The sequence below is a fragment of the Pseudopipra pipra genome, chromosome 3, assembly GCF_036250125.1.
Source record: "Pseudopipra pipra isolate bDixPip1 chromosome 3, bDixPip1.hap1, whole genome shotgun sequence".
NCBI classification, from domain to species: Eukaryota; Metazoa; Chordata; class Aves; order Passeriformes; family Pipridae; genus Pseudopipra; species Pseudopipra pipra.
In genome coordinates this window covers 93,159,741-93,303,919 of record NC_087551.1, presented here as the reverse complement: position 1 = coordinate 93,303,919, position 144,179 = coordinate 93,159,741, and the positions used below count along the sequence as shown (strand labels likewise).

At 38.3% G+C, this 144,179-nt stretch overlaps 2 protein-coding genes across 2 annotated transcripts; one reads left to right on the top strand and one right to left on the bottom strand.

Moving 5' to 3' along the window:
• Positions 1-43,514: 43,514 nt before the first annotated feature.
• LOC135410696 (endogenous retrovirus group K member 5 Gag polyprotein-like) lies at positions 43,515-45,398 on the bottom strand. The gene has a single exon (XM_064647403.1). It carries the CDS (start codon positions 45,396-45,398, stop codon positions 43,515-43,517), a length of 1,884 nt encoding a protein of 627 aa, XP_064503473.1.
• Positions 45,399-82,253: 36,855 nt separating this feature from the next.
• On the top strand, positions 82,254-143,895 carry LOC135410695 (microcephalin-like). The gene is made up of 11 exons (XM_064647402.1): positions 82,254-82,392; positions 118,702-119,023; positions 119,142-119,389; positions 121,104-121,195; positions 123,496-123,614; positions 127,748-127,832; positions 128,336-128,456; positions 128,750-128,890; positions 131,305-132,303; positions 140,591-140,703; positions 143,458-143,895. The coding sequence occupies exons 1-10, from the start codon at positions 82,254-82,256 to the stop codon at positions 140,653-140,655; spliced, it is 2,331 nt and encodes a 776-aa protein (XP_064503472.1). The 3' UTR covers positions 140,656-140,703; positions 143,458-143,895.
• Positions 143,896-144,179: the final 284 nt, after the last annotated feature.

Below are 144,179 nucleotides of genomic sequence, written 5' to 3'. Positions count from 1 at the left end.
TGAAGTTTCTCTTTCCAAGGAAATGGTGTTATTCAGAAAAGTGACATATGTCACCTGGAAAGCATAGACTTCGCCTTGATTTCCCAGCAAGGTCATTATAGTATATATTTGTATATTTGTAGTACTTTCCTTATATATAATAGTAATTATTTTGCCAGACCATCTCCTTCCAGGTCTGTTTAATACCTTTATCAATGATCTGGACAATGGATTGAGGGCACCCTCAATCACTTTGCAGATGACACTGAATTGGGAGCAAGTGTTGACCTACTGGAGGGTAGGAAGGGATTCGGACAGGCTGGATTGGTGGGTTCAGGCCAACTCTGTGAGGTCCAACAAGTCCAGTTACATGTCACAACAACCCCATGCAGTGCTACAGGCTGGGGGAAGAGTGGCTGGAAAGCTTTCAGGCAGAAAAGGACGTGGGGGTGTTGGTCAACAGCTGACTGAACATGAGCCAGGAGTGTGCCCAGGTGGACAAGAAGGCCAATGGCATCCTGACTTGTATCAGAAATAGTGTAGCCAGCAGGACCACAGTAATGGTGGTCCCCTTGTACTTGGCACTGATGAGGCCACAGCTTGAGTCCTGTGTCCAGTTCTGGGCCCCTCAATTCAAGAAAGACATTGAGGTGCTGCACCATGTCCAGAGAAGGGCAATGTGCACTATAGTCAAGACAGCCTCTGATCATCACATCACCCACCAGTCCTTCTCTGTTCACAAACAGAAGGTTCAGCAGGACACCTTCCCTGGTTGGCTTGCTCACCAGATGTGTCAGGAAGTTCTCTTCCACATACTCCAGGAACCTCCTGGACTGTTTTCTCTCTACTGTGTTGTATTTTCAGAAGATATCTGGTAAGTTGAAGTCTCTCATGAGAACAATGGCCAGGAACTGTGAGACTTCTCCCAGCTACTTAAAGATTATTACAGAATATTTCGTCTACCAATATAGTGGAAAGCACATGTAATAACTACACATACACAGTGTTAAACATCTTCACATTTCTCTCTATTATGAATCATACTAAAGCACTCTCCTCAAAGCATGTTTTCCTAAAACGAACGTCAGTGTTGGCTCTGAAGAACAGACTTAGTGATTTCTATCAGCATGAACCTTATTAGGTTACAGGTCATTTAAACAAATTGCTTTTGATTTTTAAAATGCGCAAGCTGCCTTTGCTGAAGGACCTGTTGGCATGAGAATGCATATTTAAGGTGCATTAAACATGCTAGTTATGCAAAAGAGCATGATGTAATTGTTACGTTCGTACATGAAGGCACAGAGGTGAATATGAAGTTAATTCTCCAGAGTGATCAGCTAGGATTTTGCACACAAAATTTCACCCAGAACATTAAGATCAATTTATTTTCCATTTCAAAATAGAAAGCTTTATTACTCTATCATCAAGTATCCAAATACGTTATAAATAGTATCCTTGAAAACAATTTGAACTTTTCTTGTGAATCTTATAGGATGGGTTAGATAAACTAAAATTTTTAAATTCCTTTTGCTTTCCACTGTCAAGCGCTCTTCTCACACAGCAATAAGTAACACATGCAATGTCATCCAGCAGTAATCCCTGGTAGATCTGATGACATAGTGCCTGTCAATAATTAACTTTCTGTCAAAATGTTTTGGCAAGCATCAACTTCATGAAACCGTCAAGAAGGGAGCTCTGGTGCTTCAGACCCTGTTGGAAACACAGCTTTGGGCTATGTCATTTGGTGGTGGGACAACGACCAATCCACAATGAAGCTAAAGAAGATCCATGAAGCAAAAGAGGAAAGTCATTGAAACAGCTTTTCTCCAGTTAAAAATAACTGCATTTTCACTTAATATTCCAGCCAATCTATTTTCATGTAACCAAAAACACAGTACCTGAAATACAAGTTTCAAAGCTATGAGTCTGAAGACCTTAGTAGCAGAACTAATAACAAAACAGATGCCTCTTCATCACACACCAGCCAGTTATGCTAAGAGTAATGGGATGTTTCATCACTCATGCCCATGCTGCATTTCAAATAACTTTATCAAATGATGTTGATCAGTACGTGGCTATGTTCCTTCAGAAACTGTTTCAATTTGAGCATATTTGCCCTTGTATCTGAATGTCATTAAAGATGTTCTCTGAGAATAAGTCAGTATGCCTATTGCTCTTCCACATGCTACTTCTACATTCACTTCTGGTGACTGTCTTGGAGAAATCAGGAAACTGCTTGTTGAGGATTTCCTGAAGTTTCCTTAACACTACTAAAGGTTAGGTTATGCGCAATTAAGAGAAACAGATGTTATTTGTTTATTAAAACAAATTTCCAGATGGTTCAAGATCACTACATTGTGTAAACAATCAGCTTAAAAAACTGCTCATTTTTACTGTAATTACCCTCCAGTTTCCTTCTGTCATCACCTTCTACTGTGTGCTATACTTCATTGCTTCAGCTTGTGCCCCAGCGTTATATGTTATTTGAGACATGAACTTTGTCTGCATATAAAGTTTCTAGAAATGTTGGGAGCAAAAAATGATAAAACAAAAATGGTAACAATGGATCAGAATAAAACTGTCCCTATGGCCAGAAATACAAAAGTTCAACCAGTCTGGTAGTATAACACCTACGAGTTTTGAAATTGCTTAGGAACAAAATAGTTATGATTTTAAAAAAAAATGTAATTTGTCATAAATATCTTACCCCAATAGCAGGAAAATGTCGAGTTAATGTGTTAGTCACAGCCTGTTGTTCACACAGTATGTTTTCACACAGCAACAGCTTCTGAGTCTCCAGAAGGAATTTTCTTCTGCTTCCAGCTGATAATGAAACACTACACACAACACATTATTCTCCCTCACAGAACAGCACAAAACCTTACCTACAACCTCAGCAAAATAACAAGTACTCAGCCCTGAGATATTTGCCAAGATTAGTTGTGCACTGTTATACTGTAATACTTGTTACAGTATAAGACCCCGGTAGAAGCTTTTCATTGTAGTGTGAAGAAGACCTGCACACAGTTAGTGTTCATGGAAGATATAAAGCCTCCGCACCTAGTCAAGGGCAGATCCAAAAGGAAACTAAGTGTAGCAGTTTCCCCATCAGATATAAAACACCCATAACTCAGTCAGGTTCCCATTCTCCCAAGAAGAGCCTGGACTTGGGCATCCCACATACCTCAGTGACCCTTCTGGCATGTAATGTTGGGAACTCCTTAGAAGGCCTGATTTCTTCAACAGTAACTGCATGAATTAACTGACTTAAGGACTGATCTTACCATCTCTGGTAAGGTAGTAATTTTCCACAGCATATTCAAAAATTTTCATACTGCCTACACCTTCATTTGATCACCAATGCAATATGAATTCAGGACTGAATGTGACCAGGGCTCATGCTTAAAATTTTTTATTGATCTACCTAATCCTATCCACTGTTCTATTACAGCTATGGGATGTTACTGCTCTGCAGAGTAGTGCCATTACACCGTGTCTTGGCGCATTTGGGTACTATTAACTATGTCCATTGAAAACTCTTTCTGGTTTTTCTATGCTCTGGTGAGGTATACACTGTCAAAGCACACAACAGTGAATAGTTGCAACCCTGTTAATACTTGAACAGGGTAAAAATTATCCTGAAGATATTTTTTCAGTGTTGAAATTTTTAACCTATTATTCAAGACAATGATTCAGAGCATATATATTGCTTATTTTCCTACCACTGCTTTAAGTGCTGAGAGAAAAGCTTGTCATTCAGATGAGCTACTTCTCTGAAACTGTGAGACAACAACTAATTATAGATGGTTCAGACAGATGGTATTCTGCCCCTACTAGGCAAGATCCCAATTAAGTCACATGCACACTGCCATGACGAACAAATGAAGAACTGGGAAGAATAAGGATTTTGTTTAACAGATGCATTTGTGTAAGTCATTCTGAGCTTACTCCTGAGTAATGGTGGCCTGGTTGTTCTAAAACAAGAATAAGCCAGCTCATCAGTGTTATTGGAGTACTCAGTCACTAAAACACAATCACATCTACATATGATGCCAAAAATATGTGAAAATGTTATTATTACCCTCAGTGGGAGCAAAATGTTAACTTACCCCCACATAACTGGGTAGCCTAGAGATGTCAAGTGTGAAAAACAGCAATTATGCTTTCCAGGCAATGCATGGCCAATTCAGTATATTCATCATTCACATCATTGTGAACAGAAATGTGAGAGACTTTTGGTAGTACTTCCCATCTTTATCTCTGGAGTATACTACTTCATACAAAGACTTTAAATTTCTTATTTTCACCCATTAATCATAGTCTTGCCTGAGGGCTCAAAAAGAAACACTGATGAACATGAAAGGGCTCTCGCAGACCTTGTCAGACAAGAGACCAAAAGGGGACTCACCTGTTACATATTGGAGATGCTCAGAATTCCTTAATTTTCTTCCTCCGTGTCCCACTTTGACCTCTTGGAAAATATACCTGATAAAAAGTAGTTCCCTTTTGATATATGGGCTTTGCATACTCAGAACATTTTGTGTATAACTATTTGAGCTAGCTGAATCACTCCCAGCCTACACTGTACATTTTCAAAGGGTCTATAACCACAGAGAAAGAATATTACAACTTTAGCTTTATTGGAAGTGCTGTACCTGGCTCAAGTTAGTTAGCTAAGTGAATAAATGAATGAGTGTACAAACAACTGGAAATGACATCTATTTTTGCTAGCTTGAAAGCTGTTAATCTTGAGAGTTGAAATTCTATTACAGTATTTCTTCAATGAAATATTTCAACAATAGCTCTGGGTCTGGAATTCAGACAGGTAAAAAACATCTTGATCATTTTCTCGCCAGCCAAGGAGATTCCAGCTCAGTGGATCAGTGTGCCCCCAAGCACCCATCACAAGTAATTACCCTGCAGAGGGAACACAGCCAGAGAAATGTTACAGCATGACTATTATTACTTTTTTTTTGATTAAGTAATAAATATTTAAGAGAGAAAAGCTAGCCCATATGAAATGACAAATGTGCACACACTAAAACCCCACCTATTCAACTGTGCACGTTAAGGTCTCTTCTACCTGAAATAAACAGCTAAAATAATTCCCTTCCCCACCGTGAGCTCTTATTTTTCTTAACAAACTAAACTCTCCTTCAGAGTACAACTCTAATGCGATGCTAGTTGCTTTTATAAAAGTTTCTAGTACATTTCCAGAGTGAGGTCAAAACAACGTCAGACAGTACAACACAGGATAGTTTCCTTTGTAAAGCTAAGGGTGTTTCTCAGTCTTTCTCAGTTTGCAGATCCCCAGCTCTGTCTGAGAGAGGTGGACATCTTTGTACAACAGAGTTAACCTTTCCGACCACAGGAGCACATTTTTATATGCTTTTGCACAGCATTCCAAGGTAATTCAGAGTCTCAAAGATTCACAGACCCTGGATTGAAAATCAACAAACTGTCCTTTTTCCATTGCCATGTCATGCTTAGTCACTCACTCACTGCTCACTCAGCTGGTAATACTTTCTCATACTAATACATACAAATTTTGTGCCAGAAAATTTGCAAAAATAGAGAAGAAAAAAACAATAATGAGCTGTGAAACATTTATAAAAATTTCATTTTATATCAAAGAAATTAATTTCCAAATGACCCCATTATTTGATCTTTCACAACACTTCTCTTAAACGCAAATAAACAATATCAAGTTTAAATTGACAGATATGGTACAGATTTGGAAATATTTAGATTTCTTAGAAGTTATTTATAGTCATTCTAATATTTCTCTGTTTTCAATAAATTATCAAAATTGTGCAAACAAATAATGGTACTTTGGACAATTAGATGGATATAGAGTGTATTCTCAACTCCAGCTTTATGTACATTTCTAAACAAATTTTGTTTTGCATGTAGTAATATAAAAAAGATCTTCAAAATACCAAACATTTTTCACAGAGTTATTTAGATCAAATCCCTCTTTTATTAGCAGTTTTTAAAATACTGACAGAATTATTGGTCACTTGAAAAAATAACCTAAGGAAGGCATGAATGCCACAGATTTTAAAGGTCTTATTTATTTGTCTATTCACTATGTATCAAGGGAAATCTATATATTTGGTGTATCTGGACTTCTTCAGGTCATGGACACAGGAATGAAAAAAACAGTGTTATATTGCTAATATTTATAAAATGTCAAGACCTGAGGCAATTCCCTGAATGCAGTTTAGCCCCATCTGAACCATGAAAAATTAAACCCTTTGTGAACCAGAGGTGCATGTGCCATTCCTCCAAACATCTGCTTTTCATTTTGTGTCTTCTGCTTCTTTAAAATCACCTGCCATATAATCTGCTCCAGCTTTAAATCACAATTATTCCCTTTTTTGTTATGCATCTACAACCAAAAAAAACTTTTACAGACATAAAAAATCTTCTAATGTTATAGAAAAAAATAATAACTAAGAAATAAGGCATTGAAAAAATGTCTTCTTGCCTGTTTACTACCATAACTGTTTTGGTCTAGAAGATTCTGGGGAAGTTCTTATTTCAAGTATGTATTTCTATAAGGAAACAGAACATGGCTTTCACATAGACTGATATCTCTAACTAAACAGCCAGGAGCAGTAAATCCAGGAATGCAATCATATAATTTATTTTTAACTAAATTTAAAGTGTGGCATAGCAAAGGTGCTGATAAGGATAAGCAGTATAACTGTAAAGTTCTGGAAAGCCAGAGATTTGCTTTACTTTAACCTAGAAAGGCAAATGCACATCTCTTGAGAGATCCATCTGAAGTCCACAAGGCACTTGAGTGCTTAGAGGCAGCCTCTACTCAGTTTTATAAAAAAGGGTATCTTAGAGACTCTTGCTCTCAGAGGCGTTGTTTTAAAGACACATTAAGGACAGAACTTGCTTATTTCTTGAAAAATACAACCTTACAACATCAGACTTAAGGATCTTCCCATCTCTTTAATCTGTTAGAGGTGGGCTGAATTCTGGGGGGGTGAGGTTAATAAATCAGGTCGTAATGGTTACCGTTAGGTTATTTTTGAACATAGAAGAACGCTGGGACATTGATCAGATTCTTTTTTTCTCAGAGCAAACTGCTATCTCCTCACAAAACAAAAAACAAAGTGCCAGATATATTTCCCAGTTTCGGGCTTCTTAGCTGGACACAAGGCTCTGGGACCACCCTTGTTCTGGTTTCACCCTAGCTGGCAACCAAACACCATGCAGCCACTTGCCCACTCCCCTACCAGGAAGATCAGGAGGAGAACTGGAAAACACAGTCCCATACTAACCACTGTGAAGAAAATTGACTCTACCCCAGCTAAAACCAGCACATCCCTGTGGTATTATCTGCTTATGTAAGGCCAGCAGGTGCTCAACACGGCTTACCTTCTCCCAGAGCACCTGTCATGGCCAGGGCTGTTTCCCTGAACTATTCTACATGGTTACCATTCCCTTGTCCTAATTGCACCTCAGGGCTCTCTGCAGCAACTTGCAGCTCCCATCCACCCCCCAAAAAAGCAGGTGCTTGGTTTTAGCAAGTAAAATTCTTATATGTAGATATGAGATTTTAGATATAGCTTTCAACTTCTTTTTATATTTCTGAATTTTTTTTTTTTTGAGGGGGGAGGCGGTGGGTCTGGCCCTCCTGGGTTTGTTCAGCCTGGAAAAAAGAAGGCTTCAGGATGACCTAATTGCCTCTTTCCAGTACCTGAAGGGAGCCTACAAAAAGATGGAGAGAGACTATTTACAAGGGCATGTAGTGACAGGACAAGGGGATTGGCTTCTAACTGAAAGAGAGTAAGTTTAGGATAGATACTAGGAAGAAAGCCTTTACTTTCTTCCATGGGATGCCCCATACCTGGAAGTGATCAGTGCCAGGTTAGATGAGGCTCCGAGCAACCTGGTCTAGTGAAGGTGTTCCTGCCCATGGCAGGGGATTGGAACTACATGATCTTTAAGGTCCCTTCCAACCCAGACCATTCTATGGGTCCTATTGGCAAGGGCTAAGTTTTGTCATAAGAGAGCATCCAGGTCCTGAAAAGAGCTCAAGATAGCTGGGTGCTACAATAACATAAATATTAGACAACAGTTTGTATCTCCCTATGCCCAGAGGAGTGAATCTCAGCCCAGACATTTCACTTGTAGGAAAGTTCTATAAAATGTAATGCAACTACAGTCTATATTTACTTAGTTCCCCCACTCCAATATCATATGGTCTTTAGAACCAAACAAAGCTTGAGATTTTCTCCATGTTCTTAATATTATACTGTGTAAACCTAAAGCTGGTGCATGCTGGGAACAGTCTAAAATTCTGTTTAGTGTGAATCTGAGAAACTGTGGGAAAAACGTATCATTTCAGGCTAGTCCTGTGAAACTTTTCTTCAAAACTGACAAAAAACCCACCAGAAATAACATTTAAAAATATATCAAGGAACTGATACAGTATTTTTTTTTCCAGGCAATCAGCACAACTGCTGAGGTCTAATACAGATGTCAAATTGAAGTTTTTTCTTATAAACATAAGTCATAGCTCTTTAATTAAAGCTAGTCTGAAAACTAATTTATGTAATCTGATCGAAACTTCTAGTGGGTTTCAATCACTGCAGTGAACTGCAGTGATTCAGACACAGTATATACTTTTACTTGTAAGTTTACAAATTCAACTAAACCAACCTAATCTCACCTAATTTAAATGTGGACTCCACTGAGCATTTGCACCAAGCCACTCAAAACACTCACTTATTTCAGACGTAATATGGTATGGTTTTGTGATACCTAAGATGCCTAGAATTTTAGTCAGTACTTTGAACCACAGCCTCCTAAGAATTAATTTTTGTATTCTCTATATGCCAGAAGATTTTGCTGTAAGACCTCTCTACAATAGAGAAGCCAGAAGGAAAGGTACCCCACTGGTTTTGTTCTGCTGTTTATGTTCTTTTACCTCCTTCTGTAGAGACACATGATAGAGCCAGAGTTTAGCATAGTTCTCATCTGTAAAACTCAGATCTAAAACTTTATTCAGGTCTTGAGGCATTTTTTTCTTATAACTTCAAATATTTAGGTAATTTTAAAGACTTAATACTGGGACTAAAAGAAGTTAATAAGCAATAGCAAAGATTTCAACTCAAGCAGAGAAGAAAGCTCTTAGCTTGGATTGACAAAAGCTGGTGCAGCCTTATTATTGGTGTCATTAACTCTATTGACCAGCCTCTAAATCCAGGAATATTAATACATCCAGAAATAGAAAGAACATGAGCTGAAATTCAAATTACTTCTGACATTCATGAGAAGTCTAGTCATAATACCTTGTGAGGAAAGGAAGAGTTTGCATTCTGTGGAGCATAGAAGCAAAATGTTTGTCCTTACAGAGGATCTCCTTTATTGCCTTTCATTATTATTTTAAACTTGTTTATTACTTAAAATTTAAAGTACTTTTCACTATATACTTTTTTAAAATTGTATGTTTATAGTTTCAAATTCAATAAACAAACTCAAAAAAACAATAGCTCAATACATGAAAAGTATTTGGCATACTTCAATTGCAAAAGAAAACTTCTGGGGAAAAAAGATTATTATGCCATGGAAAAAAATATTTTCTTACCTACAAAAACTTTTATTTTAATATGATACCTTGTAAACACTGAGGCACTGAACAAATGTTGTATGTTGCTCCAGTGTTACCATACCATTAATACATGCCCAGAACATTCTAAATTGAGTTCTATCCACATAAAACTACCAGACATTTTTAGTAACACTTTGTTCAGAGAGTATCCCAGTTTCATCTGGAAAATTTCACAACCTAATGTTTAATATTGGGCTAAATTTTAGGAAAAATGAGATGGGAGAACAGCTTTGGAAACTCCCAATTTATAGAAAGCGTAATATGTCAAGTCTGCTCTCGGTAGCAACCTTGCGCTTTTTCCCTTCCCTCTCAAAACACAATTACTCCGTGAGTTGACAGAATTTTTTCTCCAAAGTGTCTCTACTTTTCTCAAGGAAGAGTGATAAGGATAAAAAGACATGGAGACAGATAGATTTTTATTTCTTTCATTTTAATTAATCCCTAAAGTTTCTGTCCAGTAATATAGAAACTGGGAGATCTGACCTTTCTCAAGTGGTCCCAAAGGAGAGGTAGATAAGGGGTAGGTTTCAACAGCTGTAATTGTGGTACTCCTGGGCTTACCTCTCTCTTTGCTGAAAAGGCCAATTTGGGATGGAAAAAAAAAAAAAAAAAAAAAAAAAAAAAAGGAAAAATCAAAACCAGGTACACTTAAAAGCATATTAAAGTTAGTTGCCTAGCTTAGCTAGTCACTCATGTTGTTTTTTAGTCACTGGAATGACACATACACTTCCCAAGATAATTGTTTCCATTGCATCAATAAACCCAAACAGGCACTCAGGACGTGCAAGATGAATCACCTGGGGCAACTCCAGAACAGCAACTCTACCATGATGGGCCATAAAGATCCCTCAGGGTCTCAGTGACCATCAGAACTCCCTATCTCTCCCCAAGGAATCTAGAAATTGTATACTAGACATTCTACTCTTTAGCCAGCTAATAGATGAAATGAAGCCAGCTCTTTGTCTGATGCTCGGGGAATAGCTACATCTTTAATACAGTGATTTCTGTAAGAGACACAAAAAATACCCTCAAATGCAGGAGTCCTCTCAGAGGGACAGTCAGTCCTATTCTCCAAGTTTCCAAATTATACCCCTAGTGCCTGCCCTGTACGCACAAAAAGACAGGCAGGCAGTGCTAAGGAGCAGAGGCAGAGGTCACTATGATGGCCCTGCATACCAGTAATATCCAAAGGGACCAGATCACAGTTGAGGGCCCTACAGGAACCTGTCTGACTCCTGGATGCTTTACTGCTATGAGGCAGCAGGACATAGCTTCCTCTCTTTTTCTATTCCAAGCCATACAACAGCACATAACAGGCTTAGCATTGACATGAAGGAAATGAGCTCAGATTGTCACCAGCAGCTCTTCTGCTCCTTTGCCATCCCTGTTTTCATGTCACCTCTAGCACTCTGGCCAAGGATGAATGCTTATGGTTTGTTTCAACCACTGCCTCTATGATCCCAGCTTGATCAGCTGTCATGATAGTGAGTAGATGGTAGGAACAAGTTACAGAAAGAAATTCATGTTCCCAACACTGAGCACTGCTGTTATTAGTAATAATTAAAACACTGCTTTGGAATCTATTCTCTCTGTCCAGCTGAGAGCTCTTGCCCAGAACTTCTGCCAGTTGTGTCCAGTTTGGCTTCCCCCGAGTCTTTTAAGAACTGACATGCTCAGACTAAGCTCCATCGATTAAAATTCCTGCATTAGAATATCAAGTGTCTATCCCATCTATTCTGGAAGTATGTGGGAGTTTTAAGCATATAGCTCAGTTTCCACACTGTAAACACACACAGAAAACCCCGAAAAATTTGTAAGGTAAATCTAACAGGGCTAAGGAAAGGTGACAAGCAGGCAGGATAAGCACAGGGAAGAAATGAAGTATTAGGGATCAGCAAGATAATGCCATAACAAGAGGCACAGCACAAGCTGATACATTTTAAAGTTTAAAGAGCTGCATAAAGACCTGCAAATATCTAAGCAGCAGGGATCACCTAAGAAGAAGTGGCTGAGTTCAAGAAGAGCATATCTTTTATTTGCCTAGGTCTTTAAAGTAACATTTCACTATGGGATAAATTTGCATTTTCTGTGAAAAAAAAGAAGAAAATGGAGGCAAGGAGAAACTAACTATCACAACTGACTACAATAAGCACTACAGTGAGTAAATGGCCACCTTACTTAGGCAGTGTGGAAAGTACTAATAGAGACCAATAGCATGTTTGCCTGGCATGATACATGAAAAATAGCTTCAGCAGTTCACTGAATCATAACATAATGTAATGACTGCAGAGAAAAGCTATCTGACCTAAAAGACTGTTTTATCTATGAGGGATATTTTTTTATCCTGAAATCTGTTAGAATCACCATCCACCTGAATCCCAACCTATTCATTCGAGTTGAAGAATGAAAAATCTTATGTCTTGCCTATCCTTTGTGTTCCACATGAAAAGTTTCTTGCCCGAAAAAAAGAGTGTCAATCTTGCAAATCAACCTAAGCTTGACTTAATTTAAGGGCTTTTACTAGATTTTTGATCAGGTGCAGTTTTAACTTTGAACACTTTTCACAGACACTTGTAGGACAGAAGTAATAAATTAACTGTATTCTTTTCACACATATCTAGACCAGTCCCTGCATTAGGATGGAAAGAGTAGATCCTCTTCTTCTGTGCAAAGGGCAGGAGCATGTCAATATAAGAAAAGGAATCCCTCGGCACAGCTATGACATACGTCTATCCAATGGTGTGCAAGGACAATCTAGTTTCACAGTGGGCAAATTCTTGTGTCAAGGCAATTCTGGCCATTGACAGCATGTGGAAAATGGTCTTTGTAAAAATTCTTTAAGTGAAATATATAAATAAGTTAAAGGAAGATACATTGTTTAAAGGGTACTCAGGAGTTTCTCTCAGTTTTTCTATGTTGGAAAATTAGTCTTTAGTCTTCTTTCAATGAATCCAAGCCACTGGCTTTCCTTTAACAGCAGTTCTACAGGTACAGTGAACCGAATCAGTATATAAAGTTACACTATTCCCCTGGGAAGACAGCTCTGAAATCACCTGCCAATTAAAATTTTCAATGTGTTCACCTAATAGAAAATATTACACAGTCCAGTAGTGTTCCATATTTAAAAATAGTTTTCCAGAAATAGCAGCTCTGCTGTATTGGATCTTCCCAGAGGACCAGTTACTGTTGTTTTATATGTTAACACGCTTGTGTAGAGTGAAAGTGAAACATTAGCAGTAGTTTTCTTATTGCCTACAAATGGCACTTAAGCAAGAGTAATACTGCTTTAGATTTGAAAAGATTTTGCTTTCAGAATTTTGGCAAGTTGTTGGTATAATTCTGTGTTCCATTCCCAGTGCATAAATCTCAACACAGTGGGTATATTCTCAGTCAAATTACTACGAGGGGAGGAAGCCTTGCAGTTGTCTGAATGCAATGAGTTTGGCAAGATAGCTCTATTATTGTACTTTCTAATCTGACATTTTTTCACTGCTCAGCAAGAGCAAGTAATCAGAACAGAAAATTATTCCAAAATGTAAATTAGTGTGTCTGATGTAGGAATCCAGTGCATACAAAAAGTCTTGTATTGAAAACATTTCCTTTTCTAGTTCACTGCCTGATATCCAACCTCTGAAATTAAAGAACTGCTTTTCTAATCCTGGTGTTATGTGTTTCTTTTAACCATGCAGCACATGGGCACATATAAATCATGTATCTTTGTTTAGAGGTTGAAGTTTGTATTAAATTTAATTACTTCTTTCTGTGACTAGAGTAGCTTGAAAGCAAGGGCAGTTTCTATTAAATACTATAATCTTCCACAGAAACATACATGTTAAAGACATCTGGCAGAGATGTGGCTACAAAAGGAAGTCTTTTATCAAGGCACAACACTACTAAATGCAAATACATGGAATATGAGTACAGTTGAGGCATCTCAATGCTAACAGCTTAGACTTTGGGACTAGTGAAGCACATATTCAAAATAGTCAAGGCCACAGATCCTTCAATCACTGCATCTTGAAAATTTCATTACAATTATTCTAATGAGGATGTTAAAAGTTCAGAGTCTGCAGGGCCAGACCTTTAAGTAACATTGACAGGCATTTCTTGAAATTTTGTTCAGCCCTCTTCTATATTTTTCCCACCATATGAATTTCAGGTTATATTATTTAAATAAAATGGGAATAAGAATAGGAGTTAAGCATATACTGTTAAAAGTTCACAATACATTATTTAGAAGATGCCTTCCAATGTTGCTTAATAATTAATTTATAGGAAAGAGAGTAGATAATGTGCATGTAATATCACTGAAGCATAGAGACTACAAAGGATAAAAGTATTTCACTCTATAAATATGGAAGAGTGTATCAGTAGGCTCACAGAGATTCACTGAACTCTGTAAAGATTCAAATACAGATCTGATTGTGGAAGTTGAACTCCAGCTCCTGCTTTGACACAGTGCCATGTGATACAGGGAAAAGATCTGACCCTGACCCAATATATTATCAGAATCCCTATATATCCAGGAACATTTATTGCTTCACTGGCTTTGCTGTAGCTACGTACAGACACTATTATTATTTATTATTTGCATTATGGTAGCTGCCATCAACAACCGGGGCTTCAGTGAGCTAGTCATTATAGAGACATTTACAGAGCTCACAGTTTTCATGAGAGGCAGTATATCAAAAGAGACAAGCGTGATTGGGAAGGTTGACATTACAAATGAGCAAACAGAGCACGGAAGTCTCACTGTTTCTGTGTGTAAAATTACAGTCATCCGAAAGCATATTTCAAAAGAACACTATATTAGAAAGGAAGGAGACATCACTGCACAATAGAAAACTGTAAGTATTCTTGTTTAAGCAAAGTGCATAAAATTTCTAAGATTTTTTTTCACCTTTCTGCATACCTTTCATGCTTGTATGGAGGGTTTTTTTCTAAATTCGTTTCATTTATAACAGATTGTGATATGTATTTGGGTCATGGACAGAACAAATCAATCATAGTCATATAAATTAATTATTCTATGTGACACCATCATTTTCCTTGATTTATTATCATTATGGACAGAACAGTTTTAAAAAGTAAGTAATATTAGATTATTGAGAGAAATAAATGCCAAACACCATATATGAAACAGGCTTCTATTTCCTGTTTGAGTTGCATAAGAAAGTAGATACTGAATAAAAAGACTTTTAGCCTGGAACCAAACAATGCCTCTGGGAACAGCCAATCATTACTTTGTTTGATGTGATCTTGAAAGTTAGGCATTTGCCCTGAATACAGGGCAAAGCAAAAAAGATGTCTTTCAAGTGCATCAACAGCATGCCTCTGTAACAAAATTGTCAGCAATAAGGATTAGAAGCATGGAAAGAGTGGAGCTCTGCATTTGGCATTATGTCAGCATACAGAAAAAATAGTTAAATTTAAGAATTTTATTTATTAGAACTAGCAATGCTCTTTGACTATATTTTCAGCTATGCTTCAGCAGACCTTAGGCTAAGTCCCAGATCTAAATTCTCTCAAGTATTAAGTATGTTTGAAAATAAAATTTCAATCCAGAACATAATTTCTGAAGTTAGCACCTTAAATCAAGAGAGTAAGCTTATATCTTCAAACTAGGCATACCAGTGTAACCCTGAACTCATTTGAATTTTGCAGGTTTTGCACAAACACTGACTTCTATAAACAGTTTCAAGTATGATCCTCAGAACCTACTACCATCTTTGCTATGAAAAATAAAAATCAAGATTCAAAAGTTATTTAAAATTGTCTTTACTGCAAGTATTCACTATGCAAATGTAGCTTAAGTTACCCAAACCACCAAAAACGCTATGTGTAGATTCGGTCTTTTATCTTCCTTTTCATGTGTCACAATTATGCTTCATACAATATGGAAACTTCAACAATAGACTTCCTTTAACTGTCTCCATAGCTTGAGAAATTTTTTTAACCCTGTCAATTAATGACTCCATCAAAGACTTCTATAGTAGACAGAAAAATCAGCAATACGAAGAAGAAAAGAAAGTTAAACAATACTTGGTAACGTTTCTGATTTTACAGTGAAACTCATTATGTTAGATAACTGAGCTTTAACCATAATTGTTTAGTATAAAAATCCTAATTTTCCTATTTTCCTTTTAATAAAAAAAGAAGAAACATTAGTGTTGTGAACTTCCTAATTGTGTAAAAATGACTGAAAATATATCCTTAAAAGGTTCAATCCTGCACATCCTTCATAATAACTCCAAGTATTTTTACAATCCCCTTGCTTTAAAGCTATAGTCATTTTGGAGAGAAAACCAAGGCTGATTTCATTAGTTCAGTGATATCCCAAGACTTGGGTGTTTGGAAACAGAAGATGACTGAGTAGGAAGATCCACTCTTTTCTCTAGCAAATGCTCTGTTTTTTGCTTCATTGATACGTCTTTCTTGAAGATAAAATCTACCAGAAATTTACTGATAAAAAGTTCTTACAAATATCCCTGCTGCAATTTCTGCAGTAAAGCCGAGATGTTTCTCAAAAACTGCTTATACTTATGAAACAATACAGGAAACTGTCTTAGAGCTCCAGTTCAACCTTGCCCATGTATCCAAAGCACCTGTCCTTTCTCCAGATGTCTGAATAATAATATGAATGTAAGTACATCTGCATTTCAAGGTAAAAGACAGAAAACAGGTGTTGAAAGCGGTTAACTAACACTGCTTTACTCAACAAACAACATAGTAAAGGCTGTATCTGTAGGTAGCAGGGGATTTCTGATAAAGAAACATTTTACCACGGGCTTACATAACACATGAGGGAGAAATTCAAATATCAGCCTTCCTGACACTGATAATAGTACTGTTTTTAAAATAACATAAGCAGCTGCTAATTCAAATACTGAAGATAAAAGCCATCTGATTTTAAAACAATACTTCCTCTTACTTTAGATTTGTTTCTTAGAATGATTTCTACAGGTAGCTGAACCACAATCTATCTACGAATCTTCCAGTGCAAGGCTGAGCAGCTTTGAGGAGTAAGACCAGATTACGTGTTTTCTACTCCATAAAACTGTGTAAATATTTCCATAATGGACAGTTTTGAAATCTGAAGTGCTGCTAAAGGTTCTCTATGCTAAATAAACAGTAAATTTCTATTTCTAGAAGTTTATCATATTGAATGGTCTTACTTAGAGATTTATCAGGGAAACATTTCAGTAGTAAACTAAATCAAACAAAACTTCCAATTGAGTTTTCTAGAAGAGATCTTGGGTGCTTTTCATTTTTACAATGAGAACAGATGATCCTTTTGGAGAGTCCCTCTGAGGCTGAATCTCCAGTTCAATTACCAATGAGCTGAATTGAAGAACTTCTTATGAATAAAGAAAAGGCAAAACATATCAGAGGAGCAGTCAGACTTCCTGTGTATCTACAGTCACATCGGTCACTAGTTCATTTCTAATTATTTCCAGGAACAAACACCTATCAGGACTGACCTGAAACTTGAGGGAAGTAGACCAGGTAAATGATTATTTGTGATTCTGTGATCATTGTTATACAGGATCATAGCTAAAGGAAGTATTTAATTTCTATTCATTTCCGGTGGATGCTTGCGCAGGCTTCCCTATGAATTTGAATGGGGAATATCTATTTGCTGAAATGTAACAAGGACCTCAAGATCTTTGATAACATCAAACCACTGGTTTTTATGACCTTACAAACTGATATCTAAATCAATTATATTTGGGCAGATGAGAGTGGAATAAGCATCTTCAGCATTGTCTAAACCTCTACCTCATTTTCAGCCACATTCATCTCTGCTATAACTTAATTGATATGAACTTTTCTACAATGGGAATGCATGTTGAGCTTAGAAAAGCACCTAAATTTAAATGCACATATCTTAACATTTTGTACTGGTTTTAATCCAGTACTAGACAAAGAATGAAATGCCAAGAAGAATTATTCTCAAATTTCCCAGGGTTTTGATGGTAAAATTGCTGGCTGGAGAAAGAAATATTTTCAAATTTGATGAAGGGTAGAGAGTGCTACTGAAAAGTCAGTTTCTAGCTTTTTGTAATTGAGGGACTTTGCTTTAAATGGGCAAAATACTCATCCTATTATCATGTATTCCAAATCCCCCAGATCCAAATTCTCATGTGGGATCTGAAAAAAGCAACTTAAACTCAAGTACCAGGTTCCAGCCTAGTTAGGATCACAAATTATTTTATCTTTGTGGTTATTAATCATATGAATCTAAATATCCTTGTACTGAATCTACATACAAGGGGCATTGCTGCTGCATTTGCACTTTCCTCTTGTCTCACAGGTCTCACAGAATACTTTTAATTACTAAACAACTCAGATATCAAGACTATTAGAGATAATTCTGCACCCTCTCTGCTCTTGAAAATGTGTATGGCTGTTGTAGTTTAAGCCTATGAAATTAAGCAACAGGCAGATGCTTGCTCAACACCCCCCCTCGATACCCGCCTCCCGGTAGAATGGGGAGGAGAATCAAAGTAAAATTGTATGCTGAGGTAAGAACAACTTAATAATTGAAAACAAGATAAAATAAAGTAATAATGGTAGATGATAATAATAATTATAATAAAAAGTGGAAAACAAGTGATGCACCCTCAATAAGATAATCTATAAGACAAGAAAATTGTTCACCGCCCTCTGACCAATGCCAGATCCCCCTTCCTGAGCCCAGACTGGTCCCCCTTCCAGGCAACTCCCTCCCAGATTATATACTGGGCTTGACATTCTGTGGGGTATAATACCCCTTTTGTCAGTTTGGGTCACCTGTCCCAGCTATGCTCCCTCTTTACTGGCAGACCATGAGAAAAGAAAAAAAGTCCTTGACTTAGGGCTTAGCAAAAAACCAAAACATCAGTGTGTTAACACCATTCTCATTCCAAATCCAAAACACAGCACTGTCATGGATACTGAGAAGAAATTAACCCTACCCTAGAAGAAACCAGGACAGTGGCCTATCCAGAAACTTTTCCAGGAGTGTCATTACCTTTGCCAACCTCTGCATTGGCTTTACTAAGAGCACTGGAGTCAGGTGTAAACAAACAAAAGTTTTTAAGCAAATAATTTTCTCCATTTTTTCCCCTCTGGGTTTGTTCTCAGACTGTTGTATGAATTACTGGGTGTATTCTGCTGTTATTACATTCTAAGGAAGAATTGCCATTTACTGCCCTGAAACCTACGAGTTATATAACTGAAAGTTTCTGCGGAGTGGGAATATTTTATTGTTAGCAAATAAAACTTCCTCACAAGTGTTGACCATTTACCTCTAGAAAATGCCACAAAACATGAGTTCTCACTTTGGAGAGGAAAACTAAAAGTTAGCCTGTACTGCTTTTTGTCTCTAAAATTATTAAATCCTAAATTTTGGCAGGGAAAGAATTAATAGCAAATAGCATGACTTGTTTCCAGGTTCCTCTAGGTTGCCACGCTATTGGGTGGTTGGCCAGACATCACAGCATTTTGTTACAATTTTAAGATTTACTCATTCCATGCAGCATAGGAGTTGCCTCCTCCAGTAAAATATTTTCCTCAGTGGACTTCTGCCACCAGCAAGTTGGAGATACACAAGTGCTGTAATGGAAAACATCTGGTTCATTTAATAGGAAAAAAGAGGGAACTGAATTTATATGAAAATCCTCTTGAAACATTGAACTGCAAAGTAGTACTTGTGTTCTGTTGAGAATTTCAGCAACCTTCTATTCTTTGTATTCATTTGAGATCTTAAAAACTTATATGATAAATAAAGTATTTACATAAAATTCCTGTTGATATGACATTTCTTTTACTAGGAAGAGATCTTTGACAAGAAAGAGGATTATGACATTTTTTTCAATTCACTTCTTTGTTTGACAGATATGTTATAACTGGTGCAAGAACTATTTCAAAGAGAAGAGGGGAAGCAGACTTACCAAAAATGTAAGGGAGCTCCAGGAGGAAAAAACAAATACCAATAAACAAAGGAAACATTTAAATGGTGCTAGTTTAAGACAACTGAGACTGTATGAAAGCAAGAAAAAGTCACAGACTAGAATATGAGAAAATTGAACCCAACTGGAAACACAGAAGAATTTCCACAAGGATTCAACAACGAAGGTAACAAGGGACAGATAAGACAATTTTATGGCAGCATTTCAGAGACTGGATTCTAAAAGGCAAGTGCTTTAATGTGGTACTACAATAAGTCCATGTAGTAAGGATAATGAAGAATGTAGGGATAGTTTAATGAGTAATCAAGCGTAACACATAATTCAAATGCTTTGGCAGAGTTCACTTTGCAGTTAAAGTGCAATCCTCATACATGTTAGGGAAGCTTGAGTATTGTATTGCCTTCAGGCAAGTATAAAAGCATACATTTTACTTGTGAATCTTAAACACTAGGATTTTATTTAACACTGAACTTCACCATTAACTTTTTCATTATTCAGAGAAAAAAATATTACTTTCCAATTTACTGTTAAAAAATGTGGGTTCACAACTAATAAGAACATGTATATCCATGAGAAACTTCTGAAAAGCATTTGAGAATCAAGCAACCACATAACTGAAGGCTTATGAGAGGCAAGCAGATTACAAGAAGATAGACAACACTACACTCTGAGTAAATGACTCATAAGTAGTTCCTAAGAAATATTACAAAAAACCATTATCAATTAATGAGCAAAAGCAAAACTCTTCACACAGAAAAATAAGTTTACTCAGCAAGTTATATCATTCTGGTGGGTTACCTGTTTGTATATATCTGCATTAATGAACGCATTAATATCTCTACCTTTTCTTTCTCCTCTTTTGAGGGACAAATGTAGCTAAAGATCTTTCTGCAACACAATTTTTTGAGACCCCAGCATAAGGAGCCGGAGAGACAGGCTCCTGAGAGACAGGTGGGTGTCCACAGTGACTCATCACTACAGTGCAGAGAAATAATGAGGTGAATCAAGATAACACAGAAAGAAGAAAGGTAACAGAACTTGCAGCTTTTAAATAAGCAGTATCTCTGGCAGTGGCAACGTAAGATGGAGAGGAGATTATAAGTAAAGCAGAACATCCCATAGCAGCATTCCAGGTCTTGAATATTACCTTTGCTTTGTTTTGTTTTCAAAACAAACAATGTTGTGAATGAACTATCGGTTCATAGCACAGAACTGCTCAAAAATGCAGAAGGCTGAACACATGGATGAGAGTGACTCTAAACAAACAGCAAAATAATGTAGGCAGAAAATACAGAAAATATATGGCTTGAGATTTACACAAAGAAAGCAACATGAAATGAAAGCACATTATATTTCATTAGGTGTAAGGTGAGGGAAATATAGATAGACTATTTAAGATGGAGTGTGAATAAATAATGAATTATACTAATAAAGGAAAAATATTTACTGTCTTTTTGTTATGAGCCTTTGGACAACAAGGTTAATAGCAACCATGCACATAACATAAACTTTAAGATAGGGTAGCTTAGGCCAGCAAAAAATAGGTTACACAATACTTAGAAAAATGGGTTAACATATTCAAGAAGGTAAATGGGATGGATTTCAATCAACAATTTTAAAGAAAGTAGCAAAAGTGATCTCTGAATCATTTGCAATTAGTTACCTAAGAGAACTTGAGGGGAGAGAGACAGAGGTGACAATAAGCAGTGGAGGACTGGAGAACAGTAAATATAATCTTTTTTTCTTCAAAATGACAAAAAGACTGTACATAATGAACCTAAAAATATAATGTGAAAAATCATTCAATTAGCTCCTGAAGGAAATGTGATAAGAAACATCTCAAAAAGAAGTACAAAAGCATACCCTGTCAAAATCATCTCACCTTTGACAGTGTAGAATTTATAGGGAAAACAAAAGATATTTCATATCTTTAAGATGGAACTGCACTGCAGCTAGAATTATTTTACAAGGGTGCAAAGATTGGACAAATAAAGCTGATCAAAGTGCAGTGTTCAGTAGTTTCTGGATACCTTCAGAGGCTGTACCTATCAAATTCTTTTATAGGTCTGTTCTGGATTTCCATTAATAGTTTGAATGCTGGAGGAGAGAGCACATCAAAAAATTGCACTAAGAGCAAGCTGGGTGAGTAGGACGCACTTCAGGAAAAGCAACTACCTTCAGAATTATTTTGCTCAATTGACAAAAAGATCTGAAGTTAGTAAGACAAAATAAAACTAAAGAGGAACAAAAAAAGACAGAAATAGCTTACAGAAAGAAGCTTGTGGCTAATGAAGGGTTGCAAGTATAACACGAGGCTAAAAGTAATTCAATACATATTTCAATCTAATGTAAATTAGTCATACCACTCTAAGGAAAAGTCTTGCCACATACTGCTGCCATACCCTCCTCCCTCTGCAAGGGAAAAACACTGGTATAGCTATTGTGTACACCATATCAAATGTACAATGCAGGTGACAAACAAGTTTTTTTGGCAGATTAGTTTTCAGTTCAAAGGAGAGAGATGTGGATGGAGAGAGCAAGGCTGCAGCAGGACTGACTTATTACAAGTTAAGTTTATTTACATTTTAACACTAAACACTAAAAAGTATTGTGGGATATCCTGAGAGGAACATTAGATGTAAGACAACAGAGACAGCAGTGCCCACTGGTGAGCATGGGTTCTCCAGCCCTCCACTGCAGTTCAGGAAAGCAGAGACTGGCCCATCCAAGAAAGGGGCAGATGATGCAGAAGGAGTACACAGGAGTGCAGTGAAGATGAGTCTTTGAAAGCGCTGAGGAACTTCTGCCATTGATGGGGTGGGGTTGAATCAGTATCTTACAGTCTTGATATGCTGGAGCCTATTCCAAGTACCTCAGGTTCCTTCTAGGCACGTATTTTATAATTTTAAAATGCTTTGAGTTTTTTTAAAAATTACTTTCATTTTTTAATTTACAAAAACTATATACCTGTATACATGCTTTATCATGCCCTGTTATCTCCATTCTATGTAATACAGCAACATCCACCAACTGTCCATACAGCTATAAATTACATTCTAGTAATCTGAAGAAATAACTTAATCTTATATTTCTTCATTTTCTGAATACTCTTATGAAGCTTTGAAAATTAGAAAACCCTATTACTTTAATATAGAATTTAATGCATTTTCAAATAAGGCAATTTTCAGTTGTTTTTAACAACAGAGGTGCTGGTAAAATTTCCATAACTAAGACTTGAAAATTACTGCAGATTTACCAGAAATCTTTAGGAAATATGTTGGTATGAAACAGTGGTATGGGCAGAATCATGACATTTTCACTTTTGCAGCTGCTAGAGGTAGATTCACAAGGCTGTTGAAACAATGGCTCAAAAATTCCACTGAAAGGTAGTTGGCTGCCACCAAATTAACTTCTTTGGTAAAAAATCACTAGCAGCTGCCTGGAAAGATATTTCTGTGAAACCTGTGTAATCAATTTTTAGTTTGCTGTTCTTAGTCCATTTGTGGGGACATATGGGAAAGACAAGAAGAAGAACTCCTCTGACACGGTCCCCCACAACATCCTTTTCTCTAAACTGGAGAGATACAGATTTAGTAGATTAACTGTTTGCTGGATGAGGAATCAGTTGGACAGTTGCATCCAGAAGGTAGTGGTCAATAGCTCAAAGTCCAGATAGACATCAGTGACAAGCAGTGTCCATCAGGAGTTGGTACTGGGATAAGTAGTATTTTATATCTATATCAGTGACCAAGACAGTGGGATCAGATGCACCCTCAGCAAGTTTGTAGATGACACCAAGCTGAGTGGCTACAGCAGACACGCCTGAGGGACTTGATGCCTACAGAGGGATCTGGACACACTCAAGAGGTGAGCCCATGGGAATTTCATAAGGTTCAAGGCACAAGGTCCAGCATCTGGGTCAGGGAAATCCCTGGTATCAATACAGGCTGGAGGATGAACAGATCAAGAGCAGCCCTGTGGAGAAGGGTCTGGGGTACTAGTGCATAAGAGGCTGGACATGAGCCAACAGTGTGCATTCACATCCTTGCAGGCCAAACATACTCTGGGCTGCATCAAAAGAAGCATGGCCAGCAGGTTGAGAGAAGCAATTCTACCCTCTACTCTTCCCTTGTGAGACCCTCACCTACAATACTGCATCCATATCCAGAGTCCTCAGCACAAGAAAGACATGAACCTATTGGAGTGGGTCCAGAGGAGTGACATGATAATTAACAGAGGCCTGGAGCAACTCTCCTGTGCAGAGGGGCTGAGAGAGTTGGGGATGTTCAGTCTGGAGAAGAGAAGGCTCTTGGAAGACTGTATTGAGATCTTAAAGGGGGATGATAAGAAAGATGGGGACAGACTTTTTAGCAGGGCTTGTTATGATAGGACAAGTGGTAATGGTTTTAAACTAAAAGAGTGTTGATTTAGTCTACGTATAAGGAAGACATTTTTTACAATAAGGGTGGTGAAGTACAATCTTTTCATACTTTAAAATGAAGAGAGTGAAAAGCATTTAAATTAATGATGCAACACACATTTATCTCAAGTATTATCGTGCCATCTCAGCAGTAACTGTGGTGAGTGCAGTAAATATTGCTTGTTCTGGCCTGCAAAGCTACTGTTAACCTTCTTAGTGTCCAAAAAAAATCCCTTGTTTTTTTAAGAGAGTATTTTAATTTCAAATGGAAAAAAAATATTCATTGCTGATTTTAACTGAAAGAATTATTTAGGCCACTGTAAGCACAGAAAACAACTATCTTCTCTAATCATAGAACAGTCATTTAAAATGTTGGGTTTGCTCTTTCAGAAAATCATCACAGGAAAAAGCCCCTCCTTTCAAGACTGCATATATGTGGAACACATTATTATGCATCTTAGCTGAGTCTTGATAGAATCCACTGATGTCTATTTGATAATTTGCTATACAATATGTATTAAATGCACATTAAGCAACAATTTAGTACTTCAGTCTTTTATGCCTGTCTATGTGCAGCAAGTCTAGACTGGGTTCCTTCCTGTCCTGGTTCAAATTTCACACTTTAATTTACCTCCATGAAGATCCAAGTTTTGCATAGTAGGGTGGAAAGAAAACATCACTTCCCAAATTTATTGATTCGCAGAGATTAACAGATTTGCAGAACAACACAACTATTCTTTGACCAAGCTCTTTTCAAATGAACTAATTCATTCACCAGTAATCCTTGGCACTTTTTTTTTAATACATCTAATAGAAATTTTTTGTCTCCTTACGCTTTTGGATTGGTAGTACGTAAGTTTGTATTTTCCTGGTGCATGCAAGAACAAGCAACATATCTCCAGTACAAATAAGTATTCTCAGTTTATTCCATTAAATATTTTATTGCATCTTTCTTATTTTCTGAATTTTTTCCTAAGTTTACAGAATTGATTTCAAACTTTTAGTGCTTCCATAAGACACCAAAAAATAGAAGAATTCATCAACTTGCAAAATACTCACATATGGAGTATGGAATGAATGGACTGTGAAGTCCCAGGAGTAGACAATTCTAGTTTTGATCATCCTTAACAGTTTTCTATTTACTTTACCTCAAACTTTGAAAAGAAAAGAAATCTACTAACAATGATCTTTGAAATTTTCTCTACGGTTCATATGAAAATTCTAAAATTTCAAGATAACGACATACATCTACTATATCCTGTGAATTTTCACAATAAATTTGAAGTCCATAAATTTCCACATCATCATTAACCACTTCATCTGGGATGGTAAGTAATCCTGGCTTTCACAAAAAGTGTGTCAGAAGCCATAAGTAAACATCTGCCTAGCTTTAGCAGTTACTCTTTATTATACCTCTGGGCATAAGGGAGGATATAAGGTGGTTCAGAAATGTTCAAATCAATTGCAAACCTCTATGGTTATCAGCTGAAAGGAATGCTTATTTTTTCCTCTTAAAGACTCTACTAAAGAAAAAAAAATAAATTCCATTCTCCCACCGTTTGGCTAATTTTAAAAGACAACATGACATATTGGAATTATTTCTCTACTCATCTCAGCATCCCACTTCAGCATAATATAGATATGTTCAACTTACTTATGTTCAATTTACTGGCTTTGATGGCTAAAATTCTGGGAAATTTGCACTCTCTTTTTGAGGGGAAAAGTAAAGAAAAAATAAGTAAATAAATGCTTATGAGCTTTTCTGAGGAAAAGAAACAGAAAAATGGTTAATCACACCTACTTTACTACAAAATAAAGTGGATAAGTACATTTTGAGGGTTCAGTCTCCACTTCCCATTTCTTTAACCTCTAAGTACAGGAAAAATAACTTTAGCCAGGCCAAATATAAAACACATGCTCAGTCACAAAAGAAAGTTCAATGGTTTTTTGGCTATTGTTGACAACTCTGCAACCACCTATTCTCCAGGCAACTGTTAGGGCTGGATCAATAATTATCTTTGTCCTTATGCTTTACTTAGATGGAAGCAGAATGAAGAGTCATTCTTGACTCTTAATGAAGAAAACAGTGAAACAAATAAAAGGAAAAACCAAAATTTTATGAATCAGAAATATTTATCGAGCTGTGATTACCACAATGTCAAGCATTATAACAGTATTAAATATTCTCACTGGAGGGTCACTGGGGTTTTGGAGACCTTTGATAAGGAGGAAAGTCTCACTCTTCTCCATCTCAAAACCTCTTGCTGCATGGGTGATCCCACTTGGGGTGCTGTCTCACTGAGGGATAAAGGAAGCTTGTGGATCCCAGAAACAGCCACACTCACTGCCACAAGCACCAACCCCCCACCCTCCCCATGACCTCATCATCAGGAAAGCTCTGCTCTGCCCTTTTTTGCAGGTTCTTTCTCTGAGAAAGTGTAGGTAGGAGAGCTGGGGAAATGCGAAAGAGGTGAAAGCATCTAATAACTATCACAGACTAAAAGAAGGTTGCCTTGGATCTGTGCAAGTAGTTCACATGCCCACTTTCCCTTTAGTAAAGGTAGTGTAAGTGATTTTGAGTTAGTAATTCTATATCTGTCTGTAACTGCTTTGGGCTGAGCTGGGAAGAGCAAAATGTAGTTCAAATGCTCATGAGTTTGAAACACTGTTGAGGACCTGAGGTCCTAAGTGTCCCTGCTCAGTTTCCCAGAGATCTCCCCCTCACCCTGCCCACAGCACAGAACCCCACATCAGTCCCCTGGTGCCATCATCCCCTGTTCCAGCCATGACACAGTAGGGCCAGTCTCCAGCTCCCCACAGCCCAGCCCTGCCCAGCCATGGGCTGTGCTGAGCTGGGCCCAGCCTCTGCCCATCCTCATCCCCAGGAATGTGTCCAATGCCCAGGGCTGGTGCTGCCCTGGTAACTCCGGCTGCTCTGCTCCTGGCTGGGATGGTGGGACAGGCCTGGCTGCCCATCCCCGCCTGTGCTGACAGTGTCTCCTTTGACTCCGAAGGGAACTCAGTCCACTACCACAACTGTATGCAGATACCTGCATTGCAGACACTTAAATGCAGATGTTTTAATCTGAAGCTAACTGCCATTCCTGGAGGTCATTCAAGAAAATGTCTGGTACAAGGTTTCCTAGACAAAAGGTAGGTTTGACTTTGACTAATGCAAAGTTTTTATTGGTGATAAGGAACTTGATATTGCTCGGTACTGCTTCATAAAAACCTTCAGTTTTCCTCTGGGTAAAACACCTGGACTTCTGAATCATTCAGCAAGATGAATAGCACGACCTTGTCAGTCAGCTTGATATCTCTTAAAAATCCATAAAGGTTTATTAAACTTTTGAAAGGCAATAGTTGCTCTCTAATCCTTGCAGAGGCTTTGTTGGTCTGAAGTGACCAACAAGAATACTGGAGCTGAAGGATCTTAGAGATGCAGCTGAAGTAATGAAGAGATGATGACTTCTGTGTGATCGCCAGTGTTTTCTGACATGTTCTTCTTTAAGACTATAAGAGCTCTGTATTTCAGTTAATACTGTCTATCGTCGTTTGCATGGAATTATTTTATAAAATAAAAATCTTATCTGGGAACTGCAGTCTGCTCTCAAAATGCATTAACTCTTGGGGAGAAACAGACCTAACATATATTCTAAAATCTGAATGACAAGGAGTTTGCTAACATTTTATTAGAAATAGGTAAAAGGCAACACCGACAATTTTCAGTCTCACATGTCACCCTTTTTCTCGTGTAGAAGAATAGTAATTGTACCCCTATAATCAACTGGTGTGGTCTCATATTCTGAAATGGATACAAATCACAGTTTATGCCCATGAATAAATGCTCCAGGACCATAATTAAGAGGAGCAAGAGGCAATGCCTTTATGGTCTGGTGAGCAATGACTCAAGCTGATGTATAGCTTTTTGATTTCTTCTGAAGATGGTGCTGCTGCTAGCACTTGAATTGTCTCTGCTTGTGGTTTTTTTTTTTCTCAATTGGCCTCTGTAGAAGGTTAATAGTAGGTTTAAAATGCCAAAATTTTCTACCCAGTGAATCACAATTTCAGATTTGTCACTTAGTGATGTAAAACCAGCTGCTATTTTAAGTGGAACACTTACACTTCCCCCCCACCTTGCTTCACAGATGCTCTTCAGTTGTATGAAGAAATTTATAATTTTCTCTCTTCTGCAAGCCTTCAGAATGTTACTAATTTCTTATTTACCACAAAATTTTCATCTTGCTAAGTTACATTGTAGAAGTGTTACACCTACCCTATATGCTCTGCACTGATCTCACAGCTGGATAATGAAAAAATGAATTATATCCAACACAGAATTAAAATTCATAAGCATGAAACTTGTTGTAAACATGAAACTGCATCCTGTCTGTAAATATTCTGCAATGATGATGTGAATTAGTATACTTAAGTTATTTCCAGGTTAAAAATTCATTACTCCTGCTACAAACAACTTACAGACAGATTAGTAAAACCAAGCTGATGTTACAATTATTATTTTCTTCTGACAGTCATGCTATTTAAATTTTGTATTTCCCTCGACCTAGACAACTTTTATTATGAAATGTCAGCCCGAAGCAGCTGCAGACAGTCAGCAGCTCAGATTTGCACTGGTTTCCTTATGTCTTCTGGGGATTTTCTGCTCTCTGCTGCACATTACAAATATTAACATAAAAGCAGAAAGATGAAGTTTTAGACATTTTGATCATCCTCAGGAGGAGTCACTGTCAACAGGATTTGGTCAAAGAGGGAAATGTCTATCACTACAGAATAGTGACATTTTTAAGCCTTCTTACTTATCTGTTTTTTTCACCCTATTGTTATGATACTACATCCTATATGCTCCTCTGATCTCCAGTTTCCTCTGCTCACAGATCATCCTACATTCAGCTTTTGATAGGTCATTGCAACAGTGAGGAATATGGGCATAGTTCAACACCTAGTGTCATTTTTGTAAGTAATCGAAACACAACTACTTTAAAATGATATTTGACTTCACAAAAAGAGCTATGATTTAATTGGTTAATTAAGGAAAATACAAAAATGTGTTCCCCGAATTCTAGTTTAAAAATTATGGCTTCTAGTTAGCTTCTTCATGCTTCAGGAAGAACATTATAACAAGTTACTCAGGCTGAAATAATTCTCTGCAGGGTGTGAGGGAAAAAAGATCTTGTAAGTGGTGAGGTCCATGTACTGTATTTCTGATGTTGCTATCTCTTATGTTGTGTTCTGAATTGTGTATCAGTAACAAGTAACTGAAGCCCATTAACTCAGAGATTTTAATGTATCTTTCAAAATTCACTCTCAATTTCAAGGAACCACTGTTGATGCCCTTTGATTCAACAGAAGAGGCAGATAATATGCATTTCTGTCTTACATCCATCGTCATGGTACCTAACATCATGATTAAAATTTCTCATTCAACTTGAAGACATCTTTGCTAAATTCTAAATGCTTATCAATGCCAAATAAAAGGAAATTGAACTTCTCCCTCTTTCATGCAAAATTAAATCTGATTAAGACTATTTAAAAAATAGTCAAACTAGTATTAGTTACTTCCCACTGCATAACTATATATTCTGCATATTGTGATGAACACACCTTTGAGCTCTGAATAAAATTTTATTTAGATATAATATTAGCACAGGAATATAAAATGCCCCAGATAAAGATCATTTGATATAGAAAGAGTTTTGCTAGTCATTCTGTGAAGGTTGAGAATTTCCAAGAAAAAGTCCTACACACTTTTTAAGATTACATAGGATCACCAGATATATCAAAGCGTTATTTGAATGAAACAAACAAGTATCTGATTTCTCTTTAAACCTGGCATAGATTAATTCAGTACTTGAATCTTTGTCACAGGTATTGATGAAGGACAGATATCCAAAAACCACTGGACTGATTCTCCATTTTAGAATCAGCAACTATAGTGTTTTTCATAATTTCTTAAGCTTTGCAAATTGGACTAGTAAGGAAGTATTATTAAAAGCAGGCCTTTGGGGAAAGTCTTTACCCGTATGTATTTTTTTGTTTGTTTGTTTCCCATCTGCAAAGTAGAGACGTAGATTAAATAGTAGAGAATAAAGTTTTCTGAACCTTAAGAATGTTTTGTCTGGATTTGATTCAAGGTTAGGATTGATTAATATTTCATACAAATCAGTTCCTTCCTCTCAGTATACCATGTCTGGCAATGTAATACGCATTCTAATGGCGATATATACTTTAAAAGTATTGAAGTTCAAATTAGTAATTGCTTTACGTAAATAGTTGCTGTGGGGAAGGGGAGGGAGGGAACATTATGTGTCAGCTTCTAGAAGCAGCTGAGATACAGTATGAAGAATATGTGGTTGATCTGCAATGATTTATTAATATGCTATATTGCCTAGTTGTGGCTGTATTAGCTTGCTAGAATGTTAACTATATGCACATGTTGATTTACTTTTATAAGAGAGTAGTTAGAAAATTGCCAAGAAGGCAAAATAAAGATTCTCAATAAGTATCCTGCTGGTAAACGTTTCAAAGGCACTATGAAACAATATCTGAATTATTAAGCTATTCCAGGGACCAGTCAGGTCATTTCTTTTGCTAACACTTAGAGCAACAAGATTAGAAAAACAGTAGCACAGCAAAGCAGTACTTCTAGAAAGAGGGTGGAAGCTTTATAATGCAAGATTAAACTTTGAGCTTCTGACAGTGATAAAAAGAGGCAAAATCTCTAGACAAAGACTTTCTACTAAGCGTTTTAGCTCTAGTGAGGATGTAACTGTCCTTAATTAGCTTCTCCATGGTTAAATTAACACTGTGAAAGGTGCTGAATCCTGACCTTATTTGGTACAGACTCTGAAGAAAAAATATCACTCCTTATATCACAATTCCCTTTTACAAATCAAAACCATTTTTAAATGAAGGTCAAACCATCAGCACATGCAGACAATGGCTTTTGTAAAGCATTTGCTTCTTTATACCTTAAGTGATAAGTAAGACCGATGACCATTAAAAACAAATTGCACTGCAATATGAAAGGAGACACATTTTTACTAGGTTTGTATTGTTCCTTTTTTTCCTTCCTGCTGTTTTTTATTACACTCTCCAAAGATTAAAAAGGAAAACTGCAGTCATGGATTTAACGTCTATGTTCAGACTTCCCCCTTCATGAAGCAGATTGGCAAACATTACTGCCCTCAAACTTTGATACAAGGGAAATGAATTTTATTTCATAAGAATTTCTCTCAACAGACAGAAGCTGTAGAATGCCTGGGCCACAGTTAAAGTACAGGAATAGGAGCCACTCAAACTCTGTAGTTAGCAGCCACAGTATCTTTGTAAACAGGTAATATCAGAGGAATCAGAGGCAAGTTAGCATGAAATAGTAAAAACAAGTGGCTTTAGCGGCAAGTAATCAGCATCACAATAGGGAATATTCAGGAAACAAACAATTAATTTTGAAAGCTCCAGTCTTTTAGACTAAAAAAACAATGCACACACTTCTGCATATGCTTACATTTACTTGTGTGAGTGGTAGCAAATTGACTAGAAAAGTACAGAAAGTAAAAGGAAACTTGCAAACATTTCCAGTAGCTGCACAGATGTTCCAGTGGAAACAACATCAAACAAGCACGCAAATTGCAGTAATAAAGCCTAGCACAGCATAGATACACTTCAAATCAGAAGGAGTCTCTACTAAGTACACAGGGACAAAAAATCAGGTTCAGTACATAGTACAGCCAAAACAAAGGAAACTAAAAGGCGTAATGCTCTTCAATGACTTTCTGAAGTGCTACATAGCACTGTCTCGGGAGGTAGGCATAACCCTCTATAAAAGAAAAACAGACAAAAAGAGTCCAAAACCCAAAGTACTGCTCAGTAAGGAAGTCGTTCTGACCAGAAAGCAGAAATCAAAGCTCGGTGAAGGCAACCCACAAGAAAGTAGCAGATAGGTCATGAGGTGTCAAAATATCTTTGTTAATTAACACTTTGTAAGCTTAAGAGAAAACTGGGTACAGAAAATATATCCAAAAGTCCTTCAGGATTTTATAGGAGACTGAAGCATTCTGATCTCTGTCAAAATTAGCGCTGCTGATTTCGCAAGCAAACAAATTATAGGAAACTCGCACTGATAGCAACTTTGTGAGAGTAGGGTCTCGGCATTGAAAGGAGGACTTGGCAAAAGCAGAAGTATCTGAAAGTATATGAATAAGGTAATTTAAAACTCAAAGGGAGATACCTGACTGAGGAAAGCATACCTAAAAGGTTTAGCTGAGTCTGCCATGCAGTATTTCAGCAGCTTTCTATACTGCATATTGTACTGACCTGCATTAACTTTACTTTTCACTTTTGTCTTGTATGAGTTCTCCCGAGGAAGCATGACACAGATATAGAATAAGCAGTTCTTTTAATATGAAAAAATTGAACAAGGTCACCCCATACTGTGTCAAAAGGGGTATTAATGGCATTTCAGTATCTTCCAATAACAAACCCATTTATGTATGCCATCACAGTAGAGTACTAAGCAGTCAAAGCACTACAGCAAAATTAATCAATATGTAATGTATTTAACTTTGAGCAAAATTTTAGTGCTGTTTTTTAAGGTACCCTGAGGTATCCTTTGGTAAATGGTAACTTACTAAAAGTAGCCTGAAACCATAACAAAAGAATAAACATGCTTGTTTAATTTTCTTTTCAAAAGACTAAAGTATAAAATAGAAAAACATATATCATGATTTACCCAAGCAACAATATCCGTTTGTGGCTGACAAAATATATGGAAGGCTTTTCTTAAAATCAAGTTGCCTGCAGTCAAATATACATAGAAAATGAATTGTCTGCAACTTGCTCACAAAGGGATTAATTTCCATTAGGTCAGCCTAATGTGATGCCCCTGTTGACTTACAGGTTATATTTTAAACATATCTCCTATTTCTTGAACTAATTTCAGGCCCTTGCACATAATGAAGGCAAGTGTGAGGACATTGACTAGAGGACACAGCAACTTTTTCCAAAGATACCACATTTTAGTAATACTGAATAGGATCCAAACAGAACACGTGTTCAGGTTGGATTGAGTACTAGATCCCAGCCTTATAGTGCACATAAATATGCACTACATTGCATATAAATATATACAGTATATATAAAAATATGTATTCTATTGCTTTTAAACAAGACACTAGTACTTTTGAAACCAGTGGACTTATCCGTGCACCTAATGACTTTACTGTTTGGGACACAGAGCAGTCCTTTTTTCCCAACAGTTGACATTTTCTTGCTATTTTCTGAGGGCCAAAGGCAACATATGTAGAGGTACACAGACTTCTTCTTCCAGAAGACTTGCTTCATATTTAGCTTTAGCCTCCCTCTGGTATGGGTCGCTCATACTTCAAATATCTTTAAGCAGGTATAAGAAGTTTTGCACAATTCAGTTTCCTCATGTTCCATCTTCTTTTATCTAAATGCCCAGAATTTAGAAAACCAGAATCCTACTGGTTTTCAACAGGTATGGACAGGGATGCTCAGGATATTCTGTTTCTGTCACAGGCCTATGAAGATTCTGTATGGGCTTGGATAAGCAAGTGTTTTACTGAAGGCCTTTGTTTCAGTTCAAGTATTATATACTTACACTCCTTGAATAAGTATGACTTACTCATCTATTCACTGACAATTACTGATTCATGCACTGATAATTACTCTCATGAGTTGCTCTGCAGTAATTTGTTGCCTTCCAATCTTCCTCTTTCCCTAGTCCCAGGAGTTTGTTTGGCTTTTCACACTCTCTGTATGATATCCAAAATTCTTCTCCCAGAGCTCTAGGGTACTGTAGCTGAAAACTGGAACAGAGAACAACTTGTTAATTTTTTGAACTCTGAAAAAGGATACTAGCAAGAGCTGTTCTTTAGGGAGACACCAACACCTTTGGGTAGCATGTTGGGGCTTTTTTTACCATTGGCTTAGTACTCCCTGTGCACTTAACTGGAGACAGAAGCCTAAGTCTGGAGTGCACATTCCTTTCAGGAAGCCACAATAGTTTCTGATTTCTAGCACACTTAGATCTTTTACTTGATCAATTCCCCAATCCATAGATACTACAATGAAAAATATCCAAAATAGAAAGGAAATAACCTTTATTTTTTCCATCTCTATGTGAAAAAGAGAATTTTTATCTTGCTTAATTGTATTTTATTAACACAAAATCTGAAATAGTAGTTTTACCCTGCCACTTTATGTGTCATGTACACTGGATACAGCACATTTAAACACCTTTAGGGGTCTATTGGCTGATAAGAAACAATGCCACCAATACAATCATGATACTCTTCGAAATTTAAGAAATTGGAAAATAAAGGCAGACAAAGAACATGAAATGGGAGCAATTACAACAGCACACAAACAAGCAGCAGACTACATATAAGGAGCTGCCAGGCTATTTTCTCTCCCTTTCTGCACTTTCCTTTCTTCAAAGAGTAACAAATTATTGTATACGCAGCTTCTCCAACTTTGTCAACAAACTCACTTAGCTCCTCAGTGCTTTCTATCCCCTCTTTAGCAAGATAATGAAAAAGTTTTACTTATTAAATGTTCAAGGACTAATAACTTCAGCATGGGTTTTCTGTTCAAACAACATAAACTGCTCAATCTGGGAGGACAGTAAGTAGGTCCCCAGCTAAATTTCAAAATCTGACTAATAAGAGATAAAGGATTCACCTTTATCAAACAAAAGGTTTGTTTGACCATGAGGGAATAGAGGAAAAAGCTAAGAATCTAAGCTAAAGGTACATGAAAGGAAGAGAAAAGTTGGAAGAAAAGAGGAGGGAGGTGACCTTTGCAAATGTCCCAGGTTCTTTCTGAAGCAAACACAGTATAAAGCACTGTATGCATTTAGGCCCCATCAGTTTGAATAAGCCAACTGTGATCAAAGCAATTATTCAAAAGAATTAAGTCAAACACACAGAGAAGTGTTTGGAGCATAAGAGCTGTTGTTGCAACAAGATGACAGAATGTACTAGCCAGAGACAAGGAAAGCCAGGCTTCAGCAGCTGTTTGAACTTTTTAAAGGAAAAATTGTACTGCAGAACTAGTGAAGAATCAATATTTTCCTAATTAATTCTTTCCTTTGCAATTTTGAGTTTGTTATATCACCACTGTTTCTTTGTAACACAACAAATGATGCAAGCTTTCAACTCTAATTTTAATAACATTGACTTTGTCAGGGTGGGGATGGGGGGAGGGTCAAATACTAGTTCACACGAGTATTAATAAACTTGCAGCCAAAATCATTAAGACAAACATTGGAGACTGACAAATTCCATGAGGAAAAGACATGATATCCTGCCCTCCTCGAGAGAATAACTGCAATGGCAAGGTCACTAAAAGTGTCACTGATTAACTTAAGAACTAAGTCAACAATAACTTTAAAATTGCATTTAAAATTAAAACACTGAGTGATCTAGAGAAAAGCAGTACTGGCATTTAGTAATTTGGAGTAACTTAATAAATTGCGAAGAAGCATTTGGACTAAGTATACTCCTAACATCAGCACAATCACATTCTTTGAGTAATACAGGATTAACATTGTCAGTGACTAAAACATTATCACTCTGGCAGCAGAATATAAATGGTTTCTCTTCAGCAGGATTCTTTAAGTGATAAACCTCTCTCTCATCAGAATGTATACATTACTTAGTCTTTATTTAAAAGACATTGATTCAAAAATAATATTGAAATCTTTAAGTGCAGAGAGAACACTGGACTATTAAATTACATGGTTGCAGAAGGGGCTGTTGCAAGCTTTTGCCATGAGATAATTAGTTTTACTTCCATCTTGTTCAAATCCACTTTAAAATTAAGGTGTTCAGTTCTGAATTTCTGCCAAACACTGCGACAAAACATAGGCTGCAGCTGAAGCATCAGGAAAGAGAGAGAGGGAGCTGGAAGCCATCAGCAAAGCAAAAGAACATTATATTGTGATTGTGAAAAATTGAACTAGGAGACAGCACAATATAGACAAAAAAATATAATGGTTGTTCTGCAGAGCCCCGGGATGGAGCCATTCCACAACAAGCAGAATACAAAGGAACAGGAGGGAAGAATTTGGTCAAAACTCTAATGATGGTATCAGAGATTTTAACATAGTCTAGCTAAGGTACAAAGAGTTGCCAAAGTGGCAACAAAATGTGGTTCAGCAGCACAGAATACTAATTATGGCACTGACTGAAAGGTATGGTTTAAAGAAGAGATGCATATGCCAGGAGAAATAAGTAAATACAATAAGATGAGAAGAAGAACCTGCAGGAAAGTATAAGCAATGTCTCAGCAACTATCTGAAAATGAGAAAAACAGTAGGTTTTTTTTTTACTGATATGGAAATTATTTGTCTCATTTACAGATACAGAATGGAAAACAAAACAATGAAGACAGACAACATGTAACACCAGAAAAGTTAGCCTAAGGTGGCAATAGGTAAAGCTTGTTTCTGCTCAGTACCCATTGGTATACAGCTATGTTGACACAAACAAATTCCTCATGGTCACGAGACAATAGCCCAAAGTCAACAGTGTGAATCTGTACTCATTATTTCTTTATGCCTGTAGACAGGGTCAGAAAAGAATAAAGACTAAATAGACAGATGAAACAGAAAGCTGGAGGCTTTTTACAAGGGCATGTAGTGGTAGGACAATGGGAAATGGCTTTAAACTGAAAGAGGGTAGGTTTGCATTAAATAATAGGAAGAAATTCTTTACTGTGAGGATGGTGAGGCACTGGAACAGGTTGTCCAGAGAAGTTGTGGATGCCCTATCCCTGAAATTGTTCAAGGACACATTGGATGGGGCCCTGGGCAACCGGATGTAGTGGAAGGCATCCTTGCCAATGGCAGGGGAGTTGGAACAAGATGATCTTTAAGGTTCCTTCCAACCCAAACCATTACACGATTCTGTGAACCTATGGCATGGAAAATTGAGCACCTTTTCTCTTTTGTAGGCAGTGTGTGTGAATGGAGAACGCAGCACATGGACAAAAGCAGTGAGAGGAATTCATGCTTGTCCTATCTGTGAGGCAGTCCCATCAAAAGGAAGCTAAAGCAAAACAGTTTTGCACAGTATCACTGTAGGGAACGGTAGGAGGGAGAGAGAGACTCTGTACCCTTTTTCCTTTCACTTAGCGGGTTTTTTGTGGGTTTTAGTTTGGGTCTTCAGGTGTTAGGGGTTTTTTTGTTGTTGTTGGTTGGTTGGGTTGGTTTGTTTGTTTGTAATCTGTTTTTCCCAATAGCAACTGGAAAAAATCCAGTCATAAACATCCAATGATGAAAATCCAATGACAAAAAGTTCTTTCAGTATGCAAGACATGTGGAGTTAGTGCTATCTTCAAAGCAAGAGAAAATCAATGGTCAGGTTAGTAGGCACTAACCTGAGATAGGCACTCTGATCATAAAGCTATCACATGAGGTGGGCACTGCTACCCATGCACTGAGAGTGCATGATATAAAGGCTTTGCAAGTGCCTATCAAACCAGGCCCATTGAGGACTTTGCAATCTGTTCCATCTGATTCTGGATCCTAATCACATTTAGTCCTAAGGAGCACACTGATCTGCTCAGCACAGTGCATGCAGTTCTACACAAGCGCAGATGAGCAGTCAGTGCCTAAAGAATTACAAGTATGAGGAAGGAACAATTAGGACAGAACACACAGTGCAATTAGAACTCAGTAGGGACTATATCATACAGCAAGAACAAAAAAATTGCAAATTTATAATAACACTGCCTGGGTCACTCATCATCATTAAATAAGTCACCAGCCAGTTTATTTTATTTTCTTTGTTTTGCTATAAATTGCCCCAAAAACTTTAACATCAACATCTCATAAAAACTAGGTATATAAAGCAAATTTTGAGTGTGAACTGAAGTTAAATAAAATAATCAAGCAAATTAGTGTCTTCTCTAAAAGAATATAGAAACAAATACAAATTATATAAATATCTATAAAACAAAGCTGATGGCTGCACAAAAGACTGATCCCAAAGAGTGAGACATGCTTTTATAAGTCATATATTGCAGGGCTCACAAACTAAGATGGAATTTAGAGGGAATGTGTTTTCCAGTTCAGGTGAAGAAACATAATGAAAACGATTTTACCTAGGTCAAAAAATGCCTGCACCTTAACATCCAGAGTAACAAGCATCAGAACTCAGATGGAATGAGTTGTCTCTTGAAATAAATGACTTGCATGTTCCTACAGATATGGTTACTATTAACAAATGGAAGTGCAGGATTTTATGAGCTGTCAAAAGTATATATATCTTGTCAGAAGATCTTGAAGGTGACCTAACCAAGTTTTATTCTGTTCTTTTCAGCACATATAAGTGAGAACAGATTCCAGAATCATATATTTGGCTACAGAATAAAATAAAAAATTTAAGTAGTAGCCTAATCAATGTTTATTTTACAGCACGAATGTTCATATCTATTAAAACTTATCATTATAAATCAATATTATAATTTTTATGTTTTATCATTATTATGTATTCTGAAAAGGCACTAGAAAATTTGGTCTCAAAATATTTATACAATTCTCTCCTAAATCATTGCTTGGAGAAACAGGACTAATACATGCATATGTTGATAGCATATGAAGCAAGAGTAATGCACAAACAGAGTGTTCGACCTGACTCAAAGCAGTAATATTAAAAAAGGTTGCTTCAGAATTAGAGAATGATTTATCCAAATGTCAAAATTTCATTTCACCACACGTAGGGGCATAAATAAAAAATAAAGAACATTTAAATTGTATTAAAAAATACTTTTGTAAAAACAAATTCTAATAATAAACTTAGCAGCTGACTTTGGGGTAGAATTTATTTTTCATAAGTTCAAATAGTTGCAGTGTGGGCATTTACGTCTGAGCTTCTCACTCTGGCCTTCCCATGTAATTGATGCAGAGCAACAGACACGTTGAGGGAGTCATTCGTCTGATCTGTTTCCAATGTGTAGTGTAGGATAACACATCACACCCTGGGGAGGTCTATTTCTCTGCAATGACTATAAAGGGAGCTTCAGGTGACTAATTCACAAAGTACTATAGGTATCTACATTTGTTCAGAAGAAACCCACCCTAAATGTGTTCTTGAAGAGGAATGTGATGTATCTTAAGGTAAATATAGGATAAAAAGAGCATATTGAAGAAGTAGGTTAGAAAAATAATTTAAATTTTCAGGATCAGTGGCTAAGAAATTACCATAATCACATCTCCTGTTAGTTCTCATTGTCTCATTATATCATCAAAAATCAACTTCAAAAATGAGCTTATTAGCTTACGCTGGCAGCCACAACCTGGTAAAATGTATGGAGACAACTTGGAATGGTGAGACAGAATCCATAATGAGTAGCTGGTATAAACATTGTACAACCAGATATGAGAAATAAAGACCATATACCAGAAAGGGAAGGGACATTTCCTTCTTGATTTCTATTTGAAAACTGTGAAAAGAAAAGTTTTTATATTGCTAAATGTAGCATGGGTCCTTGTATAACAAGGAATGAAGACGCTCCTCGTCGGTGGTATGGTCAAAGAGCACTTTTATTCAAAAAAAATTTCCCACTCTTAAATCCCTGTGTACCATGTGACTTCTTCAGCCAATAGAGTTGTATGTGACTGCGCATGTCCCCTCGGGCCCCTCGGCCTGGCACATCCCCTGTGCATCCAGACATGCTCCCCACACATCCCCTCTCTCAAATATTTAAAGAAGTCACAAAAAACAGTGCAAAAAACAGTGCAAATAACCAGAACATTGTAAACTACCAAGCTTCGCAGCGACCCAGCGCATTGCTTCGCTTAGCTTCTTAACTCTAACATAAACCTTTTAAAACTTTATATTCCTATAGGGTAGTGCAACTTGGATAACTATTTTATTAACTTGGGGCCTTTAGCCCAACTGTGTGTAAACTATAACTTTTATTAATCTGAGGGTTTTTTAATAACTGGGGATTTCAACTTTATTCAAGAAACAGGGTAAGCATATCAAAACTCAATTCTTTCAAAGTGACCTTGTGGTGTAGGTAATGTGGTTTTGTGAGGTATTCTGTGTTTTTATGTTTTCCAGTCACACAATTCTCTTATTCATTCACTCAGCTCACACACGACGGCCGTCATCATTCACACACAAACATACACACACCAATATTTGCAGTTTGCTTGTCACCACATTGGTCATTAACATAAACTGAAACATAACATAACTGTTTTTAAACTCCTGAGTTATCTGGTTCCTGCAGCTGTGATTGTGTATCCAAATAGGGCTTTACACACCTGGAGGGAATCCACTTCAATTCTTTTCCTGTTGCCACACAAGCGTAACCTCTCCCCCAAGTCATAAGATCTAAAGGTCCTGTCCACTGTCCCGAAATCAAATCTTTTACCATGACTAGCGGCCTGGGAGAGGCAAACGCCTGAGATTTGTGCTGCTTCTCATATCTGCTTCTTTCAGCACTGTCACAATTTAAAAAATTGATAACATATGTGGCTTTCCACAAACGTTCTTGCGGACTACATAGCTTCTCCCCCCCTCTTTGTTTTATTAGCATCTCTTTCAGTGTGCGGTGTGCTCTTTCTACAATTGCTTGTCCCGTAGGTGAGTGAGGAATTCCTGTAATATGTGAAATTCCCCATTCTGATAGGAAGTTCCTTACCTTTTCAGAGACGTATGCTGGTCCATTATCACTTTTAATTTGTTTTGGAGTGCCAAGGGTAGCAAAACAGCTTAGCCAGTGTCTTATTACATCCTTGGCTTTCTCACCTGTGTGTGCTGTAGCAGTGATGTACTGTGAATGTGTGTCTACAGTTACATGTACATATTTCAAGGGGCCAAATTCTGGGATATGTGTAATATCTGATTGCCATATTTCATTGGATACTAACCCTCTGGGGTTAACACCTTCTTGAGATGGCATAGGGGTGATTTTTTGACAGTCTGGACAAGACAGTATGATATCTCGGGCCTGATTGATAGTAATTTTGAATTGTCTCTTTAGAGAGCGTGCATTCTGGTGAAAAAATGAATGGGACAATTTTGCTTGCTCAAGGGTCCTAGGTACTGTGTTGAACATTGCTGCTTTGTCAGCTTCCTGGTTTCCCTCAGCTATTGGCCCTGGCATGTCAGTGTGAGACCTGATGTGCATTATATAGAAATCAAACTTTCTGTGATTGACAAGGAACCAAATAGAACGCATTTCAAACAACAAATGAGGGTTAGAAACATCCCGAAGAAATGAACATTCTAGACGTGAAACTAACCCTGCAGCATAACAAGAATCAGTGACAATATTAACAGGTTGTTCAGAAAACTTTTCCAAGGCAATACGAATAGCAGCCAGTTCCAGAACCTGTACAGAGCATTGGTTCATGATCTGTACTTTTTGTTCCCATTGTCCTGTATCAGGATTCACCCAAGTCACTGCAGCCTTTTGTGATCGTCCAGATGCATCTGTAAAAACTGTGAGGCCTTTTATTGGCTCACTCTTGCATCTAGTCGTGGTTCTTAAAGGTAAATTACCGATTTCTGCCCAAAGTTTGTGCTTAGGGAGATTAACTGAAATGTTACCATCAAAACCTGCTAAGGCAGCTTGGAACTCGGTGTCCTCAGCCAGCATCCAAGCAAAATTGTCCTTCGTGGCTGGAATGTAGATGACCGCTGGATCCCTTCCATCCAGTTCCTGTAGTCGAGCTCTGCCTTTAATAACAAGCTTAGCAAACATTTCATTAATTGTCCATACAGTTTTATGTGGGGTGTGGGGCAGAAATAGCCATTCTAGAACCAGCAGTGGGTCCTTTTCAGTCTGGTCCCACTGAAACAAGACTGCAAATGGCTGGTACCTGCTGGGAACTAAGGCCAAGCAGATTTGCAGTTCAGGATTTCTCCTTCTGCTCTGCCTAGATTCTATTGCCTTGGCACAAATGTCCAACGCCTGTTTTGCCTCTGCTGTCAGAGACCTGTTAGACGTTAGATCAGAGTCCCCCTTTAGTAACACAAAGAGAGGGTGTAGCTCCTCTGTGGTTAAGCCTAGAATAGGCCTTAACCAATTAATAGCTCCCAGGAGTTTTTGCAACTCATTTAAGGTTAAAGTGTCTTTTACCTCGAGTTGCAGTGGCTGTGGGGAAATCTGTTGCTGCGTGATTCTCCATCCAAGATAGGTCCAGGGCTGCGATCGCTGGATTTTCTCTGCTGCAACCTGCAAGCCTGCTTCTTGGACAGCATCAGTCAAGGCAGTAACAACAATTTGCAGTTCATTTTCTGTGGCCATGCTTATTAGAATATCATCCATAAACTGATATATTATTGCAGAGGGGAAACGCTTTCTAATGGGTTGAATAGCTTTTGCAACTACTGTTTGGCATATGGTTGGACTGTTCTTCATCCCTTGAGGGAGAACAACCCAGTGATACCTTTGCATAGGCTGTGAGTTGTTTAATGCTGGAATGGAAAATGCAAACCTTGGGGCATCCTCGGGGTGCAGGAATATGGTAAAAAAGCAATCCTTTAAATCAATTATTGTCAGAGGCCAGTTTGCTGGGAGCATCGCAGGTGAGGGTAATCCTGGTTGCAATGTTCCCATAGGTTCAATGACTGCATTTACTGCTCTGAGATCCTGAAGCATCCTCCATTTGCCAGATTTTTTGGGAATGCAAAATACAGGAGTGTTCCAGGGACTATTTGTTGGCACAATGTGTCCTGCTTCTAATTGTTCCTCTACAAGCATTTTTAAATGATCAAGCCTTTCTTTTTTCATGGGCCACTGGTCTACCCAGACCGGCTGGTCACTTTTCCAGACCAGCTTAATCGGTGCTTGGGACGGCTGACCAATGGCCCCTATTGAAAAACCTGGCTGCTTGCAGGAGGTATTTGCATGACTGTGCCAAACTGTGAAAGTATATCACGTCCCCACAGAGAGCAAGGGATTGGAGCTATGAATGGAGCTACCTTTGCTAATTGTCCCTCCGGTCCCAAGACAGTGAGTATTTGAGCACTCTGTCTGGTTCTTTGTGTACCTCCTACCCCTTGAATGGTTGCAGCTGGGCAAACAGTAGGCCAGTCAAGTGGCCATTCGGAGTCCTTTATGATGGAGACATCGGCTCCCGAGTCCAAAAGGCCTGTAAATCGGTGCCCATTAACCTGGCACGTCATGAGCGGCTGTGTGGCTGTGATGGCTGCTGCCCAGTAAACTTGTGGTTGTCCCGTGCTGCCAAAGGCCCCTGAACCCCGCTCCCTCCCCCCCTCCCCTGCAGGCGACGCACTGTAGAAGGGGATTAACTGAGCAAGCTTCTGTCCTTTCGGAATGAAGCAGGGGGGTGAAGGGGTCCATGCCATTATTAGAATCTCACTATGAGAATCTGAATCTATTACACCTGGCAGCACAAACAAACCCATTTTGGTGGTGGAGGACCTTCCAATCAGCAGTGCATGTACCCCTGGATTAAGGGGACCCCAACACCCAGTCGGGATTAGCACCACCTCAGTGGAAGTTATGAGGACTGTGTCTCTGTTGGATAAGTCCAGCCCAGCGCTGGCTGCGGTGGAGGAGCGCAGATTGCTGGCTGGGGTGTAGGGGCACAGAGCGCTGGCTGAGCTGGGGGGGCGCAAATCGCCAGCCTGTTCCCTTGTGTCGCATGTGATTGCTGTACCGGGGCGTGCGACAGCGCCCCTCGCCTCCAGTTTTTTGGCATCCTCCTTGCTTTGGATTGCTTTCGAGGTACCAATGCTAGGGGTCTCTGAGGGCAGTCCCTTTGGAAATGGTCGGGGGCCCCACAAATGAAGCAACCTTCTCTGGGTCTGGCCCCCTGCTGTGTCCTTAACTGAGTACTCAGTGCTACTGCTAGCAAATCTGATTGATGTGTTAAAGAACCTACTTCTTGGCAGGCACGAACTAATTCTGAGATACTGCAAGTTTCCCTCTTAGGAAGGGTTTGCAGAACTCTCTGGCAATCCACATTAGCATTTTCAAAAGCCAGTCTTCTGCTAAGGATTTCTCTGGCTTCCTCATTTTCAATCTGCCTATCCAGAGCAGATTGCAGCCGATCTAAGAATTTTGTATAAGATTCTGTTGGGCCCTGTACTATTTTTGTAAATGACAAGTTTGCGTCTCTGTCTGATGAGGGTAATTTCCTTATTGCCCGCATGGCATGTTTTGCAATGACTTCGTATACCTCTCTATTGTAGCCGGTTTGTGCGTCTATGGAACGATAGTTACCATCCCCTGTGAGTTGGTGTGCTGATACCCCTGCTTGTGGGTCATTAGCATAGGCAGAACAGATTTCTCTAAAATCGTTCAGCCATACATTGTACTGTGTGTTAGAAAGGCTTATTTGTAACAGGGTTCTCCAGTCATGAGGCATGAAGATATATGTGGAACTTAGTGATTCTAAAAATGCAAGCGTGTTAGGGGATGAAACACCCGTTTCTCTTATTAACTGTCTCAGTTCTTTGGTTAGTTCATGTGGTAATGGTTGGAATCTGCGGCTTTGACGTGGGCCGATAATTACTGGACATGCTTGTATAACTTGTAAGTCCCCAGTACGCAATGCCTCTTCCCTACATAAAGCCCACCTATCAATTGTGCCCTCTCGGTATGTCGCTTCATCCCTTGCCGGCGGAGCTATCCCGAAATCCCCCTCCTCCTCCCCCCATTCTCCCCATTCCCCCCCCCCTGCAGCTCCGGCGAAAGCGGCTGCCTGTGGGTGGGTGGTGGTGGTGGTCGGGGAGGACGGCGCAGGGGCGGGGAAGGATGGGTCAGCGTCCGTATCGCGTGGCGGGCGAGATGGTGGTGCCCGCCCCTGGGCGCGTACTCGGCGTTCATGCGTGGGATGGGTTGGCAAGTAAGCTGGGCTAGCCCCCCCACCCCCGTCACGGGACCCCCTGCTGCTGTCCCACGGACTGGAACTTCGCATTTGAGGTCCCGCTCCCTCCCGCCGGTCCGTGTCTCTTGAGTTTCCTGTTCTCTTCCCCAGAGTTGAATTGTGAACGGCTCCACCCCCTCCCCCCGCCGCGGTTTGTGTGTTTGAATTGCGGCGCGTAAAAGTGGGGCTGCTGGTTGCAGCGTGAGTGGGGGTGTATGAGTTCGTCGTTCTTTTATGGGATCTGCTTAATGCAGTCATTATAGCTTGCCAGGCTGGATAAGCATTGTTTGCCTGGGAATCTCCTCCCTGAGCCCTGAGTTTGATAAGGTTGCCTATTTTGTCCCATATGTGAATGTTGAGGGCTTCAACTAGAGGCAGTTCTGGTACGGCTGCTTTAATGAGCCGCACCAACTCTGAGAGTTCAGCCCTTGTAACCTGAACATAGTAAGGATTCAGCAGAGCAGCCAGTGCTTCTGTGTCTCGTGATAGTTCGGTAGGGAAAAAGTTTCCCATGTTACCTTTGAGCCTCGGCGCTGCTGGGGTGCGCTGCTGAAGAGGGTCTGTCGGTTTGTGGATTTGTGTTGGCTCACTGTCGGCTGGGCTGTGGCGTCCCGTCGTCGGCGGCTGATGTCCCGGTGCAGGCGGCAGACGGCAAGCGGCGGCGGCGGCACGGGCAGCTGTAGCGACGGACGCGGGGGCTGGCTGTAGAGGCGGTGACCTGGGGCTGTGGCGATCGGCGTGCGCGGGCTGCAAGCGGCGAACGAAGCGGCGGCGCTGGCGGCGGCCTCTCAGTCACGTGGTGACGGCTCGGCGTGGTCCCGGCTCCGTCTCCGGTGAGCGCGGCGTTCGCAGCGGTGGCAGCGGCGGCTCCGGGGGCTCCCGCGGTTCGCTGGGCGGCGCGGGGGTCGGAGTGCGCTGTATCGGAAGGCGCGGCTCGGCGCCTCCGTAAAGCCCGCGCGGTCTGAACACGGCGCAAGGGCTTTTGCTGGCAGTGCTTTTTAAGCACGCCGCAGGGTCAGTCAGCAGCAACGAGCAGGCGGGGAGCCGCGGCCAGTTTCTGCTGGACAGAAAACTGGAACGGGGGCTCCGCGGGGGTCAGCGGTGGCTGGGGTTGCTAGGACGCGGCAGCGGCAAGCCGCTTTTTGCACGTGGTCCACACAGTCGGTAGCGAAGGGTCGCTTTATCAAAAATGACCGACACTTAGGGAACAAACAGGCCTTTCCCTGACGATCTTAAGGTGCTCCGCAGCTCGGGGCTCCGAGCTGCAGCCACGTCTCGCCCAGGGATCAGTCTTAGACGTGCGGAATGCGTTCCAGACAGACTCACCGTCTTTGATGTTGCTTTGACCTTCTTCGCTCTCTCGGTGGCTGTTTTGACCTCTCGGTTTCTTCTTCAACTTCTTTCTTCTCTTCTTCTGTGCACTATCTTACTATTTTTGAGCTCGCTAAACTAAACTGTCCGTCTCTTAGATGCCACTAAGACCACGGATTATTGACGTCAAGGTTTTTTGCGGTAAAGACTCCCGTCTCCGAAAAATCGAGACGATCCCGGAGTCACCGGCTAATCTCCTGATCCAGGATATTTATCTCACTTAATATAAGCTAAAAATGTCCCTGTCGGGTCGCCATTTGTAGCATGGGTCCTTGTATAACAAGGAATGAAGACGCTCCTCGTCGGTGGTATGGTCAAAGAGCACTTTTATTCAAATTTCCCACTCTTAAATCCCTGTGTACCATGTGACTTCTTCAGCCAATAGAGTTGTATGTGACTGCGCATGTCCCCTCGGGCCCCTCGGCCTGGCACATCCCCTGTGCATCCAGACATGCTCCCCACAGCTAAAGATTTCAAATACATCCCTTTGAATTTCTCTTGCTCTGTTAGCCCAGCATAAACAAACCCCAAAACATTCAATAATATACGAATTTTATGGAAATACATCAACACAATGTAAATAAATGTTTGCCTTGATTCTTAAATCCAATGCCACACATGCACACCTGCTAAAAGGTAGGCAGAGCCTGAATGCCTGCTGGCTGGAACCTATTCCTCTGTTGTGGGTGGGACATTCAGTTAGCTAGTAGGGAAAGAGGAGTTTTGATGGCAGCCAAACAGTGGGGCAAGTTGACCAGAGGAATTGTGCTAGCTCTGGTTTTGGAGGTTTTCAAGACTGATGGGACTAATTAAATTTCCACGTCTTTTCCAACGTATATGATTCTGTGTGCATGTGAGTCTTTAAAATATGAACATCTATAGAAAATTAATTATATCGGATATCAATTGATTAATATTTATTAACATAAATTTCTGATTTTCAAGGAACAATCCATAGTGCAAACCTTCTAAATTAAATAGGGACAAATATGTAACACCTATGGGCAATTGAATATAAGAACTCTCTCTTACGCTACTTTTCCTTCTATCTTACACAGGTGATATAGCCAAAAAAATCCTAAAAAAAAATCACATGCTTTTGTTGCATATCCACACACAAAGTCAAAATACAAAACTTATTTCAACTACTATTTCTGTTCTTCTTGCAAGTAGAAAGATGGTCCTCATGCCAACATTTAATTTATAGATACTTCTATCAGAACTTTCAAAATTTTGTAATTGTCTTGATTAGGCTTATTTCTTTTCTTTTCTACTGACTTCCTTTAAGTTATCTTTCTTGTCATTTTTTCAAAAGGAAAAGTTCAGAAAAATGCAAAGAAAAATCTACATCCATTTCACATTCCTGTACACAAATGCTACTTAGTCTAAAAGTAAAACCTTGAGCTTGGGTTAATTAGTCATCTGAAGACTTTAAAAAATTATATAATCCCCAAATCTTGTAAGTACACTAAAAATCTGCCAGTAACTTCATTCTGGAGGAGCAATATTTTCTTTCATAAGGGGTATAGATTATACATAGACAATTATAACACACGTCTATGTTCGAGAGTCTATGATTAATGAAACATAAAATGCTTTTCATAGTTTGAAAACTCGGTTATATAGTGTAAATAATGATATGGAATGACAGCAATAAAATCACATCTTTAAATATACTTGATCAATTAAGAGGTTTTATGAGAATAGTAGTGACAGTACTGGTTTTTTGGGGTTTTTTTTAAATGTAAATAATTTCATGGACCATTACTTTTTACTCACAAATAGTAAGCCATAAATTTCTGTAACCTCAGAGAAAGGAATTTGAATTTTATCTCTGAAGTTGTGAATATTTTCTGTGGGATCTGATTCTGACTTCAGCCTCTACCACTGTAGCTAAACCAACTTTAATGGTATTGCACTGTGATAATGAAATCAGCCCCTAAACAGTTGCATTCATTATGTAATGGAGTTCCATTAGTTAAATCTGAGAGAGAGAATGCACTACCATTTATTTCAAAGCTAAAAGTATTTCTGACTTTTTTTTTAAACCCTAAAGACAATTTTGAACATTGTAGGTATAATTCATCGACTTCATTTTAGATGAGAATTAAGTAATCAAAGTGTCTAAACAAGGGTGTTTCAAGTTATTTGAGATCTTCCAGGATATCTAAGCCACCTACATGGAATTAGCAAGAATGACATGGAACCTATTAGAAACCTCTATATCTTTCTTTACAAGCAACTGGAAACAGGATGGCTTGGACTTGAGATGACATTCAGTACCTAAGTTTAGATAACAGAATTCCACTTTCAAAAATATTTATTACTATCAGTATTAGCATTAGCTAAGTATTATTTAAGTCTGCACTGTTTCATTAATGTCTCTTTATAGCCAATGGAAAGAAGTAAACTCTTCAGAATATAATTCTCATTATTTATTGTGCATATCTATATCTAGGTCAAATGACATACAAAAGCAGACATTTCTTTGCACTGAGTATAAAGGAAACCCAGTAATTGCCACCCCTCTGTGCTTTCAATCACTTTTACATCTACTGAACATATAACAACTGGAAGCATTATGATATCATATTATTCAAGTAACTTCCTTTCTTCTATCTAATCTAAATGGCCTGTCCATTAGTTACTATAGCACTGCATGATGAGCATAGAGGAAAAAAGCACAGTTAAGAGATGTCTGTTTTACACTGATAGCATGCTTGAAGAGACAGAGGGAAGATTCATAACAAGGATGAAGGATGCATTTATTCTGCTTCATCATGTGTTATGTTATACAGAGGCATAATCCCAATGATATTACCAAAATAAAATTCATCAACAATTGCACAGTATCTCCACAGTGCAAAGTAAATGTAAGAGTGTGATACATGAGACACCTCATAGTCTCTCGTACCTCTGAAACGTGTTTATTTAATATTTCTGCTCCTAGGTGAGCAGTTAGTGATCAACACTGTTTTGTAGATGGTTTACATTGAAATATTTGTGTAGATAAGTGTTTTAATACAAGACACTTTTTCCATCAAAGACTTTCACTCAAATCTTGGTTTAAATTAATTGTGCTTGATATGTCACCCTCACCTTCTGTGGATACTGACTACAACACATATGCTAGAAAATTGCTACAACTGGCAATCCAACAAGGGAAGTCAAGCTCTGCTGATGAGTCAGGGATGAGGTTCAGTGAGATAAAATGAACGGGACAGGCTCAGCTCAGGACACTGATTCCATTCTGCCATCAGATGTACAATTATTGATCTCAGCAGTTTAAAAGAAAAGCATGTATTTGATGTAGCTGGCAGCAGCCTTCTAGTTAAATTGCTCTTCAGTTGGCAGACTATTCTGTGAGCTTTGTTACAGAGCTGTTCAGTAAATGCACATATTTTTTGTATTTCTCACTACACTTAAGACAGTGAGTAATCTGAAAAGCTATTTAAACATTTTCAGTCACTGCCCTAAACAAGTGCAAATGCAGCCTTGTTTGCATGGAACCTGCAGCTTGCCAACAACAGGTCAGGAAGAATTCACTAAGTGTAGTCTTCTGTTCAGCTCAAAAGATGTGTAAGATGTTCAGAAAATCAGTGAGTTCGTCACAGATTTGGGCCTACAGAGCTTGGGACAAAAGTCTTTGGGAGTAACATATTTTTGATATGATATACTTCAGCCTAGATTGTTCATAAATAGCTGGCAAAGATGCAGTTTTCTTTCTTTTTTTTTTCTTGTCCCTCAAGAAAATTCAGGAGACAAAAGGGGAGCAGACAGGGAAAAAGAAGCTTTTTCTGAAATTGTAGATAAGTAAAATATTGCCAGAAAAAGATTATGAAAGAGGTAGATCGAAAACTTAAAGCTACTTCTGTGCATACGTTTGAACCTGCTCTTTACAAAACCACTCGTGACTTGTTGTTAATATAGTATGTGTAAAGGAATTAAAGCATGGGCTTTATTATTCCCTAAAAGAAATCCCAGCTGAGGGATTCTAAAGAATGGGAGCACAAACCGCTAAAATCTCAGGGAAAGTACAAGAAGAGAAATACGGGAGCTATGCAGAAAAGGCAGTTGTTCAAGGAGAGACAGAGAGGGTGAAGAGGATCAGAAGAAAAGTAGCAGCTAGGAGTAGCCTGAGAGAAGGAAAAGCCCAAAAGACAGAAATAGGTCTCGGAAAAGGTAATGGCAGCCCAGCCAAGAGGAGGAACAGCAATTGCACCAACTCTCTAATAAGGGCATACGTCAAGTGTCGATAAGAGATTTTTGTGCAGGAAGAGCTTAATGGATAGAGAAGGAACCCATTGATGGAGACAAATACAGGTGGTGTCAAGTGAATCAATCTCCAGGGCATAACACTACTTACAAAGAACTTCCTTTGAAATTGCAGGTATATTTGTTAACACAGTCTACATGATTATCTGAGCAGAGAACATGTTTTTATTTTGTGTATACATAACATCTCGCTCAGAGGCCTTGATTGCTAGGTAGACCCTCTCAGTGTTAGTGTGATACCAGTACTAATTAACAGTAACAAATGCTGTCAGCAACTGAATGGAAGGAGAAAGGGGGGGAACTAGATGGCCATGCAGATTCTTCATCCAAATACACCATAACAAAAAAGGACTAAATGGGAGCAGTTTTACTGTCTCCCCTTACAGCTCTTTTCTGGTCCAGGAAAGCCACACCTACATAACAGCAAATGATATTGCAATAAATAGCAGAAGGGTTTTCCCACCTGCTTCACCAGTTAGGTAGGAATTAGCAAAGTCATGCATGTGCCAAATGTTTCTAGATGCTTGTATGGTGATTATAAATATAAAAAAGTAACCAGCATGATCATAAATCACTGTACTTTGCAGAAAAGGAAGCTGAATTAAGGAGACAATTTTCATGTATACTTATCACTGTAAGTATATTGTGACACATCTTTCAACTGTTCCTCTGCAGAAGACTGCAACCTTCACAAGCAGGGTCTAAACGTTTAGGTTATTCTGATTATATAATTTCCAAATGTGTTGTGCAGCCACTGCTGTTAACTGGCTGACATGATGCATGACCCCACCAGAGGATAATAGCTCAGCATGTTGCATGAAGCCCACTTGAACTCTTTTGGCAAGAACAAGTGAGTCATTAATTATCCCACAGTTGAATCTATTGAAGACTTATTAACACTAAATCACAAGAAAGGGGCTTGTCTGATTCCCAGTAGGGATTGAGAAGCTGAACTAGACTGTTATTAAAATGTGCCTGATATTAAGGCAGTACTTCTCAAAGTAATGCAATTTTAAAGTGATATTAGTAAGATCCTCTGAAATATACTTGACTTCTCTATAAACATTACTATTGTATTACTATGCAATTACTGTTTATTGCCTAACCAAAGAGGCCTTAACTATAACATTTAGAATAACCTCTGGTGCTCCAAAAATTATGTGAACTCATTCTAGTTATTCATAACAAAAGCTAAGTTAGAATTTCTGTTAGAATTTCTTTAATGCTTAGTTTAGAAATTCAAACCGATTGCCATATAGAAATCTACCACAAATTAATTCAGAAGTAATTAAAGAACACTTGCAAAGCAATTCAAGGAATAACCAAATACATAAAAAAATTACTAACATCGGCAGTTTAAAAATTGCTATCATAGGAAACCAGAAAGTAGAACTGATATGAATTATACTGAAGATACTTAAGAATTTTTCTGGTCTACAAAAGCCAACAGTAAACAAAAGCTCTAGACTGAAAATTGAAGCAGAAGCTGGAAATCTATTTTGTATTCCTTTAGGAACTTTGAAAAAACAACAAAACACTGCTAAGTTAGGTTTACTTGTACACTTCTGTCAAAATAGCAATTTCTGTTCTAGTTGCATTAGTTTCGTCTGTGTAAATCCATATCCAGGCAATATTTTGGGATTAAACCACCCTTAAATGTTTTCTTAATCAATAAAAATGAACTGACAAGAATGACATAGTAACTTGGAAATCTATAATGGGCCAAATTTTCAATTTTTTAAAAAATATGTCTTTAGAACATTAATTAAAAATACTTTTTTAGATATTTAATAATAAAACCACCTTAATTTTACTTTTAAAATTATTCATTGCTTAAGCAAACTTTACACTTTTAAAATGATTATTCTGTGCCATGATTGTTTAACACAGTCTGATGCCTGCCGGCATGTTTTGAAAAAAGATGAAATGTCTATAATAGAATTAACTAAAAGTTGCAGTCCTGAAAACTGTGTGGATGATGATGCACAATCATTAAATTACAAAATCCTAAAGAAATTGTCAATGCATCTCACATTTTAATTAAAAATTTCCTGAATTATTTTTCTGCACATCATCATTAGCATTTCATTCAGTCTGGTACAAAACTCATGCCTGACAAGGAAGCATTCCTTTGCTTATATTCATTAACAAAGTATCCTCAGGGTGTCCTTAAATGTAGCTTAGGAACAGAGTATCTATCTATATGCTTTGCATGTTTGTTTTTTTTTTCCCTGAATCTGAAAAAAAATAAATTATCCCCAGAAGAGAATGGGATTCAGATAGTTAAACCCTTTTGGTTTCTCATACTTCTTGTGCTCCTTTTGAGCTAGAAACCCTAACCTACTAGCCACACCATGTCCTGGAATCCTGTCCTGCTATACCTAACCCTTGCCCTGCTCCCCTCGGGGAGCCTTCGTGCCTGATGCACAACTCTGGTGTCCACTTCAGGGAGCAGGCTAAAAGTCAGGCTCTTCAGAACCCACTGACTCAGTTCTTTTTTGTTTTTAAATGAGATCATTTGCCTGACAAAAGAGAAAATATTCCTCATAGGATGAAATAACTTTCTCATTTAAATCACTGGGTTTTTTGCATCCAGATAGAAAAGATTTCATAAGGATCTTTATCATACCAAAAATGTGACAAACGCTGCAGTTGGCACCTGGGTTGACATTATGGTGTATTATGGTATGTGGAGTCAATACTCTAACACTGAAAGCACTATTCATATAGTGGAAGGCTGTAGTTCTCTAAGAGAGACAGAATGATCACTTTTTAAATGTGAATAAATGGTTGCAGAACAACAAAGCTTTCTCCGAGCTGTTAGGAGAGCCTCATAATAAAGTGATTATGTCTGGCTGTCTATTACAAAATCTTCCTGTTACTGAACCACTTTTAATATCTCATACTGAAGCTGCACACTCAGGATCTGCAAGCATTTCCAAAAGTGGCCATGAATTTTCAAACCGATTATAGCAACCTGACAGAAACATTTTTAAAAGCTTGACCTGGCAAAGTGCTGAGCAGTTTTCTAAAGTTTGGACAGCCTCAAATCCAATTGTTTTTAGGGAAAGCTGTGGCGACTCACTGAATTTTAGGAATACTCAGCATTTTGCAAGATTTAACTCTGAAGATCCTAATTGAAAGTCAATGAGAGTTAGTTTCCTAAAACTCAGTGTCTCTAAAATATTTCAGTTCTTGAAATCAATGGAGTCAGCTCCCTAAGAGCACTTGAAGCTCAGAGTTTTCACTTTGCAGAGTGCAGTGCCATGATGCCTGGCTCCAGCATAAACGTTCATAATATCTGAAGGATATACTGATGGATTTGCATGTCTGCCATCTTCTGCAACATATTTATAACTTCCAAAGAAACAATAAGTTGGGGGGGAAGGCCCTTAGTAACAAGCCCAGAAAATTCTTTTTTTTTATGTGTGCCATTTGTAGAGAGATATCACAATTTTGTAGTGTTAAAGGAAAATAGAATGGAGAAAAGGAAATAAGGTTGACATTTAAAGATGACAAAGGAAACTTGATTTATCCATCCAGGTGTATGTCCTCTTTATAAAAGCTATACAGATTCATTCCAGTTATTTTATATGTAAATAGTATGCTATTGTTAACATTTCAGCTTTACTTTGAAAAAAGTGCATCACCACAGCATTTCTTAATAGGTAATACCAGAAGTGGGCACTCAGCAGACACAGCTTATTGCCCCATAAAGAATAAGCATATGAAATCTGTATACCATTTGGTGGAAGCCAAAACTAACAAAAACTAACCACCCTACTGCCATGTGTGAAGAGCCTGATAAGGCATTCACTTGGGGTCCCAGCTCTGAGTCCCTTATCTTCCATGATTCCCTCTTCATCACTTTGCAAAATAATCAGAACGGAAAGGGAGGAGCCCACAGCAGCACAGTAGCCAAGATATGAAGAAATTCAAAGGCTCTCCAAAATGCAGTCTCTAAGTTTCTGTTTGGCAGATGGACCAAGCTTTGTTCAGAAGTTTCCTCAAGATGTGCCTCCTCCAGTTATACCCCCAGCAGCATAGGGTCTTTCCTACATCTCTCAAAGAGGAAGAGGAATGATCACAATCCAAATATTGGAAACTCCAGCAGTAGTGCCCGCAACAAGGTCATTATTACTCCAAATATTTTACCAATTTTTTGTTAGAATGTACTAATAATCCAAGTCATACCCATGCCAAGCTTTAGAGAAACAGTTTGGGTGTTAGTCTGATAGTCTCTAATGAACTGATGTGCCCCACACTGTGGCACCAAGAGCACTGGCCTTGCTGGAGCCCCAGCCTGGCAGGGCTGCCCTCCTCAACCATGTCCTTGTGCAGAACCTGTTTAAGAACAGGAAGCACACAGAGAAGACAGTTTTCTACCTATAAAAGCAGAGTTTAGCACTACAGTTTTGGATTAATTTTGGGTAGGTATTTTGTCATGCAATTAGACTACTGCCCTCCTGCAATATTGACTTGATTTATAATCTTCTGTTAAAGTTAAATTGTTTTAATATCTCTTTTGACTCTTTTTCCAGATACTACTTTTTATTACTACACGTATTTAGGAGACATTTAATCTCTTTTTAAATAAAATGAAAAGAGAAAATGGGTACAATGCATATAAAAGCATACATTAACCATTTATGCAGTAAAACTAATCAAGGTACGATCAGGATGACCTCAATAGCTATAAGAGGAGCATATCAAGCATTTTCCTACATGGCTATGCGTTTCTGTCCCCTAAATCCTAGCATCTGGACAAAAATGAACATAGTCTATGCTCTCAGCAAATAAAACCCAGAGAGCTCAAAAACAGCAGAAATGTTTGGACACTCCGAGCAAAGAAGTGACACTATGGTTCCACCTGCCCTACCTCGTCAGCCCACCGAGCATAGTGCTGGCTGTGAAGGGTTGTGGCAGCTGCCACTGCTCTGTTCTTTCCTTCAGGAACATTGCATTTGATTCCAGATAATGCTTCCATCAGCTGCCACAAGAGCTTCTCTTCATGCAATGCATAGCAACCTGGAAAAGTTGTAAAGTTACAATTTATTGCTAAGTATTTGTGAGCTTACGTTTCATCTGAAAATGAATGAGTCAAAATGAACCTTAATGGGTCAATCTTATCACTGAGTAATTCCAGCCTATGACCAGTAATATTTAGGCCTGCTACATATGCTTGGGATTCACACAAACCTCACCAGCTCAAGCTATACCTCATCTTGCAGTCTCACATGCCTTTTCTGGACAGGAAAGAATTCAAACCTTCAGCCTATTTTTCTGAAGTGTGACCTCAGCTAGCTCCACCTCCCCTTCATTTTTAAAAGCTGGAATAAATATTTTTCTAACTCATTTAGATATAATATTGATGATTTGCATTCTTAAGATAAACAAGTCATGGTGGAGCACATAGTTGTGCACTGAAGTAATATTTTTAATGTCATGTCCACTTCTATTTATCCTTTTTTCATATGTACTGTTGAAAATACTTAAGTAATACAAAGGTAATTAAAAAAAATCAAACTGCATTCATTTCTATTTTACCTCAGTACAAGATAACTGTTAACAAAGTGTATATGTTTGTATATATACAACCAAGCAAAGCTACATTTGAGAAACTTACCAGTTCAGAAAAAAAAGAATAATTTTTATTGTTCTTTCTTATTTTTTGACATTATTTGAACAAAGCAGTTCTCTTGTTGGTATTTATTTACACAGTGTACAAAAGTGCACTCTCTGCTCTTCAGTTGCTTGCCAATACTTTTATTTATTTAAAAATCAATCTCCTCACCATTAAATCCACTGTAGGTGACAGATTTGCTACATGTAATAGTGCAGTTTTAGTGCAGCTTATATATTCTTCAGAAAAAGAACAGTTGTCTTGTATTGTTGTAACCACTTTTGTTTTGTCTTATACGTAAAGTATTTTTAAGGGTGATTTGAATCACATGGGACCAGCAGGCAGTTCATTGAGATGCCTGTGAAGAGATAGCTAGTACACATTGATCTGAACTTCTGCAGTAATAAAGACAGTAAAAAACTGAATTGTTAAAAGCCAGGATACTACAGAAAAAAAGTATATAATAAAGTTCAAAAAATAATTATAGATTTTTTTTTTTTAAGGCTAGAGTTCCTTGCTTCTGGCATCAAATGTATTTCACCATACAAAGTTTCAGTTCTACTTTACCTGTTAACAAAAATCCCAACTTATTGCTTCTACAATATTGGGTAACAAATGAAAGACTCTGCATTCCTAAACAAGCACAGCACATTACAAGAAGGAGTAGAGAACATTGATCTAGCAGTGACTGAGGCAGAGGTAGCTGCAGAGAAATGGAAAGGGAAAAAATGCAGAAATTGAGAAACAGGAGTGAAAATTCAAGGAAATGCTGATCTACCTGAGAGTGGAAGGAGAATATACCCAGAAATGCCCTTCATAGATGGATTCCCATGCTCTAAATAAAGCCATAAAACATATTATACAGTGAAAAGTGTTGAGGGAACACCTGAAACAGCAAAATATTTCATGTTGCTCATGAGAAATATATTTTCAAAATTGAATACAGAAGGCTCAAAATATTATATGTGCCTTTTTGTATTGACAAGTGATATCTGGTGTTAGATTTACCCCTAAGTTATATTAAATAATTTCATGGATTTTTGCAAGATTATCTGACTGATAAAATCCTAACTGATAACAGAGACAAATTTTGCAGGGAGCTAGAAGTCACATAGCACAACGCTCCAGAAACACATCTAAAAGAATATATTTATCTCAGTAATAATATGAGATGTGGAAGCCAATAATCAGGCCATCAAATTAGATGCCAGGGTTAGAGCTGCCGATTCCTTACTGTCAAAGATTGCAAATATTGGCCTTTGTCTGTAGTACCACCTAGTGTCAAAAACTCTTATCTCCAAGCTGAAAAGAACTGGATTGAACTCCATCCATGCTCCTTTATTTCCTCTGTCCAAACTATGCAAGAAGGGCGTCCAGAAGGCCTCTTTCATGATGTCAAGCTCAAGGAAGAGTCTTTCATACTTTTGCTTGCTTTATGAAAACAGAATTTTGAGCCGAAAAGGCATTCAGGTTTTTGGGACAGGAGGTAAAAGTTCCCCCAATATTATGCACAACTTTGAGTACGGTTAATTTTTTCCACAGCGTGAAGAACCAAAAACGCTGTAGGGCTTCTCTGAAGTGAAAGTGAGAGAAAGCCTACAGTGAGTGAGGCTGTGGTGGCTCAGTCCAGGCACTGCTTTGCATCTGTGGGCAAGCCCAGAGAGGAATCAGAGAACTTGCTAAGAGAGGCACTGCCTGCATGCCAGAGAGCCAGCAGCTCCAGCAACACCCTGAAAATTCATCCTCCTGCTCTCCACATGTTTATTTCCTCATGTATATTTTCTTTCAAAATCAAATGTTCTCCTCTAGATCCCAGGTTCTCAGATTGCCTAGGGAGGTGGCAATGCAGGGAGCCTGCCTCCTGCCTGCACATGTGGCAGGGAAGCTTGCAGGGCACAGGAGCAGGAGAGCTGGGCAGCCCTGAGGTCAACGTACCTGCCTGCCTGCCAAGGCAGGAGAGCTGCCCACCTGCCAAAGATTGGCATCTGGCAGTCCCTCTGGAGCAGGGGGCTCCCAGACAGCTGGCAGGCTGTGGGAGCAGGACAGCCCTGTGTTCCTAGAGCCCCACGCCAGAGGAGTGGGAAGCAGAGAGAGAGAGAGATTTGGTGACCACCCAGTCTGGGGGTTCCAACAGAGTTGGGCAGCTCCTGAGCCTGGCAGCTGGGAACCAGGCAGGCTGGCATGGTGACAGGTTGTACCTTACTCAGCCTAACCAGGGCTTTTGGGATCTCTCCCCTCAAAACCTTTCTAGTGGAAAGTGGTTTTGCCCCAGAATTTCTTACTCACTCTGTTTGGGACTTCCCAAAAAACACACTATCTAGAAGAAAAGTTTGTAAAGTGACTACAGGCACAGAAAGCTCACAACATGAATTCAAATTAAGGCAGAAGAGATTCAGCAAATGTGAAAGGATACACAGCAGGAACATTTACTAAACCAGAATGGAGCATGTTGACTGTGAATTCCTTGGAGATGCAGCCAGCCTCTGCACAAGGGCCTCATGTGACTAATGAGTAGCTGCCATGGCAGCTCTGTGTATAGTTTGTAGGTTTACTGATAAATTCAATACATGAGCAGGCCAGAGAAACAACATAAAGATTAAATATATAACAAAAATTTGTAGCAACATCAGTTAATTGCAAAGCTGAGGCAGAAGGTGTTAATTACAATTATAGATGAGCCACCTAGTAATTCACATTAGTGAGTATAGAGCAATTATCAACCTGCTGGTTTTCTTGCTACTTATAATATACATGTTTTCCTACTTTTGATGGAACATAATAGCTCCATTGAACAATGTAAAAGAACAGTAATGGATATAATGCCTATTTAGGTAACCTACAGCTGTGATACATAATATTATCACAAAGACATTCTATTTGAAGTCACTTCAGACAGCTAAGTGTTTCTGCTGCTAGAACAGAGTAGAAAATACATAATGGGCATTTCACAGATGGACAGATACACTTTGTTTCTTGCATTAAGATTTACAAATACAAATTAACCTTGACTGGATCTGAGGCAAAAGTACAGTTTAAATTATGCACCAGTAAAAAATCAAATCTAAGAGTATTAACATCAGTAAATCTGTCTGTAAGTGATAATTTGGAAAAAATCTTTGTCAATTGATTGAAGAAATATAGTCTCCAAGCCTGGCAGATGTGTTATTCCTATGAGATACTAACTGTTTTGGTTTAACATGTCTTAACATGCCATCATCATGTTAGCAGCCTTATCATATAACACATCATCATACGGAGTACTATAAAACAGGCATTAAAGACAAGGTGACCTTCTCAGGAATAGGTCACTTAGTGCCATGTTAGTGTCATACCCACGTTCTTCACCATGGATCTATTTCAGTGTCAAGGCTCTGGTCACACTGATAGTGCAGAGGTACCCAGGGGAAGGTAGAATGTACATAGAGCAACTGGCAAAACTATCCTGTCTCTGTTTACTGAAATGCAAGGCTCTGTTTTACTCTACTAAAAATTTCTGGTCTGTCCTGTACAATGAAAATCCCTTTCAGTCAAAGGGCAGTTACACATCTCTAACTAAACCTCTCTGGGATGAACTCTGTACATTCATACTTACAAGACACTCCACTGGTTTATTTCTGACAGTGCCTTACCCCTTGATCACTCAAGCTTTACAGAGATGTTATAAAACCACTATTTGCTTCATACTGAAGCAGAACACGAGCCACATTTTGAAGATATAACACTGTTATTTCACATGCTTTTCATATATTTATGCCATTAGTTCAGTCACATTGAAATTCAATACAAGGATATCAAGCAACTATGCAATTTGTCTGAAAACTAGTATCTTTTGGGGCAGATGTTTATCAATTAACAGGCACAACTGGGATATTATAACTAAGCTACACATTTTCTGCTTGTTTAGCAGTAAGTGAAGCTGAATTCATTGAGAGCAAATTAAATTCCTCCTAGTTTAATGTACAGAACAAAACTTCACCGCATTAGCAACATTTTTATCTTACTACTCATGTTTTGAAGTAATTGTGAACTTCAGTGGTAGGAACAGTGGCTAGAACTAACTAAATATTTTGAATTAATTCCATGACTATTTACTCACATTTTCAAAGAAATTTGTTTTGAGTTACATCTGCACCATTTCAGTGTTTCATTTCTGGATTACATTCACCAAAACCACCTGCCCAGCAGATTTGTGTATTACATAAGTCAACATAGCTGCTATTTTGAAAGCTTAGCTGAAATATAAAGCAGTATGCCCTTTATACTTTCTATGCAGCAATAAATATACCTAAAATTATGATATATCTATGTGTTCTTCTTCCTCCATAACCAAGTATGCATATGTTATCACCCTGTCTTAATCTGGGATTCTTTGACCAGCTTTTCATCAGATCAAATTTCCAGATGAGGTACTACCATTTTCAGACCTTTGAGTCTGAATAAGTTTCAAAGCATGTTACCATCATCCCTGGCCTGAAATTCCTAGTATTTCCATAGTGGCACTGGGTCTTGTATGATGTCAGAGCAGAGAGCTACAAATGAATTATAATTTCTTCCCTCTCTAACACTCAGATTGAGCAATGTTTTTACTTTCTTTGATGTTGCTGAAAGATAATTTTGCTGACAATAACCATAACTGCATATGTCTCAGGCCTTGTAGATACTCTTAATCCAAGGAATAACTTAAAGTGTAACCTCACTCTATCAACCTCCATAAATCAAACCCTCTACATTATGTTTCACCTCACATAAGTGAGGCGAAATAAATAGAGAAATAAATAGAGAATTTGAGTGAAATTCAAGTACCACTGCCGAATGTGACAATGTCTCAGGTATTCAACACATTTAAATACTGAAAAGAACTTTACAGACTTTAATTGTGAAGTGCTTTCACTGGAAAATTCTTCATTTACTTCAACAGAAGCAACGTTTTATCTTTTCTACTCATGCTTGATACAGATGTAACTCTGTATTCTTTAAAGACTCGTGAACAACTAAAATATAAAGAAATGGTTTCAAATTTTAGAATACTTTGGGATTTGTCACTGATAGTGAAGCATCAGAAATGATCAAATGTAAATAGAGCCTAGACACTGGTATTGGCCATAGCTGAGATCTCGGTACCTTCCTCTGTACCTGAGCATCATCACTGCCAGCCACTGGAAATCAAACCTCACATTATTATATGTAACAAAGGAATCACTTGTCCTTTTTTCCTTGGAACCAGGCAGAAGTTACAGCTTCCAAGGTATTTTATAGTGAATGAAGTTAACTTTAGTATCCTTGGACTACTCTACCCCTTGAAGAAATTTTTATGGCTACAACTATGTTAGCTGAGTACACTCCAGGCATGAGTTCCTTAATGACATTTCCAACAGCTTCTTATTACCCTGTCTTTCAGTCCTGTGTAAGCTTTTGCTTCCTATTCCCCCAAGCTGACAGGCACTTCATATTGCTGTGTTCTGTTCCCATTCTATTTCGTATTGCAGACCACCATATAGTCCTAATTCTGGGCAGCTGAGGCTGTGACCCCAAATACAGCTTTTAAGATCACTGCATTCACATACCAGCATGTACTTGTCCAAGTACAAGTCCAAGAACCACGAGTTGATACATAATTATAATGCCATCCTAGGACGACTAAGTAGATCATCTACTGAGTCCCTAGTTTGGCTGTGTAGCACAAACTCTGAGGAACTTCTACAGTAAAAAAATCAGTAATTGAGCCACTGAAAGACAGATAGTTCTCCAGCAATGCATAATAGGCAAATTCCTAAAAGCTTTTAATTCTGTGTGTTGCTGTGATTCAGTTCCAGAAATTCAGACATAAGTTCCAGAGCAAGTATTGATGTCATCAGAGGGAGACGTGTAAAAGGCAAGAAAGTGTAGCATCATAGAGGACTTTTTAAACAGTTTATGAATCATAACACATGGGTATCTTTCATTTGTGAACATCACACAAAAACTAGCAAAATTACTGTTGTTTTTTTAGGGGGTAGGAATATATCTATAGTTAAGGATAGATCCGGTGTAATTCTCCTGCTGTGACATCACAGATGACGCCAACCTATGGGAGATAGTCCTAACTTGTATATTTTGTCTAGGCACAGTTGCATTTGGCTTGGCATTACTAAATGCTACAAAAAGAAGTAGTCCAATGACAAGAACCTAATCTGTACACGAGGAGTAATCTGAGGTAGCTGAAACACTGAGCACAACCCACTTCCAAAAGGGAATTGCCTGTGTTGGGGACTAGATAATCTTTAAGATCCCTTCCAACACAAATGATTCTATGATTCTATGTCATAGTTACAAAAAGCAGCACAAACTTAGAGTTACCAACCAGCCTTTTGGAGCCCTTGGTGTTTGAGAGTACAAGTGCATCCCTGGGGCAATCCTGCCTGGAAGAGCATTGTAACCCACAGAATTAGTGATCCAAACAGGAGTTATCCTGACTGGGTGCAGGTCTATGCTGTGCTATCATGCATGTAGAGCCTGGCCTTCAGACTGTTTGCTGCATGTACCCCTTGGCTGCGGGGTCACCTCATTGTCACAGAAGAGCCTGTGCACAGCTCATACACAGCTCAGCAATTACACCACCTGCATGACCTGGCTCTAAAAAGTGCAGCAAGATGATCTCATGTGAACATCCTTTTTTTCTGACAGTAGAAATTATTAATGCAATTGTTTTCTTTTAAGATAGTTGTGTAAGATCTCAAATGGCCAAAAAATGAGTAAACTTTCCATGGATAGGATCCACACAGTGTGTTATGCCCTGGTTGGAGACCCATTTGATGCTGGGCATCTAGGGATTCACAGCATCTGAAGGAATATAAGATTATCTACATGATCCTCTTTTCCTTTATAGTGTTAATACCAAAAAAATGGGATTTTAAGTGATACCTTGACAGACTCTGAGTGCCTTTCATTCTAGGACCATAAGAAATCAGCACCTTCTGGTGTAAAACAACACCATATTTTCCTTCTATAGCCTGCAGTAGGAAAATGGAATTGGTTTTCATTTGTCTAAGTTTATGGGGCTCCATTTTGCTGCATTTTCAAATGAAAGGTATCAGAAAGCTAGTTACTGGAATAAAACAAGTTTTAAGGAAGACAATGGTCATCTGTGTTTTCTGAGTATCCAAACTTCAGTTTTGGCAGTACTAGGAAATAGAAATATCATTTTGTTTTAGCTCCTTGGCACTTATGATCACAGCATGTCCAATTGCTGGCAGAAAGACAGGCAACTGAAAAGCCCTGACACTCCATAGTGCAGGCATCCATCATTATGTCACCATTTCGCTATCACCTTTCATTAAAAAGCAAATTAGAAGACTGACTTAAATGTTATAAAACTTGGTCAAAAGCTAACCTCTGGCTACAGATCTTGCATGCAAATTTTAAAGAAGAAAGAACGATTTCTAAGGGTTTCTTAGGATAAGACATGGAAGGTAGGCTTATAGTGAAAAACTACTACCTCTGTTCAGTGACAGTAGTGTCAAGCATTATTAACAGCTCTATTTGTAATGTGAGAAAAAAATAGACAAAACAAAAAAAAAAAAGAAGATGCGTGAAGTTTCAAATAAAAGCTAATATGAGTTTTGTACCAGGATAACTCTCTATTTCACTCCAGAATTTTAAAGTTGAAGTTAAAAGTGGCTGCTAAAATAGGCATTCTTTTGATATAAGACAGGGTGATGGAAAAGATCTAAAGTAAAAATTTTTTCAGATTTTCTGTAGCTTACCATGGTATCACTTTTGCTATTAATAACTAAGCAAAGACACTGAAGCCCTAAGCCCTTAAATGAGTGTGCAGAAAAGCAAAAACACTGTGACTCAAGTTGTTCTCTTTCCTTCTCTTCCAGTTCACGGGAGAAAGAAAATTAGATCTATTCTGGTAGCAGACTCTTAGCTCTTGATATACTTGCTCACCTGTTCCAGGTAGGACTCTGCAGGCAGAGATAACACATTGTCTTGTAAGACGGAGCCCCTGCCGCTACCACTGTGCTTACAATACTGACATAAAATTCCATGACCATTAGTGTAGGTCCAATAGTTTGACCCAGGTAGTTTTATAAAGCAGATCTGAAAGAAATGCAGGTTTGGAGTTTTTCTATTTTATTTATTTCCTTATAGAAAAGTCTAATTGTGACAAAAAATACTCAGGTTCAGAAACAGCTTCCATCAGTCACTGGTATTTGATAGGTAGTGGGTTTTTATTATTATTTTAAAAATAAATAGAAACTTCACTATTTGGAAATAATTAAAGGCACTAAAAACCAAAGCACTTGTGCTCCTCAATCTTTTCTGATGTTCTGCGAAATCAGTGAGAAAGGCAGTGACAGAATGAACACCATCACTTCTTCCTGGGCTGTGTGACATCCAACAAAGGGAAGAATGAAGGTTCTGCAGACTGGTTATTTTCCTTACTCAGGGTGTATTTACATGGTTACAGGTATGTTTAACTATGACATTTGACTAATTCATTGTTTAGTTAACCACACTTTTACTTGCAAAGTTACCTGTACTTTGAAGTGGACTACTGGACTACAGCCTTAGAGGTTCTGTGCCTTTAAATTAAAGCAGAGTAGGGATCACATGTGCCCTGGAGATGACAGCCATTACCCAGTACTAAGAAATCTCTTTGATATGCTAGCAGTAAAAGCTAATAATAAAGAACAGAAAAATTAGCTTTTCAATGATCTGCTCCTTCCAAATCCACTTTTAGTGAGGAAAAAAGACAAAATTTTTATCTACAATTTTATCTATAGCTTTTCTCAGTCCTCAGAAGTACACAAAGTTTAATGATCACTGAAACACTTGGCAACAGCAAAGGTTGAAAGACAAAACCCATATTGGTCTTTGTTACTCTTATCTCCTCAAATGTAATGTACACACTTTATATAATATAATTGTGATTTCTTCCTCCAAAGGTCCTAACAACAGCTCCTGTGTTGCTATAAGTAACTGTTTAATCTATAAGCAACTCTAAAAATGGTCTGCTTAAAGGAACTGGTCCTAGCATTTAGAAGTACGTACTACATCCAGGTCTTGCCCCTGGATTTGAAGTGCTAGAAATCAGATATGAGGCTAGAAAATGTGGGGTTTTTATCTAAATTGAGCATGCAAAGCAACTAAAGTCACTGAAGGCAATCTATGTTGTCCTAATGCATCACAAAGAGCACTGTCAAAATGACCCACTCAGAAAGAAAGCTAACGTACCCTATGGTCCAGCAAAAAGAAAATATAATTAATTGGAACCCTATAAAACATTATGATAAATATCTTATTTATTAGACTACTTCAGCAAGATCTATCTAATAAGAAATCAGATTGCTTTCAGAATTGGCTGGAACTGCCACTGCCTAGCCACCAAGCAGTGAGAAACAGACTATGTTCATTTAAGCAGGAAATGTCCCTCAGCTTTCATGTATTTACTGTAAATATGACCTGAGTTTACGAAAAGCTCTTCAGCCATTGTTTCACTAAGACAAGAGCAAACAGAAGAGCAGTTCTCTAATGACTGATACCACTGAAAGGTCTGTTACATGGCTCGCTGCTTGACCTGTAATGTGGGATAAGAAGCTTCTTTTTACAGCAGCAATGCCTCCAGGTCACATTTAAAGATGTTTTTTTCTTAATAAAGGCTGCTTTATTTCACAGACTGTACCATCATCGTTATACTGGCACAACAGCACTGGAAACTAATCCTCTTCCAAAGGAAATACAAAAACTATGTCCAAATTAGCAAGCCTTTAAGACAAATACAGAGTCATTAGAGTGAAACAGTTAGTGTTAGGGAGTGGATATCCATGGCTTTTTTATATATTCCACTTGCCTTAATCTAGTTCTGTTTCTCAAATGTTTATTTGCAGGTGGACCTCATCTTCTAGATTTTATTTAATCTAAAAACCAACTCATGTGTACTAAGGCCGCCCCACACTGTGAATGGAAGGAAGCGTGGGAAATGTCAGGAGATTCAGTTCAAAAGTTCACTCCTGGACTAAAACACTATGTCCATATTGTCCATAAACACAGAAGGAGTTTTGCTGCTGATGTAAATTTATTTCCTCTTTAAATTATATAAAGTCCATTAGATTGTTTTTTGCTCATACAAGAGCTGACATTTTTCATGCCCATATTCAAAGCCAACTTGCTTGTACTGGCAAAAGTATATTTTATAAACCTGGTATACACGTAACATCAAAGGTAAATCAGCACAAAGTATTTCTTCTAAACATGAGACTGCATACCTCGAACAAGATTCCTGCACATGCATCACTCTTGTAAACATGACAGATATATTAATTATGCCATAGACAAGATGAGCTTCTGACACTTAATGCTATTTCTGTATGTTCTGAATATATCAGGATTATATAAAATGCAGCATCAACCACTCCATGCATAAAATTTGTATTTGTTGGACATTATTAATGGGAACACAAAGCCTCTCTCAGTATGTGTATGTACATGGTCCTTTAAACTATGGTTTGCACAGTAACTATCATTAATTTTAAAAGCCATCCAGTCATATTCCTGCACAAAGCTTTGAGAGTGTAAGAGTAAGCTCACATGTGCACAAGAATGATAAATGTATTCCTTTGCCTCACAGACACGATTTATATTCACCACTGCAGTGCCCATCATTTTTATGTAATGCAATGCATTGTAATGACTTCTAAGTAAATAAATACTTTACAATGAAATAAATCAGGGAACTTCAGGCAAGAGCTTGTTAGAATTTTTCAGTGAAACTTTTATTATTTGAGAGAGACCATTTATCAAAGGTTTTTGTGGGATTAGTAGGAGTGACACTTACTGGGAAAGGTTTCCGATCTCTAATATGGACATGCTGGAAATACAAAAAGAAATGCAGGCAACAGAAGAACTCGTAATTGCAGGAGGTCTTTTGGTGTACCGAACTCTTGGGAGTCCTTCTTTCTCATGATATTTTTTTCTGTGGGTGGTACTTTTCTTATATCTGCAATTAACTATTTATTAGTCCAAAGAGAAAGAAAAGCTATTAGACATATCCTAGAGGGGTGGTCTCATCCTCTCAGTTAAAAATTTCTGAACATATACCCAATATATGTTTATTTATTTATAAAATATATATATTTACTTCTGTACTATTTCATTAATATATTATAAAACATATACAAAAATAGAAATTAAAAAGTATGAGATAAACATTATTTTAGAGTTTATTTTATTTATTAATGGTACAAAAATCATAGAATTATACAATGGTCTGGGTTGGAAGGGACCTTAAAGATCATCTAGCTCCAACCTCCCTGCCATGGGCAGGGATGCCACCCACTAGACCAGGTTGCTCAAGGCCCCACCCAAACTGCCCTTGAACACAAGGCATCCACAGCCTCTCTGGGCAGCCTCAGAAGTGCTTCACCACCCTTTGAGTAAAGAAGTTCTTCCTAACATCTAACTTAAACCTGCCATCTTTCAGTTTAAAAACACTGCCTCTTGTCCTGTCACCATGTGTCCATATAAAAAGTCCCTCTCCCTCCTTTTCATAATCCCCCTTTAGGCACTAGAAGTCCTCCATGCAGTCTCCCTGAAGTCTTCTGTTCCCCAGCTGAACAACCCCAGCCTCACCCTGTCTTTGCTCCATCCCTATGATCATTTTTGTAGCCTTCTGGAATGCTCTAACAGGTCCTGTCTTTCTTGTGTTGAGAACCCCAGCCTTGGATGCAGCACTCCAAGTGATGTCTCATGAGGGCAGAGTAGAGGGGCAGAATCACCTTCCTTGACCTGATGGCCACTCCTCTTTTGATGAAGCCCAGGGTGGCTTTCTGGGCTGTGAGCGCACACTGTTCGCTCATGTCCAGCTTTTCATCCACAAGAACCTGAAGTCCATCTCAGCAGGGCTGCTCTCAATGAATTCTTCTCCCAGCCTGTACTCATGTCTGGGACTGCTCCAACCCATGTGCAGCAGCTTGCACTCAGACTTGTTGAACTTCACAAGGTTGTCATAGGCCCACTTCTCTAGTTTGTGTTTTCTTCCTGCTCTCCAAGTGATTCCTTTGAGCATCCTGAGGTGTGCGCACACCCTACTTTGGAGACCACTGAACTAGAGTACCAGTCTCAAAGACATGAGTCCTACTCCCTCATCTGAACTGAAAAGAGCCAGGATTTGGTTTCTCACAAAAACATCTTCCAAGTAGTCTTGACTTTGCTATGACAGTTAAGATGGTAGTGCTACACTCCTTTTGTTTGAATTCTTCTATCTCACCACTAGCAGGAACATGAATTGTCATTTCTGCTATCGTGAGTCTTGATCATTTGCAAGACAACTCACTAGAATTCAGTATATAGTAATGACGTCTATATTCAGCAAAACTGCTGTTGTCCAGCAGAATGCTTAAAAAGTTATCTTTTAATATTTCTAAGTTACTCTCAAATTAATCTTATTACTCAGTCACCTTTCATACATACTCAAATAATTCTCATACATAGATAAACAGTCTTAAAGTTGCATAAAGAATGCTTATTCAGTCTTGTTTAAGCTCCGACATAATTCCTTAATGCTGATTTCTAAGTCCCAAATAGAAAGTCCTCAAAAGCATTCTAGTCTTTCTTTACTGAATACCTATCTCTGCTTGCCTGATTTCCCAGATGCACCATTCAAGTCACTAACACACGTGCAGAGTGCCTTTTTCAGAAATATATATTTTCTTTTCCGTAATGAGCCATTGCTAACCAGGTTTAGCACATGGGAACCCGGACTCTGCCCATGCTGTGGGAAGCCTGAAAAATCAGTTGCAGTCAACACCACAAATAATTCAGTCTGCTGTGATGGTAGGTTGTACACCATTTGGATAATGGCTAGCTCTTAGAGAACTCACATAATGGTTAGAAAACAGAGCAGTCTGAGCTCATCCCAGGAGATGTGGGATTAAGTGTATGGCTTTCAGTTATTGTGAGGGGCAAGATATGCCACCTGCCTTCAAAACTGACCTGCCAAACCAAGAAAATAGTCAGGTGGGCCAGGCTAGGCCTGGACCCCTAATGACCAGACAAGTCAGGGAATAGAGACATTTAAAGCTCTGCTTTTGGTCTGGAGCCATGACTCAAAAGTTTCTTTATTAATAAAAGGTGTTCTCACTGCTACAACCAGACTTATCCTTGTTGGGTCTTCATCTGGTCTTGTGATACTTTTCACTATGTAAGAGTTCGAGATGCAAAGGAAGGCATGAAAAGTTCATTTATTCATATGGGAAAAGAAAATAATGCTATTTTTAGTCAGTATATTTAAAGTCACCTAATACTTGAATATGAAAACCTACTGATAAGACCAGAACTACAGCTACCTTTTTAATACATTGTTGTGAAATCCCAGATATGATGCACAGTCATCATTTAATCATGGCAGTAATAACTTTGATACCTTTAGTAATCAATTAACATTATCTTTGGTAATCAATTAACACCATGAATTTTACATTGTGATATAAAAATCCATAATATGTCTTACTATACCAGTTTATCAGCAAGTAGTTCATTTTGTGACAGAGTCATCTTATTATACCAGTTAAAAGAAAGCTCATTCCAGGGCTGTATTTTTCATAGAGGGTTCTTTCCCCTAATGGAGAGAGAGGTTCCAGAGAGATCCTGGGTACATTGACTCCCACTTAGGTATGCAAACCTGTAGAGTTTTAACTCAAAATGAAAAAAAATGGTGCTATTTAGAAATTAAATTCTGCTTCACATAGCTTCACATTGCGTGTACAACTGCCTTTTCTGAACATTTGAGTAAGCAAAGCTTCATCTATTCAGATGCCCAGAGAAAGCCATTTCTGAATCCATAAAACTCATGTGTTTTAGTTTGCTTCCAAAACAATAATTGTCTTAAGTGGAAGTAGAAGTGGAGACTCGTTATATGCTTCAAAGTGAATCGGAAACAGGAAGATAGGTTTTGGCTGACCAGTCACGGTCTGCATACCAGACTGTGTTTATGAATTGCCAAAGGAAGAAAACACTATTCTAGGCCTACACAAACTGATATTAATGCTCTTTGACCATTCTGAAATATTAAGAATTATGTTTAAAACTATTGGCATGTACAATGAATAAGCCATGATTAGGCAAACTGTGTCCTCCCAATAACAAATAATCCAGAATTCATTCTCTTGAATTGATATCTTGTCTAAAATATTATCATGCAGAAAAACCCTTGTTCAAAATACATATACATATACACATATATTCCTTTCTTTGGGGCAGGAAGCATATTTGCTTTGCAGTCTGTGAAGCTCAAAGAAATCCTCAGTGCTGAGAAAACAAAGTACCTATTGACACAATCATGTCTAGTTGATCTCTTGGAATTATGATGATGCTTGGTCTCACTAACTGCAGTAGCAGCATTTATTTAAGAACTGTTAAGAATTCTAAATGTAACATAAAAGCCTGATTTGTCAAAAAATGAACACGGAGGGAACAGGGAAAAACAAAGAGAGCAGGCAGAAGAGGCAGACCAATACTTTAGCATTCTCCTGAGCACTCAGAAAGACAGCTAATGACCTTGCCAGTACACCTCGAGCCTAGACTTGGAACTGTCCATGGCCCATGTATCGTATCAGCACAAATACTGCTGACATTTTCTTGAACTTGTTCAGGGATATATCTCCTAATATGGTCTCCTCAAATTTTCATGGTTAAATGTCTCATAATACTAAAGTCAGAATGTGTTACATGTTTTTTTCCATTTGTAATGTCACAGTCGCATAACAAACTAAAATGACATTTTTCTCATTAAAATATTTCTCCAGCAGCAAGTCACAGATCTGCAACAGTACCTGGCACTGGGATTTATTTTTTTGTAGATCCATTTGCAGAAAACTAAATATGCTTAAACTTTTATGCTTAACAGAACAGCAGCTACATCAAAAAGTTGGTATAGATTTAGTCCAAGCTTTCATATATTCCCCTGCAGATGACAGAACAAGTCCCATAGAAATGTTTTCAAATAAACAGAAACATTTATTTAAAGTAGCTATTCACAGAAGAGGTACTTTTTCCCAGAAATGTTACCTGCAGTTTTTTTTTCTGAAAGTCACATCTTTGCTTTAAGTGGTTTCTGTAGTGTTTGCAAAGTCTTCAGACATAAAAGGCCATTAAGAATACAACTGAAACTGCATGTTGTCTCACCCTACAGTGGTTTGTAGTGTTGCCTGCAAACAAAAGTAAAAGACCAATTATGGCTTGAACACTGCCTGTGTCACACTGATAACTGACTACCCTTCTTCGTTCTTGTATTTTGTAACACCTCAAGCAACGGCTATGTTTCCATTTCAAGCTCCAGTCCACTCCTAACCTAACAGCTCTCATTCAGTTGGGGTTAACTTTCACCTCCGTTTGTTCCATGAGGTCAGACTCCACTGCCTACTTCATTTTCTAACAACATTTTCACCTTGTCCCGTGCAAACTCATAGAATTTTTACTAAGGATTGCAGATTTTATTTCTCTGCCTTCAAATCACTTGTTGAAACTATGATTTATGGCTAAGATCACTGTCAGTGATGCTAACCAACATGTCACTGTGTCTTCATGCTCACACATTTTAAGCAATCGTTACCCTGTCCTGTGCATAGACTGTAAACTGTAAATGTATACTGCCTGAGAAACAGGTTATGATTAGCCTTCCTATGTGCAGATAGAAAGATAATATAGGATAAAAAATAGTAATAGTAATTTTTGTGAGGAACATCAAGATGAGAGGCATTCATAAAAGAGCAGTACTTCACAATGCACCACTGAGGCTTTTGATCAGTATCTACCCAAAAAGAAGAATGCCATCTACAAAGTTGGTAATACAGATGAGTTATTAAAAGCATCCAGGAGTCTTTTTTTGGTAATCATTCAACTTAAGTCAGGTGAACTACAAAATATGAGGGGGGGGGGAAGGTCAAGAAAGCAAGGCAGAAAAATCTAAATAGGTGGAGTTTATTTTTTAAAAAGAATTCTTTTTTTTATCTAACATACATCTTCATCATAAGAGTTTCAAATTTTCCACAATGGTTATTGCACATTTATACCAAACAACTTGGAACATAAAGAGCTCATTTAATACAGCCATTGTCGTTTATAGAGTTTAAAAATTCATAAACTCACTGTATAAACTCACTTGCTGAGATTAGTGCTAAATATTCTTACCTAAAAACAGTGCTACACCTGCATAACAGAAAATTGGGCATAAAATGTCAGAAAAAAAGGTAAAAAATTATGTGCAAAACTACTTCTGTGCAATATTTAACTGGTTTCGACTGCACTAAAGAAAATACTATAATTAAGTAATTATGGAGCTTATCAGAGCAATATATTTTATAACATTAGTGTACATCAGACATATGATGGTCCATAATAAGAATTGGATGTGCTACAATGTTTACTTCCCATGAGACCTAGTTTGCATGTATGTTATACAGATTGTTCTACAGAAATAATAGAATTGATTCCTTGTTTGGTTGTGTCTTTTTTTCTAAATGGAACACTCTAAAAATCAAGCATTCTTTACAGAAAATGAAAATAATATTTGAGGGCAGCATTAGAGGGAATGATGAATAAGAAAACAATAGGGTTTTTTTCTTTTATTTATTATGGTAGCATTTGGGAACCTCACACTTAGACCAGAAAATCATTGTGTCTGGAATTGTACAAGAATACAAAATGAAAAAAATGAGAAGAAAACATTGCTGGTCCTATAACCCAAACTTCATCATTACTTGATTTTGATTTTATAACACATAAGTACACTGAGCTTTGTACTTCACTCAGAATGCAAAGCACACAATGCACTTCGTAGTCAAGTGCAATTTTTTGCTTTATTCAAGTTCTAATAGGAAAGGCCTGCTTATGTGTACAAGCACTTACAAAAGGTTTAGACAAAAACACCCCTCTTAGGTAATTCATAATATTTTTTACACAGCAAGATAAAGATGAAAGAACTTTGCTTCCTAAAATTGGTACAGAACATCAAGAAAGCATGTAGATCTGGTTCTGTTCAGATTCTGGAATCTGAACAATTTTTCATCATTAAAAGTCACAGTAACCCTGAAAATCTCTGATATGTCCGAAACGTCATGGTATATCAACACTTTTTTGGAACATGATATTACAAGAAATTCCAGACCTTTAATTTGTGATGATATAGTAAAAATATTGAAAAAATAATGGTGTGTCACCAACCATAATGTATTATTGTCTATGGACATCAAACTTGTTAAATACAACTAAATCTGGGGTATGCATGAGGGCAGAAAATTTAAGAAAAGAATGTAAACATATGAGGTAAGGTAGTCATTTTTGTAGACTGAAAAAGTCCTCCAGAAATTTCATCAGGAATGCTGTTTGCTAAAACATCTGCTAAAATGAGAGTTTTCATCTCCTTGGAGCTTTGCCCACTGTATATCTGAACAATTCCAGGAAAACAAAATTCTCTGTTTAACTATCTCAGAAAGCATGCAAAGCATGCAAAAAAGTTATTTTAATTGCTGTTCAATAGACATTCAATTTTTTGAAGTTGTCTTCATGCTCGCAAATACTCCTCTCTCTTAAGTAACAAGTGTCTTCTTTTTCTTGTCTACTTAAATATTATTTTCAGTCTGGCCACAATACAGAACTGAAATCAACTTCAGTAAATAACTTGCCATCAATAAAATAGCTGCTTTCTGGAATTTGGCAGAGCAAAATATTGAAACCATAATCTTCTGCAGTGGTCATAACCTGAATCAGAAAATCAACATACAGTTATAAACATCCACCATAAAATTGTGGCATGTTTATCATTTTATTTCCACATTCGGCATACTAAACTATGCACAGTTTTTAAGTTCCTCTCTTGCAGGTAATCGGGCAAAACTATAAACCTGTACTTGTGATATTATACACTATTTTAATGATGATGTTAACAGAGTTAAGAGCAGGATACTGTTTAACTCAACACACTCTGTCCACTTGCCTCCTCACTAATTAGGAGAAGAGACAGAAGTAATTGTGGTGAAGAGTATCGATGATAAAAAGAGAATGCAAGGCTACTTCAAAATCTTAGAACTTGCAATAGTCCAATGTCATTGCTTCTCAGATACTGTTTTCCAAAAGCAGGATTTGTGATGCAAGATGCTGCAGTACTGTCTCCTTAAGACTTAGGAGATTTGTAATTATTTTTCTGGTCAACTCAACCAGTCAGGTAGTCGGGTCAGCAAAAAGCAAATCCTTCCTTCTTTCTGCTTGTCTCCCTTGTCACTTTATCCTGGCACACTTCCCTTTCCCTTTCTAGCCAGCAACTATTTGCATAATGTTCTATTGCAAATGACAATAAGGATTGTTTTAAACTTTTCCAAAGGTATTTCTCATTTTTCTTTTGCTGGTCAGACAAATTAATTTGCAATTGAAGGAAGATGAGAGAATAGCTGAAAAAGAAATCCAGTGCTAATAGTGCGATTAGCTCTGATACACAATGTTTAAGACAAGCATATTTCTTTCTTCGTACTCTGTGGGACCAATTGGACATAAAAAAAGGTAGATTAAAATACCAGTACGGTTGCTCTGATCAAGACTTTTCCTTTGAAGACGGTAATGGCACTCACTGATATGTTCCCAATAACAGCTGGGATGGCTCCAAAGGAATCAGCAAACGAGTCGTGACACACTACTGGCTTCATTCCACTAAAAAATAGGAGCTTCTGTCATGCACCTTTCTGTCTAGTATGAAACCCAAGTGAAGCTGGGGTAGCAGTGCTTCTTAGCAGGAGTTGTGAAGCCTTTGAATGAGTGTCAGAAATCAGACCACGTAGCCCTCACAAGTCCTAATTTTATTTTGTTCTGTTAAAGATATGCTACTCAATCCATCCTTTCATGCACAATCGCACACATCTCAGGGTTACCAGAAAAGGCCATTTTTGCCTTAAAAATGTGCTATGGCGTGTTCTGAGTTCCATTCTGAGTTCCATGCTGACTTCTTCAGGTTTAGTTGAGAATGTCTCCACTGTCTATCAACTGTACTCCCTTAGGTGCCATGGCAGGGAGAGAAGGCAGATGCAGGCACAACAGAAGCCTCTTCTCACCCAGAAAGCCATCTCCTTTGGCTCCCCCTTTGCACATCGATGGGGAGAGGATAAATGGTTGGATCACTTTTAGTTCCATACTTCAGACAAAATTATTCAGCCAATGAAGTTGAAAGAAAGCCTTGTCTACACTGTTGTGTAGACAACAGTGGATAAGTTAACCTTTTGGATGAATCAAAGCTCTGTTTTCTCCATATGCTGCTCAGTGAATGCAAGCTGAATGCAACCTGAACACTCCATGAATACATCAGTTAGTTAACTGATGTTTCACTTCAAATATATTCCTCAACTTATCTTTCTATATAAAATAATTTTGTGAATAATTTCTTAAAACACTTGTGGAAGTATTGCATCCTCTTTTGAATTACTTCTCATCACTGATTTACATCTTTTGTAGCTGCTTCCAAAAAAAATCTCTGTGGAGTTTTAAATATTGAAAAGATATTTTTAATTCAGAATTACCATTGTCTAACTTTTCTGTAAAACCCTTTTACTATCATGTATTGAATATCTGTTGTGACCATTTACACAAAAAGTGCATTAGCTATTACTTCTATTTGCCCTTCATTTCCCTGCACTACATGAATTTACAAGGAAAGATCTGTTAGGGAGCAGACAAAGGCATGCATCTGGCATATCTATTTCTCTTTGGCTCCTGTTAGGAGTGGAGAGCCAGAAACTCAGAGATAAGCATTAGGTGTATGAAATATTGTTTTTGAAAGCAGAAAATTAAAAACATCATCTGGAGTTGTGAAGCCTTTGAATGGGTGTCAGAAATCAGACCATGCAGCCCTCACTAGTACTTATTTTATTTTGTTCTGTTAAAGATATGCTACTCAATTCATCCTTTCATGCACAATCACACACACAAAAAACCCCCATATTCTCATCCAATGATGGAGTAAATCCTATGGCTAAAAACCCCAATATACAGCTATGAGCAAGTGATAAAGCTACCTGCCAGCTCAGCTGTAAAGGCATGGAGGAAGCATTTTTTTTTCTCCCTTAGGAACAATGTGAATAGGGCTGTGATTGCTACCTGTGGTGTTCTATCACATAAAGCAAAATGTCCATGTTGTGTTGCAACATTTCATCAGTGTCTTATCACTCTTTAGTGGATATGCAATGGCAGTTTAAAACTGCATGGCAACTTTCCTTTGAAATATGATGATGTCAGAAAGCCTGACACCATGTTAGTTCCCTGCATCCTTATAAACCTAAGGCCCAGTCCTGTAGAAGTTTCTGCAGAAGTTTCATATGAAAAATTTCTAATGCAAAGCAAGGATTTTGTAAAAAAATGCTGATGCAATGAAATAATAATATTTTTATAAGCATTTTGGTTTCAGAAATTCACAGAAAAAACATGTGCATTTGAGAAGAAAAATACCTGTCTCTCATATCTATTCTCTTCCTAGCTAATCTGGAAGGCAACTTGGACCTTGAGTCATAAGTTTCATGATTTTAAAAAGTTAGTAATATGTTTATGAAAACTGGAAATTCGACTGTTTCCAATTCTAGAACTGCAGAAGACCTCATTGTGTATTCAGGTTTGGGTACTGTGTCCAGTTCTGGGTCTCTCAGTTCAGGAAGGATGTTGAGGTGCTCGAAGGTGTCCAAAGAAGGGCAATGAGGCTGGTGAAGTGTCTGAAGCACAAGTCCTGTGAGGAGCGGCTGAGGGAGTTGGGGTTGTTTAGCCTGGAGAAGAGGAGGTTCAGGGCAGACCTTATCACTCTCTACAACTACCTGAAAGGATGGTGTAGCCAGGTGGGGGTCAGTCTCTTCTCCCAGGCAATCAGCAACAGGATAAGAGGGCATAGTCTTAAGCTGTGTCAGGGAAGGTTTAGGTTGGACATTAGGAAGAAGTTCTTCACAGAAAGAGTGATTGGGCATTGGAATGGGCTCCCTAGGGAGGTGGTGGAGTCACCAACACTGGAGGTGTTTAAGAATAGAATGAATGTGGCACTTAGTGCCATGGTCATAGGTTGGACTCAATGATCTCAGAGGTCTTTTCCAATCTGGTTGATTCTGGGATTCTGTGACCTGTGTGTTTCTAAGTGATGTAGCAGGTAGCTGACCATTTTCCCTTGGAATATGGGGGCTTCATTCTGCTCCCCATCCCTGTCTTCCCACTCAGGGGACTGGTACCCAGAGAACAACTGTCCTTACTATTGAAGACTGAGGCAAAGAAGACGTGAAGTATCTCATCCTTTTCCTCATACTATGTCACTATGTTTCACCTCGCATGCAGTAAAGGATAGAAATTCTCCTTAATCCCCTTTTGTTGCCCTCTATACTTTTTGAGAGATATGGTTATCAGTCATGATTGTGCATGGACAAAGACTTTACAGGCTGGAACCTATATAAATATAAATAATATACTGAAATCCATGAAGCACAATTACGTATAAAAGTGTACATAGGTTCTAAAGAGAGTAAAACTCATCATTCAACAAGGTATCACATGATGGATACAGATAAACAATTCTTACACTGGGAACAACAGGGCTAACTATCCCTTCACTTGGACCCACTGGACAAAAAACAGAAGCATAAACAACAAGCCTGAAATTATTTGGACTCAGTAGGTGAACAAGGTAGACAAACTGGTATATTATATCCAGTCCTCCAAAAAGGCTAACTTTACAAAGCTCAGGAAGATCTGAACATAGATAGAGCTGTTTAAGAGGATTCCAAAGAAAGGTCTCACCAGTATAGCGTACACTAATAATCACCTTTTGCTACTGGAAATATACATCCTTGTATTAAGTTCTCTTTTCACAGACCTGCCCTATTGTCACACCCTGGCTGACCCAGATCATTATCCTTTGCTGTCATTTCCAACTGATAAGTCCCCAGCTTCTGAAAGAAATTCTTGTTATTAGTCCCTAAATGCATGACCTGACACTTTTCATTATTAAATGTAATCCTATTCTATTACAGGAGTCCTTTAGGTCATCCAATTTCTTCTTTGTATTGATAATACTTCCCAAATTTTGTCATCAGCAAATTTCATTACCACATTTCCACCATTTCTGCCAAGGTCATTAATTAAACTATTAAATGAGATCAACCTTCAAAAAGAATCCTTGATAAAATCTACAGACAATCTTTTTTCATCACAATTCTTCTTTCAACCAATGCATTGACATATGTTTTCAGCCAGTTGTCCTATATTTCTATCCATTTTTTGCTATTCTTCATTTTGACTAGTATCTTCCCAAATAGTAATGTACTGAACGCTCAAATGAAGATCAGATAGACTGGATTTTCAAATCATCTAAGACTGATAAAGAGGTTATCATTGGCATGTCTCATAGTTAAGAGTCTTAAAATGGTTAGTTGGCAAAGCTAATATGATTCATGTTCATATTACAAACACTATTTCAGAAGAATAGATATATGATCATCTCAGGAAACATCTTTAAAGCAACAAATGTTTTCAACACCTAAATGACTAGGTTGTCATCATAACCAAGCAAAATTGTGGAGAAACACAAACACTTAAGATAGGAATACAATTAATGTCAAGAATTCTGATGTTAGGGAAAACAGGCCTCATCAAAAAAAAGTGATTTCATTTTTTCATAAGACTGGTGAATAGAAATATATACACTTAATACATAAACTTGAAAAGGATTTTACATTCACATTACACTGTGATTAATAAAGAAGCATCATATGATATTGATGAAGCATGTGATAAATAGGGTAAAAGTTACCACGGAGAGTAACTGCCACAACCTTGTATCCTAGATTGACCCTGGAGTCACCCAAAAAGATGTTCACTGTCCTCTCTGGTGTGTATTACATTCTGAACCATCCAGCAAAGCCACCCGGGGGTGGCCTTTCTTTTTCTGTTGTTTTTATATTTCATGGAGTGGAATCAGAGACAGGAAGAGAGATAAAGTCGGGTGGAAAAATGCCAGAAATCATTCTTATTTGGAAGTTCTTAACACACAAAGCTTGCATATGCAAGTGAGCTTGAAATACCTTTTGAAAATGCATGAACTTACAATGCACGCAAAGTCAGATTCATCCCGGAAATTCAAGAGACTCCCTGAAATGGTGCTACACCATCTCTGTGATCAAGCTAAAAGACTGACAGACAAGGAAGCTAAGAACTTGGACACAATGTCAATGTAGTTAAGATCCAGTATAAGATGCTACCTTACTGAAATACCTTCAAGAACTCACAGAATCACAGAATATGCTGAGTTGGATGGAATCATCGAGTCCAACTCCTGGCCCTGCACAGGACCATCTCCAAGAGTCACACTGTGTGCCTGAGAGCATTGTCCAAACGCTTCTTGAACTGTGTCAGCCTTGGTGCTGTGACCATTTCCCCAGGGAGCCTGTTCCAGTGACAACCACCCTTTGGGGGAAGAACCTTTTTCTAATATCCAACCTCCATGACACAACTTCAGGCCATTCCCTCACATCCTATCACTAGTCACCACAGAGAAGAGATCAGTGCCTGCCCCTCCTCTTCCCCTCACAAGGAAGTTGTAGACTGCAATGAGATCTCCCCTCGGTCTCCTCTTCTCCAGGCTGAACAGACCAAGTGACCTCAGCCACTCCTCATAACGGCTTCCCCTCAAGGCTCTTCACCATCTTTGTTGCCCTCCTTTGGGCACTCTCTAATGGTTTAATATCTTCTGATATTGCAGTGCCTAAAACTGCCAAAATATTCAAGCTGAGGCTGCCCCAGCGCAGAGCACAGTGGGACAATATCTCTCTCAACTGGCTGGTGATGCTTTGCCTGATGCCTCCCAGGACATAGTTGGCCCTCCTGGCTGCCAGAGCACTGCTGACTCATATTCAACTTGCCATCAACCAGGATGCCCAGGTCTCTTTCCATGGCACTGCTTCCCAGCATTTCATTCCCCAGTCTGTCTGAACATCCAGGGGTTGCCCCATCTGAGGTGCAGAATCCAGCACTCTCCCTTGTTGAACTTCATACGGTTGGCGATTGCCCAGTTCTCTGTCAAGGTCTCTCTGCAGGGCCTCCCTGCATTAGAGGGAGTCAATGGCTCCTCCCAGTTTGGTTTCATCTGCAAATTTGCTTAGTATCCCTTCCAGTCCTGCGTCCAAGTCATTTATGAAGATGTTGAAGAGCTGAGGGCCCAAGATGGAGCCTCGTGGAACCCAACTAGTGACAGGTCACCAGTCTGATGTCACCCCATTCACTGTTACCCTCTGTGCTCAAACCGCGACCCACAACATGATGTGTTTATGCAGCTGTGTGCTGGACATCTTGTCCAGAAGGACACTCTTCTCACTGAAAAGTTTTCCATTTATTGGGAGTGTTTTTCAGGCGGTCCCAAAAGCACAGGTACAAGGCTTGATTCTATTCAACATTTTCATTAGTGAGCTAGTCAAAAATTATTACACATGGCTGTGGGGAGCATGTCAGGATGCACAGGGGATGTGCCAGGCCGAGGGGCCCGAGGGGACATGCGCAGTCACATACAACTCTATTGGCTGAAGAAGTCACATGGTACACAGGGATTTAAGAGTGGGAAATTTGAATAAAAGTTCTCTTTGACCATACCACCGCACGAGGAGCGTCTTCATTCCTTGTTATACAAGGACCCATGCTACATATGGCGCTCGAACGGGACAAATTTAGCTTATATTAAGTGAGATAAATATCCTGAATCAGGAGATTAGCCGGTGACTCCGGGATCGTCTCGATTTTTCGGAGATGGGAGTCTTTACCGCAAAAAACTTTGACGTCAGTAAACCCCGTGGTCTTAGTGGCATCTAAGAGACGGATAGTTAGTTAGCGAGCTCAAAAAAGATTAGGTAGTGCACGGGAGAAGAGAAGAAAGAGTTAAGGAAGAAGCCGAGAGGTCAGAGCAGGCAGCCGGAGAGAGCGGAGTGGGTCAACGCAACATCAAAAGCGGTGAGTCTGTCTGGAGTGAACCCGCACGTCTAAGACTGATCCCTGGGCAAGACGTGGCTGCAGCTCGGAGCCCCGAGCTGCGGAGCACCTTAAGATCGTCAGGGAAAAGCCTGTTGATTCCCTAAGTGTCGGTCGTTTGGTAAAAGCGGTATTCCGCTACCGACTGCTGCTGGATCACGTGCGAGAAGCTTTCGCTGCCACCCGTACCATCCCAGCCCCACCGCGCGACCCCCGCATTGCCTTTCTGCCCAGCGGAAAGCGCAGAGCTCCGTGCCCGCTGCACCGCCGGCCCAGCACCTAGTGCCTGTTGCCTAGCAACTACTAAACCCGTAGTTTGAAAGTACCCAAGAAGCGGCCGAGCCAAGCACGTGTGCTGGCCGCCCCTGCGCGTCTTGCGCACCGGAGGAGACTGGCCACCTCCTGCGGACCCCTGCCTGTTTGTGAGAACAGTGTAGACCCTTCAAGTTGAGGAAAACCCTTTCAGAAACCGCGGAAACCCCAAAAGAACTTTCCGCCGCTTTTCGCCGCTTTTCGCCCCGCGCGGCCCCGGCCGGCGCTAGGACCGCGCGGCCCCGAGCACGCCGCCGGAGCCGCTCGCGCGGGTCCTGGCCCCGCCGCTACCGCCGCTGTCCCGAGCCCGCAGTTTGCAGCCTGCGCCGGGACACCAGCCACCAGCGCCGGAACCCCACGGCCTGCCATCGCCGAACCAACATCTGCCGAGCCTGCCCCCGCGCCGGGAGCTGCCCCGAGCTGCAGCCGCCTCCAGCCGTGCGCAGAACCGCCCACGCCGCCGGAGCAGCACCCCCCTCGCCGCAGCCGACACAGCCCGGACCTCCCAAAAGCCGCAAAAAAGGACTGCAGTTAGCCCAATCTGCTACAAAAGGACTCAAAACGTGTGCTCCCAGCCGCTCGAAATAAGGTAACATAAGACACCTGTTTCCATAGAAACCTCTGATACATTGAAACAAAACTCAGACTCTAGGGTTTTGCTAAACTTTGCAACATAAAGCAGTTTTACTCTGATAAACTCTGCCTGCACGAGGCACACAGAGAAAGACAAAACAACCCACACCACACCCCCCCGCACACACTGCTGAAAGCAAGCACTGCACAACATGATAACACAAACTCAGGGATCATACCGAGAGACACGTGAGCCACGCAAAACGAGTCGCTGGGAAGAGACAGACACTGCCATGCGAACTTCTGACCCCCGGGTCCACACAAGGCAGTCCTGTTACAGTGATGGGGAGAGTAAATTAATGTATTCATCCCCTTTTCGCTGCAAATGATCAGCGACCTCGTGCACAGCCATGGCCGCAGCCATTTTCCTCCCCCACACAAACTGAACTCCAACCTTTCTTTTCCGGCCGAGAGCCCAACCCCGCCCCCCACTCGCCACCTGCACTGACCACCATCCCCCCACAGGGAACCGGTTTTGCCGAAACCAAAAGGGGGGAGGGATGGGAGGGATGGGGGGAGGGGGAGAAGGAGGGGGAGAAAGAGCTAAACATAGTTCCAACGGGAGGGATCAATAGGGCACAGGAGGAGAATTCGACTAACATGTGGGAACAATGTCTGGACGAGGCAATACGAAAGGAAAACCTGAATATTATTCAGGCTTGCCCAGGCGATATGAGCCTAAGCCAGCCCCCTCAGAGTCAGGCCTTGTATGAGGCCGCAGAATTCCTGAGGCAATTGATAAGTGGTTCTGGTCTGTCCTTAACCAATATTTTAAAATATTTGGAGGCATTGAGTTACACCTACCCACTCACTACATCTGACTGGAAAGAACTGATAAAACTAGTTCTCAGTGACACCCAATATACAGTCTGGTTAGCTGATTTCCAGAAAAATTGTTCTATTCATAGGAAATACCTACAGGCAGACACCATGGCACACCAGTCAAGCGGGAAAGCAAATTATAATTTAGATTCACAATCAAAATACCATAAAGAGATAGCCAGACAAGCCCTAAAGGCTATGGAAAACATTATCACTGCAGATCAAAATGATTATCTATCCAACAGTGAAGGGTTACAAAGTTATACTGAGTTGAATTTAAGATGTTTGGACCAGCTACAGTCGACTTTAAACAAGCAAATTGAATACAATGAAGCCAGAGAGATGCTGTACAAGCATTTGGCTTTTGAAAGAGAAAATGCAAAAGCCTTGCAGAGCTCTCCTGCAAGGGAGAACTGTGACTTTACTGAGCTAGTGCAACCCTATCAAAAGGCTAGCTCTGAGAAGCAGCTACCTGCCTCTCTAGCTGCAGCTTTAGATGCCCAGATGAGAACACACAAGGAAGTCAGACACACAACTAGTTGTTTTAGTTGTGGAGAAATGAATCACTATCAGGAGAGTTGTCCCTGGAAACCCCTAATTGCAACATTCCATAAACACCCTAGCAGCAGAGAAATGACTCAGTTGTACCAAGGGTGCCATACGCAAAACAAAAGATGTGCTACAAGTATTGTATTGCTTGTAATAGCATTGCTAGCTGTACTCTTTTTTAGCACTACTGTTCATGTGCAAAAGAGAAAACTACTTAAGGCAAGCCACACACCAATAACCAGTCCCCAAAATAACCATGTACCCGGTACCCCAAAGAAAGGTGACAGGTGGAAAACATTACAGATGCTAACAGCAGAACACGCAGTCAAAACACATGCAGAAGCCTTGCAGATTGGACTGCCTCTATTTAAAGGGTTTCTAGCAAATTTGTCACAAGTGGTAACTGATTCAAAAAACAATTCCTTTACCATTCTCTGTCACCCTGAGGATGCCCAGAAACCCCTCTTTCCCATCATGGTTTTAAGCAGTGCACAAACTATTCAAACTCACTGGTGGGCTGTACCTCCTCAGGAGATGCAAAATACCTCGATGAAGTATCAGACAACCATAATACATCATTATGCAGAAGACACAGTAATAACCAGTGCCACAAGAAATGAACTGCTAATTGTTCCTGCTGTTTTAACCAAAACTGCCCAAGGTGCAGATCTTCAGTTTGTTTCAGGAAGGATCCAACGACCACAATTCTGGACTTGCCATGGAAAAGACAACACAGCAAAAAAGTTCTACACAAGTGACGCAGCTCGAGGTAAAAAACATTTGTATTTACACGAGTTGCAGAAACCTCAGAAGGCTACCAGTTGCTTAAAACCGGTTTTAGCCATAAACAGAGGGAACCTACAACCTCTCTTTGTGTTGCTAAGGGAGAACTCCAACTTAAAGTCTGACAAATTGCTAACTACAGAGGCAAACCAAATGTTAGAGAATTATACCAAGGTAACAAAGAGCAAACAAAACAGGGGAGATCCTGAAAAGCAAATCTGCCTAGTTTTTGTTTCCAGCAGGTATGAAGCATTGCAGCTTTGTTTCAGTGGGATCAAACTGAGAGAAGTCGCTGTTAGTTCTAAAACAGCTCTTTCAGTCATACCCCACCACCTAAATCTGTGTAAGTTGCTATTGAGTTTGTAAGCTTGTCATTTAGGGCAGAGCACGACTGAGGATCTGGACAGAAGAAATCCTGCCTTTACCAACATTCCAGCTTTGAAAGGACAATTTGGATAGGATGACAGCTGAGGACGCTGGATTTCAAGATGCCCTGGCAAGTTTTGGTGGTAATATTTTAATCCATCTCCTTAAGCACAGATTGTGGCAGAATTCAACAGTTTACCTTTAAAGGCCACACCAGATGCAATACTGAACCAATGAAAGGCCTCAGGGCCTTCACATATGCATCTAGGAAAACACAATATGCTGCAATAGACTTAAATAAATCCTGCCACGGAACAGTGAGAAAACTACAAGCCATGAACTAAGCTCCTGTGTAGTTCTGGACTGATTGTCATTACCTTGGAAAATTTTAAAACAATCCTTTGATGTTATGATTGTACTTATTATGCTATGAAGTTGATAATCTGTTTTGAAAGTTAATTTCCTTGAGATATTGTTAACCCTTACCTGTTTTTTGAAATGCGTTCTGATTGGTTCCTGTGAGTTACAAAAGGTATGATTTGTACACAAATGCACGCAAAATCACATCCTGACCTGCCACAGCCAATGACTGACAGAAACTGAAAAGCTGCTAAAGCAGCAATGTTTAACACTATACCCAGAGTTTTAAAGCAAACAATTGCTTCATTCATTCTCCATCAGAATACAGGTTCTCTAAGAGACCATTCAAATAACAATCAATAAAGCTACATCATCAAAGTATGCCACACTGTCAGGAAACCACCCTAGAGAGTTAAATGCAAATGAGGCTTGGCGATCAGAGATATACATTTTGAATTGGACATATTGAAATTGTACATGCAAATAGATATACATTCACAAAACATAACTGCCACTACATTCACTAGACAAAACACAAAGGTGTAAAACACATGAGTTAGTTGCTTAGCAAACCTTTGGTACTCTAAAATGGATTAACATTAAAATTAAGCAGTTACTTCCTATGAAATAGGAAAATTCTCACGTCAAGTATTTCACACTAATCCATAAAACAGTAAAGACACATATTGAAACACGTGCTAAGTTTAAACAAAAGGGGGGAGAACTGGTGTAACCTGTAAGAACATCTGGAAAAAGCTATGTATGTTATCAATTTTTGAGTTGTGACAGTGCTGAAAGAAGCAGGTCTGAAAAGCAGCACACACCTCAGGCGTTTGTTTCTCCAAAGTTGCTAATCATAGTAAGATTTGATTTCAGGACGATGGATGAGATACCTAGGTTTGTGACATGGAGAGAAAGCTATGCCTAAAAGTTATAGAAAAGAACTCAAGCAAGTTTCTTCCAGGTGTGTAAAACCCTATTCAAATATGTGACCACAGCAACAGGAACCAGAGCAACGCAGAAGTTTGGAAAAGAGTTATGTTATGTTTTCAAGTTTACATTAAGAAATGACCAATGTGGTGAAAAGCAATCTCTGGAATGTGTGTGTGTGTGTGTTCATGTGTGTGTTCAGTACGGTGGCCACCGATGTATGATATGAGTGTGTGAATGAAAATGGTTGTGTGATTGGTCAAATAATAAAAACCAAACACCTCACAAATAACATTACCTCAGCCACAGGTCGCTTTTGAGAAATTGTAGTTTGCTAAGATTACCCTGTCCTTAAATAAAGTTTGAAATCCCCAGTTATAAAAACCCTCAGATTAAAAAGTTATAAGTTTATAGACAGTTAAGATAAGCCCCAAGTTAATAAAGTAATTATCCAAGTTGCACTACCCTATAGGAATATAAGGTTTTAAAAGGTTTATGTTAGAGTTAAGAAGCTAAGCGAAGCAATGCGCTGGGTCGCTGCGAAGCTTAGTAGTTTACAATGTTCTGGTTGTTTGCACTGTTTTTTACACTGTTTTTTGTGACTTCCTTAAATATTTGAGAGAGGGGATGTGTGGGGAGCATGTCAGGATGCACAGGGGATGTGCCAGGCCGAGGGGCCCGAGGGGACATGCGCAGTCACATACAACTCTATTGGCTGAAGAAGTCACATGGTACACAGGGATTTAAGAGTGGGAAATTTGAATAAAAGTTCTCTTTGACCATACCACCGCACGAGGAGCGTCTTCATTCCTTGTTATACAAGGACCCATGCTACACATGGCCATACAGTTAGCAAAATGATAAATAAGGAAAAGGAATCATGCAGAACAGTCTCTCTCACTTGCTAAGTTTGGCCTCTGTTTAAACAGCATTTAATTTACTAACGTAAAAGGCAAAGTTCTATTTGTAGAAAGCAAGACTAGAGGTAAAATCCACAAGCATGACAGATTGTATCCTGAAAAGCAGTGACCAAAAAGCATGTAAGAATTATAGTAGACTACCAACTAAACATAAACATCTGGTGCATTGCTATCACTGTGCTGTATAAAGTACTGGTGAAAGTAATCCAGGGAGATTGAACTTAGGTCTAGGAGTTATGTCTAGAAAAAGTTGCTGAAAATTCAGCAGTATTGAAAATATACAGAATATCTCGAGGGTTGTAGAAAATGCCTTTCAGTGAGAGAAAAAATAGATCCGTCCATTTTACCAAAAACATGAAGCTGTGAGATGATTACAGAATAAAAGTGCATTTGCAGGGAGGAAACACCAGGTGTTAAAGCTATTTAATCTTATCAGGAGAGAGCAAAGCAGAAACCAGTGGCTTGAAGCTGTATTCACAGAAACTTGTGTAAAAGCTAAGGTACAAGATTTCAATGATAAATGAAATGATGAGAATGTGTAATCTCTGAATTTTTTCCATTGCTGGCAAAAAGCTTCAATTAGAGATTTGATCCATTTTCAAAAGACAATGTGAAATGCAATGTTATGAGCAACTAGATGATCCAGTAATTTTGGCCTTAAATTTATGAATGCCAAACAAATAACATAATCTCTCTATCATCTGTCAGACATGCCCTGTATTTCTTACACTTCACCAAGAAAGATTATGCAATTTTTTTTTTGTATTTAAGAAATACTATTAGTGTCACTTTCTTCAGCAGTAGAATAAATCCTCTAATATCAAGAGTATAACTGTATAGGCATTTAAAGAAGAGGGAAAAAATCACTAACACACTGTAGAAATGCAATAATTATATATAAATAGCATTTTCACATATAATATGACAAGTGCGAGATCTGATATTTCAGCAATGACATGACTAATAGATAGTACTGCACACATTCCATTTCCTTTCCAATGACCTGCCCTACCAATGGTATACAACTCCCATTTCAAAACTGATGGATCACAAAATACTGGATTTTAATCCTGTCACTGGTACAGAATATTGCTTGTCCTGGGCTTCAGGCCATATTGAAAGAAATTTAGCATTTGTGGAGGAAGCAGAAAGAATGAAATATTTCTCTAGCAAGATATTTATTTCCCTTAGTTTTCAAAAGAGAAAGTGCATCTTGAAACTAGTCACTGACTAACTTAGAATGTTAAAAGAAATACCAGCAGAACTTAATGGGCAAAGTAGAGTAAAAGAACTAGGTATCAGATGGATATTACAACCATAGCATCATCTGAGGTATATGACAGACTAAAAAAAAATATGTATTTAAACCTTAAAAGAAAGCCAGTGGAAACATCTGAAGTGCAAACAAAGTAAAGAATTACTGTTGAAAGCAATGTTTAGACTAGACTAGATTAGAATAGAATAGAACAAAATATTTGCAATTGGAAGGGACCTACAACAATCACCTTGTCCAACTGCCTGACTACATGACGGCTGACCAAAAGTTAAAGCATCATCCAAATGCCTCTTAAACACTGATAGGCTTGGGGCTTTGACCACACTCTAAGAAGCCTGTTCCAGTGTCTGACTACCCTCTCAGTAAAGAAATGCTTCCTGATGTCCAGTCTAAACCTCCCCTGGCACAGCTTTGAGCCATTTCCATGCATCCTGTCACTGGATGCCAGGGGCAAGAGACTAACACCTCCCTCTCCAGTTCCCCTCCCAGGAAGCTTTAGAGAGCAATGAAATTACCCCTTTAATTCCACATCTCCAAACAAGACAAGCAAAAAGTCCTCAGCTGCTCCTCATAGGACATTCTTTCCAGCCCATTCACCAGTTTGTTGCTGGACATTAAGGTGCTGGAGCACATCCAGTGAAGGACAACAGAGCTGGTGGAGGGTCTGGAGCACAAGTCACATGAGGAGCAGCTGAGGGAGTTGGGGTTGTTGAGCCTGGAGAAAAGAAGGCTCAGGGGGAACCTTATCACTGTCTATAACTACCTGAAAGGAGGGTGTAGCCAGGTGGGGGTCAGTCTCTTCTCCCAAGGTAACGAGCCATAAGACAAGAAGAAATGGCATCAAGCTGCACGAGGGAAGGTTTAGATTGAATATTAAGAGAATTTTCTTCGTGGAAAGGGTTGTCAAGCATTGGACCAGGCTGCCTAAGGAAGTGGTTGAGTCACCACTCCTGAAGGTATTTAGAACACATGTAGACACATGTAGACACATAGGGACATGGCTTAGTGGTGGATTTGGCAGTGCTAGGGTAACAGTTGGACTCCATGATCTTCAGAGTGTTTTCCAACCTAAACAATTCATGATTATATGAAAAAATTACATAGATTGTGTGATTTATTCCAAATATGGGATGGACATTCATAAAAAAAAATGCAACAGACTGTTATGGGATTCACTCCTGAGTGGGATAGCAGACAAAGAAGACAAGAAACTGCAATACTAATCTTCTCTTGAAAATCCTTAAGTTAGTTGTCATACTGTATTTACAAGGGTACATAATGTTTGGATGCTAATGACATTAACAATTATTTTGCAAAGTCACTTTAGGAAGCATGGACTAGTAGGAGGAACCACTTGCCACTGGTTAGAGGTCTTCAGGACTCATGTTCAAGGAACATTTTATACCAAACAGTAATCCCTCACAAAAAAAGCATATGTGCATCAAGCTTGTACTGGGGTAGATTAAAAAATATTAAAACACTTTAACAACATATAGGTGTTCTTTTATGTTTCTCATGAAAATGCCTCTTCAATTAAACACTTTATAATAAGTAAATGAAAGACTAATTTCTTTTCTTCTTCTAAAGTTAATTTTTTTTTCCCTGACAGGTTCACATGCACAAAGATTAGCAGGGTCTGCACCAAAGGCATATAGCAAATTTAACAGCAAAAATTACTTTGGGGGGAAAATTAAAACAAAAGGGGTGGGGAAGAGAGAAAGAGACAAAGAAAGGGAAAGGGGAAGGAAAGACTCCACAGTGGCCTGAGTAGGGAAGAAAGGGGAGTTTCCAGACAAGTGTCCTCCCCAGGAGGTGTCCAGCAATTTGCTTGAAAGTTTACAGAGATGGAAATGAAAAACAGACTACAGAAATGGAAAGAGAAGGTCCTTAGCACTACAAAGGCTAAGGGTCCAAAGGCAGTGTGCAACATCGCTGAAACATGCCAACATCAAACCATAGGAAAAAAATCTGAGTAAGTGTGAAGAGTAACAGAATTGAACTCAAATAGAGATTCTGGGTTTTATCAATTAATTCAACAACTTCAGTCATTGGGGGAAATGTGTCTTTTCATTTGGCTTCTTGTTGCTAATCAATTCCTAATTACTCAAACATATTGAATAATATATTGACCTCCTCTCACTGTTTGTGCCATATAGGTTAATGAATGACACTGTAAAGAACACAGTATCACACTTGGAGAACAAGGGATTCATGTATTATTCACTCTACATAAATATATAGTCACCCTTTTTTGGATCTAAGCCAGATTTTGGGACTTGCAGGTTGTTTGTGTGAGGAGATGCTGATAATGCAACCTTGTTTATTTACATCAACATTAAAAAAAAATAGAAAATCCTCTTTCTGTGATCAGAGAAAAAAAATAAAGTCTCTTAGTTTGCAGCTCTGTCCTGGAATTCTCAGTCTGAAAAGCTTCTTTTCTGAGGACCACATTCCCAAGAATGGTTCAGGCTATGCCTGGTACTTCGTTGGTAGCTCCCCTCTTTTCTCCTATGACTTTTCTGCCTTAACAACACAACAACCCAAAAAAATCTCACCAGCCTTTCATCTGCTTTTCTTTCATACCCAGAAATATGTATGCAGGTTTGGGAGTGAGGCTGCAGTCTAGTTCTTTGAAGAACTAACTGCTTTATTTTTTCCCCTGTGGTTTTGCTCCTCTGTCTTAATGCAGAAGCAACACATTTGGAGGAGGTGAGGGGCTTGAGAGGTGAAGGCACTGAACATAAAAAGGAAAATGCTGTTGTGTAGGCAGAGCAGGGAAGAGGACAGAAGAAGTCATTGTACATAAACAAAGAAAAACCACATGCCTAAGGAAAACACAGAAAAGAAAGAAAATAGACTTGAAGAGAGGAAACTGAAACTGGAGATTCATTTGAACACTTAGCCATGATCACAAGTCTTCTTCTCCCATGGTACCTACACCCCAGTTCAGTAACCTCGGGGAAGACAATGCCTTCCAATATGCTACACTGAAAAAATTATTCCCAGTTTTGTTTGTAATGCTGAGAAAAAGGAGAACAACATTCTGAAATTGTGCTTTGTTCAGCTGAAGATAGAAGTGGCTTTCTGTCTTCTGCTGGTCTTTTCCTAAGGTAACCTAATTTCTCCTGATCAGAGATCTAGTGATTCATTCTGGCTTCTGCCAAATGTCATGGCAGCCAACAGTCTGTCGTAGCCTACCTTCTTCCATGCTCTGCTATTCCTGTGAGGGTAGCTGGGACAGGTCCTCAGGGAAGGGTATTCTGACTTTGAGGAAGGAAAGGCTGAGGTCCTTAGGTCATATTTTTTTTCTGCTGGTTTAATCATTTCATACCAAACAGGAATCAATCTTCAGAATTACGATGGCTGAGTTCTTTGTTTTACAGACCTTGGTTTAAATTGCTAGACCAGCTCTTACTTATCTCACTCCTGTCCAGACCAGTGAGTCAGACAAAGAAGAACTTTTTTCTGTTGAAGTAATTGAAAAAGAAGGTTACGTGGAAACACACCAGATACACAGAAGACTCAGTGATACACCTATAAACCTGCACAGAATGAAAACAAATCCTGCACATAGACACAGAAGCAAAAAACCAAAATGCCTGTCTGACCTTTATGCTCATTTAGAGCCTATGTCAATAGATGAGGTGAGATTTGAGCGGGTACTTAAATTTGGTGCATATCCTCTCCTGAGGTCTACTCTAAAAGTGCAGTTACTCTAGTTCTCCGGCACAGAGTACAAGTGCAATAACAGCTTTCAAAGTTGCCAGGTAATAATATCATGCCAGGAGACATGTCACAAATAAACGCTGAATTGAAACAGCATTTGTAGCACCTTGGTATATCAAGCATTGATTCAAGTACCTTTCACAATTTAGAATTTTAATCCTGAACTGTACATATTTTCAGAATTTAATATTTTGTACAGGAAAAAAAACCCTATCAACTATTGCCTTGCTCAAAACCTTGGACTTTCCAAAGATAGATACACCACCTTATGTGTTTTATGACCTTATCACAGGAAGGGTATAGCACAGTTTACAAATCCCTCTCCAAAGAAGAGATTCTATTCCTTACTATGGACTTTCCAATCCACAGTTTTGAGTATCTTTAGATATTCTACACCATACAGTCAAACTCCTTACAGGAATATGTGTATAAAATATTCTTTCCAGGAACATGTAATTTGCTGCATCAGGGCCCGTGTGCTTGCTTACTTCATAGGAACACAAATGTGCTATTTTAATTCTCTCTTTAATGCCTTTATCTAAAGAACAACATTTTTCCCTTCTGGTCCATGACTAAACATGTGACTAAATTTATTACAATCTAAAGAGAAGTGAAAGCCAGGGGGAAGATGAGGATGTGTCCAGGGGAAAACATGAAGGAGGAGGTACTTGCACTCTGCTGCTAAATCTAGCATGAGTGGGGGCACACAACAAGTCCTTTACACAAATGGATGAAGTGCAGGAAACTTCAAGAGGGAAACTTCAAGAGAGAAACTACAAGTTCTTGCATAACTGTAGAGAAGTAATATCACTGGGATAGAGAAATGTGGTGGAACAGCTCACATAACTAAGAGTTGCAAAGGCTTTTTGTCAAAGGTTTTTACATCAGAGGACAGACCAACATGGGTGACACTGTGGTATGTAGCTGTCACATATCACCTGATCAGAAATATCAAGATGAAAGCTTCTTTAGACACAACAGTTTCACATGCCCTGGTACATTTGTGGACTTCAGCCACTCTGACATCTGCTGGGAGAACATATTTGCTGGGTGCAAGTGATCTGGGAGATTTTTGTGCTGTGTGGACAAAAAGTTGAGTTCCTCCTAATTAAGGGGTCAACTGACTAGGGAGATGCTCTGCTTGACCTATTGCTCTAACATAGCTAAGAAGTGGCCAAGGATGTGAAGGCCAAGGGCAGCCTTGGCTGCAGTAACCTTAAGATCATGGAGTTCAAAATTCTGAGAAAAGTGAGCAAGACAAAGAGTAGAATCACAACCCTAGACCTAAGGAAAACAAATTCCAGCTTGTCGGGAACCTGCTTGGCAGGATCCCATGAAAGACATTTTGAAACAAAAACTGAAACCTGAGGAGGCAGCTACTTACTTTTCAAAATGCTTATACAGTCATGCAACTTCTACTATGCAATGTTCTTTCACTATGCAGTACTTTCACTACAGTGATAATAGTACAGAGAGAGAATCATTGATCACCATATACTTCGCTCTTCAAAAATGTGAGCTAAAGTTAGAAGACTATGCTAGAGTATAAATATGAAGACTAAGTGGTGGTTAACATTTGCATAAGATATGCGATAAAGGCAATACAGACAATATGGGTTACATAATGCATATATTTTATATAATGAACATCTAATATATGTATGAGAATTAAAAAAAATTTGTGTTATCATTGGGCCCTAACTACACATACAACCATGTATACCAAGGTGGGAAGTCTGTTAGGAAGATATAACACCTGTAAATGTTCATGAAAGTGAATCTGGGGGGTTTAAAATTTTTGGAGAGACTATCCCTTGTAAAGTACAGATTTGGAAACATAAGCTCAAATTAACAAGTACTGGCAGTGGGTAGGGCAGGCTATACAGGAGCCAGAAGACTAAGCAAGGAATTTTACTTCTCTAGGTTTGTTGTATACAGTAGAGGGAGAACATTTTCTCAACAAGGCATGTCATAGCTTGTTGACTAGGCTTCTACTCTGAAATATTTCATAAAGGGATCTCTACTAATACTGAGGAAGTCTAGAGAAATTAGCCTTCTGTGCCTGAAGGTAGTCATTGTAAATATCCTCGATGTCCTGCTTGATGCTAGGTGTTTATAGAAAAGTAGATCAAATAATTGCACTATCATAAAAATATGGCAAAGGTACTTGTGCAGATAAGAAAGGTTTCTTTAATATAAATCTGAATTTTGAACTTCACGAGATACATGATGATATTAAACTAAATCAGAAAGAATCCCTGTGGTTGGAAAAGTAAAAGCAGAATATGGATTTATCTTACCTCCATTTCTCTCTGACCATTAGTTGGATTCCTAAACTAATAAATAAAGGAAAAAATATTAATGCTAATATTTAAATATTAACTTTGTTTACTTTAAAAAAGTAGAGTCTTCTTTTCTTACCTTTCTTTACCATTTAATCATTTCATTTGTGCAAGGAACAACATCTAGGATGAACTCATTCTAGGATACTTATGAAGGCAAGAAATATATAATTAAAATTTGCTTGGGTACAAACTGCAGGATCAGATTCTTTGTAAGTCAGAATTTAAAGAAGAAAAAAAAATCTGGTGGATGTAAGACAAGTTAGAGAAATGTTTAATAAAAGTTGTTTACACAGCACTATTATAAAAATATAGATGTTATGTATGTGCATCCAAAGCACGTCACAGCACCAGTCTAAAACACTTAATATCCCCCTATAGATGACAGTTGGATGATAATTTTTTGCTTACTCTGTTGAGTTTTTTCCTATTTACATGCCTTGAATATGTACAAGGTTTACTTTGAAAGAGGTGATGCATTCCCTCTGTGCTTTCCATATTGAGAAAGGTATTTTGGATGTGTATCTGTTTTATCTTTATTTGAAAGGATTTCACAAATAGATTGTTTTATACTTTTCTTCATGATCAAAAGAGAAAAAGACCTGGATAAGGTATGATCAAAAGAAATTTAAAAACAATCCCAGAATACTTAATTTGAGCATAAATAAATAAATAAGTGCAAGTCAGATAAGACTAAATAGACAGATGGCAAATAAAAACAACATATAAATAACAATTAACTTATGACTCTGCCTAAGACCTTTCATGCACTACAAAGAATCTACAAAGATAAAATCAGTAGCAAATAGAGGTTTTACTCTTTCAATGTAAATTAATTTTTTCTGCCTAGAATTGAAAAGATATTTACTAAAGATATCTTGTTTCTGCAATTTTGCACGGACTCTTACAAAATATATATCTATTACAGCTTGATATGCAGAACGATTTTTAGAAAGAAAAACCAACAGAATAACCAGCATCCATGCGATAGAAATGTCCTTGGCTTCAACATATAAAGGTAAAAAAATAAATGTTGAAATGTCAGTATCCTTAGTGCAACATTTTGTACAAAAATATTTATATTAAAACATTACAAAGTGTTTAAGCTCAGCAATTGATTCGATATTGAGCACTATTTCAAAGGCTGTGCCTTTGTCTTTAGAAATTATAACAGTACAGAAAATTTCAAACCTGTAAAGATTTATGGATACTTTAATGAGTAATTGGACACAACTTCATCAAATTTACAGGATTGAAAAGTTTATTTTGCTTATTATGCATGTGCTAAGGCAATTATAGTGCTGTAAATATTTAGGAATTTATCAGTGGGATGAGCCAACAATTAAGTAAATGAACAAGAGGTAACAAACTCAATGGCCAGTATTTACTTACTATTTTAAATAATCTCTAATATGCCCTAGATAATCACCATATTACAGCGTGGAATTCACTCAACATCAAATAGAGGATGACTTATATAAGAAGTGAATTTAAAAGCTTTGTGAGAAAAACCCTTATGGATCTCTCTCAAATCAGTGGAGAAAATAAAGTCCTCAAGTGAAAAGAATTGAACAGTTTAATTAGGGTTGAACTCTGAACCATCCGTTAAAGGGCCTTCCAACTAGCTATAATGGAAGCCTAGGGCAACTTGGGAAACGTAAGCACTAAGAACATCCGCCTCTGTCAGTATAAAATTGGAACTGTAGCTGCTGAAAGGTTATTACACCTGATGGTGCAAAACTTTAAAGTAATTATCATTAAGTTTGAAAAAGAGAGAGAGAAAACCCCTAAGGTTATATCCAGATGGATTAAAGTGGAATGGAAAATAAATGGTTACTCACATCTGCCAGTCTTGAACTTTAAAATAAGGATTAGCGAATGCATTTTCTAGGATGTCCCAACTGATTTACAGATTTATCATTATTATCTAATATTAGTATTACCACTGAACCCTGAGGGCACTGTCAGACTGTTCAACAGTGTTCAATATCTTCACAAGACAAGGAAGACAGGTAACATTTGGGTGGGGGATAGAAGACTAAACTAATAACATATATGCCAAATCACTTCTCTACATGCAGCTATGCAGCTGATAATTTGGGTGAGTGTGGGCCATGAGGAGTCCAGGACCAAATTCTGAGCACAAGTGCTCTCCCCTGCATTCATTGAGCACTGAGGAACTGTGGACATTTAAAACAGGAAAAAAACCAGGCTGAACCTGAATAGGTATGAGAGTGAATTAGGACCAAAAAATAAATCCACATGAGAGAAGGCATTACAAAATTGGAACTAGAAGTGCTGTGGGTAACAACAACCACAAAACAGTAGAAACTAGACAGTGAAACCACAGCTGGGTTGGCAAAACCAGCAAGACAGACCGAAAAACAAGAGCCAAGGAACAGAATGCAAAATAGAAAGAACTAAAGTGGTTAGTGAGCAAAATTAGCTGTCAAGGCATAGGGGCATTGAGATTGGGAAGGGATCTGGAAAGGACATGTGGTGAGGCAGTGGGATCTCGGATCCTAGGAAGAGCTGCGGTATTAGAGGGAATTATTGCAAGGCACTTACTGTGCCGTGGCTGTAGGAATGCAGGCAGAGGAAGAACAGGAAGACTAATGAGAAGCAAAGACAGACTTGAGACTAAGCAAAGAAATGGGGAAAAAGATAGGGTCTGACTGCACCAGAAGATTAAAAGTGGAATAGAAAGTATGGCAAAGTCTGGAGTGAGGAGAGCAGCTGGATAATGCCCTGGTGCATCCTATCACCATGAAAAGGCAGAGGAAGTGTTTTGCATAAAAACTACCTGGTCAGTTGAAAAGTCTCTTAGTTATTCAATAAACTACTTAATAAAGAAGTCATTTGATCAGCAGCTAATGCAGTCAAGTGTCAAGAGAAACCATGCCCATTCTTTATGTACTAATTTCAAAGCTCTAAGCATAATATCTCAGATTCTCAATTTGTAAGAAAATGCTGGACCCCAATACCAAGATAGTGGTCTCCAAAATTGAAGTTCACCTTATTCTCTACATCTGGCAGTGATAAATGACCAGTACGGCTAGAAAAACTTAATGTACTACTTAATCACAAATACCTATTAGCCAAATACTCTGGGGTCACTAAGGAAAAGGTTTTAATTTGAGTTTGGTCTGTTTATGGACATGATTACTTGACATAGTCATCAGTAAAAACAGGAAACAGCCTTAGTAGCAGCTTACAATATTCTCCATCTTCTGCTTTTAGAAAAATTATACAAAGCTACACTTTTCCATTGGAAAATAACACACTTCTCAAGCACATGTAGCAATACAGCAGCATTTTGTCTTTTTTGTGTTTTATACTGGGGATGTATTTATCTTTCAGCATGATAAATAACAAGTTCAACAGAAATGTGCACATTAAATGATGCCAGAGCATAAAAGTGGCAATGCTGGTTCATATTACAAGAATATAAATAGATAAAATGTATGATACTTCAAAGTATTTTCAGGAACTATATATTTTATTATTGGTATATAAGTAAGTGGTAAAACATGAAGAAGATAAGGCAATTTTCAGTGCTATAAAATTTATACAAACTAAATTATTTTCATATATATGAGTGAAAGGAGAAAGAGGCAATACCTCATAAATGAAGCACATTACCATAATTTTCTACATGCCCTAAGATATCTACACTGACATATTAACTTCCATTCACTTGTTCAAAACATTTCAGCTTTCCGGGGAAAAAAAAAAGATGAGAAGTGCTTTGCAAATTTCTCTTTAAGATTTCCTTCAAAAGACTTTATTATTTTTCTAGTGTGTAAAAGAAAATGTGGTTTATGCATTACTAAGAAATAATGTGAACCTCTGGCCATATCTATTGGCTTCCATCAGTCTGTTTAATTATCCTGGCCCATAGGTTTTTATCTTGGCTGTTAATCTTGCCACTACATACCAGACCTAGCAAAATCTGAGAGAGTAAGCACAACCTCCCAAGTCATAACATGGACTATATATAGCATGTGATCAGGAACACAAAGTAAATTATTATTAATTATTAGAAAAATCTGTTTTCTCATCCAGCAATGTCCTAGCACTTTAGGAGAAGCCTGAAGTTACATAATTTTAAATTGCAGCTTTGACTGCCAAGTTAATGGCATCCTTTCAAATATGGCATTTCACTCAAAGATAGTTTAGCCTTTGGTCTTCATTCAGTTATTGTCACTGTTCTAGAACTTTTCCTCTCTTTGTGGCTGTCATTACAACAAGGATTATTTTTAAAATGTAGCATAATTAATTTGCTAAAATATCTTAAAAGTAAATAATTTTTAGATGTTTTAATGTTTTTTAAAAGGAATGCTACTGTATGTATTCTATGTTTCATATTTATGTTACAAATCATATCTGTGTGGATATATATACCCTACTAAGCATTTGATTTACAATAAGAAAAGGCTGTAATGTTTTGGAAAGCAATCGTTCAATCTTTCCTAAATTACAACCTTAACTGTTACTCTACAAGTGTTTCTATGCATCTGTAACAAACATTAGGAACAGCATGATTCTGATTACATATTTTTTTCTAGAGATCATATCTTGCTTCTCTAAATCACTTGTCTTGAGGCTCTGACAATTTCCAAAGCAGAGGAGCACCATCTAGTTGTTTCTATACCAAAGCTGCTGCCCTTTTCTTTAGAAGTAAGTACTGGTTTTGAAAGTATACTTTTCAAACATTTTTATTAACAATAAGATTTTAAAAAATCATAATTACTTTAGGTATATTTAAGCATGAACTCCCTTTGTCCTGTTTAATATTTATTTCTACATAAATGCAAGATATTCAAACAACTAAGAACATTTCATTTGCTTGGCTCTATCCTGTGTATTTGCAAGTAGGTGGTTAGACAGAGGACACTTCAGTATTGTGCATCAGCAGGAATGATCTCAGGAATCCTTTGCCCTGTTCTCAGAGATGTGAGTGAGACCTGCTAGCACAGTCTCTGTCAAAGTCCTCAGCAAAGGGGAAAGTAGCAGATCAGTAAGATATGGTTTGCTAATGCAGGATACACACCCACCGCTCTTCAGCCTTTCCTAAAGTAAACCCACCTATCACTCAGGGGGTTTAGCTTTTTTGCTTTTAACTGTACTATTTTTTATAGGAACACACGTGTTTGGGGGAACACAATCAGGATTTTTAGTCCCAATTTCAGCAGCATTCTCCTTATTGAATAGAGCAGAAATATTTTATTCAGACTGCAAGAAAATGCAGAGTCAGGATCTTTGCTGTAATCAGCTCACCTGCAGACTAATACTTCAGACTATCCACTAAAAATTTAAAATGGATAATTTTACCTGTGAATTCTATTGTTTGTCAGCATGCTTCCACGCAGTATATGTATTAGCACCATAAGAAAATAAGTACTTGGCAAAAACCTAATACTTAAAGAGATCTATATAAGCCTGCCTATAAAAGTGTCAGGCAGGAGAACTAAGAAGGTCATTGTATCATTTTTACAGTTTCCCAAGTGCAAATTATCTTCACACTTAAAAACCTTCTAAGGCTGAATACCCGAAGGCACTTGGAGATCTACACTATATTCCAGACATCAATTTAATAAATCCAGAAAGACTGTAATACACAGAAGAAAAACTTACTCTTGTAACAGGCCTATTTCTTTGCCCTTGGTTTTTAGAAAAAAATTTTAAGTTACAAACTAAACAGGCTCAATTACTGGACTGGGATGAACAAAATCCCCTATTCTTGGAGACAGCAGCATACGAGTAAACCAAAGGTGGAGAAAAGACTTAATGAGAGAGTTGCTATGGGAAGCAAGGAAAAGCACAAAGACAAACAACACTCTACCTCACTCAAAGCAGAAGTTTGTCTCATCCTACTACATAATTCATTTTTAGAAGTTGGCACCCTGGGAAACAGACGGATGCTACAAATTCAATTATTTGAAAGAACTGTTAGATGCAGCTTCCCATGATTCCTAATGAGGTCAGATTTAATATGAAATGAGCTAAAGCATTCTAATACTGGAAAAGAAAATGTAAAGCTAAAATCATCAAAATATATTTTCATGAACTAGTGCTAATGGTAGTGCTTTGTTGGCTTTGTTTCTCCAGGAACCAGAAAGCTAGAGAAACTCCATAATCTGACAGAAAAAAATCCTTTAAAACAGCAGATGGCATCTTATTTTCTATTTGGCTCCTGGAAATCTGCTGAACTTTCATAATCTGGACCCTGAAAATTATCCTGACCTGTCAGATAAGTACAAATTAAAATAAATAAACAAATCACAAAAAATTAAACACAAATATAGAAGAGCTAATAATTTCACATATAGAAAAGTTAAAATACCCAATACATTCTATAGAACTGTATTAGGACCATTGAGCCAACACCTACTATGTTTCTTAAATCAAAGTCTGGTAACCCTGAATAAGTTAAAAAGAGCCAGAAAAATAAACAGAGGAAATACTTCAATATCTATATCAGTCTGCCATCCTCACTGGAAGTGGAACAGTGTGTCAGAATATTAAAACAGTCACTGGCAAGTCTCCAAGATAACAGCTGGAACATACCCAGCAAAGTCATATATCATAACAAACAATCTCTGTAGGAACAGAGACCATCTAAATAAAACCAAAAATGGTTATGATGCTCTGCTTCTTGGGAAGACCTAGAATGTTAGCCAACACTTGCTCTTGATGACCAGCCCAGCCATGGTGCTCCAGATCACTATGTGCTTTCTGCATCCATGAAGCAAGTCCTGACTTAACCCTATGGAGTGAGGTGTCCTTTTACAAGGAATTTCTTTCACAGATATCTGTAATGTGCAGAAGGGCCTTCCTATTGCTTTTCGAGACCCCTTTTTGTCTATACCTCACAGAATAGTTGTTTCACTTTACTGTCCCAGTTGCTCCTGTCTTTCACCAGCCACGCTGACCACATTGTGTCAGTATGTAAAAAAAGAGGTTATTTGTGAAACTGGGGAAAGTTGAGAAAGAGTCTAAACCCCAAGAGAGCTCTGTCTAGACAGAAGCAAAATCCAGCATGGTAATGTCCCACTTTATTTCACTTCCAGTCTTTATTCATAGTGAAAGATTAGAACTGTCCCATAGTGTTGAGCTATGCCTAGGGCTACAGTTTTCTACCTAACTACAGATACACTCACCACAAGTGGATACACTCACCACAAGCGTCTCACTTTTTGTTCACATGATGTGGACAGCTGCAAGCTGCTATTTTCTCTTGAGTCCACAGAAACAGCCTGGGCAAGAAGACTGAATGCTCTAGAACTGACCTCCTCATCCCACACCTTCCTCTTCTAATGTCCCAGTCAGCTGCTGGCATTTCTGCAGATACTGGCATTTCTGCAGCTGCTGTTCCAGGTCCAAAGTGAAGTTTCCACACTTTTTTTTTTTCCCATTTGTTTTTCAAGAGGGAAAAGGCAGGACAATGGTGAGGTCAAAACAGCAGCAAGGGCTGTGTTATGACAGTGCGTAAAAGGAAAGTACACTCAACATTCTGGCAGTGGAGGATAGTCTACTGTGTCAGGGAGCAACATTAAAATTTTTGGTTGATTTCTGAGTTTGGATGGGGTTTTTTTATTGTTTGTACAAATCCCTACTTACTTACAGTTTACAGCTACAATGTTTGTTTAAGGACAGATTCAGTTTAGACCTAAGGTATACATTACTGTGAGCAGAGACTGACCTCTTTTCAGGTGAGAGAGAGAGGTGGTGTTGCTGGTGGGCAGGAAGCATCCAGGGCATGATTGCTGGTTCCTGGCAATACTAGCACACACAGTTTAATACTTTTCATTTCCATTACTATAAATAGGCCTATTTTATCTCCTTTCTGTAATAAGCATTTAAGCCAGGCTGGATGGAACTCTGATGAACCTGATCTAGTGGAAGGTGTCCCTGCCCACAGAGGGGGTTTGGAACTAGATGATCTTTAAGGTCCCTTCCAACCAAGGCCATTCTATAATTCTATGAGAACTCATGCAGTCAATAAGCAGTGGTTTTGCTTTGTAAATGTAGTTGGCCAATTCAGTAAGTGAATTATATGGCTGATGATTCTAGTAACATTACTTTTTCCCTAAAGATTTTTCTTTTTTTAATGTTTGACAAGCAGTGTAGTAGTCAAATGTCATTGTCAAAGACCTGCTTCCTTCCTAGCAATCTTACCTGGACCTCAACCGTGTTCCTTCCCTGCTACTCCTCTCATTTCACTGAAACTGTCTTGCTCTCTCTGCTTCCTCTTTCTCTGTTGCAAATACTGTTGATGAGAGAGTAAAGCTCTCTCATTAAAAATAGGTACAACTCCATCCTGTTTACTCCACACTCAGACTGACCTCCGGGTCAAAACAGCAGAGATGCACCATTTTATTGCAATGAATTACTGCCTCTTGAAACAATGAAACTTGAGTTGAAATGTTTCTGCTGCATATTACAGGACATAAGGGCACATAGGAAAAAAGCAAGGAACAAACCCTAACTAATTAATTCTTACAGCATTCCTATGCTTCAGAGAAGTAGGAAGGATTAAATCAGACTAAGAAAACAGAAGCCTCACCCGACAGCTTGAAAGTATATCATTGCAGGTTTCTCACATTAAAAAGTAAAAACATTTACATGAACTCCATGCTACTTTTCCCATACGTGTTTATATGCAGAAATGAAACCCTTTGGTCATTATCTATGAAACACTTTGGTTACCCTTTGTCATGTGTGGGAGTGGAAGGTTTAGAGAAAATTATTACAAAGCAAAGCCTTGCCAGAGAGTCTCGAGATATAGAAAGGACTCCCTTGCTTTCTAAACCCCTTCTCAGAGAAGGGTTTAGGTGCAGCTGAATCCTATCTTAGCCTTGGACTGTGTTAATGGTTTAAATTTAAGGAATTATAGAGGTATGATTAAACCACTTTGCCCCACAGGTTTTAATGAATATATCTAAATATATTAATGAGTTATCTATTATGACAAATTAACAAACAGGTGAACAGACAAAAGATCTTAATCAGAATTATTTACTACACAACATGAACACTATAAATCTACTAGTAGAGTATAATATAGCATAAAGTAGTATAGTACACTGTAACAAAGCAATTATTGAAACAATTATATTGAAGCTAGCAAAAAGAAATAATTATTAAGTAGAGATCTCATGTAACTCACCCATACCAATACTCGTGGGGAGATTTCTTTCACTCAGCCTCGAGGAATATCCTTGGAGGGCATCCCCAGCCAAGGGAGGAATCTCCACACATACACCCCAAGAAAGGTTATGTCAGAAGAACCTGACTGCATGAGAGAGTACAGAACTTTTATAGTATAAAGTAATTGACTGCTAGTCACACATTCACAGGCCAGCTACCAGCTTATCTGATTTGAAGTCTGGTGAACTAGGATGGTTTTAGTGTAATTAACACCAAGACAACACCTGGTTCCAGCAGTTGATCTTTATGACGGCTTGCATGATTGCCTGATTGGATTATAGGTCTTATCAGAGTGGGTCTATCCTGCCACAGCCTTGAATTTAGTAAATAATGTCTTTATCTCTGTTGGTCAGATAGCCTACTTTCAGATCAAGAGAGCAAGAGCAACGTTCCTATGATGTAAAATAAAACTACTACAAAAATTGCTAGCTGTGTTTCCTTTTTAGTTTTTAAGTGACTTTTGAAATTCAGCTGAGATTGAAAAGCGATGTAAGAATAGTTTTTAAAAATGAAGAAACTGCCTTCCCTGCAACATTTCAGTTTAATTATGTTTCTGATTTTCTCTTTGCAACCAGAAGCATTGATCAGCCTTGATTCATGTAAAGATCATCTTCTGCAGTGCTTCTTTCTTGTGATGTGATGGATACAACCTAATTTTCTAAAAACTCTATATGCTTGTTTACTAGCAAATAGAAGTTTTTTTCTTCATTCTTGCTCCACCCTGCCTCCTCCCCATCAAATACGTACATTTCCTACGTTCAGCAATCAAATATAACTTTTGCAGCAATACATACCATAGCCTGCTTCATAGTCAGGGTGTAGTGATCCTGATGTTATGACCACAGACAAGTCTGGGACTTGGACATGATTTCCTTTTACTCTCTGAGGCCAGATATTAATGAATTCTTTTCTCATACAACATAGGGTCACACTCCAGAAAAAGCAAGGATTATCACTGGAAAATGCAAAGAAGAGAAGCCATGGATAACATCGCTGTCAAAAATGAGGCTGAAGTTGATAATATGCTGTCTTTAACAAGGAAGCATGCTTAAGAAGTTTCTCATCCTCAAGAGTTCCTTTGGGCCCCACCTATTTTTCTCAATCAGATTACTAAATGAAGCAACATTGTACAAAAAAATGGGTCTTGGAGGAGAAGACCCATTAACCTGAATGCAGCCAACTATGCATCATGAAAATCTGACAGCTTACTGCCACTAAGAGGGGACAGCAAACAACAATGGCATTACCGTGTGTGTACAGAAGGGATAATTTTTTAAGCCTGTTTCACCTTCAAAGATATTTTATCACGGATGTACTGCATGAAAACTGTGTGCCCAAATACTTAAGGTCTGTGAATTTAAAACAACGGGAGGCAAATGTTATCCTTAGTAGTGTTGTGAAATTCAAAATGCCCTTGACATTTATTCTACTGAGAATTATGATGAGTCTAATTTGTAGTAGACTTGTTAAACTGCTGGAAATAAGCACATATCATCCCAGTAATATTTTTTCTATGCTTCTAATAAGACATACACATACAGGATTCAAAGTGTTTCCCTTATATGAAGTGAAAAAGACATAGATATCACTCAAAAATACACTGACCTCACTCATCCTATTGTTTTTCCTGAGCTTTGCCACTCCTGAAGTTTCTTTCTGTAAGAACACTGTGTCTCTTCCTCAGCCTTAAGAGACATTAAAATCCTTTTTATAATCCAATACATTGCCAGTAAGAACTCCTTGTTCCAACCAGAAGGCAAAGCAGATGAATTCCACATCACCGACTATATTCCTAGAGCATGAATCCTTTTACAATCCCATTTGAGACTTTATATAGTACTTTTTATTCAAGCAAGTATAGTGATGCAACTTTTTCCCTAGTAATATATTAACTTCCTTTTTGTCTGACACAATTTTGCTACTATCTGCAAGTTCTACATGGGAGTGCAACAAGCTATTTCTTTGCCCCAATGTTTTGCCATTTTTGAAAATGTTAGGTGTAGGTCTCATTTTCCCAAAACAACTAAAAGTTTGAGATGTTCAATCCAAACTTCCCTACAAGTCTTGTTTCAGAGGCAGATGATATTTTCTAAGACTATCAGCAACTTACCAAGGTAAAAGAAGTTAACATAGGCCATAAGCAAGCAATGAATTTGTCATTCAGCTGTAACAACTCATGTACATACTTTGCCTCTTGTAAACATTTTCTCGAGGGTCAGTGAGAAAGAGTAATCAATCATTCACTTGCTCCTAGGTAAGAGCAGTTTCTTTTTGGCAGCTATTGAACAAGCTGCTGTGCTACAAATTAACAGATGTGTTCTATAATGACTGCTCTATAGATCCATACTTTATCAACAAAAATGTTCTGTATAGTAGCCACACTTAAAGTTAGGCACCCAAAATTATCATAAAAAGGCTAATCATTGGTCTGGAGCCTACTACTCATGCCAAAAGTGTTTTTACAGCTAGTCATATGCTTGTGAGTCTCGGGCCCTAATTTCCAGCCAACAAAAACTGATGTGAAAACTTCAACTAGATGAACAGAAATCAGTTCTGGAAATGTTGTGTAGAGCTGCTGGGCTTCACGAAAGAATAGGGTTTTTTTCAACTTTATCAACAAGCATATGGAAATGTAATATACATGTGGCAAATTAACATAATACAGCAAGAACAAGGTAATCTCTTAGTTCATATAGTGTCTAGCTTTGTGTTGCACTATATCAGAACTGCATTATCTGAAAGAATACAGAAACTAAAGCAGTTAGATAATCACCTCAAGATAATCCCATTCTTGGACTTTGTACATGTCCTAGTTAGAACGGCTGGGACCAGTTCATCATTGTATGGGTGTAACCCAAAACTGTGTATTCTATAGCCTTCCATGCCATTTCCCAGAAACTGTTATCAATGAACCATTTACACCATCTGCCCACAGAGCCTGACTTCTCAGGCTATAAACTAGGTGTTAAGAGGCCTGTGAGATAGGAGGATGCTCTTGTCCTCACACCCTTTGTGAAGCTCCCCACCCTGAGGGAAGTGCTGGGCATTCCTGCCTGAACTGGAGGATATATAATCTTGGAGTCTTGGAACTTTTTTAACCACTCGTGGGATCCAGAGGAAGACTGCAGACCACCACTCTCAACCAAACTGCAGATCACCGCTCTCAACCAGACTGAGACCACCACTCTCAACTGGACTGCAACCACCACTCTTCAACCAGACTGCAATCACCACCCTCGACCGAACTGCAATCACCACTCTTGACCAGACTGCAACAGCACTCTCACCAACAGGTTTTTCCCCTCTCCCTTTACTTTGGATTCAGGGGGCCCAAAGAACACCACTCTGTTCGTGCCCCAGGGTGCTGGGTTATGCATTTGGGTTTTGTGGGTTAAAACCAATTGTTTGTCTGTATAATTGTACTTATTGTATTATTTTATTAAATTGTTATTCTGATTTGTAATCTCTCTTTTGAGTTGAGTTCATTTCCCCTGCTGGTTTACCTTTAAACCAGCACAGTACAAAATAATCTTTGATCTAAAACTTTAAGATGTCTTATAAATGTCAAATAACAGGCCTGTTATCTGTCTATGGGTTTCAGTATTTTCCAATCTGTGGATCTCTACAGCTTTTCCAGCAGATCTATATGTCACTTTAAATTTTCACATCCACTGGGTTATTGCATAACAAATCCAGTTCATATTGCAAATCCCTACTAAGTGATCTCTGTATCTGTAGCTCACCCAACTGCAGAGCACCCTTTTATCTTGTTTTGTTATGTTTTGAACATTCTGACAGAGTTGCTTACTCTTCTGATAGGTTTCACTGTATTGTGAGCATCCAAATATATTCTATCTCTGCCTTGATGAAAGAGAAATTAGAATCCAACTTCAAACAACTGAAATGCAAATGGGTTAATCTTTAGCACTCTCAAGTCTCCCATCTGCCATTTAACTTCTTCCTTATAATCCATTCCTAAATTTTATTCCATTTAATATTAGACGGACCATATTAACTACTGGCTTCACTAGAATTGCATAAAATATTAGTTTCATCCCTGATTACCAAAAACATATGGTGAGCAATCAAAGAAATCAAAATGGGTTTGCTCTACTTGAACATAAATGGATGTTTATCTAACATTTGTCATTTGTTCCTTTGCTGCTTGCCTACACCCTGAAACAACATCTCAGCCTTGGCCATATTGAACATAACTGGTCTACTCTGGCCTCCAATCGGGAGGTCTGGAGACACACCATCTATAACGCTGCTGATGCTTTTGAGAACGCACGCAGGATCTCTCGAGAAGAAAAGGCAACGCAGAAAGAATCGTGCCTTGCAGAATATACCATCTAAGGAGTCTTTCTGTTGTCCCTTTTGCAACCAGACGTGCCTGTCTCGTATCGGCCTTTTTAGCCACCAGCGTGCTCGTAACAAACGTGGGTAGAGCCCTTCCCAAATCTTCGTTCGCAAAGCCTGGCCATGATGATGACAATCTACTTTCACGTGTAGCAGCACTGAGAGTTACACTTAGTTCTGCTGCACTTCTTCCACTTCTTTGATTTACTGTGATAACAGATTAGCTAAGCAGAGCTAGAGGTACGCGAAAAACTTTTTTGCAGGTCTTAGTCCAGATGCTGTTGAAACACATTTGAAAAGGAGAGGGGTGTAAGGCTTGATATGCACACAGGTAACCCCAGGCACCAGGCTGTGGCCGAAAAGACAAAAGGCGAAAGTGGAAACCCACTTTGGTGCTTTTATAACACCACCTTTTTTATGTGCAATAAAACCCAAGGCTGTGTTCTCCCCCTGTGCTCTATTGCCTGCCTGGCCCCCTGCAGGGGCCCCTAGGCATGTCTGTGAGAATGTTATCACTTGTAGCAAGGAAGTTACCTCTTGGCAGACAAAGATACACAGCATCCTGCATGAGAACGAATTCTTTCCCACGTTAAAGCCTTTTCCGGGCAGCAAAAGTTTCTTTGAGCAGGTGTTACCCTCTCCCTTCTCACCATTTCTTCCAAAGGTCTCTGCACCTACAGGGGGAAACCAACAAACAGAATTAAAACAAACAAACAAACCAATTTTCCAGATCAATAAGTTTATTAGAAAATACAGCACAAAAAATTATGAAATAATGAGAACTCCAGGTGACTCTATCCAGTAATTTTTATAAATATTGCACTAAAAACTAAGTACTTTATAGCATCCTGGAAGACACCATTTCCAATGGTAAAGTATTAACAGAATTATAGAATATCCCAAATTGGAAAGGACCCATAAGGATCATTGCATGCAACTCCCCGCTCCTCACAGGACTACCTAAAACTGAACCGTACGACTAAGAGCATCAACTAGTCACTCCTTGAACTCTGACAGGCTCAGTGCTGTGACCACTTCCCTCGGGAAAGCCTGTTCCAGTGACCAATCAAGCCCTCTGTGAAGAACCTTTTCCTAATTCCAATCTGAACTCCCCCTGACACAGCTTCATTCCATTTCCTTGTGTCCTATCTCTGGTCAGCAGAGAGATGAGCATCTCCCTCTCTGCTGGCTGCCTTGATAAAGTTGTAGACTGCCATGAAGTCACCTCTCAGCTTTCTCTTCTCCAGGCCAAACAAGCCAAGTGACCTGCTTCTCCTAAGTCTTGCCCTCAAGATCTTTCAGCATGCTGGTCACCCTTGTCTGGACACTCTCTAATACTTTTATGTCCTTCTTATATCGAGGCACCCAAAACTGCACACAGTAGTGTGGAGGCTACACATTTGCAGCATTGAGAAGGAAAATGACCACCCTTGACTGCCTGGCAATGCTGTGCTTGATGCAACCCAGGACACAGTTGGCCCTTTTGGCTGCCAGGGCACTGCTGACTCATATTCAACTTGCCATCAAACCAAATCCCCAGATCTCTTTACTCTGGGCTACTCTCCAGACCCTTGAGGGACACCACAGCTCCTTCTAATTTAGTATAGTTGTCAAACTTAATGTACATTTGATTCATGCATCCAGATTATTTATAAAAACATTAAAGAGCACTGTCCCTAAAACTGACCCCTGAAGAACCCCACTGGTGACTGGCTGTGGGACAGATGTAACCCCATTTACTATAACTTTCATGTTGACTCATGAGCCAATTGCTTACCTAACCTACTATGGACTACTATGCTCTATGCTGGACATTGTATTCAGAAGGACACTGTGAGAGATGTATCAAAAGCCTTGCTAAAATCTCAAACCACCATATCTACTGGCTTCCCTGGGTCAACTAGATGGATGACCTTGTCATAAAAGGAAATTAAGTTGGTCTTTCCCCTCATGAACCTGTGCTGGCTGTGACCAATGACTGTATTGTCTCTGAAGTGCTTTTCAATAACTCCCAGAATAACCTTCTCTATAATTTTACCAGACTCTGAAGTGAGGCTGACAGGCCTGTAATTACCAGGCTCTTCCTTCTTGCCCTTTTTGAAAGGCTTCCAGTTGACTGCGACCTCTCCAGACTCCCAAGATTATTGAAAAATAAAAGAGAGAGGTCCTACAATGACATCAACCAGCTCTTTCAGTACTCTGGGATGAATCCCATCAGGCTTCATAGATCTATGCATATCCAGCTGGAGCAGGAAGTCTCAAACAAGTTCATCATTGGCTGGGAGTTCATCATCCACCAGTCATGCCCTTCCAACACGGAGCTCCAGGGGTTCCAGGGACCATCATCAGTGTTGAAAACAGAGGCAAAAGAGGCATTAAACATCTCCACTTTATCTGTGTCCCTATTAAAGCAACAGACCAACACATCTTCTGATTCTCTTTTTGTTATTAACATATGTTAAAAAGCCCTTTTTGTTGTGCTTCACAAATCTAATCAAGTTTTGGCCACGAGAATTTTCTTCCTACAGTGGTGAACAGAATCTCCATACTCCTACCATGTTGCTTGTCCTTGTCTCCAATGTCCATATACTTTTCTCCTCTGCTTAAGTTTTAGAAGAAAATCCCTGCTCATCCAAGCCAGTCTTCTGTACCACTTGTTTGACTTCTGATATTTTGGAATTGTTTGCCCTGCCTAATCATCCTGTCCATCACAGTCATGGAGCTCATTCCACCAGGTTTTGCTTCAGCCAATGATGTCATAGCTCTGAGACAGGGTCAAAGCTTCTAGCTCTTCTTTCTTATTCCTCAGGCTGTACACATTTGTATGAGGACATTTCAAATGTGATCCATGTACTGAACACCATTGCTAGCAGACCATCCCTCAAACATTGGCATACCACCCTCAGACTTATCTGTAGGGAGGCTGGTTCAATTAGCTCTGCTAACTCCTATGCAAAGATCATTTTCCCCTTCGAGACAGGTGTAACCCATCTGTTGCCAACAGGCTTGGTGCCATGTAGACCAACCCATGATCAAAAAACCCAAAATTCTGTTGGGTACACCAGGCTCAGAGCCAGCTTACTGACATGTTGGCTCTTCCAGTTTCTTCCCTCATCATTTCCTGCAACTGGACGGACAGAGAACACTACCTGTGCTTCTGATCCCTTAATCAGTTGTCCCAAGGCCCTGAAGTCTCTCCTGATTGCCCTTGGACTTCTTGTTGGAACTTCACTGTTTCCTACATGAAAAATCAATAACAGATCTCATCACACCTTTACTCAGGTCCAAGGAAGGCAGCAGACCCGTTCTCTACAAGATCAGGTTGCAGGTGGTGTTGTTCCAAGTGGTTTTTTCCACCTTTAGAACACTGCCCTGATCTACAGCACAAGTCAGACGAGCTTCAGCTCCTCCTTTGATAACGTGGCCCTGTCCCCTGCTTCACACAGACACTGTTGCTCAGAAGTCATGTGCTGACCTAGATCAGGGAGTTAATCTGGCTGAAAATTCATAGAATTAAAGGGTATATCCAGTGGCAAGGGATCTTGGGACTTTGTCTAGTCAGGTGCAACACTGAACTCAGACAATATTTGCTTGGATCTTTGTGCATTTGGCTCTTGAAAACTTCCAAGAATGGATGCACCACAACCCCTCTGCGCAACCTGTTCCACTCCCTCAGTCTCTCCTCAAAGGCCACATATTCCAGCCATCCTGATGGCCCTTAACTGAACTTACTCCAGTCTCCCCATGTCCTTCTTGTACAGGAAGAACCCAAACCACACTTTATTATTGTCAGGTATCCTTCTTGTCCAGATGTAGGACTTTGCATATATCATTGTTGAATTTAATGAGGTTCCTATTGGCCCATTCAGGTCCATTTGAATGGCAGCCTAAACACTGTCAGGAGTACTGACACTACCCCCCAGTTGGAATCATTCACAAACTTAATCGATTCCTTTCTTACAGCATCAAGGCTCTCACAACTTGGAATTTTAGAAACATAAAAATATATATTCTCAGCCAGAGTTTACCTAATCTGGTAACATATCTCAGACAGTCTCAACCTATTTATGGTTTCAGGATTTCCTGAACTAGGCATAACTGTGAACTATCTAGTAACCCACTTGAATTCTGTGACCACTTCTGTCAGCCACAACAACCAGCTGCCAGGAGTTCCACAGTTTAAGTTCCTCTTGTGTGGAAAAAACCTCACATTTTCTTTTTGTTTTGAATATGCCTTCTACTGAACTCTTCTTCATTGGGAAGAGAGAGTGAACAGCCTCTCCCCAATATCATTCTCCAGGTCACTCCTTTTTACACATCCACATACCCAATCACTCCCACTTGGCTCTTTTTCAGGCCATTTTGAGGCCCACTAAACTATATGGAATCTATCACATACCTCTACTCACACCAGTCACACTTCTCTGAACCCAAACTCTACTATATCCTACTTAACTTGGGAAACAAGCTCTGCTGATGGGATATGGGCAAAGTATAGTACAAGTATAGTAATAGTCCTTGTTTTGCTGTCTATTCCCAAAGAGATGGAAACAGAAGGTTCCTTTCCTGTGTGTACCACTTCATCCTTAATACAAGTCAGAAGATCTAGTTGGCAAGTAATGCACTTCAGATGCCTTCAAATGAGCTTTGGTCATTTGTGTCAGGGAGATATAAGAAGTTCACACTTAATATTGTTCTCTTTGCTGTGTGCACTGCTTCAGGAGCTGAGTCAGCTGTAGCAGATGTGAATCAGCACCTTTTCTGCTTTAGTTCACAGCCTGAACTCCAAATTCACCCTCTGGAACACTTTTCCAGAGACTCACAAAAGCTGTGGAGCTCACAGCAGAGGATGGAAATCTCTTAAATTGGTCTCACCTGTACAACCAAGACTTGCCTGAACATATGCAACAGGACCGTGCTTCTAAACAGTACCATTTGGGCTGCTTAGCCAAGAGACAATAGGATCATGAAGCATTTTGGGTATTTGTCGTTAATTCTGTCTTCCATAGTCTGGATCCGCATCTCCACAGAAATGTATGACAAGCAAGCAGCCTGTGTTCAGCAGTGCAGTTCTACATTGCTTGGGAAAATCACAAAGCTTCAGCACAGAATTTCAGTACAGAGGTCAGATAAACTGTTTTTCCCACCCCTTCACAGCTGCAGTCATAGCCTGAACTGAAGGCAGTGAAAACTGTTCAGAGGGCAAATGCATAAGCCTTCCATGCCAGCATGAACAACACAGACACCTGCTTATTAGCATGTTGTTGAGTCATGCTCTCAGCTATATGATGGGCTGTTACTTTTCAGCATGGTGCTGTGTTTTTATTCCACAGTAGGCCTTCATAGTAGGGGTCATAGTGTGTCAAAGACATTGTCTTACTGGGAGAGATAAAACTCCACAAGGATTAGTCTCTATCCTATTATCAGTGTTTCACAAACTCAAAATAAAGCTGGTGTTGTGTCAGCACATTAGCTGTGGATTTAAAAACACTGATTTCTTAAATTACAGGGTAGAAAGAAAAAATAAAACTGGTGTTACCGCCTCAGCTGAAAGAAGAAAATATTAACTGCTTTTTCATTTCCTGAAGGTTTCATACTTACTTACTTCGTGTCATTTTCTTAATCATGAATATCACATTGGAAAATGAACAAAATCATCTCATTGATGAGAACATTCAACAATTTTGTAAGACTACACGATCAATAATATTATACTTCCTTCGTGACAGCCAATAAATGTCCCTCAAAATTTTTTCCTTGTTCCATGAAACATAAATAAGAAATGAGAGCAGCAGTAAAGGTTTTTTGACAATGATAAATACACATCCATCTGACAAGCATACGTAACTGTTTTTTCCCAATATTACTCACAATGTAAGTGTGAGTAATATTTTTTGTTTGTTTTACTAATATATACTAATAGTCTAGATAATATATATTAAAATAAACAGGGAAAATACGAGATAAGAATTTCCTCTTGTCTGTTTAGATTAAACTACCCTGGAAAACAGAAGTGGTAAGTTGAAACATATTTTCAAACATCGGTCAAAGGAGGAAAACAGGAAAACAAACAAGCCACTGTTGGCAATCTCAGGAGGCTTTCTTTTTGTGGAGAAGCAAAGAGACTAGAATGCCTCTAAGGCTACTGAGGCGGGACTCCTGTATCTTATTTACAGCAGTTCAGTACAAGCTATTGCCAGCCTGTATGTCAGATCACTATGTGGTATGAAAAATGGCAACATGAGAGTTTATTTCACTGGTATAGTCCCAATTTTGAGCTATATTAGCACCACTTTCAGCTGGCTTCCTGGTCTGTAATTCTACTATGCATCATCAAAAGTCTAATCAGCTGGAAGTGGCCATTTCTGGGCCCAAAGATGTCTTCCTAGTGCTAAGTGGTCAGGAACAATTTTGCTGACTTTTATACCAACTAGGATAGGAGAAAGGAAAAGGCATTTAGGGGCACCATATGGCACAGGGAAGGGAAAAAAACTGTCAGTTGCATAAATCAGGATTCCTGAGATCATGCTAGCATATACCACTTTTTCATAAGAAAACTGTTTTCTAGACGGAGGTAACAAAGATTAAATCTAAGTTCCTTTAATAAACCATCTGATATATGTTACGTTACTACTACATATGAAGAAGAAGAAGGGGGTTTGTTCAAGTCCTGAATGGGGAAGGTAAATAGGCATAAGACAGATCACAGGAGAGGGAGAACTAAAGAATATTCTAATGGAGATCCCGAAGGTGCAGTTAAGACCCGGTCATAGTTCCAGCTAGATACAGTTAAGATTTCATCTTACTTACTATTTTAATTATGAGCTTGGAAATAAAAAAGTGTGTACTAATGAAATTTGCAGATGGCCTGAACAGAGGCTTTATTAAAACAGAGGCAGACCAGAATACAAAAACAATTGGATGAGCTCACATATTGGAATGCAATGAAATTGAAAACTAATAAACAAGCAGTTACGATGCCATAACTCATGAGCTGGAAATATAAGTCTATCACAGAATAATTATGTGGTTCCGAGAAAAAGATCATAGGGTGAATTATGTAAAGTGTATCTAGCAGTCCAGTGTTAATGGCATAGTACACAACAGATACACTGTACAATTTTGTGTGCTACTTAACAAATCAAAATTCAAACTGAAACAGGAACAGACAAGAACTGTTGGGCTCACTGAGAAAATGAGGAGTCTACTTTTTCAGAGGAGACAATGATAGTGGATGTGGACACTCACAGCTGCTTTCTGGAGCTTTCTCCATGAAAGTTTGTACCTCCTCCAAGCACTTCTTCCTGCCTCTACATCTGTAGTGGTCAAGTAGCATTTAGAGATGATAACTGCAATTGTTACACAAGTGTTCGGGTATTAAAGAAACAAATTGACTGAGTGGGATTTACTGATTTATAGGAAGTAGTGCACCCCAGTTGTTTAAGTTTATCTGGGACATTACTTACACTTGGAAATTTAAGAATGTCAAAAAAAAAAAATACAAAAGGTTAAAGCTGTTGTTTGCCCAAATTGGAAACACAAAGCCAACCAAACAAATATCACCCAATAATCAATACACAAAATTAGACTCCACTTAATAATAGCAAACCTCCTTATTTGTTCTAGGTATCTTTCATACACTTAATGTCATGTCTTAGGGAGTAAGTAATACATAGCCCACCATCTGAACTCTGTGTCTGAGAAATGAACCTTGTCTCTGTGATATAGCCTTACCAAATACAATCTCAAAGGTCCCTTCCAATTTATATCAATCAGTTAAGAGCTGGCTGAGAAGGACTCTTGAATTAGCAAAGAAAAGACTTGAGAATACAGATCTTTTTCATATTTTACCTAGCTTTGGAAAATTACTTGCATTGTTGGGGTTTTTTTAGTTTTTCAAATTCTTTGGATGCCTGACAAACATTTCAGTATTCATAGGACTTTTACTTTTTTGGGACTATTAATTCTTTTTGATTAGGAGGTCAGTTGAAATCTAACTTTCACTGTTCCTTCCTTTCTCAAGATTATTTACCTGTAAAACTCTTTCTTGCCAGTGCTGCATTCTATAACCTGTATGTCCTAGTAACAGAATGTGCAGAAATCATGTCAATCTAATAGCTGATGTTATATTCCTAGCTTTATAGACACCATGAAATTGCATGTCATCAACCCAAACAACAAGCCTATTAAGATGGTACTTACTTAATGTAAGTAAGCTCCATTTGTTGTCATTTTCAGGAGTTCGTTATGGAATGAAAGCTGAAACAGCCTGATGTATTCAAGCTGACAAAACAGCAGTTGTAAAAATATATTGCTGCTTTCTGTAAGTACTACAGGATTATAAATGCTAAGGAGGAACTGACAGCAAGACAATACTGGCGCAAGAACAGACAGCTATTAACTACCCATGGAATTCTGAAGGGTAGTCACCATCTGATAACTGAGTTCTTGTAAAACCTGAAGTAACTCTGAGGTCAAAATGTCAACAGTTTAGGACAAAACTGTAAATTTGTAGGATATTTTTGGCATTGTATGTATTTGTTTCTGTAATAAAAAAGGTGGGCATTCCAAACCCATTTTTGACAATGATAAATACACATCCATCTGACAAGCATACGTTCTCATGAGTAGTCCTAATCTGCTCCGGTAATGAATTATAACATCTTCTTGCAACTACTACTCTTCATTTTCTCTACCAGTGTAGAATCAGAGCACACGGAAATAATTGTACAATTCAGTATATTTCCCTTTAGCATCTAAAAACCTGCTACTACCTTTTACATAAGGGCTCAAACACAGCCTGTGGATTTTTTACTAAGGGTTTGCAGTGTACATTTAAATCTCCCCTACCTCCACTTCTGAAATTGCCTTCAGATTAATGTTCATAGACGCTGCATTAAGACTAGACTCCCTTTTCCTTGAGTTCCTTTTAGACTAGACTTCCTTTTACCGAGGTTGAGTACCTTGGTAAAAATATTACATTCTTGCCTAGCAAAATACTGTGTAACATACTGACAGAAATGCAAAAGATAGGTAAATGCAAACAAACATATATATATGTAGATTGACTGATCACTTTATACACATAGTGAACACAAAACTGAAAGGAAGTCTGTCACAGGTTCAGCAGATGAAGTACCCAAGAACTTGTGCTCAACATATGCCATAGATCTAGTGTCATATCAATGCCCTGGAAATTAAACAAACTGAATCAATACTAAAATATTATATAATAAATTAAGATATCTTAAATAGCATTGGTACAGCCATCTGCTTGGAAGACTCCTAGGGGTCAAGATTTTGAGTCTGTCCATGAAAGTAAGAATAGACATAATGGACCAAAGGTATTTTAGGTCAGCACTGTCTCTCCAGTGGGAAATTACTGAAACAAAGAACAAAAGAAAAGAAAACATCAAAGTATTCACTGTCCCTTCTCAGAGTCCAGCAATATACACTTCAGGGCTTTACTGAGGGAAAGATGGCTTTGTACACTTTTTATAGTCTTAAAATGGATTTCATGAATTTGCTGAATATGCTTCTAGAAACCATGTGGTTTACTAGCACTCTGAGCACACTTCCACAGCCTGATGAAGCACAGTGTGGAAATATCTCTTCCAAGAAGATGCCATCTGCCAGTCTTTTGGTGCTCACTATCCCTCGCCGGGAACGCACCGCTCCAGGTCCACCTTCTGCATATGTTTATGATTTTAAGGGCCTCTAGCACATCCAGCTTCCACCGTTCCTTTTCCAAGCTGACAAGTTTTTGTCTGAATAGTGATTTCTGCTAAGGAAATCACTCAGTATCCTTGTTTTGCATCTCTCTTGTTTTTCCATATCTGCTACATTATTTTTCAGATGACGAAACGAGGTTTGCACATTGAAGATTTCAGGACAACCATATTTGTCCAGCCATATAGCAACCCCTAAGCTGTATGAGTTGCATAATGAAGCTGTGCAGCATCATTTTCCTTGATGTACTCCTTTCTCATGGCAAATCTCTTTATACTCACTAATTCTATTAATTTTTATACATTTTATCATTTTTCCTGGGGAAACCATCAGTTTTTCTCTAATTTCCCTCTGGTATCACATTTACTACACTTCAGCCTTCTAGCACCAAAGCCAGTTCCCGCTACGGTGCACTAACTATAGTTAATAGTACAGTTGCTGTCAAGCAATTTTGTAAGCTTTCATAAATACCGTCTCATAGTGCTCTTTGCTAATCCCTGTTTTGCTGGCTTTTTGACTTCAGACACTGCAGTTTGCGCCACCAGAGAGTTGAGAGGCTACTGGTACTCTGATGCACCTTTCTAGAAACTAAAATTCTTCCTGAGGACTCCTCATGGTGAATGGCAACACAGAAAATTCACTTAGTGTTTGGTTGTCAAAACATCCTGGCATCCCAACCTGCAGAGAAATAATGTTGCCAGCAGGAAGAAGGAAATGCTTCTTCCTTTGTAATGGTACTGATGGGGCCACGCCTTGAGTTCTGTCTTCAGTTCTAGGACCCTCAATTCAGGAATGACATTGCGCTGGTGCATGTCCAGACAAGGGCAACAGAGCTGGTGAAGGGTCTGAAGCACAAGTCACATGAAGAGCAGCTGAGGGAGCTGAGGTTGTTTAGGCTGGAGAAGAGGAGGTTCAGAGGGGGTTCCTTTGCTCCCTATAGCAACCTGAAAGGAGGTTGTAGCTAGCTGGGTGGCAGTCTCTTCTCCCAGGCAACTAGTGACAGGACAATATAACATAGGCTTAAGCTGCGCCTGGGGAGGTTTAGGTTGGACATGCGGAAGAATTTCTTCCCAGAATTAATGATTAGATAATGGAATGGGCTGCCCACGGCGTTGGTGAAGTCACCGTCCATGGTGGTCTAGTTGACATCGTGGTGTTTGGTTATAGGTTGGACTTGATGATCTCAGAGGTCGTTTCCAACCTAAGTGATTCTGTGATTCTGTAGCACAGTTTCCAGCAGCATTCGCTGTCACGAACCTCCGCCGGCGCAGGGCAGGGCCGGAGCTGGGCAGACACACACCTGTTTCTGAGCAGGACCGCGTGGAGCACGCACCACTTTGCACCCCAGACTTGTGCGGACACGACACGGCCGCCGGTCGCTCCAGCCCCTGCACAGGCCCTGCCCGCCGGGTCCCCCTCCGCGCCCGGCACGGCCCCGCGCAGAGCGCAGAGCGCAGGCGCGGCGGGGCGGGCGCGGGGGCGGGTTTGAACGGTGGCGGGCGTCGGAGCCTCCCGGGGTGCGGCGCCAATGGAGCCCGTTCTGACAGGTACCGGCCCGTCCGCCCCGCGGGGGCTTCTCCTGGCGCGGCCCTCACTGTCCCGTTCTCCTTCTCCTTGCTGCCCTTGCCCCGGCACCTTCCGGGAAGCGGCCGGGACGGGCGGGTGAGAGGCTGCAGTCGCGGCCGGCCGTGGCGGGGGGACAGGGCTCCCCCTCAGGTCGCTCTGGCTCGCCGCAAACCCGCCCGGTCCCGGCGGCGGGGCCCGGCCGTTCCGGGGCAGGCGGGCCGTGCCCAGCAGGCCCAGCGTGAGTGTGAGGTGCCGGGACGGGCCGGACCCGCCTCGCTCGGGCTGCCCCGCTGGGGTGGCTCCCGGTACTGCGTGGCTCGGAGCCGCCATCCGCTCTTCCTGCTCCGGTCAGTCCTGGCTTCCTTCTGCATCTCTCTAAATTTCTGCCTCGCCAAGTTGCCCTGTAATGGCAACTCAGCGATCACCGCCTTCTAAGCATAAGTTGGCGTTTTCAGATTTCAGAGCTCTTTTAGCTGAAAAAAGCGCTTCCTCATTTTCCTTTCCATCAACTATACAAAAACTACAAAGGGCCTTGGAGTATATTTGATTATCTAAAATTGACTAATTATCATGAAATATACCTTTGATCCTCCTGCGGGTGCATTGAGCTTTGAAGTAGCATCCCTCTAAATTCCTAGTGTGGCCTTTACTGAAATGTTCCGATTTGTTTTTCTAGGAGAATTATAACTATGAAGGTTCTAAAATATTTCCTGTAAGAGGAAGATAGTGTCTCTTCAAATGCAAGTGCAGTGTTTCTCACAGTAAAAGAATCAAGGGAAAAAAGCAACTCTTGTCAAATGCTGCCCCGGTCTAGTAGTAGAATGAACCCAGCTGATGCACTGCGGTAGATTTAAGTTCCCATGTATATCTGAAGTCATAGTACCGATAATAAGATTTTTCCCAGTGGACTGAATAAGGAAGTGTTTTATGTTCCATATTTCTCTTGTGTGTCAAAAGTATTTCTAGCAATTATAAAACTATGTTAATCTATAGAAGTACTTCTACTGTTGGACCATTGTTCTAGTTTTCATTTAGAAAGAAGACAGGCGGCACTACTTAATAGTTAATCAGCAAGGCATGTGTCGTAACTAAGACAATTAAACAATATTTGCTAAGGATGACCCTTTTAAATTGAAACTCTCAATTTATTTCATCAGTTCTGAGAGTTGTCTGGCCTGTCGTTTGTATAAAGTTGTTTTTGGTGAACTGATATGCCTCTAGTTTCTGGAACTTTCCTGATTCATCAATCAAAACGGAAAAGTGGCATGGCCAGTGGAACTGTAGTTTTACTTTAGTGCCCATCCTGAAATGAAATTAAAATTAATGAAGGGATTGTTATGGGTTTTATTTGCTTATCCCTCCATGTCAGTACTTCTGTATTGATTTTTTTAAAGACTTTGGTTGTTTAAAGACCTTGTCAACCAAGGCTGATTTCATTCCTTGAAGAGTTCATTGAACTGCTTGATAAAGGAAGCTACTTAAATGTGAATACCTAAAGTTATATAAGGCAGCTGACATGAAATTTTATTAGCCCCTGTTATATGTACCTAATTTGAGGTGGTTGGATATAAATAAAGTGAAACTTCAAGTCAATGGGAAACTGTTAAGTAATATTTCTGTAGAGTTTTCTGGGAGTTTGGGGGAGGAATAATTCTATTGTAGTTATTTCATTTTGTTCTGTAACTTGTGTTACATCAGCTTGTCTTCAAATTTTTGATTAACCTGAAATTAGCAGTGATTAAATAATGATAAGGGTAAGCAGTCATGTAAAGATAACGCATTGCTTGTTAATCTGGTAGTGTGTTTTAAATAAGTGAAGTGAAACGTTGTTTAACTAGTGTCAGACTTCTAAGTTAGCTTAATTACAACTAATTTAAGGGACATAAATACACTTACAAAAACTTTCTGCTGCTAAAAGCTGATACTCAGTTTACTAAAATGTATATTTGCAAGTGAATACAATATGTATAGAGACAAAGTTTTATTAGAAAGGCAGCCTAACCAGTTTTACCATATTATATACTTTATTAGTTGTTTGTTGCTTTCTCTCTTTTTATCCAGGTGTTTCTGCATTTGTAGAAGTTTGGTCATCTAACAGAACAGAAAATTACTCAAAAACCTTTGAACAGCAACTTCTTGATATGGGAGCCAAAGTAAGGAGACTATTTTGAAATAAATAGAATAGGAAAGCTCTTAATTACGCACTAGCTTGCTTGTTCTGCCTGTCATGTATATTCCTTTTTAGTATGAGTTTTTAGAGGGCAGGAAGGAAGAAAATCACAGACCCGAGAGCAGACCAACGTGCTGTGAAATTCTTGCTCTGACAGATGGGAAATGCATTTAAAGCCTCTCTATATCTAGAAACCTCTTTGCATATTAATGTGATAGCCTGCATTTCTTGTGAAGTATTGGGCTTGCCATGTACTGTGGGCAAAACAAATCAAAATGTTGAAAACCTGTGGTTTGCAAGTATGTACCTTAGGTGGTTTTGTTTTCTTTAACTTGTAGGCAGCTGCTCTGTTATTAGTAAAATGTTTTCTAACTCAAGTTACTCTTTCATTCCCTCTCCCACAAATGTTCTTCAGTTCCAGAAAGTGCTAGTAAAAATACATCTAAGAGACTCAGTGTATGTCAAAATGATTTTTTCCATACCAAATATAGTTGACTTGTAGGTGCAAAAGATGTTTAATTGCCAGCTGTAAAATTTCAGCCAGAGACCAAAGTCAGACTCACATCTTGCCTTCTTTCACATTATCACTGATTAATGGAGATTTTTACAGCCCACACCATGCTCTAAAAAACATTTGTGTGAACTCCCAGTGCTCTTTAAGTGGGCATGTGTAGATATATCTTGCTGTAATTAAGAAAGCTTGCTGATCTCCCTCAGTCCTCTATGAAATAAGTTGAGAGAGTGTGACAGAACAGTAGGATAACTGGTTTTATTATAAAAGCAAACGCAACTCTCAATAAATAACTCAAGTAACAAATATTTCTTGTTCTTTCGTGCTGTACTATCAGATCTTTGTAATTCAATTCTAATGACAGATTTTTCTCACAGAAAATATGACAAAAGCATAGGGCTTCAAAATTCTTCAGATTGATTGAAGTAGCCAAATATGGTGGAAGGTGCAAGCAGATGATGTGGATGAGCCCTGTGACTGAAAAGGGGGGGTCATGCCCCTTCACTATTCCAGACACTTCCCTTTTATTGGCTGAGCACATGATAGTAGACTGGCTTGGCTCATTGTGTCAGGAAATTAAATTCTGTATTAGTTTTTCACTAGATTGTTGATTCAGACATCTCCAGGTAAGTTCAGCTGAGCTGCAGAAGATGTCTGGGGTAAGGGAGGAGGTGGGAGGGGTGAGAGGGATGTATAAGATGGTGTTCCTCCATAATTTGGAGACAAAGCTATATCAAGCATCTGTCTCCTTAGGACATGAGCTGTCAGCTGGATACTGGCAAAAGTGAGTAAGCAATTGTATCTGGAGTCATAACTAATTCCAAGAGAAATTCGTCTGTCCCGTATACCTAGATACTTAAAAGTCATGGGATTTTGTCTGCTAAGAAGTCATAAATCAGCTTGCCACCAGAAATTTTTTGCAAAGCTGAATAGTTTTCTTAAAGCTAAATACAGACACAGCATGCTGAGAGCCAAGTATAGTGGTGCAGCTGAGAGAGCAACATTTGGCTGTGCTGAGAAGGTGCTGCTGCTGTAAAAAATGGGTTGTATTGATCTCACCATGTCAACAGTCGCAACTGATCAAGCAGTTCTGTGTAGGGTGTTTAGTCTCCACAAAGGAAATTTTGACTGTGAAGAATGGAATATCTAGAACTGAAAACATTATCACTTAGTTGTCAGTAGAAGCTGATAATTGACAATTTGATCAGATGTGGAATATAACTGTGTACTGACTTTAATTTTCTGTATTTCTCACTTTTTAAAGCATTCAGATATATTTTTTTTTAGTGGCACCTTTAGCCTTCCCTCAAAACTAACAGCAATCTTTATTGATGAGAATTGGTTTAAAGAGTGAGATTAGCTGTACTCTTTAAGCCTGAGTTATTTGCTGAATAAAAGATATAATTTGCTATTTCTTTAGATAGTGGCATCTGCTTTCTATACTGGCTGTTGCATAAGAAATTATGTTGCACTACATAAGTAAGTGATACAGCTAGAATAGGGAGCTGGAATTAGTAACCTAGAGAAAAGAAGTTTGAAAACAAAAGGCTACTCTAGCCCTCTAGCCTGCATTGGCTTGAAAAATGAGGCTTGAGTTTTGATTGTTTGAGGATTTTTGCAAAGATGGGAAAGATCAAAAGAGTTTTTGACATAATGTTTTGAATAAGTTTTTATGCTAATGGTTTATACACTAAAATAGACTACAGTAGCTAGTTTCATTAGCATTTTCCTATTATCAGACTTACAGGTGAGCTCTCTGTGTACTTCTGCAGGTCTCAAAAACTTTGAACAAACACGTGACCCATGTAGTCTTCAAGGATGGACGTTTGACTACATGGAAAAAAGCACAGAAGATGGGCGTAAAAACAGTTTCTGTACTTTGGGTGGAAAAGTGAGTACTCATGGTTATGATGAATGTGGCCTTTCTCAGAGATAATGGATTCTAGTATTGTTTTATTGAAAAACTTCAGTACAGAACCTGTTTTATTAATGTACTTGAAATAGTGATAAATCCATGAGTAAATTATAACTTTCCTATGACATTATTCCTATTATAAAGCATGTTACTTACATAAAAAGGTAAAATGTTAACTCTTAAAAAATGAATGTGTTGAAGTAGTTTCAAAGTACATTTGTTAACTATTCAGTGTTCTGCTCCTTACTTTCAGATGGCATGCATAGGCAGTGAAGGCCAGGTATTTATGTTGAATAGAATTCTTCCATTTTCATATGAAAAAGTAAATTTCATCAAGGGCATTTTACTATTTCTGTACTTCTGTAGAAAGAATATATCCTAGCAAGAAAGAAGAAGATCCATATGTAGTCTGGCTTTTAAGACATTTGTCAAGTTCAGAACAGCACTACTTGAAGATTCTCTTCTACCATATGGAAAAAGTTAAATTTATTAAAAACAGTTTTAAAAAAATTTTGGCTATGCAGCCAATCGATGAGAATTTGCTAGTCCAGAGCTGCCTCTCTTGAGTTTACAAAGTGCTTGTGAGGCCTAACTTAGATTTCAGATGAAGTGTCAAAACACAGTTTATGAATATGCATGTGTTATATTCAAACATTCCAATCAATAAATCGATGTGATGATGAAAATTAGAATATAAGTCAAGTAAAGAGGGCCTTACCTATACCAATTATAATATGCACAGAGATAGCAGTCTTAGTGCAAAAATTTTGGGGTTATATGTTTTTTTTAAGAAGGGGGGGCAAATCTGATCTCTTCAACCACTTAATTGTACGCCAATACAACCAGAATACTTGTGATGCAAGGCCATTAGCATAAAAATAAATTTCTGTAGAAGCAGGAGTTTTTCTTTTTTTTTTTTTAAGGATGTCAGATATAGAAGTTACAGACACACAATCCAGCCAGCTTTAACACCAAGGAAAAAATACATTAAGTTCCAAAAAATGCAGGTGAAGCAAAATTGTATTTATATGAACATATTTCCCTGGGACTTGGATATGCTATAGTAAAAAGAATCTCAAAAAAGTGCAGGTGAGTAGCATCAGCCATGGAAAAAGAATGAGAGTGCCTTACAGGGGAGAGCCTTGGACGTGTCATACAGAAATACTGTCTCCATAATAGCAGTTCCAGCACAAGAATCTTCTCTGCAATGCTGGAAGGCATTGAGTGGATGAACACTATAGAAAGTTGAGACTTAGAGACAACCGGATATGTAACACTGTAGGAGACATCAAGGAGCTTTGAAATCCAGGAGTAAAATCCTCAAGAAACTTTTGCTGGATACTAGCAACAAAGGGAAAAAGCAAGAAAAAGGATCTGGAGGGAAAACTTAAGCTATTTGGCAGGAAGGAGAAGGCTAGCATCTTCCTGGTATTTTTTTAAGTGTTCCTAGTATCATATTCAGACCAAGGCAAGGTCTTGGTATACAGCTTAGAAGATGAAGTTTGTCGGAACTGAGGGACTGCCTGAAACAGAGGTATTTTGTTGCAGAGGAGGACCCAAACTGTGAATTATGATTGAACTTCTCTGTAATCTTTTTCTTCTGCCTTTTAGTTTAAAGTAAATGCCAAAAGAAGAACAGAAGAACATACAGCTTAGATTGGTGCATACTGTAGGCAGAATTTATGGGAATATCATATCCTTGCGCAAAGTATAGGTCAGGAATGGTAGAAGCTTACATAAGAGATAGTAATAAATATTCTTACTAGTCATAGGGTTATGCAAATGAGGCACAGGCAGTACAAAATTAAATCAGTCTGTGCTAGCATTCAAATTTTTTTTTGTAATAAGATGAGGAAACTGGAGTGCCTGACTTTAAATTATATGCCTTGTATATCAGTGTCTGAGACACTGATAGGCAGAAGACAGTCTGTTGAACCCTGGGAAAATGTAAAGAGTGTGTACCAGTAAAATAGTTGTCCTGTGTGGATGGAAGCTTAGTTTAAACCTGACAACTGTGTAAGCAAATAATGCAGAGTTCCTATGAGTTGAAGTTTTAGCATTGCCAAAAAAGATGGATGGTTTAACCAGCTGCTCCCTTCAGTAGCAAGGGGAACATTCTCAGAATGATCAGAAATGCTGTGAAACATCATTGCAGGAAATGTAATACTAAGTGTCAACTGTCTAGTGTAGACTGGGGGTTGGGTGACTCCTATTGGAGTGCAATGCAAACCAAGTATCTTAGTTATTGTTTGGTCTTAATTGGTATGTGTATGGTTCTTGAAATATTTAAGTAATTTTTGTAAGTATGGCCACAGTATAAAATATATGTTCGTACTGGAACACCAAACCCAGGAACTTCTGTGACAGTGCTTAAATTCAGAAGGGAATCTGCTTGAAGTGGAAGTAGTTCTGTTAAGAAGCTAAGACAGCAAAGGGAATAAAATTCTTTTTAGTGTCAAGGAGACTATTTAAAGCATAAGTCCTCTTAAGCATATCAGAGAGAAGATGAATATCACATTTTGGGACTTACAGTAAACATTTCCATAACATTGTCACTTCAGCAGTAGTCAAAAATCATATTATACAGAACATAAAAATTCATGTAATGGAATGACAGCATTTTATTGTGGTTACATTTGGAATGTTACCAGAGATAGCAATTAGCATTACTGAAGTTTTCTTATAAGATGTGATAGAAGAGACAATAATGCTTCAGTCAGGAAAAGAAATGGGAGTGGAGGAGGGAGACTCTTGTGAATACAGATGTTTATATAGAGAGGCTGAATATGAAATGAATGTATATTTTCCTTTCCAATAGAAGAATGGGAAAGCATCACATGCATACGCCTGGATGCAGATTCAGAGAAAACAGTAAATGATGATTTTCAACAGAACTCCTTGATGCAGAAACATAGTCAGCAAAGATTTACATGGGTTTAGAAAATTGCTGAAGCAATTAAATGTTTATCAAAACGTAAATACAGTGTTGTATCTGACCATGTCTAAGCAAGAATTCTGTGGAACATAGACAATTGAAGTTTAAAAAAATTTGTAACTCTAGAGTAAAGGTATTTTTAATTTAAAAAAAGTTGTTTAGTTTTCTTTTGTCTCCTTTCTAAGAATAGTAGATATGTCTCATGTTAAAAACAGTGAACAAAATCATGAATTTGCTATTGTGCAAACAAATTTTAAGTTTAATGCAAAATGAGTGACAGCTTTGGGATCACTGAGAAAAATCTTTTTGCATCTTCTTCAACACAAATACAGTGAGCAACCTAAAAAAATCAAAACCCAAAACCAAAAAGAACCTTATAAAAGACAGAATTGCTACAATCTGTGTCCAAATTAGGAACACTTAATACTTCCATATCGAACCCATGATTGTGAAACTCTACCTGTATATTCTTAACTCATCTCACAAATAAATGATAAATCATTTACATTCAGAATTGTATGCAAAAATTCTTATAATATATTTAGTGGCCAAATTTTTTTCTGTTTAGCATCTCTGAATCAACGAAATCTCTGAATTAGTGTAATTTTTCATGTCGTCTGCATCTATGCTGATTATTATCCAGAATTCATTAATAGTCACAAAAGTCCACCGTTTTGAATATCTCTTTTTGATTCTCCAGAGAATTCTAAATTCAGTTTGCTTGACAAATGCACATAGTAGTTTGGCTTTTTCCTTCGTTCAGAATTGAGTAACTGAGGATAAGATTATAATTGTACAGCCACAGACTTTCTAGCAGTTTCATCACTAGGTGTCAGTAGAGCCACACTGGTGGCTGCAGGAAGGACTTCAACCACAACTTTGGAATGTGTGCAAAATAACATGAGTGGGAATCTTTCAGTTTCAGAACAGCAATTTAAAGGGCATCATTAGCACAAAAAACTGTATCACGTATCTGGCATGTAAGGTATAGATTCGGGTGATTTTTTTAGCATTACAGTAGTTACCTTAAAGTTACACACTTAGGAAGGATTGGTGTTACATTATTACAGGGCTCAGATGGCTTTTTTTGCAGTAAAGGTTCTCATTCTTAAAAACAAACAAACAAAACTAAGAGAAGAAAACCTCAGCAAACCTGCTCTAATTTGTTGTACAGGTGTCAAGAAACTGGAGTACATGTTGATGAGTCCTTATTTCCTCCACTGAACACTAGTGAAGGATTTCCACTACTGATCAAAAAAGTATGTGATTTTTTTTTATGTTTTTTTAAATAGGCCTAGAACAGTAAGCTTTAAAGTTTGAACTTAACTTTCTGACCTCAGGCATTTGAGCTGTTTATTTTCAGAACATTCTGTAAACTGTACTTATCCATCTAAATAGGATTTTAAAGATAGGCTGTTGGTGTGATCATGTGGCATCTTACCTGAAGAAAGTATACTAAAATACAGTTTTTTGTATTGGTGAATAAAAAATGAAGATGTTTCATTGAGTTGCAACAAACTCTATTTAAAAAAAAATACCTTTAAAGCTTTAGCTTTGCTGCAAACAATAAAGATCTGTTAGGTTCTTTCCTACTTCGTATTAAAGTTCACTTTCAAAAAATGTCTGCAATTATCTGTGACTCTCAAGATAAGTAGCATAAACACCAATAATAAATACTGTGATGAACAGATAGGCAAATAGGAAGTATAGTTACTTTTGGCAGTTTTATACTATGTAACTAATAGTTTTGTGTGTCTTGTAGCACAAATGTATGCAGCCAAAAGATTTTGTTGAAAAAACTCCAGAAAATGATAGAAAGCTTCAGAGAAGACTGGACCAGATGGCTAAAGATTTAGCAATACAAAAGACAACAATTAATGCTGGTAAGAACTATTTTTGACTAACATTCAACTATCTGAAGTTACTTCTTTAAAGCACTTGATGGGGTTTTGTTTTTCGGTGGGTTTTTTTTTTTCAGTTTTATGCATCTCGCCATGAGAAATGAAGTTTACTTTTTTCAGAGTTCTTTGGAAGTCTGTGGTGTTAAGGCATCTGTAATGATGTTAGATATAAGGAAACTATTTTTTGTTACGTTTTTTCAAAAGAAAAATGAAACTTCAACTGAAGTTGTTATAGCATTTAAATATTAATATATAAATACAATTTCTTTGTGTAGAAACGGATGTACCAGTTTTACTATTTGAAGACAATGGTTCACTTATATACAGCCCTGTTAATAAGATGAAAGATCAATGCAATGCAATTGAAAGAGGAATGAAGGATATGAAGAAAAAAAGAAAAAATCTTTCTCCTACTGGTAAGAAGTTAAATTTTGCTTATCTATGAACATGCTCAGTTGGCTACTGTTTTTATTGCTGACTTTTTTGCACACTTGTCATGTTCTCACCTTCAGAATTTTTTTTTATCTCTTACTTGATTGCATGTCTTCCCTTCTTCCCAGGTTTTGAGTAGGTACTGAATAACAGGATTTACAAATTAAATAAATTTGAATAACCTAATTGAATAAATGTAGTTGATTTCAAAATGCAGATCCGGGTGAATTAAATCTAGATTGTAGTTTTCAAATGTTTTTTAGTGCTTGCATTATCTTACTGAGAAAATATTAAGGTCTAAATCATTAGGTTTTGCGAGTTGTAAAAACTGTTGAATGTGGAACATCTTTTGGTGGGACAAATCTGTAGTATTTGAAGTTTTAAGATGTCTGTGTCAAGTAGACTGTGAATTTCTAATTTGAAAAATAATTGTGAGAGGAAAGTAAAGATATAAGTAAGGATAAAGTGATACATGGATGAAAAATTAAACTTCAGTGTAATTTAGCATGGCTCGTATTTATTTTCTCTTTGAGTTTTAGGTAAACCTTTGAACATATTGAAAAGCATTTCTACTATATCAAGGCTTTGATGCTAATTGCAAGAACTGAAATGTCTTCCAAATTTTCTATTGAAGACTTGAATTTGAAAGGACGCCTAATGTGTTTTCTAGCTTAAGTAGTCAGGTTTGAAGATAGATATAACAAGAGTAAAAATAAATTGGCTTTTTAAATATTTTATGGTTGCAGATGAATTAAAATAATTTGTTAGAAAGGTAAGACCCTCATAAAGTTATTCTCATAAAGTTAGGGGTTTGTTCCCGTGTTTTAGCATATTAACAGGATGTAAGAGAGATTATTGTGAAGTCTTTTGAGCTACATCAGTGGGCATCTTAACAGTATTGATCATGTATGCAATGGGTACGTATTTCAGACATCATGTCTTCTGTCAGTCACATGAGCAAAAAGCTCAAGTGAGATGCTGGTGTTTGATCTCAGTAGAAATGCAAGGAGAAGACAACCTTTCGAATTCATAAGGAGGGCTGCTTGAGAAGTTTGCCTGCTGTCTTTTCTCCCCCAACAGTAAACTGTACCTTGTGCTTTTCTGAAGTGCTGTATTTTGTTGACATCACACAGGAGTTCTGTCATGTTGGCTTAGCTGAGAATAGGGGCGTTATCCCATTGCCTGAAACAGCTTGGTATGTCTTTGTGCAATGTTAGCGAAAAGTGATAGCTTAATACTGGCAGTAGCATAACTGTGCCAGCAAACTTCTTTTATTTCTGTAGATTAGTTTCGTGTTGATGAGGTAGAACATTGCAATTTGAGAGCTTTACCTTGAGTAAGTCCATTCAACATTACAACTGCACAATGTAATTTTACATTAAGAATAGACCACCACATCCTGTGACAGCATTCAGTGTAGCTTCCATCTCTGATGCTTTGTGACAGTGGCCCTTTTGTTTGTGCTTGAGAGATATATGGATTAATAATGGTTAAAAACTTCAAGAAGCCAGTTTTATTTGAGGACTGAATTTAAGACCTCTTCAACTGTCAGTTGAAAGTCTGATCCTTTCTTTTCCATATATTTCATTTTTCTTAGTGTACTTAGCTACACCATATGTTTAAAAATATTATCTATACTTTTAAGCAAATAACATCAAGACTTCCCCTAAAATCCACAGGAGCGCTTGCAGAAATATTGCTGAAGCTTTGAACTCAACATTTGTTTAAGCAGAAGCATCTATTGCAATTATCAGATTGTAGAACAACAGGATTTTTAAAAATGTATTCTGAATAATCAGAGGTATTATCTTGTTTCAGAGGAATTTCTTCTTAAGAATTATGAATATATTGTGTACCACCTCGCACAAAATAATTTCTTGAACATTGCTACAAGAAATTATACATTTTTCCACTCTAATTATTTTTAATACGTTGTGTCAAGGTATGTGGTATGATACTATGATGTCGTATTTAATTTCTTGACTGCAAAAGCTACAAGGTGGTGCTAACGCTGTGGTAGCAAAAATGGTTAATGAGTTTCCAGTATTACTCTAGCAAGCTTTATCAGTAAAATCTTGCTGGTTTTCTCCACAAATACAAGAGTGAAAGTGAGTTCCTCTGTTACTTTGTTTCAAGAAAGCAGAACAGGACTTATGGGTGCTTAATGACCAGGTAAAGAGATATGATAGCTAAAGCTGTCGTAGGTTCTTGTCGACGTAGAATGTGCTTTGTTTCTAATCCATTTTCTGTTTAGTTTTTGATGACTTGCTATATAATATCCAGAGAAGCGGCTAAATCCTTTTTTTGGTTCAGTAATTCCTTATATGTTTTACTGAGAAATTGATACTCTTTCTGTTTTGTTCGATAAATTTATATCAACACTTTCTGTGTTCTGCAGGAGAACAAATCGAAGACTGCTTGAACTCAAGTTATGATTATCTTTGGGGAACTGAGAAATTAAAGAGACAGAAAACAGAGGTAGTAGAACACTCCTGTGATACTTGGACTGATAGTCTTGTATCCACAAGTGCATCAGTGAATTCTTCATCACAGGGCAATGAGCAAAAAAGCTTAACACCAAAACGACATACCAGAGGTAGTTTAACAAAGAAACAGATTATACAGCACACTTTGGATGACAAATTGTCTTTAGAAAAGAAACAACCAAAGTTTCCAAAGAAAAATCAGAAGAATGAAAAGAGCAAGACTACTTCAATTGCAAATGAAAGTTCTCTTCTCGGGGACTTCGATCATATTACTCCTTCCAAAAAATTAGTGCAGCTAAATACTGTTCCTTCTTTGATTGACAGTCTCTCTAATTCACCTATGAATAGTGAAGACTTAAATATGTGTTCACTGGATAAAAGCTTCCCTGTTGACAAAAATGATAGTATTCTTGAAGTCAAGAAGAGGAAGAAACTACAACCATTACCTAATTTGAAGTTGTTTACCTCAGAACTGAGTGCATCAGGGTCTAAAGGGCTCTTGCAAGCAGTTACTACATATACCAAGTCGTATTGTACTGAAGAGGCTTCTTATGAAGACTTCTTTTCATCATCTAATTTAAATGAAAATCAGGTACAGATAAGAGTGCCAGATGAATCACAGAGTCGTCCTGAAGTTTGTTGCAAAGACTCTTTTACCAGCAGGGACTTCTGTCATGTGAGTTTCTCTAAGCCACATAATACTACCAAGAAACATAGGAAAAAGTCTATTTCAGTGCATGATTTTCCAGTAAAGAAAAAATTCGAACCAGCTAAACTTCCTGGAAACATGCCATTAAATATATCAGGTGGCACTGCAGAGGCTCTAGATTCTGGTGATGTGAATAGGCTGCCTCAGCATGCTCATGGAAAGTCCTACAGAAACAATGTGAATTACTGTGCTCATACTACTGGTAAGTTACCACCTAGAGCTGGAAAATCAAAAGATATCATACTGCATTAGATATACTCATGCAACTAAATTGCAAAATATTCCTCCAATATTCCAAAAGGGAAAATATTTCAGAAACACACCAAAAGAAGAAAATGCTGCAGTACTGACTTTATTTCTGAGTAAAATAAATGAGCGCATAGGATCCAAAAGAACACCTATTTGTTTTCCCATACATTAAAAATACAAAGAAGTCATAAGAGATAGAAAACTGTTTACTGTATATAACAAAAGTAATGTTGAGCCTTCTTTTCTCTTAATGTTCAGTATTTTGAAAAATTTCTGCTGCTATTCAAAATCTGTGTAAGACACCAAGGTCTTTCTCTTTTAAATGTTATGGTGCTCTTGTAAAGTAGCTCCTCATCATAGGTTGCCTTGTTCAAACTATTTTTATTTCACAAGTAAAAATTTCTACTAAAATTGCAAATAGGAGCATAAAATCTATGGTGGAAAAATACTTGAGTTAGCAATTTCTAACTTGTTCAGAGGTGAAGATGGAATAAGACACGAGTTGCAATGTAAGCATCTTCTTCAACCATGACTTTTTTATATGAATTGATCTTCGTCTTTAATAATAATTTTAAGAATATTTTTTATATTTAAGCATTTTTGAGTTAGTTTAGCTTAAGGTACTTCAATGAAAATGTATAATAAAATATTGAATCTCAGGAAGTTCCCTGCAAAATGGTCCTAACTTGTATTGGGGTAGTCATTTTCCAATTATGATATTTTGAGCTCTGTTTGTCAAACTTTACATGGAGTTGAATACTTGTAATTATAATTGTATATTTTAGTAGCTTGTTTTTCCTAGAAAATTCTATAGCAGTTCATCAATGAATTATATGAAATTAATTATTAACTTAAAGGCCTCAACAAAGTTGATGTCAGAGTTATGAAATCCAGTTAAATGTTGAACAGTGACTGCCCTATATCTGTAATTAATTGCTGAACTGTGATCTGCTATTTTGGGTTCACTACATCTGTATTTTAATACCTGAAGTGCATCATTACAACACAGTTTAAAAATCAGTGGATGCAGGTGTGTTATAAATGTACACCCATAAATGACAGCTTACTTCTCCAAGTGATAGAGGAGCCGACAAGGAGAGGTGCCATGCTGGACCTTGTCCTCACCAACAGGGAAGGGCTGGTGGGGAATGTGAAGCTCAAGGCCAGCCTTGGCTGCGGTGACTATGAAATGATGGAATTCAGGATCCTTGGGGCAGTGAGGAGGGCACACAGCCAGCTCACCACTCTGGACTTGAGGTCAGCAGACTTTGGCCTCTTCGGGGATCTGTTTGGTAGAGTACTGTGGGCTAGGGCCCTTGAGGGAAGAGGGACTAAAGAGAGCTGGATAATATTCAAGGATTGTCTCCTCCAATCTGAAGAATAATGCATCCCTACAAAGGGGAAGTCATGGAAGAATGCCAGGAGGCTTGCATAGATGAACAAGGAACTCCTGGACAAACTTAAATACAAACAGGTAGTTTACAGAGAACGGAAGCAGGAAAAGACAGTCTGTGAGGAATACAGAGAAATTGTCTAAAGAGCCAGGGATCTGGTTAGGAAAGCTAAAGCATGGGCAGAAGTAAATCCGGCCAAGGACATCAAGGGTAACAAAATAGCTGCCTTAGGTGCATCAGCAACAAAAGAAAGACTAGGGAAAATGTGGGTCCTCTCAGGAAGGATACAGGAGACCTGTTTATCCAGGACATGGAGAATGCTGACTTATTCCAGTTTTTTTGCCTCGGACTTCACCATCAAGTGCTTTGGCCAGACTGCCCAAGTTGCAGCAGGTGAAAGCAGGGATTGGGAGAATGAAGAACCACCTGCTCTGGGTTTGACACCATTTAAGGACTGTGAAGGTTCCCATGCACAAGTCCACGAGACCTGACAAGATACATTCATGGATCCTAAGGAAACTGGCCAAGGAAGTGTCTATGCCACTATCCATCATATTTGAGAAGGCATGACAATCCTGTGAAGTTCCCACTGACTGGAAAAGGGGAAACATAACACCCATTTTTAAAAAAGGAAATAAGGAAGACTCAAGAACTACAGGCCAGTCAGTCTTACATCACTGTCTGGCAAAATCATGGAGCAGCTCTTCCTGGAAACAATGCTAAGGCACATGGAAAATAAGGAGGTGATTGGTGGCAACCAGCATAGCTTCACTGAAGACAAATCACGCCTGACAAATTTGGTAGTCTTCTACAATGGGGTTACAGCAGTGGTGGATGAGGGAAGAGCAACAGATGTCATCTACCTGGACTTGTGCAAAGCATTTGACACTGTCCTGTATGACATCCTTGTCTCTAAACTGGAGAGATGTGGATTTGTTGGATGAATCACTCAGTGGATAAAAAATGGGCTAGATGGTCACACTTTTAAGAGTTGCAGTCAACAGTTTCTCTATGTCCAAGTGGGAATCAGTGACAAGTGGCATTCCTCAGGGGTGGGTATTGGGACTGGTGCTGTGCAACATCTGTCAGTGATATGGGCAGTGAGATCAAGTGCATCCTTAGCAAGTTTGCTGATGACACCGAGCTGTGTGATTGACAATGCTGGAAAGAAGGGTTGCCATCCAGAGAGGCCTTGACAGGCTTGAGAGGTGAGCCTGTGCAAACTTCATGAAATTCAACAAGGACAAGTTCAAGGTCCTGCATGTGTGTCAGGACAATCCCAATCACAAGTAGAGACTGGGTGGAGAATGGATTGAGACCAGTCCTGGGGAGAAGGACCTGGGGCTGTTTGGACAAAAAGCTCAGTAAGCCTTGGCAATGTGCACTTGCAGCCCAAGAGGCCAACCATGTCCTGGGCTGCATCAAAAGCATGACCAACAGGTCGAGGGAGGTGATTCTCCCTGTCTGCTCTGCTCTTGTGATACCCCACCTGGAGTGCTGCATCCAGCTCTGGAGCCCCAGCACAAGAAGATGTTGATCTGTTGGAATGAGTCCAGAGGGGGCCCCAAAGATGATCAGATGGTTGGAGCACTTCTATGACGACAGGCTGAGAGAGTTGGGAATGTTCAGCCTGGAGAAGAGGAGCTCTGGGGGGACCTTAGAGCACCTTCCAATACCTTAAGGGGGCATGTAGTGATAGAACAAGAGGGAGTGGTCTTTATCTGAAAGACAGTAGGTTTAGCTTAGATATTAGGAAGAAATTCTTTACTGTGAGAGTGATGAGGCACTGGAACAGGTTGCCCAGAGAAGGTGTGGACTACTCATCTCTGGAAGTGTTCAAGGCCAGGTTGGATGGAGCTCTAAGTAACCACATCTATGGAAGTGTCCCCTGTTGTAGGGGAGTTGAAACTAGGTGATCTTAAGGTCCCTTCCAACCCATTCTATGATTCTAAAATATATATGAACATACTGTACGTGTATTTTTGCCATGGAACAATGTGCTAGAAGACTATTCCTAAACTATATATTTCCTAATGTCAAAGAACAGTCAATTTTTCATTTAACAATCATGGAAACAAATACGGAAGGAGAAAAATCACAGAATATTTTGAGTTGGAAAGGACCCACAAGGATCATTGAACTCCAACTCCTGGCCCTGCAAAGGACAGCCCCAAGAATACACAATGTGCCTTGAAAACATTGTCCAAGCACTTCTTGAACTCTGTCAGACTTATTTGCTACATTTGAACTTAGATATGTCAGTTAATTCCAAATTTTAAATTCTAGTGCTTAAACTATGATCTATATTCTAGCATGTCATGCTTTTATTGTCATGCTGGACAAGTTGTTTAAAATAAGAGATTTTGGAGGAGAAAAAAAGGAACAGTATTCAACAAACAAAAGTTATCTAATGTATACTTTTTATCCTTTTTGTTAGGAACGTCTGTAAGTCTCAATTTGTGTTTCTAGTGATTTTAATAGTATTTGTGATTTATCAGTGATGGCCATTTTCCCAAATATAATATATTCAGCTTCATGCATCTGTTGTGCAGTCAAGTAGAAACTCGAGTTTGACAGCTCAAATGAGCTCACTTCAAAATGGAAGGAGTCAGTAATGAAAGAAGAGTTGTATTTTCCTTAATAATGCAAGTTTTGTGGAAAAAAATGAAATTCTTGTTTTAAACTTTCTGCTGTGACTCTGTATGCTGGAATAATTGATTTTTATTAAATACAGGTTAAGTATTTCCTTTTTTTTATTAAATGCAAGTTGACTCTTGTTCCTATTAGTAAATAAATAGTAAATTGTTTGTTTTTCTGTATGTTGTACATTATTGTAAAGCTGGTAAATGCAGTAAAATATTTTTACAAGCCAAAGAATTATTTTCACTCATCAGATATATATATATATACACAGTTAGGAGTAATATATACAATTAGGAGTCATAGAAAATTTTATTATATTTTTATGTAGCAGTGGTCCCTTGTATAACAAGGAATGATTGATGCTCCTCGTGGATGGTGAAACAAAGAGATTTATTTCAAACTCGCGCGCCCTTTTATCCTTACAGATCATGAGACTTTCTTAACCAACCAGTTTACTAACTCTGGGGCATGCTCCTTGGGCTCTGTACCTGGGCACATCCTCTGTGCCACTTTAGACACGCCTCCCACATTTTTATATATTTTAAATACCAAACATTTTTCTTGCCCATTTTTTTGGTTACAATTTTATGTCAGTAGCACTTTTCCCCGGTGTCTTTAATGACAAGAAGATTTTATAAGTTTCCTTTCCTATTTGGAACATTTGATTTTAAAGTAGAAGTGTAATATGCAGAGTAATCTGAAACTAACTTTTTGAGCCCTAAAGCTTATGTGGCAGCAAGCTCCTCTGTAGGGTCCATTCAAGGCTGCCCAGTTCTGCTGAGCAACAGAGACATAAATATGGCTACTTCTTTCAGTTCAGTCCAAGTTATGTGACTTAATCTGCAAGCTGAAATAATAATGGGCAAGGAATGCAAGAGTATGCTCATTTAAGATTTTATCATACTAAAATAATTTAGAAACTTGAATTCAGACTTAGCATTATTTCCAGTCTTAAAAATAAACTTAAGGCTTAGCTGAGTGAATTTTAGATATTTATGGTGAATGTGGGAGGCAAATATTATCTTAATTGGCCAAAAGACATAAACTAAGACCCATTGTAGTGTAATTAATGTAGTTAAGTGTTAAGATGGGAAATCTGAAATATCATTCTGTTATTTGGTGCAAGAAATCATTACATTTAATTTAGGTGAATGAGTTTTACCGGAGTTTCTAGGTGCTATGAGGCTTAATGCTGCCAAAATACTGTTTATGTCTTTAAAAGCACACACATGAAAACTTCCTTAGACTTGATGTGCCTTTTGGTTTTTTCAGTTTTGGAAAAAGACAAGCTCACTAAAAAATATTGTATGATGTCTTCTATTGACATTTTATTATGTCTTTTTGCAAGACAATTGAGGCATGAAGAAGAAAACTCTTCTTGGATTCCTTGTTTTATTTATCTTCACAAAAAATTTGATTGTAATTAATAATTAAAATAGAAAAGGACAAGTATAGAGGACTGAGGATTATTTTGATCTAGTCAAGTTTACAAAACCTGATGACACTTGTCCTAGAGCACCTAAAAACTACATAAAATTGTTCTAAACCATTAACAGGGTCTCTTTGAGAACATGAGGATCACATAAGTTTTCAGAAGACTTGAAGAAATTGTGTTCTCTGTAGTAAAAACTTGGTATTTGCCCATGCTGGATTAATATCTCCAATAATAATAAAAAAAGTTGTTAAATATTCTGTGCATATGTACCTGAAGGATTACTAATGGTGACAAATTCAGACTTAATTTCTTCGTAGCTGGGATAAATAACTGTAGATAAGTACAAAATAGTAGATACAACATAGCTTAATTTAAGTAACACTGCAGTACAATATTTTTTAAGTAGAACATTATAGATAAAATTTTTATTAGATAGACATGATTTATTTGATTGAACAAAACTAGCTCATTTTGCCTAATCATTGCTTTTTAACTCAATGGAAATATCAAATATAATTTTGAAGATCATATTCTGGTTCAAAACTTCTCACTGGTGATAAAATTATCATGAATGAGTAGAAACTTAAATTGTAAAGTAAAATCACTCTAATTTGTTATAATACCTCAGAGAGCTGTTAATTTTGGTATCCATCACTGAGTGATGTTTTAGAAGAGCATTTAGGAGGTCTAATGGACCACAGTGGCATGAGTTACCTGCATATTTCAACTTAATTTAAGGATAACAGTGAATGGAATTGTTTCAGAAAGTTCTGTCAACTTTATCTGAAGCACCCTAGGAAAAGCTACTAAAGATGAAAACTCTTTACTTATGCCTGAGTAACTGCTTTAAAAAGAAACAATCAGGGAAAAACAGACAACACCAAAGCTTGAGACCTACAGAAGGGAAAATCTGGAAAGTGCTTGAAAATTCCTGATAGTCAGGAACTAGTAAGAACTAGATTGCAAAGAATAGTCCTTATTTATGTAATGCCTAAGATCCCTGAGCTGATAATCAGAGATGAGGGACATTATTCCCTCTTCCTGCCTTCCTATAAATATGATGAGCCTATGGGAGTGAACCCTACCTGGAAAGTGGTCCAAGAATACAGGTCTTGAGACTTTAATCCCAAGTGGGACAAGAGCTGTGGAACAAGAGCTGTGGAGCATGAGCATTCAGGTCAAGAGTGGCAAAAGGAACATTGCACCACTTTTCACTGTCATCCCCCAAACCACCCGTCAAAATAAAAAAATAAAAAAATAAAAAAAAATTCAGGTATTACGGTACCTGAAATGACTTAAAGGATATTTGGAAATTACCAAAGACTGCCTGGGGTAAAGCAGTGGAGTAGATGATCTCCTGACATCCTATGCAGTCGTGTAGTTTGTAGATTTTTTTAAGATTGAAAATATATGTTTAAAAGGTCTGTTTTTCACAAAACAGAGGTAAAAAATAGGTAAATTTTCATAAAAAAAGAGGTAAATTTATTTTTTTTTCTTTAGTGGCAAGGTTTTTTTCTCCTACTTGCCATCAGTCTTGCTCAGTGATTGAAAATGATGTGCCTCAATGCAATACTAAATAAAATTAACATAATTAATTGGTTCTCCCTTTATTACATGACACTTTGTATTTAAGTATTGGATTTAAATGAAAAATTGCACCTGAAAACCAGGTTTAGTTGTATTACACAAAGATTACTATAATAAATTTTGACTAGTTTAAAGGCTATAATTTTAAAATTAATAATCAGTAATGGATTGTAATTTGTTGTTTTTCTACCACCTCAAGGACTAAGAGTTTAAATAGCTGACAGAGGAAAAGCAAATGATTTTTAGTTATATATGCATTCAGGCTTGTAAATATGGAGAGTACCCTTCAGTATTTTCCAAAAGTAATCAAAGAAACCTATTTGGCAAGAGCTGAATTTAGGCTTCTATAATCACTAATTAAACGTTTTGAACTGGTCTCATACATTTCTTTGAAATGAAAAATTAACAAATGTTCTAAAGTAGCCATTGAATTAAATTTGGGGAAAATTATCTCCTTAAATTTTGAGCAACTAAAACTTCATTGACCAAAAGATAAATCAAAGTTTTTCATCTTATGCAAGCAAGCTAATTTCTCAAACAATTCAGGAGTTTATTATTTTGTTCTTATAAAAGTCATCCTCACCATATTGAAGAATTAAATGTGTTAATTCATAAAATACATAATGAAAAATACTGCTTTTTGGCAGCCACATTAGAGTGCATTCTTATGGATGATGCCTTTTTATAAATAATAGACTTGATATGCCAGGATGTGCATGCAACCTTGACTGCTAACAGCTTGCTAGATTTGCTTGCAAATTGTTTGAAAACATGTTTCAGACCTTCAGGTCATTTTATATAGTGTGTACTGAAACCATTGGTGTTTCAATGTGAAAGGGAAAATCTAGTCACTGCTGCTTCAGACTCAAATATCTATATTCAGAGAAATTGCAAATTTGATAATGAATAGAAAGCAATTTAGCTGATTCTCTACTTGTAGTTATTATATGGTTTTCAAAATATTGGAATTTGGGAGTTTTGCAACTAGTTCATTTACAAATGAAAGATGAAGTCAGATGCTTGAAAGTCATTCTTTTTCTCTAGTTGAAATACCATGAAAAGTAACTGGTGCAAATTATTAAGTCTCTTAACTATACATAGCACTGCATCATGATAAAATAATTGGTGGCAGTTTCACAAGATTGCATATTTCGTTTCAAGTTTCTAAATTTTGTTTCTAGGTGATGAAAATGAAGTTTCAGAGTGTCATGTTACTGATGGCTCTTACAAAGTTTTTAATGAATGAAAGAATAAATGCAATGGAGGATTAAGAAAAGCTAGAAGACTCCGAACGGTCAGTTTAACTGGACATTTGGTTTGTTAAGCTCTTTCTCTTGGAGAATCACTGAACGCTTTTATATGTACGAAAAATAAATGCATTCTCTATGCACTATCAATTTAATAACTTTTTTTTCTGAATCTCACTTTTCTTGAAATATTACACTAGTGGTCTTCATGTATAACCACAGAACTCAGCTTTCTGGTAACTTGTGGTGGCAGAGTCCATGCCAAGCTGACATCATAAAGGAGTTTAATAAGCCAGCCTGAACTGTTTTGCCTGAAAAGCCACTGAAGTAACCTGAAAAGATGCCTGTCCCTTTTGGAGGACTTACTAAATGTGGCAGTGGTTTTTAATTGTTTTATAGTACATCATCACCAGTGGATGTTTCTGCAGGATAACGATTTATGCAAGATTGTCTTTTAGGTTGCAATAAAACTAAATATCTGAACTTAATATTTGAGCACAGTTTGGCTGTAAAAAAGGGAGAGAGGCTTGGGTCAGCACTGAATCTTTTTTTAGTTGTTTTTCCTTTCTAAAATTTTTTTTAAGTAAATATAGAACTGATCAGGAAAATTAATATTAGTTCTTTTTATCAGTAAGTAGCAAGTCATACAATAAGAATGAATGCTGAATTGTTTTGAGAATGGGAAGTCCTCAAGTACTAAAGTTTTACTGGTACCTATTGGAATTTCAAAGGGACTGATCACAGATTTTGGTCTTCTTTTACGTAAAAGATGTGAGCAGGTGCAATTACTAGGTTCAACCTTTTAAATATCTCGAAGATGGGATATTCATATTGGGATCAATGATCTTCTCTGGGTTAAAATTATTATTTGACTTCTCTGAATATTGCTACTTGTTACTTTTCTTATATATTTCTTCCCTTTACTTTCCTAAGTATGTAGATATTTATTATTCATAAAATTAATAACTATTATGTAGAACATATAAATCATTTCACTCTAGAGCCGCATTCTGTAGAAGCAGTTATGATAGTCTACTTTTTAGGCTATAGCATCTCTCCAGAAGAGTTTCATTTCCTGGCACAGAAATCTGACTAAAGATGCTAAATGTAAATCCACAAACCACAGTCAGTATCTCTTTCTAAGGCTACTTGCAGAAATGGTGTGTGGAGATTTGTCAGATTTGTTGGTACTGATTCCTTCTTTTGTGCAATTGCACTACATCAGTGCTAGTTTTGACTCATTTCTCTTAAGATCCCAACATAACTATTATATACTCAAGAGAAACAAAAACCAGTATGAAGTCCTTTTTTATTGTTCCCCTTTTTCAGACCTGACCTTGCAGTCAGAGGTGGTTCTGCTTGGTATCTGCTTGCAAAGAATGCTCTGTGAGGTGTTTAACAGAAGCAAAGCTAAATAGGCTCTGGGGAAAATTCTTATGCAGTGTTTTGAGATTGCTGCTTTCATCCATCCATTTCAGCTGGGTGATAATACAATTTCACTCAAATATCAATAAAATAGCAGTACATACTTTCATTCATGTCATGAATGCTTTCTAAAACTAATTTTAAAGGTTTTCATTGTCAGTTTAACTATGCAGATTCATTTAAAGACAATTTTTGGGGAGAGTGGGGGTTTGATTGAAAGGTGAAAAGAACTTCGCAAAAAGATGCTATGTGATTAACCAGACAGTCTGGCAACTAGAGTCTTACACTGAAAAGTTTTAAGAGGGCATTGTTTTGAACAAAACTAGACTGTGTAAATTTTTGCAAATAATTAAATGGCAAAACTTCTCTAGTACCAATCAAAATATGTTCTTGAAGCTTTATAAAAAGAACAAAACATTATACAAATTTTTATTTAATACTTTTTTCCAATGGCTACAATTTAAACATTGCAATGTTTTGCTAACTTTTAACAATGTGAAAGTGAAGTTAGAAAACATTAGTTTGTTTCCTTTGCCCAAACAAAAAAGTATCTGAGATAAATAGCACGAATACTTTAAAAACTATTATTTTATTGAATCATGAATTATTATGAAGTATTTTTCTAATGTTTATTTAAATCTTAAAAGAAATTTTATGTTAAAAATACAAGGCCAAAAGAAATGCCATTTCCTAGTTATTTTAATGTACAAACATTTCCATGTGATGACTATGTTAATCTTCAGACAGACTGTATTGCTGGAAATCTGGTGTAAGTGTAATCTGTTAAATTCATTATTTGCTTCTCAAATTAAAGATAGCTATATAAATTGCAGTTAGGTTTTTGTCATAGAAAAAGAGTCTAAAAAATCTACTGCCTCTTTAAAATTATTTAAGATGTTTGCTGAATGTAATTCCTGGTCAAAGTCTAAACTGGAACTTTTATGTCTAATTTAGTTCTTACTCATTTGCTGTGGTATATGCTACAGTGAACACTACAATTCTAACTCATTCAGTACAGTGAAAGCATATCAATAGGCATTTGGAGATCACTATATGATGGTAAATATTAAAAAAGCCATGGAAAAATACCTTTATGAAATAAGACTAGATGTAAGTGTTAACATTATTTACTTCCCTGGTTATTTCTAGTTGTCATTTTTAGTTTCTTTAACATAAATCAAGCTGTAGATTCTGTATTTCTCTGCTTTGCTTAATGTGTTATGCATTTGTTTTCTTCAAAACCTCATGCAAGTTGAGTTTCCTGTATTTTGTTTTAGCTGAAGTCAAAATCAGGGAATTACTTTGTTCAGATGCTTGTATATAACAATTTTAAATTACAAGTACTCATAATTTCTTTGTCTACACTCTTTATATAGGCATGCTTATTGTACTCTTAACATGGAAGACTTCTAATCAAATTTATCTAAAATTGTATTGTCAACAAACAAAAGCCATGAAGACAGAGCAGTTTATAATGACGGCTGCAGACATGTTGGGGGAAGATAAGTAAGATTGTCAGGAATCTTTAACGGCTTCAGGAAGAAGCTTTCCGGATTTAAAACACTACCACCCCAAAACCAGGACTTTTGGTGTGTTCAAAGGCAGTGCATAAAGATAAATTTATAGAGTTGACTCTTAGTTTTGAGAGACAGCAACACTTCAATGAGGATAGTTTCAGATTCTTCTCCTGCAGTGTTAAGGCTAAACACTGTCAATTAATGTCTGTGAATGTCATCAGGAGTCTTCCCTGCTCTAGAAATTTAAGTTGATGATACTGGATTTTATGGATAAAATAAACCTTTTATGTATTGTGATGCATTTTTTAATTATTCCATGAAATTAGATGCATAGTTCTTTGTTGCTTTGCATAGGGAAGACAAAGTGAAATAACTAAAATTAATCATAAAGCCAAAAATGTATTCAAACAAGTTATTTACAATGGTGGTAAACTTGGCATGAGGTTGAGTGCTCATTGCTTATTGTCACAAAAATTTTACATTTACCACAGTGCCTGCTGCATGTCACAAATGTAAATATTTTGTACTTTAAAAATATGGCTCATTATTAATAACCAGTTAACTGCCATTTTTATTCAAAT

Excerpts from the sequence above, each read along its gene's own strand:
- LOC135410696 (XM_064647403.1), bottom strand. The coding sequence starts at position 45,398 with ATGGGAAACTTTTTCCCTACCGAACTATCACGAGACACAGAAGCACTG.
- LOC135410695 (XM_064647402.1), top strand. The coding sequence starts at position 82,254 with ATGATAACACAAACTCAGGGATCATACCGAGAGACACGTGAGCCACGC. Across the intron at positions 123,615-127,747 it reads TCTGTACTTTGGGTGGAAAA|GTGTCAAGAAACTGGAGTAC; the intron begins GTGAGTACTCAT and ends TTTGTTGTACAG. Across the intron at positions 128,891-131,304 it reads AAAAAATCTTTCTCCTACTG|GAGAACAAATCGAAGACTGC; the intron begins GTAAGAAGTTAA and ends TGTGTTCTGCAG.